The 144,179-nt window shown below is 38.7% G+C and overlaps 1 protein-coding gene across 20 annotated transcripts; it reads left to right on the top strand.

Moving 5' to 3' along the window:
* The first annotated feature begins 57,527 nt into the window (after nucleotides 1-57,527).
* On the top strand, nucleotides 57,528-131,506 carry AGFG1 (ArfGAP with FG repeats 1). Of its 20 annotated transcripts, none has more exons than XM_082396198.1 (16): nucleotides 57,528-60,953; nucleotides 78,621-78,714; nucleotides 96,170-96,250; nucleotides 103,947-104,062; nucleotides 107,405-107,567; nucleotides 108,612-108,765; nucleotides 114,219-114,338; nucleotides 114,996-115,067; nucleotides 116,404-116,613; nucleotides 117,709-117,889; nucleotides 120,338-120,417; nucleotides 120,631-120,723; nucleotides 125,439-125,486; nucleotides 127,402-127,560; nucleotides 128,438-128,523; nucleotides 129,289-131,506. In XM_082396198.1, exons 1-16 carry the CDS (start codon nucleotides 60,787-60,789, stop codon nucleotides 129,346-129,348), a joined length of 1,884 nt encoding a protein of 627 aa, XP_082252324.1. In that variant the 5' UTR covers nucleotides 57,528-60,786; the 3' UTR covers nucleotides 129,349-131,506. The 20 variants fall into 20 exon arrangements, with proteins under 20 accessions (XP_082252324.1, XP_082252322.1, XP_082252318.1 ...); XM_082396187.1 differs by having other exon boundaries at nucleotides 57,534-60,953; nucleotides 128,432-128,523; XM_082396192.1 differs by lacking the exon at nucleotides 116,404-116,613 and having other exon boundaries at nucleotides 57,529-60,953; nucleotides 128,432-128,523.
* The last annotated feature ends 12,673 nt before the right edge of the window (nucleotides 131,507-144,179 follow it).

The raw sequence follows: 144,179 nt of genomic DNA, 5'->3' as shown, positions 1-144,179 counted from the left end.
TTCTGGACTATTCTGGACATTCACGGCAATTGGGCATGTTTGTTCTCCCTCCCCCTTAATACTGAGGTCTTTCAGCGAAGAGCCATAAAAGGCTTCACTTGGCTGCGCTTTAGCGGCCCTTGGAAGCTATGTTGTCAAATGCATCATAGACACAAGAGGGCAGTGTGTTCTCAGGAGTCAACCTGGGCGAGGGTGAGCCATCCACCCTCTGCAGGAATGTCTGACTTAACTCCCGGACCTAGAAGGGACCCATAAAATACATTTGCAAGGGGCAAGATTGGCCCCAAACCTAATCAAAGAGGCCCGAACATAAAGTCAGCGTGAGGAGGCAGCCTGGCAGGAGCTGGGAGGAATTCTGATCCTTGTGTTTGAAACCGTGGCCGTCTGTGTAGCAATCTAGGCTCCTGACGGCTGTAATCAAGACACGGCCTCTGTGGGGATATTCAGAAAAGATAGACTTCACGACTGCAGAGAATCTGCCGCTGTCTTGATCCCCGATCGCAGAAACCTTATTCTGAGAAAGCCCCTCATTCATTTGAGGAAAACTTACCGAGCACGTGTTATGTGCCTGGCATGAGTCAAGGGGCTCAAATGCAGCCCTGAGTCAGACGGCGCCAGCCCTGCCCTCCTGAAGCTTACTTTCCAATAGGAGGGAGGGGTGAGCAAACAAAGGCACAAATCAATAACCTCAGTCACATAGTGTTCCCATCTTGCAGTTTCTTTTCTCTCTCAGCCGCTCCCAACCAGCGCTATCTACATTATCTGTTTTTGTTTTTTTAATTGAGGTATAGTCGATTTACAATATTATATAAGTTTCAGGTGTACCGCAGAGTGATTCAATGCTTTCATAGGTTCTACTTCATTTATAAAATAGTGGCTATATCCCTTGTGCTGTACAATATATACTTGTAGCTTATTTATTTTACACACAGTTTGTACCTCTTAATCCCCTATCCCTATCTTGCCCCTCCCCGTGGCCTTCTCCCCACTGATAACCATTAGTTTGTTCTCAATATGTGTGTCTGTTTCTTTTTTGTTATATTCACCAGTTTGTTTTATTTTTTAGATTACACATATAAGTGATAGCATACAGTATTTGTTTTTCTTTGTCTGACACTAAGCATAATACCCTCCAAGTCCATCCATGTTGTTGAAAATGGCAAAATTTCATTCTCTTTTGGAATTCCACTGTGTGTGTGTCTGTGTGTCATACACACAGACACACACACAATGTGTGGTATACACACACCACATCTTCTTTATCCATTCATCTGTTGATGGACACAGGTTGCTTCCATATGTTGGCAATTATAAATAACACTTCTATGAACATTGGGGTGCATGTATCTTTTCAAATTAGTGTTTTCATTTTCTTCAGATATATACCCAGGAGTAGAATTGCTGGGTCATATGGTAACCCTGTTTATAGTTTTCTGAGGAGCTTCCATACTCTTTTCCACAGTGGCTGCACCAATTTACATTCCCACCAACAGTGCACAAGGGTCCCCTTTTCTCTACATCCTAGCCAACATTTGTTATCTGTGGTCTTTTTGATGATGGCCATTCTGACAGGTGTGAGACGACACCTCCTTGTGGTTTTGATTTGCATTTCTCTGATAATTAGTGATTTTGAGCGTCTTTTCATGTGCCTATTTGGCCATCTGTATGTCTTCTTTGGAAAAATGTCTCTTCAGGTCTTCTGCCCATTTTTTAATCTGGTTGTTTGTGTTTCTGATGTTGAGTTGTATAGCTATTTACATATTTTGGATATTGATTCCTTATCGGTCGTACCATTTGCAAAAGTTTTCTCCCATTCAGTAGGTTGTCTTTTCATTTTGTCGATGGATGGTTTCCTTTGCTGCACAAAAGCTTTTAATTAGGTTACATTATGTATTCTTATTCTGAGAGAGAATGCAAGTCACACATTCAACTCCCAAGCATGGCTGCAGGCCACATTTTTAGAGATACCATCTGGCTGCAGTTGATCTGACTGTTTAGTGGAGGGTGGGGATTGCGACAACCTTCTACCAAATGAAAGGGGATGATGGAAGCGTTCATTCTTTGCCATAGACATGGTCTCTCGCCTCCCCTATTTGCATTCAAATGATTTGGGGGTTCACTCAACAAAGTGAACAATGCTTGCTCCCTCTTGAATGGAGCTGCCCCTAACCTATTTATCCAGCAGCAAATTCTGACTCCCCACATCCCATACAACATGGAGGAGATGTTTTGGGGGAGATCACGGTTATTTCAGATCCCAGCTGGCAGCATCCTGTCTTATTACATTGCCAGCTCCTTCGTGTCCTAGAGCCTGCTCGGCCATTATCTATTTGAAAAATTGGGATCTGAGGAAATGAGAAGCAGCCTACATCTCTTACATAAACCACCCCCCGTCTCTTACCCAGATAACACCCATTAGATGGTAATACCACGAACCCTCCCCAGGGAAACCCTGTCGTCGTACCGTGAATGGTGCAAGCACAAAGTCCATAGGGCCCTGCGATGCCCAGCACCTCGCTCTCTCTTCTGAGTTCAAGTTTGGGGTGTGCATGTTCAAGTTTGGGGTGTGTCATTGGTAGCATGTGGCTCGCCTTCCAAAAAGGATCAAAGGGCACAGCAAAAACAGCGCGTTAGCTGTGACCTAATACATAAACCTTGCACATTTCTGCCAAACAGTCCTGGGAAAGTGCACCTCTCTCCTCCCGCCACGTGTTACAACGGGCAGTTCTGCTGCTAATCCTTTCCTCTACTTTCTGTCGCATCGCTCGATCTCCCAATTTTGGGGACAGCGGCGTTCACAGCTCACCCCCCGGGGCACTGGGAACCACCACGCGGTGAAAAATGCATCCCGACAGCACTGTGTTTCCAACCAAAAATGGGACTCAACTTTTGTGTCCATCAGTTTGGAAGAAATGAAAAAAGACACAGTTAGTTGGATGAGGATGGAGACTAGGTGCCATGACCCAAAAGGGGGTTGGTTAGTTGAGTAAACTGACACTTACAGGGACGATGTCATTCTAAACACGTGTCGCTTTCTGGCTGTAGCTCAGCTTCCGTGTATAGTCCAAATTCTGTCAGACGTGCTTTTCTTCGTCTGTCAGCACCGCTTCTGTTGCCAGGATTCTTCTTTCTCTCCATCAGGCCTAATTTTCAGACTTTGCCTTTCCTGTCAGAGCAAGTTTAATTCATCATTTTCCTCAGTCTTTGAGAGAATTTCTTTAGAGGAAAAGTGGTGGGAGAGTGACTTCATGACAAAAATAAATATATAGCTTTTTATTCATGTGTAATAAAAAGTTACTTATTTTTGAGTAGGTAATCCGTATACATGGTACAAAATTCAAAAAGTTCAAATGTGAGTATGGGGGGAAACCCCCACATTCCCATCGCCTGTTTCCCAGGAACCTGGTTCCTCTCAATAGAAGCAGAGTCTTAAGTCTTCCTAGAGATGATCTCTTTATAAATTAGCAGAGATATTCTTTGTATGGCTTTTGAAAGTATCTTTTTCTAAATTCAGATGAATTCTACAAGCAATGTATAAAAGATACATTAAAATACAATGAATGTACCAAAATGGTTTGTCCAATGAAAGCCCTGAGGCTAGACCACATAATTTGTTTGGTTTTTGTTTTAATTGCTTTAACAGAAATGTGACTGAACTTGTAATCAGTCTGGAAATCTTTTAGGTACTCTGGAGTCTGATATGGCATTTTTCTATTTTTTTTAAATTTTATTGAAGTATAGTTGATTTATAATATTGTGTTAGTTTCAGGTGTACAGCAAAGTGATTCAGTTATATATATATTTATAATATATATATTCTTTTTCAGATTCTTTTCTCTTACAGGTTATTACAAAATATTCAGTATTGTTCCCTGTGCTATACAGTAAGTCCTCGTTAATTATCTATTTTATATATAATAGTGCGTATCTGTTAATCCCAAACTCCTAGTTTATCCTCCCCACCCCTTTCCTCTTGATACAGCATGTTTCTTATCCCTTAATGTCCAATTCATCATTTCTTAGTTATGGCTATTAGTCATACCCCTTTGAAATGGAGGGAAGGGCCTCAATTCTCAGAAATAGGGAATAGAGTTTTTTAAGATGAGTTCTTTTGTTATTGAAACCTAGGGAAAAAGCTAGCTGGAGATCCACCTGACCGTACTCTAAGAGGGGACCCTTGGTCACTGGGGGCATATTAAGAGGTCCAGGAAATTGGTTGGGTCTGGGAGGACACACCTATTATGCTCCTGAAGCTTAAAGTTGAATGGAACCACAGCAGCTGGTCCAGTGGCTTGATCTCAAATTAACAGGCCTGGCCCAGCCTGACCAACATGCAGCAGGTCTGGTCAGCTCCTAGCCAGAGGTCAGCACTTAGGCCCAAGAAATGAGTCACTTATCTCTTTTTCTATGCCCTACTCCACCTCCTACCACCCCTAAAGGAAAGCTTTCCAGACCTAAGAGTGAGTCAAATTTGTCTTTTTATTGTTCTATAGCATCTAGAAGACTAACCTATACAAAGTAGGCCCTCCTTAAATGTTGACTGTAATAAGGAGACAAACCAAAACAAAACCAAAAATTTTTCTACAACATATACACTTATTTTATTTTATCAATTTTTAATTAAAACTATTCACTTTGACCTAGATTGAAAGACACCTTGACACTGAATTGGTATTTGCCTTTGACTCATTTGGTTCCCAGGCAAGCCAAGGCAAATTTTGTTGGATACTTTCAGATGTCTGAGAGAAGAGTCTGATTTCCTTGCTAAGGGATTTGCCTCAGATGCAGACCAGCTTTCAAATTCCCCTCCTCAGCCTATGGAGTGGACGTGGTTCTCCTGTGTACGCCACACCCCCGCACACCCCTACCACCACCCCTGGCTGTGTTGAGGCTGGAAAGCTGTAAGTACTTGTGACTTGGTGACTAATCAAATCCTTCTAAAAAAAGTCTCAGCTTCTAAAATCTTGATGTATGAACACCCTCACTAGTTTCTCAACCTCTCCTGTGGTTCAACCATTTATCTCACTGAAATGCTTCCTTTCATTTGGGAAATGCTTCCTTTGCCATCAGGTTGATGTTTCGGGTGCCCTCAGGCAGCCAATGTGTCTCTCATGTAATAGGGTCCCGCCTGCTTGTTGCTGCAGGCTGTGCAGCTGGAGAGCGATCCTGCAGACTGGAGGGCAGTCCTTTCCTTTGGGTTCATTGATGCTATAAAATGTATCTGGGTTCTTCATGGGGGATGTTGTTCTTCACTCCTCCTTCCCTTCAGTTGATGATAGAGAAGAAAGTGCATGGGGCCTGCTGGGGAGAAATTATGGACTGCAAAGATATTGAGTCTTTCCAATATTATCCAAGTCGAACATTCCAGGGCAATAACTCAACCCAGCCAGTCCTACTTGAGAAGGCGCAAGTGTGGAATGACAAGCAGCTATGCCCCCGGCAGAGCCAAACTAACCGTACTGCCTCCTTAGATCCCTGGGGCCTTGGTAATTCTTGAGATTTCCTGGTGTAGACCTAAGGTTCTGCTTATTCTATTCCGACTGCATTTTGACTCATTTGGTTCCCAAGCAAGCCAAGGCTAAACCAACCTGCCAACTCCTACCTCAAACCCACTGAACGAGACATGGGATTTCTTGGAGTTTTACTTTTACCTGTTGTTCTCCAAGAAGAAATTCCATTACACAGGGGCATTTCTCAGTACCCTCTCACATTTACATACCAATTCTTATGGAATACAGATACCAAGCTCAAGACCTTGACATTGAACCCCCAATGGGGGTGGAATGTCTATGGCCATAACAGCCCAGAGCCCCCTGAATCCCACCTCTTAAAATTTCTGTTGGTGCTGCTCCCACCCAGACAGGTCAAGTTGGAGTGAGGCATTCTCCCCAGTAACCAGGTGGAGTAGGAGCCCTCCCTGCAAGAGAGCAGAAAGGGAGAAGAGTGATCCTTTGTGGATCCTCATTTCATTCTTGTGTCTACTTGGATTCACCTCGGAGTGGAGGTGATTCCACCTGTGGAGGCTTGGGGAGGCTTTCCCCCCACTTCTGCTCCTTACTATCAATCTCTATACCCCCACCCAGCTTTGTCTTTACTGCCTGCTTCCCCAACCAGAATGTGAGACCCCCAAGCATAGGATTGGTCTGATTCACTTACTGCTGTACCCCCAGTGCCTGAAACACCACCTGTCCCATTTGTGGGCACCTAAAAATATTTGTTAAACAAATAAGGGACCTCTACTAATGCCAGGCACTGTGTCAGATCCTGTCCATACACTATACATGTAACACAAGTGTCAGCATCATATTTCTACAGGTGAGGAAACTGAGGAGTAATGAGGTTAAGCCACTTGCTCAAGGTCGTGCAGTTAATCGTCGACTTGGAATTTGAACCAGGATTGTCTGCCTCTAAGGCTCTATCCCTTCTCTTGTACACAAAAACTAAAGAAATACATAAACTGCGAGTGTGTTCACTCTTCAAAGGACCTCAATTTTCTACACAAGTAGTATTTAGGAAAATAGAAGGAATGGCAGAATATATATTGAAACTAAGTTAGGAAACTAGGAGAACCTTTCTGAGGGTCATAATTTAAACTAAACTAGCACAGCCTAACACAAAATATTATGGACCAAAATCAGACAACAATTCTCAATATCTCAGAGAGTTTAATTAATTTACTTAAAGTTCTTCAATCGAGTGTGAGTAGCCAGGCTGTAGAGAGCAGGATGGTTCCTCTGTGCGTGTATGGCTGGGGAGCTGGGCAGAAGGTACGACAGCATAAAGTTTGCAGTGAAAACTTAGCAGTCTCAGCTCATTCGAATTATAGGGGCCCCAGAAGAAGAGAAAAAGAAAGGAACTGAGAAAATATTTGAAGAGATTAAACTTCCCTAATATGGAAAAGGAAATAGTCAAGTCCAGGAAGTGCAGAAAGTCCCATACAGCATAAATCCAAGCAGAAACATGCCAAGACACATATTAATCAAACTAACAAAAATTAAATACAAAGAAAATATATTAAAAGCAGCAAGGGAAAAACAACAAATAACATACAAGGGAATCCCCATAAGGTTAACACCTGATCTTTCAGCAGAAGCTCTGCAAGCCAGAAGGGAATGACAGGACATATTTAAAGTGATGAAAGGGAAAAACCTACAACCAAGATTACTCTACCCAGCAAGGATCTCATTCAGATTCGATGGACTAATTAAAACCTTTACAGACAAGAAAAAGCTAAGAGAATTCAGCACCACCAAACCAGCTTTACAACAAATGCTAAAGGAACTTCTCTAGGCAGGAAACACAAGAGAAGGAAAAGACCTACACTAAAAAACCCAAAACAATTAAGGAACGTACATATCGATAATTACCTTAATGTAAATGGATTAAATGCTCCAACCAAAAGACATAGACTGGCTGAATGGATACAAAAACAAGACCTGTATATATGCTGTCTACAAGAGAACCACCTCAGACCTAGGGACACATACAGACTGAAAGTGAGGGGATAGAAAAAGATATTCCATGCAAATGGAAATCAAAAGAAAGCTGGAGTAGCAATTCTCATATCAGGCAAAATAGACTTTAAAATAAAGACTATTATAAGAGACAATGAAGGACACTACATAATGATCAAGGGATCAGTCCAAGAAGAAGATATAACAATTGTAAATATTTATGCACCCAACATAAGAGCACCTCAATACATAAGGCAAATGCTAACAGCCATAAAAGGGGAAATCGACAGTAACACAATCATAGTAGGGGACTTTAACAGCCCACTTTCACCAATGGACAGATCATCCAGACAGAAAATTAATAAGGAAACACAAGCTTTAGATGATACATTAAACAAGATGGACTTAATTGATATTTATAGGACATTCCATCCAAAAACAACAGAATACACTTTCTTCTCAAGTGCTCATGCAACATTCTCCAAGATAGATCATATCTTGGGTCACAAATCAAGCCTTGGTAAATTTAAGAAAACGGAAATCGTATCAAATATCTTTTCTTACCACAATGTTATGAGACTAGATATCAATTACAGGAAAAAAATCTGTAAAAAATAGAAACACATGGAAGCTAAACAATACACTACTAAAGATCACTGAAGAAACAAAGAGGAAATAAAAAAATACCTAGAAACAAATGACAATTAAAACACAATGACCAAAAACCTATGGGATGCAGCAAAAGCAGTTCCAAGAGGGAAGTTTATAGCAATACAATCCTACCTCAACAAACAAGAAACATCTCAAATAAACAACCTAACCTTGCACCTAAAGCAATTAGAGAAAGAAGAACAAAAAACCCCCAAGTTAGCAGAAGGAAAGAAATCATAAAGATCAGATCAGAAATAAATGAAAAAGAAATGAAGGAAACAATAGCAAAGATCTATAAAACTAAAAGCTGGTTCTTTGAGAAGATAAACAAAATTGATAAACCATTAGCCAGACTCATCAAGGAAAAAAGGGAGAAGACTCAAGTCAATAGAATTATAAATGAAAAAGGAGAAGTAACAACTGACACTGCAGAAATACAAAGGATCATGAGAGATCACTACAAGCAACTCTATGCCAATAAAATGGACAACCTGGAAGAAATGGACAGATTCTTAGAAAAGCACCTTACAAGACTAAACCAGGAAGAAGTAGAAAATATAAACAGACAAATCACAATCACTGAAATTGAGACTGTGATTAAAAATCTTCCAACAAACAAAAGCCCAGGACCAGATGGCTTCACAGGTGAATTCTATCAAACATGTAGAGAAGAGCTAACACCTATCCTTCTCAAACTCTTCCAATATATAGCAGAGGTAGGAACACTCCCAAACTCATTCTATGAGGCCACCATCACCCTTATAATAAAACCAGACAAAGATGTCACAAAGAAAGAAAACGACAGGCCAATATCACTGATGAACATAGATGCAGAAATCTTCAACAAAATACTAGCAAACAGAATCCAACAGCACATTCAAAGGATCATACACCATGATCAAGTGGGGTTTATCCCAGGAATGCAAGGATTCTTCAATATATGCAAATCAGTCAAGGTGATAAACCATATTAACAAATTGAAGGAGAAAAACCATATGATCATCTCAATAGATGCAGAAAAAGCTTTCGACAAAATGTGTGACCACCTAGAGGGGTGGGATAGGGAGGGTGGGAGGGAGACGTAAGAGGGAGGAGATATGGGGATATATGTATACATATAGCTAATTCACTTTGTTGTAAAGCAGAAACTAACACATCGTTGTAAAGCAATTATACTCCAACGAAGATGTTAAAAAAAAAAAAGAAGTTCTTCAATCATCCCACATGTACTGATCGAGCCCCAGTACATGTGCTGAGTTGGGGCTCTGTGCTAAGTGCTCAGATACAAAGAGGACAATAGATAGGATCTTTGCCTCTCTTGGGTTTACTGTCCTCCAGGGAAGACAAACTCACATAAATTTCTGATTACAAACTGAAGAATGAGGAAGAAATATACGGTGTTCTCGGAGAGCAGGTAAAAGAGGGTTCTAACCTAGGCTGTGGGGCAAGGAGGGAGGTCAGGGAAGATTAGTCCCTGGAAATGGTTTTAGAGCAGAACTGAATTCACCCTGGAGATGATCGTCGTGAAAGAAAAACAAATGGTAAATAGGCAGGACATATAACACAAAAATTACAGGAACACTGACAAGAGGAAATGTGAAGGAGGTAGTTAGATTCATGGGCAGGAGCTCAGAGAAGGGGTGTGGGCTGGAGCTATATATTTGGAAGTCTTCATCTTATAGAGGGTAATTGAAATTGGGGGTGTTGGTGAGATCACCTTAGAAGAAATGATATAGCAAGAAGGGAAGGAGCCCGGCACTGAGCTTTAAGACAGTCTAACACTGAGTGGGTGGAAAGAGGAGGAGGTGCCAGCAAAGCAGAGAAGGGCCAGCCAGAGAAATAGGAGGGAGTCCAGGGAGTGTGGCCTCGCTAGAGTCCAGGGAGGAAAGGCTCAATAGGAAGTCACCTGCGTGAACTGACACCGCTGAGGGAAAAGAAAGCTGAGGCCGTGGGTGACCTTAGGAGAGGTCTTAGATGGAGTGATGCGAATGAGAGTCCAGTGAGAGCTGGCTAAGAGGGGGTGGGAAGGGAGGGAATGAAGCCAGTGGAGACCAGCCATCTGCAAACCTGGGTCCACAGGCCAAATCTGGCCGCAGGTCTGGTTCTGGAAGGTTTCACTGGAACACAACCACCTACTCATCCACATACTGCTATCTCTTGTGGGCTGGACTGTGTGTGTATTCCCCCCCACCCAAATTCATATGTTGAAGTCTGAACCCCCAGTATCTCAGAATGTGACTGCATTGGGAGATAGGGCCCTTAAAGAGGTGATTAAGTTAGATGAGCTGATTAGTGTAGGCCCTGATCCAATATGACTGGTGTCCTTATAAAAAGAGGAGATTAGGGCGCAGACAATACAGACAGAGGGATGGACGGTCATGTGAAAGACACAGTGAGGTGATGGCCATAATACAAGCCACAGAGGGTGGCCTGAGAAGAAACCAACCCTGCCAACATCTTGATCTTGGACTTCTAGTCTCCAGAACTGTAAGAAAACAAATTTCTGTTGTTTCAGCCACCCAGCCTGTGGTTCTTCATTATGGCAGCAGTAGCAGATGAATATATTATGTCTGGCTGTTTGGGGGCTACGATAGCTGCTAAGAGTTGAGAAATTACAAAGGTTGGCAAAGTGGAAAATATTTACTAGCTGGCCCTTTACAGAAGATGTTGGCTGAGCCCTGTCGGAGACAACAGTTTCAAGGTCACTGAACTGGTCCATTCCCAAGTCAGGGTTTGCACCCAGCTTGGCCCCCATGAGGCCTGTACCCCGTCCCCCGGAGGGTGCTGTCTCTTCTCAGACAAGAGAGTGGAGTCAGCTGTTTCTTTTCTTTTCCTCAGTTCATGCCCTGCCCCATGAGCAGCTGCAGTGGGGAAATGCTCAGTCATAAACAATTCGTACATTAATGCCAAGGCAGCCGGAAGGGGAATGTCAGTAGGAAATGGTATTTCAAATAAGTGCAAATTTCATAATCCAGCCAATTTCTTAGATTATTTCTCATAGCAATTTTGCCTTAATTTGAGTGAGGGTGGAATGTTCAATGTGCAAGAAACTTACCTTCTTTTGGACCTCTGGCCCAGGTATAGATGTGATATAAAAGTGAAGGCATTCTTCCTGCCATTTAGAACAGGTCAAATGGACCAGAGCAAAGAGAGGAGCCACTGGTCCTCTTTACAAAATTTGACCTTTGTATCTTTAAATCACCCAATACAATTATGATCCTGTGACATCCTCTATTTGAGCTTATAATTGAAAGGCTCCAGGAAGCTTCGATTCCTACTAAACAGAATGGCTCATCAGTGTAATATTATCCTTTCAGGAATATTTCACACATGTCTGCCCTCATCATCAGCTTCATTCCCTGGAAGGACCCTTCTGGATAGTGCCCGGAGAGGCAAGGGCGGCGGGGTGTGTGTGTGTGTGTGTGTGTGTGTGTGTGTGTGTGTGTGTGTGTGCACGCAAATGCCAGTGTCCACAAGGCCAGGCTGCTGGGGTCAAGAGCAAGGCCAGTCAGGTGAAAGCTCCCTCCCCCACTAGCACATGAGGCTCTGAGGAAACTCAGGCCAGTTCTTCCCAGATCTGCTTTTTCACAAGAAGCCGGAAATCCAGATTTGATCTGAAATTTCCCAATGTCTGAATCTTGGCAATGTATTACAATTTTTTTTTTAAAAACCACCCAGGCCAGACTTTTTTTGTCTATGGGCTGGATCCAGCCATGGGCTCCCAGTTTGCGACTCCTGCCCCGGCCAGACTGTGTTGCAAAGTTGAAGGTCAAAACCGCTCTGAACTCATGTGTGCTCTTCATTACCAATTTCAAAACCTCGCTTCTGGGTGGGGTCTGCACATGTGTGTTTCTCTGGCTGTATCTGACCCATCCAGCCTCATACCCAATTTCTCTCTCTCCCCTTTATTTCTGGAGACTGAAATTCTTGGGGTTCTCTAAGCCGCTGTTGCAGGAAATGTCAGCTTCTGAACTGCGTGTTCCCAAGCAAGAAATCAGGCTGAGGTAGGCCAGCAGGAAGGATGCGACTAGATTTTTTCTGTCACCCTGACAATGTTTTCTAAACCTGGAGTGAGGTTTCCTGACTCAATCTCTGTCGCTCTTCACATCAGAGTTGCCAAGGAACAGAAGAAAGGATACTAAAAATATAAGCTTTGTCATCTCTCTGTTCTTTTTTCTTCAAAGCTTTTCTCCACTAAATGCCTCTACTGAACTCTTGAATCTCCATTTGTTTTTCTTTTTTGTTCATTTATTCGGTCACTCAATAAACATTTATTAAGCAAGTGATATGTGCTGGTCACTATGCTAGGTGCTGGGAAAGCCAAGATAAATCAGACCTGGCCTCTGCCATTGAAAGGCCTATGGTGACATGGGTTCCCAGATGTCAAAAGCTAAAGTTTGTCTGGTGACCACAACTCCTATATACATGACCCTTCTCCCTCGCCATTCCTTCCTAGGTCTGGTGAATGTGGCTTGGAAGGATGGAGGTGAACAATAGACACTAAATTAAAAGGGAAACCATGGCTCCTCATGAAGGTGCGGCTTCCAATATGCAGCAGTAAGTAGACCTCACACCTTCCCATTTCAGTTTCTCTAAAACACGTATACTTACTTATTTCATGGGAATTTAAAAAGCTTTATTCAAAGGGCGTAAAAGGATAAATAACAATTTTTTAAAAAAAGAGAAACCATGGGGTTCCTTAGGAGAAAAATGCATCATGGTGGATACCTGTAAACCAAGAAATAATTTCAGCAAAGGCATTATTTTACTTTAATTTTTATTGGAGTATAGTTGATTTACAATGTTGTGTTAGTTTCTGCTGTACAGCAAAGTGAATCAGCCATGCCTATATATTTATCCACTCGTTTTTAGATTATCTTCCCATATAGGTCATTACAGAGTATTGAGTAGAGTTTCCTGTGCTCTACAGTAGATTCCTTTTAGTTATCTATCCTATATGTAGTAGTGTACATATTGTCAATCCCAATCTCCCAATTTATCCCTCCCTAGACTTTATTTTTTAAGGCAGTTTTCCATTCACAGCAAAATTGAGCATAAGGTACAGAGACTTCCCATATACCCCGGCCCCTACATACACACAGTTTTCCACACTATAAAAATCCCACACCATTTTGTTAATTTGTTATAATCAATGAACCTGCACTGACACAGCATTATCACCAGAAGTCCATAGTTTACGTTAGGGTTCACTTTTGGTGTTGTACATTCTATGATTTTTGGTAAATGTATAATGATATGAATCCACCATGATGGCATCATACAGAATAGTGTCACTGCCCTAAAAATCCTCTGTGTTCTGCCTATTGGCATTATCGTTTTAACTTTGAAATGGTTAAGAAGAGGCTCATTAAAATGTTTGTAGCCCAAGTAAAGAATGATTTGATCATTTTAGGAAGTGAACCAGTTGGCATCACATCAGAGTTCAGGGAGAAACTGCAGATTCTGATATAGGAGCAAAGATTTCCTCCAGAGGTTACTAAAATTATTGAATAGCATTAGGCAGTTAACCTTGATGAAACAGCTTGCAAGGGATTAGTGAAGCCATGGAACTTCATGGAATTAGTACTTCCCCTCCAATCCCTTCTCCCAGCATTTACCATTCAAAATACTTGGAAGCCTTAGTGCTCAACAGGTTGACAATCACATTTTTTTTCAAGAAAGATAATCCTAATTCTTAATTCAATTTGAAAGTCCTTGTTGCAATGAGTAACTGCTATATTTGCTGAGCAGATTTACCAGGAAAAAAAGGGATCTTCAGTCCAAAGTCTACTGGATTTATATTTTAGGAGATCTCAGTTAAGAAAAATCTCCTCCAAAAACATTTGCCAAACAGCTTTTATATTAAATGTGTGGGTTCACATTCTCAACTGTTTACAAATGCATCAACTTGGATTTTATTTTATTGTCAAAATAAATGTCTATAGATTCATGGTTTGAATGGGCTTCCAGAAGTGGGATAGATAGTCAAGGTTTGACTTCAGCCTGTTCCATTTGTGACTATTATCCAGAAACAAAGTAGGTCCTAAATCTGGAGTCACCTGTCCTTGAGCCTATACCTGACCCAGTCAGAAAATGGAGGTGCGTCAATGGCCTGGGGAGGAAAGGACCTTATATAAAATTAAAAGAATAGTGTAGTTAACCATGTTACATCTTGGGTCCAAGTAACTCATTTAAGGCAGCAGAACCCAGAAGGGGAGGAATGGCTCTGTAATGGGAGGAATGAGATGAGACTGGCCAGGATCATCATAACCCTGGTCATTGACCTGGAGACAAGGGCAGGGTTGAAATCTTCCAACAGTAGCTGAGACACGTCTAGAGACCCCCAAGATACCAGAAGGGAAAGGAACCAAGAAATAAGGTTGATGCCCTGCATTGGCATGGGTAGGAAGGGGAAACTGAGGTAGTGAAATGCTGTATTAACAATTACTGTGAGAATTCCCTGGCGGTCCAATGGTTAAGACAATGCACTTTCACTGTGGAGGCCCCAGGTTCGATCCCTGGCCAGGGAACTTCCCGCAAGCTACACGGCATGCCCCACCCCCCCACCCCCCAAAAATTACTGCAACCTGATTTGTACCCAGGTGATCACTAAAGTTATCTTCTCTCGGCTCCAAACCCAACCTTCTCCATTCTGCTTTGTTATTCTGGGGCTGGGTATCTGCAAACCACATTTTTGCTTTGGAGATGGCTCCCTGTTAAAGCTGTGCCTACGGGGGGATGCTAGGGGGTTACTGCAAGGAGGATGGAGAAGGTCATGCTCCCTCCTGACCACTTCCCGCTCCTGGGAGCAGCACCCCAGCAGCGCTTCTTCACCCTGGAAGCAGCAATTCCTGCCCATGGCAACTGCCAAATCCAGTTTGCGGTATTTTCAACACTTACAGAGCTGGTCTCATCACATGCCCTCAGAGACATCAGCACCAGCCAGCTGGCATCCATCCTTCTTTGAGGATTGGTTTGCAGCTCTGCGGGGCTTTTCCTCCAAGCATCTACGTTTTAATCATTTCAGCCTCTTCTCTTTGTTCTCCAAGCCCTAGGGGTCATAGCTGTTTCCTACAGTTGCTACTTCCCTGATAATTTGGTGCTATCTTTTTGCCATTTCTGGTTTCTAGTCCACAAATTTGTACTTTGTTAACAATTAAGCCCTCTCAATTCAAATATTTCTTAACTGGAACCTGACTGACTTACTCTTAAATTTGCTCTGTTCGTGTATTCATTCAACAAGCATGTAATCAGTTCCCACTGGACGCCAGGCACTGTGCTAAGTCCTGGGGACGCTGAGATGAATAACCCAGACAAGCTCCTTGGCTTCAGGGGGAGAGAGATAAACACAATTAACAAGCATGGGGAATCTCTTAATGCACTTCCACTTACCGCAGGGAGAGATTTAAACTCTTAATTTCTAATGTAAATGGTTAATGATCCTTTAGCTTCTCAGTGCATTTCTAAAATTGAAGTCGCCATTGCTTTCCACATCATCATAAACCTCACTGATGGATACCCTTGTCAGGCTGACAGGCATGATGCCAAACGCTGTACTCCCACTTGTGGAAACCCACACTGATCCGGAGTCAGTTGTGTTTGCTCCCAATCCTGTGTCTGCCATTTTTATTTATATCTCTGATTACGTTATTCAATGAAATCATATGTAAACCAATAAAACTAAGTGCTCAAAGGATGAGCATTATTTTATAAAAACTAAATTAGGTGAAGGTTACAAGCAATAGTGACGCAAGAAGGTATGATGTGTCTGAGAAGAGCATTTCATCTCTGTGTGTTCTTTCTAAAAATCCATAACGCCAGTCTAATCATGAGAAAAACATCAGATATTGGGAGACATTCTACAGTCTATTTTATAGTCTATTTTGTCTGATAATGAGTATTGGTACTCCAGGTTTCTTTTGATTTTCATTTGCATGGAATACCTTTTTCCATCCCCTCACTTTCAGTCTGTATGTGTCTCCAGATCTAAAGTGGGTCTCTTGTAGACAGCATATATACGGGTCTCGTTTTTTTATCCATTCAATCAGTCTATGTCTTTTGCTTGGAACATTTAATCCATTTACACTTAAGGTAATTATCAATATGTATGTTCTTATTGCCGTTTTGTTAATTGTTTTGGTTTTGTTTTTGTAGGTATTTTTTTCTTCCTTTCCTCTTTTGTTCTCTTTTCTTGTGATCTGATGACTCCTTACTGTTGTGTTTGGATTCCTTTTTCTTTGCTGTGTGTATATCTATTATAGATTTTTGGTTTGCAGTTACCATGAGGTTTTGATATAGCTGTCTATAAATAAACGTGATTGTTTTAAGTTGCTGATCTCTTAATTTCAAATGAATTTCAAATATCCTGCATTTGTACTCTCTTCCTCTCACAATTACTAGTTTAGATATCATATTTGTGTGGGAGACATTCTACAAATACCTGGCCAGTACTTCTCAAGACTGTCAGGGTTATGAAAAATAAGGAAAGACTGGGATTTCCCTGGTGGCGCAGTGGTTAAGAATCTGCCTGCCAATGCAGGGGACACGGGTTCGAGCCCTGTTCCGGGAAGATCCCACATGCCACGGAGCAACTAAGCCCGTGCACCACAACTACTGAAGCCCACACGCCTAGAGCCTGTGCTCCGCAACTAGAGAAGCCACCTCAGTGAGTAGCCCGTGCACTGCAACGAAGAGTAGCCCCCACTCACCACAACTAGAGAAAGCCACACACAGCAAAGAAGACCCAATGCAGCCTAAATAAATAAATAAATTAATTAATTAAAAATAAAATAAGGAAAGACTTAGAAACTGTCATAGACCAGAGGAGACTGGGGAGACATGACAACTGAATGCGATGTGGCACTCTGGATTGGACCCTGGAACAGAAAGAGACAATAGAAGAAGTGGTAAAATCCAAAGAAAGCCTGGAGTTTAGTTAATAATAATGTAACAGTGTCGGTTCCTTAGTTTTGACAAATGGAGACGGTAAAGACGGGAGAACTGGGTGAGGGGTATTCAGGAACTCTCTGTACTATCTTTGCAACTTACCTGTAAATCTAAAATTAACCCAAAATAAAATGTCTGTTTAAAAAAAATACTAAATTACACACTTTGGAAGATTAGATAATGATGGGTTGCTTTTAAACAATGCTGTTAAATTAGGCGTGGGCAAGACCTAATTGTAAAAGATATGGAAAATTTTTTTTTCAATCTTGCTTTACAAGTTTCCATATGTTCATGCTCCACTTTAAAGAAACTGAAACTGGAAATTGTAGATGATGCTTTATGGATATAGTTTATGTAAGAAAGATGATGCTGAACTTGAATCAACAAACTCACATTCAGGATGATGGTCTTGTCCATGGCAAATGAATGTGCCTTTATTTATATTTTCACAAAAATATTTAACATACACATATGTCACTTTTTATGATTCCCCAACTTTAGTGTCTAACTTTTAATCAACTTACCAACTACTGGTGTCAATTGTGTCAAATAAGGCTGCTTCTACTAAAAACTAATAATCACAGGCTCTGAATGGCGCTCTGAAAGATACAGGCAGGGTGTAAAGAGTGACGAGGTAGGGGTGGAGGGCTTCTTGGGGATGTCAGAGAAACTCTCTGAGGAGATGACATTTGAGCTGAGGTTAGAATATGGCTTAGGGCATTTTGGTTGACAGAGTTTAACGAGGGAGAAAGTCATGCAAACAAATAAATGCAACAATGTCAGGAAGCTGGATGCCCTGACTGGAACGGGGGAGGGGGCGGGGGACAGAGGGGAGGGTACTTATCAGAAGAGGTGTCATAGAAGAGGCTGCCACACAGCTGTGCTTTGGGAGAGAAGGCGTTTCCCAGGTAGATGCGGGAGGGAGCGGAGTGATTTCAGGCAGTGGGAGCAATATTAATAAAGCACAGAGGTATGAAACAGCCTGTTATGTTTGGAGAACTCTGCATAGTTTTACACAGGGGAGTAATGCGGTCAGATTCACATTTTTGCAGGAGTGTTTAGCTGCCTTGCTCCTTAAAGTGTGATCTGAGACCCACGAACATCAACATTGCCGGGGTGCTTGTTAGAAATGCAGCATCTCGGGCCCCTCCCAGACCTGCTGAATCAGAATCTGCATTTTAATAAGGACCCCGATGACTCAGGCGTACCTTGTAGTTTAAGAAGCATTGTCTAGAAGATGGGTTGGAGGTGTGTGTCCTGAAGTCAAGAGAGGATTTCAGAAAGTATCATAATAGTCTGGGCAAGAGAAGAAAATGCCCAGAGGTAAAAAGCATTAGCACTGAGGAAGGAGAAAAGACGTTACAGAGGTTTAGAGGATGGAATTACAGGACTTGGGGACCAATTTGATGGGCTGGCATGAGGGAGGTGGGGTGCTCACGTGATCTTTCAACAGTGGCCTGCCGGAAGCAGCAGGCGATCCAATTGTAAGTTTACATTGCCGTCACTAAAAATTAAATTATATACATTTACAATAAAATTAATTTTATTCAAAGCAATGGTAACACATTCTCAGAAGTCATCATCTCAATTATTTTACTACATTTTACTGTTCTCCAAGCTCTGGAGGTCATTTGCATCTACCATATCTGTCTGATGGACACACCATTTCATGCTGCACTTCTGCGTCTCCCTGATTCCATCACTGATGTCACCCTAGTAGCTTGAAATCTGCCATGGTGGAAATATATAAACACAGAAGTTGGTCAAAGCTACAAATTAGGGCTCAATTTGTTGTTTTGTTGATTTTCTAGCTCAGGGGTCACCAAACTTTTACTATGAAGGGCAAGATAGAGAATATTTTAGGCTTTCTGGGCTCCACAGTCCCTGTCATAACCATTCAGCTGTGCTGTTGTCATGTGGAAGTGGCCATAGACAATCATAAAAGATAAACGTGATTGTGTTCCAATCAATTTTTATTGATAAAAACGGGCAGCAGCCAGTTTTTTTGTTTTGGTTTTTTGCCCACAAACCATAGTTTGCCAACTCCTGCTCTAGACTAGAAAGTGATACAGAAAGTGTTAATAATGTAAGTTAAACCTTAAAGGGTTTTATGTCTGTAGCCATGACATAACAGTGTAAAAACTTGAAATATTCTTCCAATGTTTAGATCTATTATCTGATTCAGCTAAGAAGTGAGTTGCGTCACTGATGAACAAGTGAAGTTCAATATATGCCTTCTGCTTCATATTCACTGTTATAAACAAAAATATTAGCCAGCATTTGTTTGGGGCTGTTACCAAATTAGACTGAAGGCCCTCAGCTCCATCACGAAGTTCTTTCCCTCTCAGGTTTGCAGTGCCAAGGATGAAACTGAGTTTGGTGCTAGCAAGACAGGCTTTTATTCAATGGCCAAAGGATGGAGAGGGGGACCCCATGCTCTAGAAGCTCCTTCTCCCAAAAAGGATGGAAGTAAGGGAATTTTTAGGGTTAGGAGGCAGACAGGTCATCAGGGCTCTGGGAAAGGGGCATGCACAGCCTTCCACACTTCTTTGCACACGGCACAAATTGTGCCTAGCAGAGTGCAAATGCCCACTTTGGGTAGAGATCTTAGCATGGTAATGAAGCAAAGGTAACTCTCAGACACCTCCAGTTTTCATCTGCACAGGTGCGTTCCTGTGGTCAAGTCAGATGTGGTTTGAGGCAGCTGACCATCATATATCTCTCAAAGCATGTGTCTCTTAAAGTACAGCTGCAAAGCATCTCTGCCAGACACCAGGTACTTTTGAAAACAAACACAGAAATAAATCAGGGTAAGTGTCCCTTAGCTCTCAGGGGTTGGTATGGAAACACAGAGATAAATCAAGGCAAGGAAAGCAGGGACCTTTAGCCTACTTTGCTCGCCATCTTGGATCTAGCTGGTTCAGCCTGGTTTTGTTGCGGGCCTTTGTGGCATCCTGTCGATAAAACACAACTAGCCTGTATGGTTAAAAAAAAAAAACACGGTTTCTGTGCCTGGGGCCTGGGCTGCATAACATGGGTGACAGGGCCACACTCCTTCAGCAGTTGTACCATAGGAGGTCTGTGGTTACAAGAAGCCAGTAAAAGGCAATGAAAGCGTTCGGTAAGAATAGATAGACCACATGGAATCTACAGTAAAGACTATTGCGTGTTTTATTATATTCGTAAATTGTGTGCCACACATTCTTTCTATCAGTAAACTTTTTAACAGGTGTATATGTGTATAAGGACGTAGATGAGAAAGGGGGCCAGGTGGGGTTGAGTGGGGGAGGAACAGGAGGAGCAATATTGCAAAGAAAATTGAGTTCAGTTTTCGACATATTCCCTGATTGTAATATATGACTTTCAAAAGGCTAAAAAAGCAGAACCCACTCAGGGCCCAACCCCAAATTCCATGAGCAACCCTATTTTCTTAACCAAATCTTGAGTGGACTCTTCATCAGTAAAATGAACCCTGATGCTGTGTTTCCCAAAGTGTGTTCTGCAAAACAGGAAAGGTTTATGTGGGTAAAGCGTTCTGAGGTCACTTAGGTTTGAAATGCTCCAAGTTAATGATAAAGTTAATTGTATTTTAATGAATACAGAACATCTCAGAGCCTTGCATGGGCAGTGTGGATTGTGACTCTCCCATACTGGGTAGAGCATGCAGTATTTCTCTGCCTCTTTGATCTCAGAATCTATTTCTCTGCACATCTATCTTCCATGACCATTGTTCTCAGGAAGACGCTTTGACAAACAGTGCCCCAGTGCAATCACAAAAGGAACGAAAAGTGGCTTCTTCCATCAGTCTGGGCACATTTCTCTTCTTTAAGGTTAAAAATGTTTATTCTAATATTTTAGTCTAATACTCTAGCACTGTAGGGGAGGAAAAAAAATCTTTTCCTCCACCCATTTTAGGTTCTCCCACAAGGGCCTGGAAATTAGACTGGCTGAAGACAGATTAACACGAGACAACAAACAGAAATTTATTAACATGTGCATCACGCATATGCAGGGGAGCACCCAGTGATGAGTAACCCAAAGGGGTGATTAGAACTTGGGCTTATAAACCACTGTAGGCCAAACCAAGAAAAAGGGGTCTTGGACTTCTGGGCAGGGGAGACAAGTTATGGAGAGGCAAAAACAAGGGCTGTAACATTTATTATGGTGCCTTCTCCACTGATACAAGTTGAGTCCTCTTCTTCCTGGTGCAGGAGAGGGAAACATCTCTACAAATGGAAGTTTCCTTTGTAAATGTAAATTTCCTTTACAAAAGGAAGCTGTGTGCCCTGTTTTTCCTGCATCTGTGGTTCTTAAAATAATCCACATGCCAAAGAGTTATATTTTGGGGTGGCAGATTTCGGTACCCTTCAGCACTTTTCAGTTTCAAAAGCTGGTCCATATTTAAAGTAGTCATTTTCACCATAAGGTAGAGCTGTGTGAAGTCTAAGCTGGAGCTTGAACTGGCCTCTTACATTGCCTGGAATGGTTTTTTCGATGCATTTCTTGATTATATGCTAAGAATATTCCCACATTAAGCACCTCAATTTCAAATCCAGAATCTGTTAATTTGTAAATGATGATAAGAGAACCTATAAGCTCCTTCACATAGATAATATTACTACCTGCTGGTTAAGGTTATTCAACTACTGAGAAATTCCAGGAGATGTAAGTTAAGCAAACATAAATTATTTCTATTTCTTAGCTGTGTCTGTATCCATTTCTTAGCATGTCTGTACATGCTGTGGAGGGTTTTATGGGTATTCCCAGGAATTAGTGGGAAAAAAACAAAGAGAGAAATATTTTCTATCTCCCAGTAAGCAAAAACCACAATGGAAACAGTTTAAATGTTTCCTCTTATCCCAAGAATGTCCCAAGCAGCACTATAGACAATGAGCATGAACAATGTTGTCAGATTTGGTAAGCAAGGGGAGAGAAGAGGCAGAAGTTAGGAAGCAGAAAAAAGCCTCTGTGTTCCACATCGAAGATGCTGGGATTCAGAATCAAAGGATGTTCACTGTGAAGAACATTTGCTGCAGCCTTTCATCTTGTAGATGAGGAAGCTGAGCCACAGAGAAGGAACATGGTATAAGGACACTTGGTTAACCTGGTAGAGCCAGGACAAAGGAAAGCCTTCACCTTTTCAGCTCACTTCTCATTAAGCTTTGGCCCTTGAGGCAGGCTGCAGCCTCCCCCTGCCTTGCTAATGTGGGTCAGGTCCAAATCCACGTGTCGGTCAGAATCGCTTCAACTTGTGCTAACAGTATTTCCCTCCTGAGGTTTGAGAGCCAATTTCTATGGTGTTTGCTGACCCTGGCTGTTCACCTTTCTTCAAGCCTTTGGTACTGCCATGTAAAGGCATCAGAATCTCTTCACAACGAGAAGCAGTCCGTTCTGCAATCCTCTTCCTAAGTTGAGTTAATAGCTAAGCTCCTGTGCCTATTATTTAATGATCAGAAATGGCCCCAATACTAGTTTTCATTTCCTTTGAAGCAGCCAACATGCTTTTCTTCTTTTCTCACTTTTATATAAAACAAAATAAAGGAATTGTTTTATGTTGGAGATATCTTTGATTGACAAGAAGACATGTTTTTAGATAGAAAATATTTGCAGCTCTTTAAAAAGGGAGCAAGGGCTTCCCTGGTGACGCAGTGGTTAAGAATCCGCCTGCCAATGCAGGGGACACGGGTTCGAGCCCTGGTCCAGGAAGATCCCACATGCCGCGGAGCAACTAAGCCTGCGAGCCACAACTACTGAGGACCCCATGCCACAACTACTGAGCCCAGGCCCATGCGCCTAGAGCCTGTGCTCCTCAACAAGAAGCCACTGCAATGAGAAGCCTGCGCACCGCAGTGAAGAGTAGCTCCCGCTCACCGCAACTAGAGAAAGCCCACGTGCAGCAACGAAGACCTAATGTAGCTGAAAATAAATAAATAAATAAATACATTAAATAAATAAAAAATAAAAAGCAAGCAAGATTTGAATGAGAACTTGCATGTGTAGTTGCAAACTACTTAAAATAGATCAGACAAAATGACATAATGGAGAGGGTGGGCTTGTAAAAGTTCAGTGACAATCTTAGTGAATTTCATGCATCAGATTAGGCAACCAATCAATCAATCATTATGAAATCATACACATAAAAAAACAGAAACTTAGTTCATATGACTTATTACCTATATAACTACTTCATGAACAATATTATACAATATCAAAATGAACAGCAGTTTATTAAATCAGCTTTATTGAGATATGGTTATAAACAATAAAATTCATGCACTTAAGTTTGATGACCTTTGACAAATAAATACATTCATGTAACCATTGTAATCACCACGGTCAAGATATGGAACTCTTTTGTCAGACAGAAAGTTTTCTTGTGCCCACCTAAGAGTAAGTTTAGATATGATGACATTTTACTCCCTATTTTTACAAAATATTTGTTGGTAGTTCCTAAAAACATGGATTCTCTTGCATGACTACAGGATGATTATCAAAATCAGGAAATTAACAGTGAAACAATGCTATTATCTAATCTACAGATTTTGTCAATTGTCCCTACCGTGTTTTTTATAGTAAAAACTATCCAACATTTGAATTCAGTCATCTTGTCTCCTTTGCCTCTTTTGGTCTCCTGGGATCGGATATGGTTTCCTGAGTCTTTCTTTCTTACAACATTGGCATTTTTGAAGAGTATAGTCCAGTTGTTTTGTAGACCATCCCTCCAGTCGGGTTTGTTGGTTGTTTCCTCATGACTAGATCCAGGTAATATACTTTGGACAAGAATCCCCCAGGAGTGACGCTGAGTTCTTCTTAGAGTATCCTATTAGTAGACACATGCTGTAGATTTGTTCCACTGTTGCAAGGTTATCTTTGGTCATTTGGTTAAGGTGTTATCTTGCAGGTTTCCCCACTGTAAAGTTACTATTTTAGCCTTTATAATGAACAAATATTTGGAGGGAATATTCTTTGAGATCCAGTACATTATTCAGCATCTCAACTCATGAGCTTTCTTCTCTGAAGACGGTAAAATCTCAGTTGGCCAGGGTCGATGAAGTGGAAGTTTTCCTTTGCCAAACTTTAGGTATTGAATCCCTACACCCTGGTGAAAGGAGAGAACTTAATGCTGTAAAGCTGGGATCAGGAATTCATCTCTCCAAAAGGATTCTCTAGGATTCACCTGAGGTTCTGAGGGCTGGTCTTCAATCCTGGCATCTGCTGTACTCAGCCATCATCACAGACGTTTCAATATCTCAATCTTCAAGGGTTAACTCAACTGTGATAACTTTTCTGTGCTTAGAAAGTAAGGAAAGCTTATATATTTTAGAAAGAGTTTCAACAATAGATGTAAAAGTGCTAAAAAAAAATTTCCCATTTCCTATTTAAATTTGAATGGAAGCTTTCTGATTAATGGAGTTTCTCTAGCATGCACAGAAACCCTGTTTAATCTTTGACAAATATATTCCTAGTATTAATGTAACATTTATTCCATATTTAATTTTTTTATGCTTTTCCACATACATGTGAGATTGTATTAATGGACCACTAGATTTTTACCACAATAATTTTCCTTGTCATTTAAGCTTCTGGGTTAACTGTTTTTAAATGAACATTCCTGGCATCAAATCATGTGGTAATTAAAGGGCAGGAATTATATTCATTCTCTAAAATCATCTTCCGGAATATTTATTTATTTTGTTGTTTCTTTAAAAGAAATGTGGGAAAATGTGCTACACACATTTCTCAAAGCTAGGCTGTTACCACTTACAAAAAAAACCCCAGCAAAATAACCAGATTCTAAATGCTTACTCATCACTGGGAAAGCTTTTAGAGCTTTACATTTACTGAAGCACTAGGTCCTCCAGTTTCAGATCTTTTCATTATATGTTTAGTTAAATAAGAAATGAAGATTTGAGGGGATATGCATCTGGGCATTAAGAATGTTTGAAAGTCTGTAGCTTCTTATTCCTTTACATCCATGGACAGACCAATGGAAGCAGAGGAAAGTTCTCTTCCTTTCTTTCTCAAATGAAATCAGATGTGGAGAGCAGAGAAGCAGCAGTGAATTTGGGGGTGTCTGGATACTTATTTGGCATTCTCATCCTTCACATCCTCTCCCCACTCTCAAAATGGCCATGAACTGCTCTCTTGGTGGTTCTCTCCCAAGACCTTGACCAACCAACCCATTGTACTATGGCTATGCTGTTGTCCACACTGAACTGGGGACTCTTTCTTATTCTTATTTGTATCTAGGGCACCTAGATAAGTTCCTGAGACACATCAGGCAGTTGACTGGACAACTGAATACTTCAGAGGTTTGATTAATATCCTATAGTATTTTACAGGTGGAAGAGACTTAAAATAATCTAGCACAATGCAACTTTTTAAGGAAGAGGAAAGCGATTCTGAGTAGTTAAATGACTTGCCAACGTCACCAACTGTTTAGCTGGTAAAATAGGACAAGACTTATAGGGTACTTTTTCCAATGCAGTATGGATAAATAAATTTGATTTTTACAGGATTGGAAAAAAACAAATGAGAGAAAATGTAGAGACTAGTTCCCCCATGTTTTTAACTTACTGTTGAAATAGCTGAGATCCCTGGAAGAATTCACCTTTTGAGAATAACAGCCTTTAAGTTTAGAGTCAATGGCTTGTGATGGATAACCTCTGTCAACCTTCTTGTCAAAGTGATGTTCCCTAGGGGATCATCTGAACCTGCTCCATTTAATGATATTTTTCATTTTAGAATCAAGTGCATAGATGGCTCCAAGGTCATATCAATTCTGCATCTTTGTTCCTAATAGTCCTACCACTTGGAATGCATTCTTCTACATACTGGAATATTTCCAAGACATAGGTAGACCTGGATATAAAACAATGTTGAGTGAATAAGAATGTTGCAAAAGGATGACAACACTCATGTAAACTTTTTTCTTTACTTTTTAGTAACATATAGTAAAATTCACTCTTTTTTGGTATACAGTTCAGAGTGGGTTTTTTGGTTTTGTTTTTTGTCTGTGCCACGTGGCATGCAGGATTTGGGATATGGGATCCTAGTTCCCCAACCAGGGATCAAACCCATGCCCCCTGCCTTGGAAGTGCAAAGTCTTATCCACTGGACTGCCAGGAAAGTCCCTACAGTTCTGAGTTTTGACAAATGCATACAGTTATATCATTACAACCACAATCAAGATACAAAAGAGTTTCATCACACACACACACACACATTGCCTTGTGCTACCTCTTTTCTTTCTTTCTTTCTTTATGTTTGGCTGTGTTGGGTCTTCGTTTCTGCATGTGGGTTTTCTCTAGTTGCGGTGAGCAGGGGCTACTCTTTGTTGCGGTGCGCAGGCTTCTCATTGCGGTGGCTTCTCTTGTTGTGGAGCACGGGTTGTAGGTGTGCAGGCTTCAGTAGTTGTGGAACATGGCCTCAGTAGTTGTAGTTCACGGGCTCAGTAGTTGTGGCTCGTAGGCTCTAGAGCACAGGCTCAGTAGTTGTGACGCCTGGGCTTAGTTGCTCTGTGGCATGTGGGATCTTCCTGGCCCAGGGATCGAACCTGTGTCCCCTGCATTGGCAGGCGGATTCTTAACCACTGCGCCACCAGGGAAGTCCCTGTGCTGCCTCTTGATATTCAAACCTCACCCTGTTCCCACAGCCTCCTCTAACTCTCTGGTAGCCACTGATTTGTAAACTGTCACTATAGCCTTCTCCAGCATGTTATATAAATGGAATCATAGGGAATATAAGCTTTTGAGACTGGCTTTTTTTCACACAACAGAATGTCCTTGCAATCCATCCAAGTCACTGAGTGTATCAAATAGTTGTTTTGTTTTGTTTTTTTTCATTGTTAAGCAGTATTCCATTGGGTGGACAGACCTTGGTTTGTTTATCCAATCCCAAGTTGAGAGGTTTTAAGGTTATTTTCAGTTTTTGACAATGATAAATAAGCTGCTATAAACATTTGCATACAAGTTTTTGTGTGAACATACGTTTTCATTTCACTTAGGTAAAAACATAGAAGTGGGATAGCTGGGTCTTGTAGTAAACATGTTTCTTTATGAGAAACTGCCAAGTTTTCCATAGAGACCGTGTGATAGTTCTAGTTGCTTCGCCTCCTTACCAGTAAATGGCATGGTCGAGTTTTTGTTTTATTATAGTCATTTTAATAGGTATAGTAGTATTTCATTGTCGTTAGAATTTTTCTAATTACTAACATTTTGAACACCTTTGCATGTAATTATTTGCCATCAGTATATCTTCTCTGGTGGGGTATTTGTTCAAATCGTTTGCCCATTTTTAAAAACTGGATTATTTGTTTTCTTGTTGAATTTTGAGAGTTCTTTATATAGTCTATACAGAAATCCTTTGTCGGATATATGATTTGCAAGTATTTTCTCCATTTTCTTTTTTCTTTTCATTCTCTTAAAGGTGTCTTTCACAGGATAAAACCTTTTCATGTTGATGAAGTACCACTTACTAATTGTTTCTTATATGGATGATTGCTCTTTGCATCAAGTCTAAGAACACTTTAATGTGGGTTGTCTTCAAAATGCTTTATAGGGCTTCCCTGGTGGCGCAGTGGTTAAGAATCCGCCTGCCAGTGCAGGGGACATGAGTTTGAGCCCTGGTCCGGGAAGATCCTACATGTCGCGGAGCAACTAAGCCCGTGTGCCACAACTACTGAGCCAGCACTCTAGAGCCCACGAGCCACAACCACTGAACCTGCAAGCCACAACTACTGAGCCTGTGAGCCACAACTACTGAAGCCTATGTGCCTAGAGCCTGTGCTCCGCATCAAGAGAAGCCACCACAATGAGAAGCCCACGCACCACAACGAAGAGTAGCCCCTGCTCGCCACAACTAGAGAAAGCCCGTGAGCAGCAACAAAGACCCAACATAGCCAAAAATAAATAAATAAAATTTAAAAATTAAAAAAAAAAGCTTTATAAATTTATGTTTTACATTTAGGTCTATCATACATTTTGGATTCATTTTTGTGTAAGACATGGCATGTAAATTTTTAAACCATAAAAATGTCACTTTATGAAAATAAAAGCAAATATGATAGATACACGAAATAGGAGACAAGACCATAAGATGAAGTAAAATTTACAAAGAAGTGTCCAATAGGAACCATAACATTTTATTTCCTTAAAAATATCTTGGGGTTTGGGGGTACACGTAATTTCCCTTATTCCCCTAGATGAGTATAACTAAAAACCCTAGAAATTATATATAAAACAAGCAAAAGAAGACCCTGAAAGGTAGAGAGAAGGCAGAACTGCTAGGAATCTCAGGGCCCAAGGAATAATACTGTGGTAAGTTCTCCGGGTCTTCTTTCTGTTGCATACATATGGCAAACTTGGAACTGAAGTAGTTGGTAACCCAGAAATGCCAACAGGCACATACAGAAAAATTCCCAACAAAAGGCTTCTCACCCTAGCCAAAGGACCTGGAAAGGGGGAGCCTAGGAGGACAGAAAACTTTTAGACAGCAACTGCTCTACTCCAGCCAAGCTCCATATAGAAAACTGTGTTCCTGTCTCCACCAGGCAGCAAAGGTTGAGGTAGGAGCTTAGGCTTCCACCCTTGTGAGCCTGTAACCACATGCCCAGCACCCCACTGGGATGGTGTCAGAGAAGGCCAAGTAGGGAGTTGGGACTTACATACCGGCCAGTCAGTCATGAGCCATGCCCCCCCTCGCCAATCCTTGAAGTGTCAATGGAGACAAGTTGGGGAGCCAGAACTCCCCCCTCTGACCAGCAGTAACAAGGAACCCCCACTCAGGTGTCAATGGAAACCAAATGGGCAACCTGGACTGCTATCTCCACCTCGCACAATGAGGTGGCATCCCCCTGTCCCTTGCCATAGCAGTGTCACAGAAAACCTGCTAAAACAGAAGGTCTACATGAGATCCAGAGTCCCATAACAGAATACAAAATGTCTAATGAGAAACTCTTCATCATACCAAGCAACAACAAGCAATTACTAACACACTTGAAACAAATGAGAAAATAGAAAGCCTCAGGAAAGAAACAGACATTCTCAGAATTAGAAAAGATAAACTAGAGTCAAATAAAAGTTTTTTTATTTTTTAAAAAATGTTTTAAAATTTATTTTTGGCTGCGTTGGGTCTTCATTGCTGCACATGGGCTTTCTCTAGTTGCAGCAAGTGGGGGCTACTCTTCGTTGCGGTGCGTGGGCTTCTCATTGTGGTGGCCTCTTTTGTTGCAGAGCATGGGCCCTAGAGTGCACAGGCTTCAGTAGTTGTAATGTGTGGACTCGGTAGTTGCGATGCGGGCTCTAGGGTGTGCGGGCTTCAGTAGTTGTGGTGTGCAGGCTCAGTAGTTGTGGTGCACGGGCTTGGTTGCTCCGTAGCATGTGGGATCTTCCTGGACCAGGGATTGAACCTGTGTCCCCTGTATTGGCAGGCAGATTCTTAACCACTATGCCACCCAGGAAGTCCCAAATAAAAGTTTTAGAAGAGAAAGTTACAATAACTGAAAATGTAAAAACCCCAATGCATGGATTCAACCACAGAATGGGGGGATCAGAGGAAAAAATCAGTGAACTGGAAGATTGAACACCGAAATGACCAAATCTGAATAACAGAGACAAAATAGATTGAAAAAAAGAATGAACAGAGCCTAAGGACCCTTTAGAACTATAACAAAAGATTCTACATTCATGTCATTGTAGTCCTGGAAGGAGAGGAGAAAGAAGACAGGGCTGAAAAATACTTGAAGAAATAGTGGCTGAAAACTCCCTAAGTTTGGCAAGAAACATAAACCTACTGATTCAAGAAGGTGACTGAATCCCAAATAGGATAGACCCAAAGAAATCCATTACACGTTATAATTAAGATTTTGAAAATTAAAGATGAAGAAAAAAATCTTGAAAGTATCCAGAGAAAAATGGCACATTACCTGTAGGGGATAGATAATTTGAAAGGCAGAATATTTGTCACCAGAAACCATGGAGGACAGAAGAAAAAGCACAATGTTTTTCAAGTGCTGAAAGAAAAGAACTGTCAACCCCAAGTCCTATATCCACCAAAAATATCCTTCAGGAATGAAGGGGAAATCAATACATTCTCAGATGAAAGAAAACTAAAAGACATGATTGTCAGCAGACCTACTCTAAAGGAATGACTAAAGGAAGGAAATGATAAAAGTAGGGACCTTGGAACTTAAGGAAGAAAGAACATGGTAAATAAACTATGGGTGAATATAAGAGGCTTTCCTTCTCTTGAGTTTTCTAAATTATGTTTTTCAAGTGAAACAAAAATTATAACACTGTTTAATATTTGCAATGTATGTAGGGAAAATATTTAAGATAATAACGTAAACAGCGAGCGAAATGGATGTAAAGGGAGGTTAGGATTCTCCACCTTACTCAAACTGGTAAGATGACAACACCAGTAGACTGTGATAAGTTACTATATATAATGCAACACCTAGAGAAACCTTTAAAAAGGCTAAACAGAGAGATATACTCAAAAACATATGGAATTCTAAAAAATGTTCAGGTAACCCACAGGAAGATAGAAAAAAGAAAACAAAAACAAAAACAGATAGAACAAAGAGAAAATGACAACAAAATGCCAGATTTAAGCTCTAACATGTCAATAAATGATATAAATACACCAATTTAAAGACAGAGATTGGTAGATTGTATTAAGAAACATGACCCAACTATATGCTCTTACAAATATAATGATATAAGCATAGAAAGTAAACGGATGGAAAAAATATGTCATGCAAACATTAGTCAAAGAAAAGCAGGAGTGGCTATAGCAATATCAGATGAAGTGGACTTCAGAGGAAAATCACCTGAGATAAAGAGGGCATTATATAATTAAAAGAAAGGGGGAGGCCAATTCACCAAGAAGACATAACAATCCTAAATGTATACACACCAAGCAAAAGAGCTGCAAAATATGTGAAGCAGAAAACATTAGAACTGAAAGAAGGAATGGACAAATCCACAATTATAGTTGGAGACTTCAACACTCTTCTCTCAACAATTGATAGAACAACTAAATAAAAAATCAGCAGTGATGTAGAACTCAACACCAATACCCAATAGGACCTAACAGACATATATAGAACACTCCACCTAAAAACATCAGAATACACATTCTTTCCAAGTACCAGTGGAACACATACCAAGATAGATTATGTCCTGGGCCACAAAACAGACCTCAAAAATTTAACAGAATCAAAATTATACAAAGTGTGTTTTCCAACCACAATGGAATCAAACTAGCAATCAAAAATAGAAAGATAATATGAAAATCTTGAAACTTTTGGAAAGTAAACACTGCTAGATAATCCATGGGTTAAAGAAGCCTCTAAGGAAATTTAAAAAACACTTTGATGTGAATGAAAATGGAAAAACAACATATCAAAATTTGTCCTCATGAAGATCATACGATTTTCTATGTAGAAAATTGCAGGAAAAAAACAAACAAAAAAGTACCTCCTAGAAGTGATTAGTGGATTTAGAAAGGTCATAGGATACAAGATAAACTTACAACAATCAATTGTATTTCCACATACTAGCAATGAACACATGGACACTGAGATTAAAAATACAATACCATTCACAATAGATTAAAAAATGTAAATTTAACAAAACATGTACAGTACTTGCATGCTGAAAAACTGCTAATGAAAGAAATTTTAAAAAATCTAAAAAATATGAGAGGCACGCTGTGTACATGAATTGGAATACTTAAGATAATGATGGAGAATTCCCTCATGGTCCACTGGTTAGGACTCTGCACTTCCACTGCTGAGGGTCTGAGGTTCGATCCCTGGTCTGGGAACTAAGATCCCATAAGCTGTGTGGCACGGCCAAAAAAAAAAAAAAAAAAGATGATGATATCAATTCTCCCCAAATTTATATACTGTTTTAACACAATTCCTATCAAAATCCCAGTAAGATTTTTTTATAGATACAGGCAAGATTATTCTAAAATTTATATGGAAAGGAAAAGGAACCAGATTAGTTAAAACAATTTTGAAAAAGAAGAATAAAGTAGGAGAAAGAAGCCTAACTGATATTAAAGCTGATTATATAGCTATAGTAATCAAGACTGTGTGGTATTGGTGGAAGGATGTATACATAGATCAAGGTAACGGAAATAGACCCATGCAAATATGCCCAACTGATGTCTGACAAAAGTACAACGGGAGAAATATAGCCCTTTCGACCAATGATGCTGGAGCTCCAGATGTGCTGGAGCACATCTATAGCCCAAACTATGAAACCTAACGTAAACCTCAAACTTTATAAAAAATTAACCCAAAATGGATCATGGACGTAATGTTAAACATAAAGCTATAAAAATTGTTAAAGAAAACGTATAGGAAAGTCTTCAGGTTCTAGGGCTAGGCAAAGCATTTTTAAATTTGACAACTAAAGCACAATCCCTGAAAAGAAAAATTGATAAATTGGACTTCATAAAATTAAAAACTTTTTCTCTGCAAAAGACCCTGTTAAGAGGATGAAAAGACAAACTACAGAATGAGGGAAAATATTCACAAACCATATATCTGACAAAGGATTGGTATATAGAATATGTAAAGAGTTCTCAAAACTCAAAAGTAAAACAAACACACAAGCAAAAAAGCAATCCAATTAAAGAACAGGCAAAAGACAGGAAGAGACATTTCACAGAATAGGATATACAGATGGCAAATAAGCATATGAAAAGATGTTCAACATCATTATTCATTAGTGAAATGCAAATCAAAACCACAATGAGAATTAGGAGTTTGGGATTAACATATACCTGCTACTATATATAAAACAGGTAAACAACAAGAACCTACTGTTATAGCAAAGGGAACTGTACTCAGTATCTTGTAATAACTTATAATGGATAAGAATCTGAAAAAGAATATATATACATGTATAACTGAATCACTTTGTTGTACACTTGAAACTAACACATTGTAAATTAACTATACTTCAATGAAAAAAGACACAATGAGATATCACTAAACACCTATTAGAATGGCTAAACTACAAAATAGTGACAACTCAAGGTGCTGGTATGAATGCAGAGAAACTTGATTACTCATCCACTACAGGTGGATATCTAGGATGGTACAACCACTCTAGAAAACAATTTGGCAGTTTCTTAAAAAATTAAACATGCAAGTACTATGACCTAGCAATTGCAGTCCTGGGCATTTTTCCCCAAAGAAATAGAGACATGTTCACACAAAAACCTGTACATGAATATTTGTAGCAATAATAATAAAGTTTATTAGTAATAACCAAAAACTGGGAACAATCCAGATGTCCTTCAGTGGATGAATGGTTAAGCAAACTGTGGCACATCTGTACCATGGAATATGACTCAGCAATGAAAAGAAATGAACTGCTAACACCCACAATAGTTTGGATGAATCTCCAGGGAATTATGCTGAGTGAAAATGAAAATCCCAAAGGTTGCATGCTGTATGATTCCATCCATATAACATTTACGAAATGATAAAAGTGTAGAAATGGAGAACAGACTAGTGGTTTCCAGGATTTAAGGAGAGGGTCCTAATAGGAGAGATATTAGTGTGGCTATAATAGGACACCAGGAGGGATCCTTGGGGGGATGGAAACGTTCTATATCTTGACTGTATCAATGTCAATGTCTTGGTTGTGATAATGTATTACCTACATCTACAAGATGTTACCTAGACATTTCTCCAAAGAAGACATACAGATGGCCAAGAGGCACATGAAAAGATGCTCAATATTACTAATTATTAGAGAAATACAGATCAAAACTGCAATGAGGTATCACCTCACACCGGTCAGAATGGCCATCATCAAAAAAATCTGCAAACAATAAATGCTGGAGAGGGTGTGGAGATAAAGGAACCTTCTTGCACTGTTGGTGGGAATGTAAATTGATACAACCACTACAGAGAACAGTATAGAGGTTCCTTAAAAAACTAAAAATAGAACTACTATATGACACAGCAATCCCACTACTGACGCAGACGTAGAGAATGGACATGTGGACATGGCTGTGGAGGGTGGGTGGGATGAACTGGGAGATTGGGATTGACATATACACACTACCATGTGTAAAATGGATAGCTAGTGGGAACTTGCTGTATAGCACAGGGAGCTCAGCTCAGTGCTCTGTGACCACCTAGATGGGTGGGATGCGGGGTGGGTGGGAGGGAGACCTAAGAGGGAGGGAATATATGTATACTTATAGCTGATTCACTTCATTGTGCAGCAGAAACTAGCACAACATTGTAAAGCAACTATACCCCCCCACCAAAAAAAAAAAAAAGATGTTACCATTGGGGGAGCTGGGATCTCTTGGTATTATTATTTTTTTTTAAATTGAATTTGTTTTATTTCATACTAAAGGTATCACATAACTTCTAAAACAAGGCATGTTATAATTTCCAACAGTTTCCCTTTACATAGAGACACCCAACTGGGGAACTGGTATTCTTTGCCAATCTCCCTGGTCGTTAGTAAAGCTTAACGTGTAACTTACCCCAACAATCTCTGTATTATTTCTTACAACTGCATATGAATCTACAATTATCTCAAAATTTAAAAATTAATTTAAAAAACGAATCTAAAGCCAAAACAGCAATGTTAGTATTTATTTAAAAAAAAGTTTATTGAGGACACAAGTGCTTAGTACGTAATTCTCTGTATTTTTTATGTTTGAATTTCCTTTATGAAAAAAAAAGCTTTAAGGCTCAGATCAAATGTCACCTCTGCTCAAGGCTATTGTCAGTTAGAATTACATTAAGTGCTCTTTCTCCGTGATTCTTTGGGGATAGGACTAGAATGAGAACATCTTAAGTCTAACACCATGTTATTTATCTTTCTTTATACCTCTTTCCATAACCCCTATATTTAGTCCAGTGCTTTAAATGCAATTATTATTCTTACTGATATTAATATATATATACATTTAGCTGTGTCTTATGGTTCTAAATTAGAAAGAAAGAAAGAAAAAAAAATCCACACAATTTGGGTCTTCATTTCATAAAGAAAACAAAACAAAACACAGCAGGCCAAAACAAATACATGTTATAGAAATTCAAAGAAATCATAAGGGTATTAACAAGTACCCACAGTGTGCTTTTTTCCAAAGCAGTTACTTTGCCCAAGAGGACAAAATATGGTTTGTGGGGTAGAAATTCTGTTTTTGTTCCTTTGATGCTGGCTTCCCTATTTTTGTATCATTTAGAACACTTTCGGTGTCCGGTAACACATACTAAACTTAACTGGCTTATACAATGAGAAACCGTCTTGGCTCCCACAACTGGAGCGTTGATAGGACACGGTCAGGGTTGACTGAATCCACAGGCTCTAGTTCCATTCCCTCGGGCTCTACATTCCTCAGTGGGCTGAACTCATCTGTAGGCGAATATTGAGACGTTCCAGAGGAAGAGAAAGACCCTCTCTTCCTCTCCCTTTCTCCTTAGAGTGAGGAGACTTTACAGGATGCTGCAGGAAACCTCTCCTCTCACAAGCCCATCACTGAACCAACTGCTGGCGGAGGTGATGGGATTCCTGACAGACCAACCAGGCCCTTCTCCCATCCTGGAGGCTCAGCTGCTCCCAAGGACCTGAGGGTTGTCCTGAGCAAAACTGGGGTTGTTCAGGAGGGGTGATGAGGGCTAATAATAAAGTCCATCCTGATCTTGCTGTCAGCCCTCCCTCATGCTGTGGCTTTTACTTATGCCTCTCTCTTTCTGCAAATTTATTGTTTGTTTGTTTGTTTTTCTATTAATGGGGTGGTACCCGGGGTTTAAAATTCTGTGCTAGGACTTCCCTGGTGGCGAAGTAGTTAAGAATCCGCCTGCCAATGCAGGGGACACGTGTTCGATCCCCGGTCTGGGAAGATCCCATATGCTGTAGAGCAACTAAGCCTGTGCGCTACAACTACTGAGCCTGCCTGAGCTCTAGAGCCTGCGAGCCGCAGCTACTGAGCCCGCGCGTGCTGCAACTACCAAAGCCTGCGCGCCTAGAGCCCATGCTCCTCAACAAAGAGTAGCCCCCGCTCGCCGCAGCTAGAGAAAGCCTGCACGCACCAACGAAGACCCAATGCAGCCAAAAATAAATAAATTAAATAAATAAATTTATTTAAAAAAAATTCTGGGCTGACTTGGATTTAAGAAAAGAGAAAAACTTTCTTTCACGTGTCTTCTGTCCACAACTAAAAGGCCAGATGAGCCAGATGGGATATGTTACTAACTGAAATGTCACCAGGAGGGATGCACAGGCCCGTGGGGAGATGACCCAGGGGCAGCTCCAATTCCAAGTGGACGGAAAGCCAGAGAGTGCCTCACAGGTAATAGGAAGACAGGGGCCTATCACCTAGTGGCACCCCTTAGTGGCTTGGGGGAAGTTGGTGAGTTTCCCTAAAAGTAGTCTGGAGGCCAGAATGACTCCACAAAAAGGCTGGGGTCAAACCTAGATACAGTAGTGGTATGTGTTTTAAAAACATAAAAGGTTCAAGATATATCCAGGGAGAACAGGAAATCGGCCAGGAAGACAGACCAGGGGCGTGCATTCCTGTTTCAGGATTTAATAAAAATAGTGAGAGTACAGCATCCTGAAGCAACAAGATAGTCAAGGCTATCAGAGTACCACATTCAGGTCTGTGGGCCTGCTACTGAATACCCTATTTCCACACCATCTCCATGGGTTTGCAGGATCAATGTTAGTTTGTCTCCACTTAATTTCACTAAATGAAGCCCTTTGTGTAATGAAAGAAAACAGCTACAAAATTCAAAATGAACTTGGGGACTTGAATTAAAAAGCAGATAAACAGAGAGAGAAACCATTGAAGGCTGAGGAAAATGTTATTTAAGGTTTGCCACTAATATTAAGAAATTATTTTCTTTAATTATCTCTCTAATTTATTTAGAATTGCCTGAGATATTTATGGGACTGACCTGGCAAAGATTTAGTGGTGATATAAAGTACTGTGAGCTCTGAAAAAAAAAAAAAAATTTAAAAATTAAAAAAAAGGAATTGGGGCACAGAAAAAAATTTTTTTCTCTATTCTTGTCTCTGAAAACTTCTAGGAGAACACATGAGGAACTATTAATAGTGCTTATTTCTGAGCAATGGGGCTGGAGGTTGGGCAGGTAGAGAAAGGAAATTTTGTTTTCACTACCATTCTGTGTGGTAGATATTTTTTCATTTATCATGAGCTTATATGACTATTGTAATTTGTACAAGTTCAGTAAAATAAAAGGAAAGGAAAAGAGTTTATTAAATGTATTCCTGGTTTATAGAGAAAGTTAGGACTGGATTTATCAGTTCCCAGTTCTGCTACGATCAGTGCTATCCCTGTGAAGAATTCGTGTTTGAGTTATCCCGGGCGTGACTCATTCAGTAGGAGAGGAGTGTGGGTGACTGATTTTAATAACAAAAAAGAATGAAGATTCTAGACTGTATGCTTTGTAAAGATGCTTCACATACTAAATAGCACCATGAAGTCTCTGCTAAGCCTTAGTTGCACCATTCTCATAAATTCCCTAGGAAATGCAGGAAGATCAGACACAGTTCATTAGGAAATGTAACAGAATTGTAACTGAACACAAGTGACAGATTTTAATTAAAGTTATCCTAATAGTGCAGAAAGGTTCAACCTTGATTCTGTTTGGGGCAGGGGAGAAGGATGAATGTCATAGTCAAGGCACAGTTTCAAACAAGGAATGACTCCATTATAGGCAAAGAGTAACCGGCTTTCATGTGTCAAATGCACAGGTGTCATTTTGCTATTGAAATCAATGCGCTAAACAAAGCCCCATGTATTTAAAAAGGATTTGCAGTGGATCTGGCTTGCTTCTCACACTTTCAAAGCCTCTGAGCTAATCTGGAATTTGTAACAACTCCTTCGGTCTTTGAAAATATTAGCTCAAATTAGATTCTCAAAACTAGAAACTCAAAGCAAGCAAAAATATTACGACATGGGATAAACTTAAGCTGATATATTTGTAATACTGCTTACTTTTTCGATGCTAGTATTTCGTTAACAATTCATAACTGTTTTAAACGTTTTACCCATTTTTTCCCTTTACAAACTTCCCTGATGTGCAGTATTGAAATCTACATTACAGGTAAGGCCAAGGCCAGTGCTACATCGCACAGAAAGTTGGGTGTTGAACAAGCCACCAGGAAGTTTCTGTCAGCCAAGGTCCTTTTGAACCTGCAGAAACAAAACTTTGGTTTATCTCTCTCCTTTCCTTTCTTTACCTTGCCCTTATTCTATCCCTCCATTCTATCTTATATTCTCTTTTCCTTTCTTTACTTCCTAAAAAAGAATGAATGATGGATATGATTTGGGGTAAGGGCAGGAGGGTATCTGTTGAGTACTCTGAGCTGTTTGTTTGTTACCAAAAGTTTTTCACCTAAGGTTTTGAGTTTAAAGATCTACTCTGCCTATAAACATTTGAAGAATATGTAGAAACAAAAATATAAGCTTCTGATGAACCATAAGGCTCTAATGATTTAGGAAAGTACGATGGTTTCTTTTTCCTAAAGCGTGTAATGGTTCCTTTTCCTCAAGTCTCTAGAATGTTATTTACTGGATCTGGAGCCTTCTGAAATTCAACACAGTCTAACTCTTGAAATAACAAGAAAAGGTGCTTTTGTTTTCTCCATATGATTCTTGATACTTGCTTGCATTATAAAGAAGAACCGGAATTAGTAGGGATTTTATTTGAAATAATTTATTTCAGAATAGTGTGTGCTCTTTGGTGCCACGTAGTCAAGCAATCTGACTTGCTTGGAGATGAGTAAACAATTAAACTTCAGGGAAAAAGAGTTAGAAAAGGACCTAAACCAGGGTTTCTCAACCTGGGTACTATTGACAGTTGAGGCCGGATAATTCTTCAACGTAGGGGGGCTGTCTTGTGCAATGTAGGAAGTTTAGCAGCAATCCTGGCCTCAACCCACTGGGTGCCGGTAGCACCCCCCCACCCCAGCTGTGACAACGAAAAAGGTCTCCAAATATTGCCAAATATCTCCTGGGGGGCCACAATTGCCCCCAGTTGAGAACCACTGACCTAAATTCAGCTTGAGCTGTTGTTTCAGTCTCTGGGAGTTATTTCAGAAACTTTCAAAAATTAAAAACTGTAGCAGGTAAAATTTTACATGCCTCTACATTCTCCTTGGTCATCTGCCTAAGATGCTATGTCACAGTCTCTCCCAGGAGACCTAGGCCCACTCCAGGAATGGACTTTGATGATCTAATAGATCTCTTTCCTGTCTCAGTATTCTGGCTAATGACAGCACAATCAATGTGCTGATGCAGAAAACATGCTGAGAAAACAGTGGGAACAGGGTCAGATTCTCCTGAAGAAAGAGTTTGTGTTTTTTTAGTAGACTGGGCCAAACACAACACTGCAGTGTACATGTTCCATAAGGTAGAAAATGTTAGAGACTCAGGACGAAATAAAAAGTCCTCCTTTTTATTGTAGTGAAGTCCAGTACACATCTGTGTATAGATGGAGCTAAGATACAGTCACAAAAGGAGAACTCTTGAAATATGTTACCACGTGGCTTAAAAATCACAGTCAAATCTATATATTCAATTTGGCAGGAAAATACCTTCTTTCTTTTTTTGGGAAAGACATCACACTATGCTTCCTAGATTCAGCTAAATTATGAAATGCAGAAATTGAGACTTGGAGATAAAAAGGAAGCCAATTTTCTTTTCTCCTCTCTCCCTCTTTATTTCCTTCTTTCCTTCCTTCCCTTTTTTTTTTTCTTATTACAGTGTTCACGCATATCAGAAAAGTTGATTCAACACATCTGGATTATGAAATCAAGCATGAGGCATGGATGTGTCAGTACAAGTATTGCACAGTGTTAATGTTCAATTGAACACTTAAAATCGGACAGCTGCCTTAACAAGTTCTATAAAGAAGTGTGGATTTTACACGCTTCCTTGTAGCTTGCAGAACTTTTCATATTGTACGAACCAAGGACAGGTACTTGGTTGTAAAATCTAAATATTATTCCATGAAATGCTTCCTAGTGGGTGCCTGGCCCACTGGCTACTCCATCCATGTAGCTTTACATGTGTGAAAAAATCTTCTTCTACCAGGATTGCTAAGAGAGGGTCAGACAAGTGACTGGGTAATTGAGAAGACTTTCACTTTATTGAAAGACAGCCTCATAATGCCTTCTAAGACTTATTAACAGAAATTACTGTTAAAAGAAGTTTGACCTTCAAGCATCCTACATCATGGATGAAGTAAATTCTCTGTTCTGGCTCTGCCTCTTGTATTTCCTACTTTCAGCCTTAGCCCTGGTTGTTTCCTCTGCCTGGGATGTTCTTTCTTCCCAGGGCCACGTGCCCTCCAAACCCTGCCCACCTCAACTGCCAACTCCTCCGTGAAGTCTCCTTTCCCTTTTTCTCCCAGACTGAGGGAATCACACCTTCCTTTGAACTGCGTTAGCACAGTATCTCACCGCTCTTGTGACACTTCACTTTTTGTCTTGCTTTGAGGTCATTTATGCTCCCTTCCTATTAACCAGAAAACCCTTTGAGGGGAGGATCTGCCTCTAGTTCCTTGTTGTATTTCCCATACCATGTGACTTAGGACTTTGTACACTGCATTCAGATCACACGTTAAGTAAATGACTTTTTAGATACAGAGTCCACGTCTGATATTTGTTCTACCCTGAGGAAGTCTTTCTGGACAGCAAGATAATGCAATCAAGCTCTTCTCCAGCCCCATCAGGTTGAAGAAAGACAAAGTCTAGTTATTGTTCAATTCCCTGGACTAATGTTGCAATCATTCCCTTCGCAAATGTGTGTCAGCATTTTTGCTTCCATTCTTTCTATCTTTCTATGGTGAACAAACTCCCTAATAAACCCTGGCTGCTTCTTTTTTTTTTTTAATATAAATTTATTAATTTTATTTATTTATTTTTTGCTGCATTGGGTCTTCGTTGCTGCATGCGGGCTTTCTCTAGTTGCGGTGAGCAGGGGTTACTCTTTGTTGCGGTGTGTGGGCTTCTCATTGCGGTGGCTTCTCTTGTTGCAGAGCACGGGCTCCTGGTGCGTGGGCTTCAGTAGTTGTGGCACGTGGGCTCAGTAGTTGTGGTGCACGGGCTTAGTTGCTCTGCGGCATGTGGGATCTTCCCAGACCAGGGCTCGAACCCGTGCCCCCTGCATTGACAGGCAGATTCTTAACCACTGCGCCACCAGGGAAGCCCCCTGGCTGCTTCTTGAAATGGGACACGTTACTAAAGACTCAGCCGTTCTTTTTCTTTCACTGTTGTATAACACACCAACCTGTGCTTTCATATTTAGAAATATAAAAATGGTTACATCACCTAGCCCAACCCCTTTGTAAGGCTACCACTGCCAGGGACATGTTGAAATGACACGCCTGACCTTCCTGAAAGAAAAGGAAGAATGCTCCAGAACTGAATTCTTACAAATGAGAATGTTCAACATTCAGAGTTCCTAAAAACCTGCTGTCTTGTTACTTTATATAAATCCATAGTTAGATTAAAGGAGTTATTTGAGCTGACTATTTCTTCCCACAGAATGAGAATTAGATTTCTTGCATTTGGCCTGGCTCTGGGTTTATCTGCCTTCTTCCTTCTAAAGAACTGAATTTTGGCAAGACAGTTTCAGGTTTTCTGCTAATTTGTGGTCATTGCCTCTTTTGCAGTATTTGAGATTTATATAAAGGTTCTTTTGCCTCCAAGATATCGTGCCATTGGTTGGATTTTAGATGGGACTTGGGGGAAGGTAATGTTGCTCTAGTGGACGGCATATGGACGGACACCTGAATTGGAGTCCTTGCTCTGCCACAACTGGCAGTTTGGTTTGAGGAAAGCCAATTAGCCTCCCAGTCTTCCACTTGAGAAATGGAGACAATACATATCTTACAGAATTGTTGAGAGGTCTTAATGAGATAACATATGTGAAAATGCACTGGAAAGCGTACAATGCTATGTTTGCTGTGTCTTTTTACTACATCACCAGCCTCTGGTATCCAAACCATATGTTCACTTCAAATCAGCAATGCTTGGTGTTTATGAACCCCTTCTCCAAGTGAGGCACGGGGTGTGGAAAGTTGAGTAAGAGATGCTGACTTTGCCTTCAGAGAGCATTTAATCTAGAAGTGAAGTTAAGGAGACACATAAGTTTAGTCACATTTGCTTTGTGCATCTGGAAAAGTAACTTATCTTCTGTGAGGGTGGGTTTCCTCATCTGTAAAATGCAAGTAGTAATACATACTCTTCAAAAGCAAATAAGACAATACACATGAAGTGCTGAGCTCAGTACCCGACATATCTAGTTACCTAGTAAGTGGTACCTTTCCAAGGGGATAAGAAAAGCTCCAACCTAGTATTACAAGGGTTCAAATAACTAAACAAGAACCATTACATCTGGCTGAAAAAAATCTGGCAAGGCTTCGCAGAAGATTAAAATCTGGTCTGAGGCTTGAAGGATAAATCGATTTCTGCCTTTGAAGAAAATGGTAGCAAGTGGCTAATATTGAAACCGAGCAGGACCCTGTGGGGCTCCTGGGCATGGAAGCCTTTCTGTCCCCCGTTTCTTGTAGGCAAGACTCCAGCCTCCATGACCTTCTCTGAGTTCCAAAGGGCAAATTCAAACAGTCACTAATCAATGGAGGAGTAGCCAAGAATCCACCTAAGGCGAGATTAAATTGACCAGAGAAGCTCATGAAAATTAGGAGACCAAGCACCTGAGATGAGATTAAAGGAGCACAGGCCCTGCACACACCCTAATCTTATCATCAAACCCCACCTTGAACTATTGCTATAAAACACCTCATCACATCCTCCCAGATGGGGACACATAGTTTTTCCAGGCAGGAGCCTGCTGTGTCCCCCTTTGTCTGGCAAAGCAATAAAACTCTTCTTTTCTCCTTCACCCAAAACTCTGTCTCCGAGATTTGATTCAGCACTGGTGCACAGAGGCCGAGCTTTCAGCGTCAGTATGTGTCAATCACTGTTCAAAGCACTCTCCATGTATTGTCTCATTTAATACCCACCCAGACATGGTTAGTGTGGTCATCCCTATTCTGCAGATGAGAAGACTGAGGCACAGAGAGTTGAGGTGATGAACCCAAAGTCCCACAGACGGTTAGGGGTTGAGCAGAGACTAGATCCAAGCAGTCTGGTTCCTGAGCTTCAGCTCATAACCTGGGCACAGAACAGGTTTTCGTTTGTTTGTTTGTTTTCACTGGAGACAGGAGGTTTTATTGATGCCGATGGGGGTAGGAGAGGCCCCCAGGAGCCAGGAGGGGCTTGGGGGGCTGAGTCACTCAGGGGATGCATAAGGTCTGGGCACATGGAGGTAGGTTAGGGCACATTCATCTTAGGATTCTGTGGCTCCTTCTTTGGGGAAGGGAGAGAGCATCTTGAGGGAGCAATTTGAAGAGGCAGGGTAGGGGGTAAGAGGGATGGGGATGACAGGAGGCATCACAAGAACAGAGACGATGAAGGAAAACTTAGGATCTTCCTCTCCTGACAAGAAGTGGTGTAAAGAGGAGAAGGAGGCACAGAGAGAAACCCTGTGCGATGAAAACGTTTAGGGATGAAAGGGCAACGGGGACAGGGCTGCCCCAGTGGACACAGAGAGGTCACACAGAGCAGCCTGGCACCGAGCCCGGTTAATTCCTTTTGATTGTGAAGGCAGCAAGAAGGAGGGTTCCAGATTTTGCAAATCCAGGCCATATTGAAACCCGTGGCCTGGGTTTGAAACCGAGCAGGAACCTCTGGGGCTCCTGGGCATGGAAGCCTTTCAACAGTTGCTAATCAGGGAAGGGAAGGGATACAGAGAAAAGGGAGGAACAGTCAAGAAACAATAGTGCAGCCTTGGGGCAGCGTCTTGGTTCCGCCTCAAGGGATACACATAACAATATCTTTAAGCTCTTCTGCGGAACTAAAGCCCCCGCCAAATGGAAGATGTTCCGGAGAGAAGGAACAGTTTGATAACCTTGAGAAGCTCATTAGGAGACCACCTGAGGCCAGATTAAAGGAGTGCAGGCCCTGCACACACCCCATCCTTATCAGCAGCCCGGACCTTGGACCATAGCTAGAAAACTCCTCACCAAATCCTCCCAGGTTGGGACATACAGTTTTTCAGGGAATGAGCCCGCTGTGTCCCCCTTTGCTTGGCAAAGCAAAAAAGCTCTTCTTTTCTACTTCACCTGTCTCTGAGAATCTGTCTCCGAGAATTGATTCGGCACTGGTCCACAGAAGCTGAGTTTTCGGCATGAGGTTTTCTTAGGAAGCTCTCTTGTCTAAGAAACCAAGGTTAATCCCTTCTCTGCTCACGAAATGCTGGTGACCTTTGACTTCAACCAGAGATTCATCTGAAAATCTTTCATTGGTGTCGCCTCTCATTAGGTGTTGGCGGTTAGGTGTACTTTTTAAAAAGGTTAGCCTTGCAATTTTTCTAAGCTCACACAGTAGAATGTCATTCTGTGTATGTTTAATTAATCGTGTCGGCATCTAGATTGTGAAAAGCACTTCTGCAAAGTGCATTGAAGGAAACAATAAACACCCTTTAGTCTTTAAAACCCAAATTGCCATAAAAATGCACATTTTCCTTCTGAAGCATACAGACTCAGGGTACATTTACTTTGTCATCTTATTTTGCATGATATTTCCTCTCCTCTCTCAAATTCAGAGTTTTATGGACACAGTTTCATTGGGCCTCAAGTGTCAACTTTCTTTTCAATAGAATCATGCTGTCTTTACACAGCCCACTATTGTTAGCGTTTACATTCAAGGTTGCTTCCTCTGTAAAAATTAATTGGATGAGATGATGGTTATTTGATAATGATGCATTGCACTGCCTTGGTGTTACCCTTCGGCCTGTCATTTCATTAACAGTCCAGAGAGCATGTCTTACTAAGGCTTTTTGGCTCCTAGTGACATGAGCTCACCTCCACATGCAAAAATAGAGTTGCTGAAAGGTAGTTAGCATAAATTATTCCATCATTCAACCACAAAAGCATCTTTCTTTTGGCAAAATATTTATGCCTTTTAAGTAACTTCCTTGCACATGCATTTCTGCTTTCTGTCCAATGAAGGAAAACCTGAAGTGCTATTAGAGTAGTCCAGGCTACCATTTGTTTTTTTGCCAGAAAGACCCAGAGAACTGCTGCAGCCTTCTTTTATGAAACAAAATCAAATATTAAAATTACCACTCTATAAAAAAATTACTGTTAAAACTACCTGCTGGAAGTTGTGTCAGTTTTGCTTCTATAAAAATAGGTCACCACCACCAGTGAGTATGTATTACGCAGAGAAATAAATGCTATCGATCATCAGTGTTCAGACTTTTCTACAATGTTGATTTCACCCACCCCTTCCTTACTCTAGAAACGCTGTTAGAGGTGATGTTTCTAGATGCTACTAATCGGTGGTCATCCCAGAAAAAAGGCTTTATTCATTCATTTCTTTATTCATTCAACCATTTATTTATCAACTATTAATTGAGCACCTAAACTACCTAGTACAATTCAAGACACCTAGAATACATTAGTGAGAAAAACAATTAGCGTAAAATATTCCTGCCACCCCACCCCGCTCCAGCTTACATTCTCATGGGAGATAGTTGATAATAAACAATAAATATGGTAAGTAAGAACAATATAGTATTTAGGAAGTTCATAAGTGCTCTGGAAAAAAAATTTTTAAAAATAAAAATAAAAATAAAGGCGAGCAAGTTGAAGGAGATGGAGAACTGGCGTGTGTATGTGTGAGGCTGGTTGCCATATTAAATAGGGTCATCGAGACATGCCCTGCTGAGAAAGTGAGATGGAGAGAGATGAGAGAGTTAGCCAAACAAACATCTGGCTTAAAGCAGAGGCAACAGCTAGAGGAAACGCCCCAAGCAAGAGCCTGCTGCCTTCCCCCTGTGGCAAGGTCAGAATGGCTGGGCAGAGTGAGGAAGAAGAGGAGCCTTGTAGAAGGGGAAGCCAGGCATGGAGGCGGGCATTACGGGATTTTGAGTAGCAACGTGACGTGGTACGACTTATGGTTTAAAAAGGACCCCCGTCCCTCACGTACTGGGCGGAGGATGGACAGTAGAGGAACATGAGTGTGGAAGCAGGGGGACGAAAGGATTTCTCAAAGTCACATCAGAAGATATTAAAACCTTCTTGGTTTACGTTAGACTTACAACTAGAAAACCAAACACAACACAACACGACCTCCTGTTCAGTCCCTCTCTTGCACAGAGAACTTGACCACCCTCCCATCACAGGTTGCGACATTCCTGGCACGTGGCTTCTTCCAGTTTGGAGATATAAGTTAACTTGGTTGTTCCCTTTGGGGGCAGTACTGCTGTGTTGCAGAAGGCAAATCGTCAAGTCAAGGGGCACTGAGGCAAACACAAGGTTGGAAAGTTCCAGAAGTTGTTCTGGAATGCTTGGTGATGCAAGCAAAGAAAAGAGGCAAGAAAGGGGCCCAGCATTGGGCTCTACCCTCTATGTATCTAATCACTGTCATGGATGCAGAGAGCTCCCATTTAATGTTTAGGGTGACAAGATGTAAAATCCCACACTGCACCTCACCCTGTCGTTGTCTTTGAACTTCATGAGGCAGCTTAGATTTGTATCAGTCTACTTGTTTCTTTTTCAAAATCTAACATTAGGGATGTAGTTGAGAGAGAGAGAGAGAGAGAGAGAGAGGTAGACAGGGAGCACTGATACAAAAGAGGGTTTTGAAATCAAGACACAAGCTCTATGGGCAATAATAATATTGAACTTGAAACTTTTAAAGAGCTGCCTTTGTAGTGTATGTAAACATAAGTTATAAGCAAGGATTCTTAGGGCTCTCTTAATTATTTCACATGACTGAGAATGCAGGAGTACAGCTATTAGAAGAAATCCTAGGGGAGATTCCTGCCCTAGAAAGGGAGGTCCCTAGGCCTCTGCTGAACTGAGTAAAGCCATCAGAAAGTTTAAATGGAAATCCCCACAGGGAAATCCCTAATCACAAGAGACTAGAAAGAACATTGGAAGGTCATTTAGCCATAGGATGGCATATAGGTTGCAGACCTTATTGCCAACTAGGAGGAACTGAGTTGTGAAGGATTCTGAGGCCACACCTGGTGTTGGTTTAGAAATAGTACAATGAGGGTGAGTGATGTCCGCTCAGGGCTAAGGAGGTAGGAATGGTGTGCCCAGACAATGTATTTAACATTCCTGACCAGCCTCTTGTCTCCATATCTATCTACATTCAAATCATCTTAGATAGACGAGATGCTATTCTATTTTTGAGGCCCGCAAAGGACATCATATAAATTTCTTTTAGAAATGCAAAGATAGTTACTTAAAATAAATTTCCTTGCGTTAGCTAAGGCCTTGCTGCTTTAATGTAAAGTTCTTTTCTTTTGTCTTGGCCTTGGTGGACACTGGAAGAATGCCATGTCTGAGGAACCCACCGTGGTGTCCTGGCCACCATCTGTGTGGAGACCTTGAACTCTCTCTCCTGCTTCTGACCATTGGCTCCTTCAATCAGGGTCTTCCTTCCCACAATGCCCTCTTCCCCACCTTTGTCCTATCTGCTGGCAAAGGGGTCTTCTGACTGAAACGTAGGGTCACAGGGAGATGGTAGGTCATGCAGAATCTGGGTTCTTATCCTGGTTCTGCCACCAGATCCCTCTGAGACCTTTTTTGCTTTATTTTTTCGGAGTCTGATTTTTCTCAACTGTAAAATGAGGGGGACTTTAACCTGGGCGCAAGGACTGGCCTGAGATTCTAGTTTATATGTTTGGTGCATAGTTCAGGGGAGGGGGCTGGCATCTTTATCAGATTTTTTTTTCTTTTTAAAAGATTTATTTATTTATTTATTTTATTTATGCTTGTGTCGGGCCTTAGTTGCAGCACGCGGGATCTTCGTTGAGGCATGTGGGATCTTTTGTTGCAGCGCGTGGGCTCTTCGTTGCGGCATGCAGGCTTCTCTCCAGTTGTGGCGTGCAGGCTCCAGGGCACGTGGGCTCTGTAGTTTGCGGCGCTCGGGCTCTAGTTGAGACGCACGAGCTCAGTAGTTGTGGCACGCAGGCTTAGTTGCCCAGCGGCATGTGGGATATTTGTTCCCTGACCGGGGATCCAACCCATGTCCCCTGCACTAGAAGGTGGATTCTTTACCACTGGACCACAGGGAAATCCCTATAAGATTCTTAAGAGTTAGGAGACTTTGAATATTCTTTTAACTTGAAACTTTGTATGTGAAGATCCCTTTTCATGTAATTGATAACTCTGTATCATGCTCACAGCTGAAGATATGGCAAAGCACTCTTCAAACGGCAACTTCCAGTTCTTACAGAGCACGGACCCATATTAATGTTAATGGACCCATATTAATCAGATCTGTAGAAGATGACTAAGGTAGACAAAAATGTAACCTGCATGAGAGGAAGTAGGGCTGTTAAAAATTTCCCTGAGAGCTCACGAGTTATGAAAAAGGAGACATTGTTCTAGAGGATTCCCGTGTCTTTTAATGATTGTCAGTCGGAGGCAATGCTCAGGGGAGACACAGGCGATGGTCCCTGCGGTCCCCTGGGAGAGGCAGCACAGCAGCAGACCTCACCCTGGGTGTGGTCCAGCCGCTCGGCTGCAATCAAGGCTGCAGAATGTGATGAAAACGGTTAGCCACAGTTGCCAAATGTTGTTGTCAATTAGACAAAATATGTTGGCTATGTGTGTAAGGGCATGGGAAAAGGTCTGGAAAGGTAACAAAATGACACTGTGCTGGGAGAAGGGACGTGGATGGGGGCCATGTGCCGTGGACAGGAGAACGCTTGCTGTGCCGGCTGTATTCGTTTCCTAGGGCTGCTGTAACAGATGTTCACAAGCTAGGGGGCTGAAAACTCCAGGAATTTATTCTCTCACAGTTCTGGAGGCTGAAAGTCCGAAATGGTGGTGTCAGCAGGGCTAAGCTTCCTCCGAAGTCTCTAAGGAAGGGTCCTTCCTTGCTTCCTGGTGGTCCCAGGTAATCCTTGGCTTGTGGCGGCATCACTCCGATCTCTGCCTCTGTTGTCACATGGCTTTCTTCCCTGTGTGTCTGTGTGTGTCCCCTTGTCTTACAAGGACACCAGTCATTGGATTTAGGGCCCACTCTATTAAACTAGGATGATCTCACCTCGAGATCCTAAACTAATTACATCTTCAAAGACCTTATTTCTAAATAAGGTCACATCCTGAGGTTCTGGGTGAATGGGGGACATTATTCAACCACTGTACCAGCAATGTTTGAAGTTCCTTTTTTTTAAAAAAAGAGGTTGTATCCATGTATTACTTAGGATATTAAAAAACAAAAGGAGGGTCTTCCCTGGTGGTCCAGTGGGTAAGACTCCGTGCTCTCAATGCAGGGGGCCCGGGTTCGATTCCTGGTCGGGGAACTAGATCACGCATACATGCCACAACTGAGTTCGCATTCCACAAATAAGGAGTTGGCATGCCGCAGATAAAAATCCTGCGTGCCGCAATGAAGATGCCGCGATGAAGATCCCGCGTGCTGCAACGAAGACCCAGCGCAGCCAAAATAAATAAACAAATACATAAATAAATTAAAAAACAAAAGTAAACAACAACAGCAAAGTGTATTATAAGAAGCCACACACACACACACACACACACACACACACACACACACACACACACACATGCACACACACATTTGCTTGCTTACTCTGGCTGGATTGTAGCGGAGGTGTTTGATGGGAAGAGAGAGGAATATTATAATAACAGCTAACACTTATAGAGTGCTTACTATCTGCCAGACACTATTTTAGGTGCTTTTTATATACTAAATCACCTAATCCTCATAGCAACCTTATGAAGTAGGTGATACAATCATTTCCATTTTACAGATGAGGAAACTGAGGCACAGAAGACTTAAGTTACTTGCCTAAGGTCCCAGGGGAGATCCAGGATTGGAATCCAAACAGTCTGACTCAGAAGCTGTGCTTATAACAGCCCTTGCTGTAGTGTCTCTTCACGTGCAGACAGACATAGGAGATAGGGGTCTGATTAAAGAAACTTGTCACCTAAACACACACAGACCCACATCCTCCCCTCCTCCCTCCAAATACAACAATAATAAAGGAACATGTTGCTTCTATGGTTAGATGTGTTTGGAGCATTGCACCGGCAGAATCCATTGAACTAGACATTGTCAGATATTCACTTAGAACAAATAGAGACTAGTATGACCTGAATGAAATATAGTTGTTCATGAGCATCACCGACTGCTTTGCAGACCACTCAGACCACAAGTGATTTCAACCAGTCAGAGTACAATGTCGCTGTGGTCAAAGTAGCCATGTCCCCAAGGGGGGTTCACTTACGGTTTTACAGTAGCTTCTAGCAAACTGCAGCTAAACTGCATTGCTTGTACATCACAAGCAATACTCACTGAGTGAAGAAAAGGGAATTAATAGGTATCTTTAAAATAATAAGAATGACTGTAGTACTTACATCAAAATGTCAGGTGCTGTGCTGACTATTTTTTCTCATTCAATCCTTATCAAAACCTTCTGAATCATCGCTGGCCCCAGGTCTGGGAGGGTGACTAGTAATAAAGCAGTAGGTTTTCTTTATGGTAAAAATGGCTATAGGCTTGTTCCTGTAAACCTGGTCCAGGGGCTCTCCCACCTCCAAAGCAGACTTTGCTCTGTGGCTGTCTGCACATTCTGTGAGGACAAATCTGTACTGCAACAACTACCTAAATGAGTATTTGGGACATTTTCACTGGGGGAAGCTTGATGTGTATAACTTTTCAGGTAATTCCCCTCATCTGAATAGCTTCTTGATTGAAAATAGGTCCTTCAAGTCCACAGCCTGAAGCTCTGGGGGTGGGGTGGCATCCTCCCAAAGCAGAAACCTTGGGCTAAACCATCCCGGTTGTATTCCAGGGAGTTTGTACCCCCAGAGGCCAGATCAAGACCAGGAAAGCACACACTCTTATCTTTTCCTGCTCTCATGTAGGGCCAGGTTTGATTGACAAGAGCATCTAACAGATAGCGAAGTGCTGACTGTAGACATTAAATCCTAGGCTCTGAAGTCACCCCACTGACCTTCAAATCCCAGCTCCATCACTTCCCAGTCGTAGGACCTTGGCAAGGTCCTCCACTCGGCAGCCTTAGTTTCTTCATCTGTAAAATGGGCATAACTAATACAGCCTACCGCTGAAGGCTGGTGTGAGGATAAATGGAGTCACTCTACAGAGCGTGCTTTGCATAGTGCCTGGTGCTTAGTCCCAGGAAATGTTCGTCATCGTTACTGGGCATCAACAGGGAATTCTGTGTGATCGCTTCCCTTCTCAGGGTCTGGGGTGTGATGGCAACGTCAGTCAGCTGGGCTCAAGAGAACTGCTCTGCGCTCAGATCACCCCGTGTCGTAGGAGCCATCACCTGTCTGCTGGCATTTGGTGAGAAAAAGAAAAGGAAGAACATGAGTGTTTTTAGAGACCCACTTTTACAACATCTCCGTCTGACCCCTTCAAAACGGACGGCTGCTGCTAGGGTCCATTCTCCTCTTGGGTAGCCCTGCAAGCCCTGCTGGTGTTTCTTTTCTGAAGCCAGAGCAGGTTTCTCTCCCCACAGGAGCCCCATTCTTTACCCTGAACCAGAAGGGAAGGTCCCCTTTCTCTTTTCAGTAATGGGCAAGAACAACGTTCCATTGACGCCGTGAATGGAATGTTTCTTACCCCAGAGTCTCTTGCTGCTGCAGACGCAGGGACCTTTTTTCTCTCCCTTGGTTTCCGAAGACTCACGTTCTCTATAGGTGACCCCCGGGGGGCCAGGACTCCTGATTCTGGCACAAACTGACAAAGGGAAGGGGGCTGCTCGGTTGCAGGGTCTCCACACCAGGCCCTTTGACGTGTGGTTTCCTTTGTTTTTTTTAAATTAATTTTTATTGGAGTACAGTTGATTTACAATGTTGTGTTAGTTTCTGGTGTACAGCAAAGTGAATCAGGTATACATATACATATAGCCATTCTTTTATAGATTCTTTTCCCATATAGGTCATCACAGAGTATTGAGTAGAGTTCCCTGTGCTACAGTAGGTTTTTATTAGTTATCTATTTTATATGTAGTAGTGTGTATATGTCAATCCCAATCTCCCAGTTTATCCCTCCCCCCGTCAATCCCCCTTGGTAATCATAAGTTTGTTTTCTACATTTGTGACTCTATTTCTGTTTTGTAAATAAGCTTATTTGTACCATTTTTTTAAGATTCCACATATAAGCGATATCATATGATATCTGTCCTGTGATTTCTGACAGGTGCACATCCTAGAATTTTCCCTGATTCACCGACCTTTGGGCCTGCCCGATCACCCGGCAGCACCCTCTCCTTTCACACCCTATTCCTTTCCCTTGCTTCACTTTGGGTTAGAGCACTTAGCGTCACCTGGCCCATTTCTATTAACATGGATAAGGTCTGGTCTCCGTCTCACGGGCAACACAAGCTCCAGGAGAGCAGGGACTCTGTCTTATTCATTGCTGAGTCCCCAGTGCCTGGCACACAGTAGGTGCTCAAGAAATATTAATTGAATGAATGAATGAATGAATAAGTGAATGATGTCTGAAAACTGCCTCTGGTTTCTCTCTAACATCCAGAAAGTGCCTTTCTGATAAATGGATAACTGAAGTCCAGTTGCAATTGTTCTGGGTTTCCAGAATGGCCTGAGGCTAGAGCAGTCAACCAACGGGCACGGTCCTTCTGTGGCCCGGCAAACTAGGGACACAGAGCTCAGGACCTGCTCTATGGGCAGATGCCATTCAGCTGGTGAGACAAAGCTCACAGAGGACAGAGTAAGATGAACCCAGGCAGAGGAGCGGGGCTTCGATGGTGGTGGGGACAGCTGGGGGGCAGATCTGCCGGGAGGAGGCGGCCAGCTGACCGACTGCCTGTCAGCTCCCCAGTGTCATTGTCACGCCCGTCAGGTGCGTGGCTTCCTGGGGCTCTGTGCAGAGTGTACCCAGAAACCACGCCGATGTTTCCAGGAAGTGTGCACCAACTGCTTGTTCTCTGTAGGTTCTTTCCCTCTTCCCTTTCTATGTTGCTGTTTCTTGCAAGTTAAAAAGCAAGGCAGGAAGCAATGTAAAAATAATCAAACCACAGCTAAGGGAGGGCAGTATCAAAAGAAGAAAAGGGGGAAAAAATCGAGTTGAGTATTATTCCACAGTGCTTTATACCCAGGCCCTGTGATTATTCACTCTGTGAAACCTGCTGCGGTCTGGGGGAGTTAATGGGCCGATGTGACTTTCCTTTGCCATTACTTAAATGGGCCATAAAAATTAGCATTGGCTCCTTGGTCACAAGCTGGAAGAAGTCACGCTCTGGAGAGGGAAGAATGTTAATAAAAGGGGAAGGCCCACAGCTCCAGTTTCCTACCTTGGAAGTGATCACAGCTATCAGGTAACTCCTCTCCATAAAGAAAATCAGCTTCAGGCATCAAGGGATCCTGAGGGGAAGGAAGGTCAGAAGACCCCAGGCATCGAGAAATGGGCTGCCTTGAGGGAGGATTGGGAGCTTCTGAGGTTTGGGGCTGGGCAGAGCCGACTGAGGGTTTGGGGGCTTGGAGAGAGAGGGGGCTCGCTTCAGAGAGGGTTCATGTCTGCTTCAAGTTTTTCAAAATTCCCAGTATATCAAAACATGGAAAGCTGTCAAAACAGGACCACAAAAACTGCGGCGTATTTTTAAATAGTTACACTCAACAGATTAGCACTTTTAATATACAAGCAAACAAAGCAACTGAGTTATTCACAACGTAAATCCAGGACTTAATAAAAGTATGAATTCAGAGTGCGCTGCAGGTTGTGAAGACGCACACAGGCCATGCGTGTGTCTCTGGCAACATTTTCTTTCTATGCTGTCAGTGGATCTCTTCGACACTGTGTGTAACTCAGTTAGGTATATTGTCAGTAGTCTAAACTTGAGTCCTTCACATAAAAATGGAGGGACTCTTCTCTCCTCACTCAAATACCCCGAGCGACCAAGCCACCGCTGTTCTGATATTTGTAATTGCTTGTCCTGCTTTGCTCCCAAGAAGACTCAGAGGGGCCTCCTCTCTGGGCCTCGCCTACAGGCCCTGAGGGTGGGGCGGCCTAGGATGAGTTGGCAGCTCTATCGCTGGCTCCATGGGGCCTCTCCAAACACCAGGGTTTGTTCAAGACATTTTCTCTGAGTCACCCCTGGTGATAAGACAGGCGGGAGCCTCTAAGCAAGTCAGGTTTTAGATTCTTACCCTCAGAGGTTTGATTTCAGAATTTGCAAGTTCCTTAACAAAACTATTGTCGCTTTGGCAGAACTGTAGTCATTCTGGGAGCCAAAGCAGCAGAGACAGCAATAAACAGAACGTGGAATCCACTGCATAAGACTGAGGGAAGCTTTATTCTCTGACTCCCATTGTTGCATTTATTTGTTCGTTCAACCAATACTGACTGAGCCCCTTCTAAGTGCCAGGCCCCGTGCTAAGAGCTGAGAAATAGTGGTGAGCAAACACAGACCGGGTCCCCATCCTGATGAAACCCACAGTGTACTGGGGAGGGAGGGGGGCTAGAAACCCTACCTGAAAATCCCAAAGCAGTCACAGCAGCAAACACTTTAAAGGAGAGGTACATGGTACTGAAACCGCACAACTCAGATGGGACTCGAACCCAGCCAAAACCCAGATTGGGACTTGAACCCTCTGTCTTTTTTTTTTTTTTTAATAAATTCATTTATTTATTTTTGGCTGCACTGGGTCTTCGTTGCTGCGTGGGCTTTCTCTAGTTGCGGTGAGCAGGGGTTACTCTTTGTTGCGGTGCGTGGGCTTCTCATTGCGGTGGCTTCTCTTGTTGCAGAGCACGGGCTCTAGGCACATGGGCTTCAGTAATTGTGGCATGCAGGCTCAGTAGTTGTGGTGCACGGGCTTAGTTGCTCCGTGGCATGTGGGATCTTCCCGGACCAGGGCTCGAACCCGTGTCCCCTGCATTGGCAGGCGGATTCTTAACCACTTCGCCACCAGGGAAACCCAAACCCACTGTCTTTTAATTAAAATTGCACACCTAGTCTCAGGACTAAATGAAGCTCAGGTTCTTTATGTCTCAGCACAGAAGGAATTCAGCAAGAGGCATAATGATAGGTAAGAAGTGGATTTATTTAGAGAGATACACGTTCCATAGAGAGAATGTAGTCTGTCTAAAAACACAAGAGCGGTCCTGGGAGAAACACTGTCCACAGACAGAGTGTGGGCCACTCAGAAGGCAAGAGGCCCCGAAACATGGGATGGGCAGTTTTTATGGGCTGGGTAATTTCATAGGCTAACGAGTGGGAGGATTATTCCAAGTATTTTGGGGAAGGGCCGGAGATATCCAGGAATTGGGCTACTGCCCACTTTTTGACCTTTTATGGTTAGCCTAGGAACTGTCATGGCACCTGTAGGCATGTAATTTAGATGCTAATGTATAACAGTGACGCATAATGGGGCTCAAGGTCCACTGGAAGTGGAATCTTCCGCCATCTTGGACCTAGTGGGTTCTAACCAGTTTATGTCGTATCCTCAAGGGCTATGTCATTCTTTTAGAGGTGGTGCCCTGCGCCCTTCCCTCCTGTTTCAGTACCATGAGGACATATTATGGGGTCTGACTTGATTAGGCAGGACAGGGAAGGATCTCTGAAAAACAGATATTGAGCTGGATCTGAGAAATGAGAAGGGAAAGAGGAGAGGGAAGGCTGTTTTGGGACGCATCAATGGCATTTGCAAAGGCCCTGCAGTGGGAGAGAAGAGAATATAAAAAACTCAGAAGCAGGGGGGTTGGAGCAGACTGGTGGAGACTTAGGGTGGAGCTGGGGCAGGGTCGGGGAGACCAGCATGGGTAGCAGGAAGGAGGCTGCCTGTGCAGGGCTGAAACCGAGCAAGACCTTGCGGGGCCCTACTGGGCACAAAAGCCTTTGCTTGTCCCCTATTCCTTGTTTGTAGGAAAAAGGTTTCAGCCTCCTAGATCTTTCCTGAGTTCCAAAGGGCAAATTAATGCCGTTACTAATTAGAGGCGTGAGGGAATGCAGAAACAAGGGAAAGGCAGTCAAGAAACAATACTGCAATGATGGGGCAGGGTCCTAGTTCCTCCTTAAGGGATATACACAACAATCTGATACGAATCTCTGAGTTCTTCTACAGGAACTAAGGCCACCACCCACGTGGAGGATGGTAACTTCAGGCTGAACACAAGCACATGGACCCCAGATTGGTAGGAACCAGAAGGCTGATGATTGAGAGTTCTGGAACACCACTGTGTTACCTCTCCACCAATCAATCAGAGGAAGATCATGCACCCTGCAGACCTCCCCCCAAATTTTGCCTATAAAAACTTTTCCCTGTAAACCATTAAGAGTTCAGGTCTTGGACTTCCCTGGTGGTGCAGTGGTTGAGAATCCGCCTGCCAATGCAGGGGACACAGGTTCGAGCCCTGGTCCGGGAAGATCCCACATGCCGTGGAGCAACTAAGCCAGTGCGCCACAACTACTGAGCCCACGTGCCACAACTACTGAAGCCCGCACGCCTAGAGCTCGTGCTCCACAAGAGAAGCCATCGTGAGAGAAGCCCACGCACCGCAACGAAGAGTAGCCCCCGCTCGCCACAACTAGAGAAAGCCCGCACACAGCAACAAAGACCCAAGGCAGCTAAAAATAAATAAATAAATAAATCTATTAAAAAAAAAAAAGAGTTCAGGGCTTTTGGGCATGACCCACCCATTCTCCTTGCGTGTCCCTTGCAATAAACTTTTCCCTGCTCCAGACTTCAACATTTCAGTTTGTTTGGCCTCACTGTGCATCGGGCACAGGAACTTGGGTTGGACCACAGGGCCTCTGGGTCTCCTAGGGTCTCTATCTTCCTATCAGCAACGCGAAGTCTCTGAAAGGCAGGGGGAGGAGACTGAGGATGCCTGAATCATATTTGCATTTGGAAAGATCACTCTGGCTGCAGAGCTAACTTCTCTGAAGGTAACTTCTGCTTTGCAAATCCAATATGCAGGATCCGTATTCAGTTACTGGAAGAAGAAGGTGGCGCCTTGCAGCCGGATCTGGGTTTGAATTCCAGCTTCATGCTTCATTTATGGCGAGGCCTTGGGCAAGCCAGCATTTCAGAGCCTCAGCTTCCTCGTATATAAAATGGGGATAATAATATCTCCTTCTGCATTGTTGTGAGGGTTAAGAAAATTAAAGAAAATAGTTTTGCTTGACACGCTGCAAACTCTCCTTGGGATCTGAGAAAGTAGAAGCCTACTTTGATATTATATGGGGTATAAGAAAGCTAAAATTCAGCAGGTCATAACCACTTTTGGCTTTATTTGGAGAAAACATTTTGGACTTCACCTTCCTATAGAACGACAGTCTGGAAGTACCGTCTCCTGACTCTAAACAACAACACAATAATACAACAACCATGTATTAAACTGTTTGTACCAGGGCTATGGTCGCGTCTTCTGATTTTGGCATTTATCAGACGATAGACCATGCACAGGTGAACAAACAGAAAACATACAAATGACAAGTGAGCGTTATAAATATAGAAACAAGTAAGCCATTGGCTGTGGGTTGAGTGCATTTGTTGGTGATGAAAAAGAGGCTGCTGGGTGTCACGTTTAGTCAGAGGGGGGCTGAGTAAGCCTTGTTTTGATCAGTCCAGGATTGAACATTTCAGTACTCTCCTCTCCTAAACAGCCAGGGATCCTGGGGCAATGACACTCCAGTTGACCTTAACTCAAGGGTTTTGTCAAAAAGACTCGGGAGTCAACTTTAAGAGGCTCCCCCTATCTGATGTTGAGACAATGTGAGTGCCAAGGATGTGAAATATATCAAATATGTTTTCAAATTCTTGCGTTTGTAATGACACTGAAAAAATATTGATCACCATTGCAAGGTGTCAGGAAACCAATATATTATTTTGAAAATTTGTGAATAAATGAAAGGAATCAAATATTCACCCTGCCTTTCTGATGTGAACCGTGCCAAAGGGCAGCTGAGGGAGAGTTTTTCTTTATAGGAAAACTTTTCTTTCAGCTGATACATGAAGAAGGAACAACAGAGTTAGAATATCACCATTTTTGAACGCTTAATGAATTAATGAATCTAGACATGAATCATCAATGGCTGCCAATGTCATAAAAAGATAGAAAGATACCCCCCCACCCCGCCCCGTTATGTGACTCCTGATGGAAGAACACAAAGATAAAATTTGGCCAAAAAACAACAGCAAAAAAATCGAACTGGATACACGTGGACTGGATCCAATAACGTAGTCTTAGGAAACAGAGAGGACAGAGAAAAATGTTAAATGACTGTGGAAAATGACATGACGAAGGGTCCAGTTCCTAAAAACAAAACGCATTGCAAGGAAAAAGGAGACGGAGGGGCAACCGTAGACTAAAAGAGATTTTAAGAGACATATTACCCAGTTGCAAGGTGGGGATTCAAACAAACAGTAAAAACCTTTTTTAAACATTGATAATCGGAAACTTCAACTCTGATGGGATATTTGATGGTTTTTAAGGAATTATTGTTAATTTTTTAGGTGTGTTAATGGTATTGTGGTTAAGTTAAAAATCCATTGGCCAATCCAAAATCTGTCGATCCCTTTCTTTTAATATTAAAAAGATTATTATTAATAGTATTGTTGACTTGAAAAAAATTCACAACCTAAAAATTGAGAGTTATGTTTTATTCGGCAGGAAGTTTTAGGACTTCAAGCTCGGGAGGCAGCATCTCAAGTAACCCTGAGAGAACTGCTCCGAGGAGGCGAGGGGGGAAGCCAGGGTATATAGGAGTTTTCCAACAAAGGGCAGGTAGTCTGAACATCAAAAATTATTGTTAAAGAATACCAGATATCCCAAGTTAAGGAATTTAGTGCTTTTCTATGTATGGGAAGAGGCAAGAGTCTGGGCTCACTGAAATCATTCCTTTGATAGGCACCTCAGCTATCTGGGGCCGATATCCCATGTTGTCACATCCTGAGTTTCCCTTGGGTTCCCTGTAGGGAGTGGCTGCAGTCTGATGGCTGCTAGATGGCAGGTATTCTTTCCTTCCTGAGTTTCCTCAGGGGTCACCAGCCCACCATCGGCTGTGGCTGCAATCACTGATGACAGTGACATCCTTTGTTTACTGATATGGCAGGCAATATTCCATTTCTCAGTATTATATTAATATGAAGTCTCATTTGGTTGATTTATCCAGTCACTTTCATGGCAGATCTGGAGGCTGGCCTTGGCAATTAGGAAACCTGGGTTCTAATCTTACTTTCAGTCATTCACCGGCTGAATGACTTTGGACTCACTGGGTCTCCCTGTATTCTTTTGGGAAATGAGGGGCAGGGATGATTTTTAACGTCCTGCTGGTTGTGGATTCTTGGAGTGATTAAGAGATTTGAGTCCGGCAGTCTGACTGTCTGGGCCAACCCACGTGTATCCTAGGGTAAATTTACTTAATCCTCCAGAGCTTTGGCTTCCAGATTTGTAAAATGGAAAGAACAATAATGCTTACCTCGAAGAGATCTTGTGAAGATTAAATGAGATAATGCATTCATTCCATAAATACTGAGCACCTAGCCTCCAGCTCTGGGAGGGGCAGAGGGTGGAGTCGTGAAGAAAACACTGGGGTGCAGGCTGTTTTTGGAGCCTAAAGGGAGATCCCAGATAAAACACAGTAAACACTAAAGGAGTAGGATTTTAAACAGCTAGAACTATGAAGACAATACAACACAGCCATTTCATGGAGAGTGACTTTCCAGGAACGTGGAAATATTCACAGGGAAATCCTGCACTTTCCAGGCTGCATGGCTGCATCATGGATGCCGTGGCCTTCCACGTGTAGCAGTGGTCCTCGGCCCCGTTGATTTCACTTCCCTCTATCATCGCTCCACATACAGCAACGTCAGGGGAGTTTTGGTTGCCACAGCTGTGGGAGGGATGGGGAGGTTGTTCTGGCATCTAGTGGATAAAGGCCAGGGATGACGCTCAATATCCTAACACCGCACAGGATAGCCTCCACACCAAAAAATTAACTAGTCCAAAACGTCAACAGTGGCATGGTTGAGAAACCCCGCTGTAGAGAGAAAAGCAAGGATCAAGGGTCCTGAGTCAGGAGGGAGCTTGCTGTGTTCGGGATACATATGGAAATCCATTGAGGCTGAATAAACCAGGATGAAGTGAGAGAGGGAGGCTGGGCTAGATGATGGAGCGCTGTTTAGGGCACACGGTGAGGAACTTGGAATTATCCCCAAAGCAGTGGGCAGCCCTTGGAGAGCTTTAGGCAGCGGGGGAAGGCAACCCAAGTAATGCGCTTAGCCCTGTAAGCGTGGCCGCAGTAACTCCTCCTGGCCAGCAGAGGGCGCCGGCCGACACTTGGCCTCCGGCCGCCCGGGGCGGGCTTTCTCTTGCCGTCCTCCTTCCTCGTCTTTTCCCCTCAGGAGAAGTCGGGAAGGTGGCGGCGGCGGCGGAGGCGGCGGCGGTTGTCCCAGCCGGGCCGGTTGGTGTGGCCCGTCAGCCCACGCTCCGCAGCGTCCGCGCCGCGCCCAGCCCAGTCGAGTCCCGCCGCGGCGGCCGGGTCCGGCGCGGGCGGCGCGCGCTGACGGAAGGCGGCGGCCGCGGCCAGGGCGGCCGGTGGGACCGCGGGTCCCCGGCGCAGCGCCGCCCGGCTCCCGGCCCTGCCGGCCTCCTCTCTCAGCGCCGCAGCCATGGCGGCCAGCGCGAAGCGGAAGCAGGAGGAGAAGCACCTGAAGATGCTGCGGGACATGACCGGCCTCCCGCACAACCGAAAGTGCTTCGACTGCGACCAGCGCGGCCCCACCTACGTGAACATGACGGTCGGCTCCTTCGTCTGTACCTCCTGTTCCGGCAGCCTGTGAGTGCGGGGCCGCCGGGCGGGCGGGGGGCCCTTCCCCGGGCGTGGGGAGCGGGCGGCTGGGTGGGGGTCCTGCGGGGGTCCGGCCGGCGGCGGCGGTTGGGGCGCGGGCTCGCGGGGCGGGGCGGTTGAGGCCAGGGGCCGGGATGCGCTGGGCCCGGGCCGCCGGGCTGGGGATGCGCTTTCGATTTCGCCGGGCGAGGGTCCAGGCCTGGGGCAGCCTTTGTGGGTGGGGCGTGGGCGGGGTTGGGGTCCGGAGGGGGCGCCCGGCGTGAGCATCTCTGGTCCCCGCGGAGCCGGCGCCGCCTCCCTCGGGCCTCGGCTCTCCCGGGCGCTGACCCGACGGGGCTGCAGGGGAAAGACGGGAGGAGGCTGGGGAGGGCCGTGTGGGTCCTTTGTGTGCCCCGCCTCTCCGCCGGGGCGCGGCGGTCCCGAGCGATACACCTGCCGGGCGCCGTTGCGGGGTGGGGGGGCGAAGCTGGGGTGGGAGAGAGCAGGGACGCTTAGCTTGGGCTTTTTTCCCTCGGGTCGAGAGTACCTAGGTCAGTGCGAGGAAGCCGGCACTTAGGAATAGTAGCGGGATTAAAATGTCTTGATGGCAGAGATGTGATTCCCAAGGGAAAAGTTAGCTAAGATTAATTGCGGGAGAGGGAGGCAGAGAAAGCAGACGTGAGGTTGCGGGGCTTTAGCTTTATGGTCCAAAGAGAGTCTTGAGGAGTTTGGGGGAAGTTTTAGTGGAAATAAGGTATTGACTCGGAGCTGTGTCATTGTAAATATGGTGGTGGTATCTGTGAGATTTCTCTGTCAATAGCTAAGTGTCCTGGCTGTGTACAGAAATGAGGAGACATGGAAAGACGCATTGTTTCAGAAAAAGGGAGACCACCGTCTTGAATTACTGGGATGGTTTGTATTTCTTCCTCTTTGCTCCATTAAGCTGCGTTTTCATAAGACTTTTGTTGCTGTGATTGAAGGTTTCTTTTGGAGAGTTTGCAGATGATTTTGGAACCGAATAAGTTGCTTTTATATGCTGAATTATTTTGTATTAAGTTATTGATGAAGTGGTAGTTAACTAAATGTTCGTAAAACCTTTGGTTTACCAAACATCTACTTAAGTTCTTTCACTTGTACCATTCTTTGAAATAAAGTAATTTGGTACCCCACCTCTCCCCCCAAAAACTTTGTAAGAGTAATACTGAGGCAATGGATATATGAGAAAACTCATTCTTGGAAAATGCAAGGTATGCTTAGTAGTGTACGATTTGTTTTTGTTTTGTTTTCTTCTTAAGTTGGGCAAAGAAGCATTATTACTCTTCCATGACTACTATTTCTTCAACAGACATTTATTGGGTGCCTACTAGGTTCTTTGTAAAGCCTTGGGCTGTGCTGATGATTAGAGCAAAATCCTTGTTCTCTTGGTGCTTATGTTCGAGTGGAGGAGATGGGAACACATAATAAGTAATCAAATGAGAAAAATGTCAGGGGCAAGTATGCACTAAAATAGTATGATAGGAGAGACCTTCTCAGAGAGGTCACTTTTATTTTATATATATATATATTTTTAAAATTTATTTCATCTTATTTTTGGCTGCGTTGGGTCTTCGTTGCTGCACGCGGGCTTTCTTTAGTTGCGGCGAGCGGGGTCTACTCTTGGTTGCAGTTCGTGGGCTTCTCATTGCGGTGGCTTCTCTTGTTGTGGAGCACGGGCTCTAGGCCTGCGGGCTTCAGTAGTTGTGGCACGCGGGCTCAGTAGTGGCTCGCAGGCTCTAGAGCACAGGCTCAGGAGTTGTGGTGCACGGGCTTAGTTGCTCCGCGGCATGTGGGATCTTCCCGGACCAGGGCTTGAACCTGTTTCTTCTGCATTGGCAGGTGGATTCTTAACCACTGGGCCACCAGGGAAGCCGCAGAGGTTACTTTTAGATTGTAGAGTCAAGAAAGCACTCTGAGAAGTTGATAATTAGTGATGTTATTGAAGTGCAACACAATCCTAGAGCTAGGTGGCATTTAGGAGATAGTCTGGTTCATTCTTTTCATTTACAAATAAAGACTTAGTTTGTGGGTAACTTTTGGTTTTAAAATGAAGCCAGTAGTCCAGTTTGTTTTGAGTATACTTTTATTATGTGCATAATAAGTATGCCAGTGTTTTTACTAAACACAAGGTCCTTTGATACATTTAAAGTATTTAGTTTGAAAAGTATGTATATATTTACTCTTCTGGATTTCTGACATTTCTGTGTAGCTATTTGCAAGTATAAATTTACTTTATTGCAGCAAATGTGTAGTATGAAAAATATTTACAAATTTCTTCCTAGAGGTCACATTTCCGAAACATTATATATGAAAGGATATCTCGTTATACATGACAATTGTTTATTTTATTGGAATTTAATCTGTAACAGATAGGACTCCATATCTCTGTTTAGTGGTGATTCTACAAATATTTATTGCTCACTTGGCGTCTGTCATGTACTGTGGGAGGCACTGGTCCTCCTTGGATCCCACTATCCTTAAGGAGCTTGCATTCTAAGTATGTAAACATAGTTATGATACACTGTAATATTTCATATCTTTGAGCTATCCCTGAAATATGTAAATGTATAGGGAAAGCTTCACAGAAGATTTGATGCCTGAGCAAAGACCTTTAAAGACAAGATCCACATGGCAGGTGGCTTCATGTAGTTGAAAGAACAAGTACTTATGAGTTAGATAAACCTCGTTTTGAATCCTGGCTCCAGTTATTAACTGTGTGGTACTGAGAATGTTAGTCTCTTTGAGTTTGAAGTTTCTCATCTATGAAAAGGTGAGGATAAGGTTTACCTTATACATTTGGGATGTAGATTAGTTTTCAATATTAGAGATATTGTATGTTTGACATCTCACATGATGCCTGGGATATATAATATCAATAGCTCCCCAGTATATGAGGGGCATTATTAACAAGGGGGACAGGATATTCCATGAGTAGGGAACAGTATGTGAAAGATGCTGAAATGAGAAGCAGCTTTATAAAAAAATCTATCAGTTTGGATTCTTTAGATGTAACTCAAAACCTGACTCAAGTTGGTTTAAAAATATGAGCGGAGGGACTTCCCTGGCGGTCCAGTGGTTAAGACTTCGCCTTCTGGTGTAGGGGGTGCACGTTCCATCACTGCTCAGGGAGCTAAGATCCCACATGCCTCCAGGCCAAAAAACCAAAAAGCGGAAGCAATATTGTAGCAGATTCAATAAAGACTTTAAAAAATGGTCCACATCAAAAAGTCTTTAAAAATATGAGGGGAATTTATTGTTTGTTTTTAAATAAGACTTTATCCAGCGGTTAATGATGTTGCCTCGATTTTCCTCATCCAAAGATGGCTGCTCCCAGCTCCTGGGGCTACGTACTGCCTTAATTTATTTCATTGTTACAACTTTTCCAGAAGTTGTGATTCCGTCTGGGTTAGCTTAGGTCATATGGCTAAGTAGAACCAGTGCCCTCATTGGATGCGTTCTATGATGACGTTATTGGAACAACAAGAATCTCCAAATAGAGTTCCCAAATCAGAAATCTGGGATCCTTGTGAAGGAAAGAATGGATCCTGGATCAAATGTCTGTTGCAGAAATATTGAAAGGACAGTAATTCCTGAGGAGTTTTTTCTTTGGAAAGCAATAATACAGGAAAATACTTTAAGAATAATATAACTATTGGATTTAATAATAACGTCTTTGCTATTTAGATGACATGGTATAATTGAAAGAATATGAATTTTGAAGCCACATTTTGACACTGCCACTAGCTTTGTGACTTAGGGCAAAGTATTAAGGCCACTATGTGTAGGTTGGCCTGGACCCATCCTCTCAGCCTCAGTTTCTTTATTTGTGATAAAAGATGATAATATATAGCTTAAGGTTGTTCTGAGGATTAAATGGTACAATTCATTGAATATTTATTGAACATATATTTTTTTTGAGTATGGGGCTAAGCAGTGGATATACATATATGAACTGAGTCATGTTAGCTGCCGGTCAGAAACCTTGATGTGCCTAAAAAATGCTGATACACAGTAAAGAGTATCTACTATCATGAATTTAAAATTTTAGGATAGTCACATGCCTTTTATCATTTATTTAGCAGTATCTTTGTTTAAATAAATCGAACAAGTATCTTATTGTTAATGTTACTAGACTCAGCTGATCTTTTATTTCCTGTTTTTTTTTTTCAGATGACTGCACTCTTTGCTTGTATGATGCTTATTTAGAATATGTAACTGAATTCCGATTGTGAAACTTTAAAATAGACTTGAGATAGATGTATTAAACTGTTTGTCACTGAGGTAGAATGGGGTTGTTCTAACAGATTGATTTGTCACTCTTTCTGCTTCTGTCTACAGAAATATTTAGAATTATGAATGGCATTCTGTTACAGCCAACATAAAATATTACCTTCATGTTAAAGAACTTACAGTTGATTTAAAGACTACGTTTAGACCAAATTATTTATTTTGTGGAGAGTTTTAGCATTTGTGTAATCAGTAAATAATATGAGAATTGTTCTATCCTTTAAAAATGATTCATAAACTTTTCAGAGAGAGTTTAGATAAAAATAAAAAATTTGAGAAACACCGTGTCCCACTTAATACCAGCCTTTTTATGTGAACAGTGCGTTTAAACTTGGAATTTCACCAGAGGATAAATGTAGACAGATAGTAACTTATACTCTATTAATTTTGTGTGCATTTTGAGTCTTTTGGTGAATCTTATAAGAATTTTGACTTTAAAGTTGGACAGATGAAAAGAGGCATTTGTTTTTATACACTCATTAGCATTTGAGTGGATTGCAATCAAATACCCTTTTGGAACTCTGTTTATAATATTCAGTACCACATGAGCTCACAGTTGGCGGTGATTTATATCCTTAATTCACTTTTCACTTTTTTTAGTACTCTAACCTGGCTACATTCAGTGAGATATTTTGACAACTTCCATTTAGTGTGAGTGGGAAAACTGATACTTTTTCAGTTGTGAAGGGCAGAGGTTTTTTTTCTTTTTTAAACAAATATTCATTAAGTCCAGGCACCAGTACATGTGTTGGGGATACAAAAATTAAAGAAATGAAAAATAAGATAATAATAACTACTAGTTAGAATTACTGAGTGCTCACTCTGTGTCAGGCATTATTCTAGTAACAATCATATAAGGAAAGTACTGTTATTCTCCACAACTTTAAATTGTAAAATGTAGCTTACACTCTTAATGTATAAGAACTTACAGTTGATTTAAATGTTCTTTAAATTTAAAGAACTTACAGCTTGATGTAAATTGTTGTGAATTCTATATTTGAGGGATTTAAATGGTGGATTTTACTTCATTGGATTTTAAAAGGCAGAACAGGTACTTTACGGATGTATCATGCATTTTTGTTTTATAGTTAGGTCATGCTTTTCTTTAAATAGTTTTAGTTAGCTTCAAATGTCTGTTCATTGACTTATTTAGAAACTGTTGCTGTGTATTGTGAGTGTAATGGGATATGGTGCTGCCTGGTTCTGATACTGAGTGTTTTGAGTTTGGCACATAGGTACCAAGGCACTTTTATATCAAGTTCGTATCTGTTCTTCTCTCATTTGTCTGTGAATTTGGATCAGTGTGATTGTAAACACTTTGACCTTTAGTCAGTTTCAAAGTAGTGGTTGTACAATTTATCTAGATTAAATCTATATTAAAATTTTGTGAGTTGGATTACAAATAAAAAGAATTAAAACATTCTTTTAAGGAACTTGCTGATCTCTGGACCTCAATTTAAAATTTATTGCCTCTTTAGAAACCTCTGTATCTAATTTCAGTACACTCTTTGGAAAATAAGCAAATCCCCAGGCTGATAATTTTCAGTCTTCTCTATGCAACATGCATAATGCTTACATTCTTGAGAAGCTTCTGTGGAGATATTCAGGACTAGGTGCCATTACCCTTCCTGTGTTTTCCTCCACTCAGTAATGCATTTCCCAGTCTACATGGTCAAATCGATGATTATCTAGGAATATAAACCTTGGATTCTTCTAATGTATATTAAAAAAGTAAATCATTCATAACTTTGGGTACTTTGTTGATAGGTTCCTCGTGACATTCTTTACAGCCTCACACATTAGAGCTGTTGCCCTAAAGACACCTGATTGGACATGATTAGAATGAAATTTATTAACTTATAGGAGGGATAGGAACCTTATTTGAATTGTTCTATGTATGGGGAATGAGTTTTTGTTTGTTTTTAAGTTAGAACATATTTTTCCAAAGACTCCTGAGTAAGACATGGTCTCTTTTTGATTGGTACCATAACTGCTTTTTAGAGGGAGGGAAGTCATAGTTACACTTTGCTTTTATTCTAGTTGCTTATTTTAAGAGATGAATTAACAAACTGGAGCATGGTGTAAGGAAGTTGATTAGGATAAGGAGATTTGAAATTCTGTATGAGAGGAATATTTGCAGGGACCAAAAGTGTTATTAGCTTAAAGAAGAAAAAACTAGAGAGTGAGGGTGGGGCGCTGTTCATGTAGTCACTGTCTTTGGGTAAATTAAGGCCTTTATGTGGAAAAGGTAATAGGTTTATTCTGTAGGGGGAGATACAAGACCCGGTATGGAAGTTACAGAGAAACATACATGTTTAGAAAAGGAAGAGGAATTTTCCTTGTAGTGTCAGATTCTAAAAATTCTTGTTCTTCCCCCATTTTTTGGTTAAATTTTGCAAGATCTTTGATGGGGGAAGTATGAAAATCAGCAGAACTAATAATGTGGGAAGATGTGAAAACTTCCTCATTTCTCTCTTCTAACCTTTATCTCTTACTCTGTGAATCTTGGTGGCTCTAACTTGGAACAGTTGTGTTCAGTAGGTACTTCTATAAAAAGATGGCTAGTGTCTATCTAGTAAAGAGACCTGATATTTTTGAAATAGGAGGGATTTAAAATTTTAAAAATTCCTCATGTTTTCTAGGAATGTTTTTTCATCAAAGAAACCAGCCTACGTATATGTCAGTTAAATTTGATTTTGAAGGGAAAGAACCATTTATTTTCCATTCTTTTTTATGTTTAGTTTTTTTTTTTTAATTTTATTTATTTATTTATTTATTTATTTTTGGCTGTGTTGGATCTTCATTTCTGTGCGAGGGCTTTCTCTAGTTGCGGCAAGTGGGGGCCACTCTTCATCGCGGTGCGCGGGCCTCTCACTATCGCGGCCTCTCTTGTTGCGGAGCGCAGGCTCCAGACGCGCAGGCTCAGTAGCTGTGGCTCACGGGCCTAGTTGCTCCGCGGCATGTGGGATCTTCCCAGACCAGGGCTCGAACCCGCGTCCCCCGCACCGACAGGCAGATTCTCAACCACTGCGCCACCAGGGAAGCCCCTATGTTTAGTTTTCAATTGAATTTTAATTTTTATCAGAAGAATATATGCACGTAGTTTAAAAAGGCCAAGACTTACAGCGAGCAGCAGCAGTCGCCTCTTCCCTTTCTCTGTTTCTGATTACCATAGACAGTCGGTTCTTTTGTTCTTTATTTACCTTGGTATTTCTAGCTAACATGCTTACAGCTATTTTTTGATTTTTCAATTTTTGCTTTTATCTGTTGACTTCTCTACTGTACAAGAGGGAAGATAAGGCTTTGGCCCTCTTAACACTCCTCTCACTCTCACTCTCCACCTATACTCTGCATCTACTCCTTCAGTATAACATCACAATTTTTGGTTAAATCACTGTTTAGTATTTACCTTATTGCATTATGTACATACTGTTCTCAGCTAAGTCGTACAGTATATTACTACTGCATTTTCTTTCTTGTACAGCCTTTTCCCCCTGAAGTTTGTAATTGTCTAGGTTTCTTCGCTTGCATTGTTTTCCATGTGTGTATCATTAATATATCCCCAGATAAATTATCTCTGGCTGAGGTATATAACTGTTTTCAATATGACCAGATATGTCAGGTACTTTTTCTTTTTTTCCTGGGTACTTCTGTCATCCTCTGGTCTGGAAATGCTGCTCTCTAGGCCTGCTCCGCAGCTGTCATCCTGGGACTTTCTCCTGCCTTCATTGTGGAAATTCCCTTCATGCCTAACCTGTGTTGAAACCTCTTTTTCCAGGACCCCCGCATTTCCATCAGCCTCCTGATTCAAGGTTAATGCGAGATCAGTTCTGAGAGCTACATGGCTGAAAATGTCTTATTCTGCCCTCACATTCACAAAGGTGAAAATACTTTACCCTTGGAATTTTTAAGGCATCGCTTAATTGTCTTTAATTAATTAATTAATTAATTTTTGGCTGCATTGGGTCTTTGTTGCGGTGCGCAGGCTTCTCATTGCGGTGGCTTCTCTTGTTGTGGAGCACAGGCTCTAGAGCGCAGGCTCAGTAGCTGTGGCGCACGGGCTTAGTTGCTCCACGGCCTGTGGGATCTTCCCAGACCAGGGCTCGAACCTGTGTCCCCTGCATTGGCAGGCGGATTGTTAACCACTGCTTTTAGCAGGGAAGTCCCGCTTAATTGTCTTTAATCCTTCAGTACTGCTATTGAGAAGTTTGATTCTATTCTTATTCCTCATTCTTTGTGCCCTATTTTCCACTCCCTCTTTGGGAGTATATATGATCTTTTTATCCCTGCTATTCTGAACCTATATTGAAGTATTTTGGTATACGTCTTTCTGTTCAATGTCTTGGGCTTTATTTTGGACTTGTCGGATTGGAAACTTACGCTTGGCTAGTTTATAGATATTTTTTCTCCAGTCTTCTTAACTGGGGAATAAAAAAAACCTGGCTGTCATTCTTCTAGGCGCAAGTTGAGGGAGGGAACTGGGGGCATAGAACCTATTACCATTCAGTGTGTAGAGTCTCAGATAAGCCTCCATTTTTTAGCATAGTACCCAGTAGTGATCCTCAGCTGTGCCTGAGTCCAGAGTCTGTTTGGTTTAGCCTCTCCAGATCAGATTTTCCTTCAGACTTCTGCCTAGGACTTCTTAGGGGTAGTCTTATGGAAGTAGGGAAACTGGGAATCTATTTTTGACCCTATGTAAATCCCCCAACTTGTGGCTTGATTCCTTTCATGAATCTTCCAGGGGTTCTGTGGTGGGAATCATCTTTAGTTGGCTTCTCCCGCCTCTACAGGAGCATCTGTTTTGGCTTTCTTTAGTTGGCACAGTCAGTTACTGCTGGTAATTTTCTAGATTTTGGTATGCCTTTGGGTTCCTTCTTTGTTCTCTGTTCTTCTCTTTGTGGGTTAATGCCTTTTTATTACTTTGCTATCATTTCAGTAGAGTTTAGAGAGGTAGTAAAGACATTCTTGGGTTTTGTCCACTTTTAGCAAGAATACCTTAATTAAGTTTAAATTGTTGCTTGGTATTATTTTTTAGGTGCTTGCCCTAAATGTTACAAGGACCTTACAGTGTAGTGTTTCTGGCTTTGAAAAACAAAAACCTGAAATAACAATTATAGTTTGCACCATGGGTGTGTGTGTGTGTGTGTGTGTGTGTGTGTGTGTGTGTGTGTGTGTGTGTGTGTATTTTCAGTGTTTTAAAGTTGGGTTCTGGATAAACTAATATTCTGGACTATCTAATACATACATATCTTGGTATCAAAAATCTGTAGATTTTTGATAACCTGTTAAAGGCATCTTCCATTTGTTGTAGATTTTAAATGTATAATTTTTATAATATGAAACATTGTATGTAATATTTTTACTAAATAACTAAGATTGGAATAGATTTAAATGTCAGATTAGCTTTATTACTTTATGCCAGCATTAACAACCACCTAAATTTCCACAGCCTAGTAAAATATTTTAACCAGCTTTTCCCTCAGCAGGAGAAAAACAATTAATAAAACTAGCTAAATAAGCTTTCTTACCTATTCATCTAGCACACATTGTAATTTGAGTTGAACAAATGGCTATTTGGAAGATTGTTTGAGGCGTAGTTAAGAGTAGCATACTGGTGGACATATGGAATGAGTCACACCATCTGGTTGCAGTCATACCTGGGTGGTGGTCGTTAAAACTAAAACTCCTGGGAATCTGCATATGACTTAATTATACTGCAGAAGCATATTGGGCTCCACCAGTAGATAACTTTGGAACTTCTTGAAACCAATTAAGTGACAAACATGCTTTCAAAATATTAATACTGCTGTTATTAAATGAGCCATTAAAAAAAATTTTTTTTGCACTAAACTGGAGACTTAAAACGTGTATTTTAGGATCCAGAATTGGTGGTACTTCAATATTGGCACAGTAAAAATGATGTGGTTTACTTGCCTAACACTTTCATCCAATAGTTATGACTAATGTCATTACAGTAAAGTGTTTTATAAACACTGGATTCACATGATAGCTAAACTTGGCTTCGCAAAAAAGGGGAAGTGGCACCAGCTTCCAGGAATATATCTTGAAAATAACTAGATAAATGAATAATTCAGTTTTGATTGAGGATTTCATTCATTTAAGTGATCAAATTTGGTAGATGGAGAAGGTAGTCTGCCAATGAAAAAAATTTAGTTTGTGTAAAAATTGTGGTTCTATAGATAGTAACATGGACTCTTAAGTTGACATACATTAAAACCAACTTTTTTGTTGTGTAGTTTTCGGAGTCTTAACATCTGTATAGATTCATGTAACTACTACCACAATCAGAACATGGAATGGACCTGTTCAGTTACCCCTCAAGACTCTCTAACCCTTGTCTTTCCTTAACCCCTGGCCTCTACTGATCTATTCTCCAACAACTATAGTTTTTCTTTCTGAGAATGTCATTTATACAGTATATAACCTTTTTAGATTGCCTTCTTCACTCAGCATAATACCTTTAAGATTAATTCAGGTTAGTTGTTATTGGATGGGCCAAAAGGTTTGTTCCATTTTTTCTGTAAGATGGCTTTAGTAGCACTTAGTTGTCTTTAACTTCATTTGAAACAATTTTGTTAGATTGTATGTGGCAGCTGTCATATCAGCATGCATTTAAAAAGACTTACCAAAATTGGCCATTTTAATATTGAAGATGGAAGAAAAAAAAGCAACATTTTCGGCATATTATGCTTTATTATTTTGAGAATGATAAAAATGCAACTGAAACACACGAAAAGATTTGTGCAGTGTATGGAGAAGGTGCTGTGACTGATCGAACGTGTCAAAAGTGGTTTGCAAAGTTTCATGCTGGAGATTTCTCCGTTGGATGATGCTCCATGGTCAGGTAGACCAGTTGAAGTTGATAGTGATCAAATCAAAACAATAAATGAGAACAGTCTACGTTATACCGTGCAGGAGATGGCTGACATACTCAAAATATCCACATCAAGCGTTGAAAATCATATGCACCAGCCTTGGTTATGTGAATCACTTTGATGTTTTGATTGCACATAAGTTAAGTGAAAAAAACCTTCTTGACCGTATTTCCGCATGCGATTCTCTACTGAAATGTAACGAAAACATTCCGTTTTTAAAACACATTGTGACTGGTGATGAAAATTGGATACTGTACAACAATGTGGAATGGAAGAGATCGTGAGGCAAGCGAAATGAACCACCACCAACCACACCGAAGGCCGGTCTTCATTCCAGAGAAGGTGACGTTGTGTATACGGTGGGATTGGAAGGGAGTCCTCTGTTATGAGCTCCTTCTGGAAAACCAAACGGTTAATTCCAACAAGTACTGCTCCCAGTTAGACCAACTGAAAGTGGCACTCGACAAAAGGCGTCCAGAATTAGTCAACAGAAAACGTGTAATCTTTCATCAGGATAACACAAGACCGCATGTTTCTTTGATGACCAGGCAAAAACTGTTCTAGCTTGGCTGGGAAGTTCTGATTCATCCATCGTATTCAGCAGACATTGCACCTTCGGATTTCCATTTATTTCGGTCTTTACAAAATTATCTTAATGGAAAATATTTCAATTCCTTGGAAGACTGTAAAACGCACCTGGGACAGTTCTTTGCTCAAAAAGATAAAAAGTTTTGGGAAGATGGAATTACGAAGTTGCCTGAAAAATGGCAGAAGGTAGTGGAACAAAAGGGTGAATACGTTGTTCAATAAAGTTCTTGGTGAAAATGAAAAATGTGTCTTCTATTTTTACTTAAAAAACTGAAGGCACTTTTTGGCCCACCCAATACATATTCCAGTAGTCAATTTCTCCTTATTGCTGAGTAGTATGTCATTGCTTGGGAGTTTACCCATTCCTCATTTGAGGGACACTTGGGTTGTTTCCAGTTTTTGATACATATGAAACAACCCAGTTGTTTCATACAGATATTTATATACAGATTTTTTGGTGAACACAAGTTTTCATTTCACCTGGGTAAATCTCTAGGAGTAGAATTGTTAGGTCTTATGGTAAGTGTATGTTTAATTTTTTTTAAAAAAAAGACTGTTTTTGTTTGTTTTGATTTGATTTCCCCTTTATACTGGTTAGGAAGCTGTAAATTCTATGTTATTTTATGTTCACTGTTGAAATTTTATTATCCATCCTAACATTCTAGAGTTAATCAGTATTTTAACCTTCCCCTAATAATACAAAGGCTTTAAAAATACAAAGTACTCTCACTTAGGTGTTATTTTTGGTAAAATGTTAAATTTGCCCCCTCCCCTCCACCATACATAGGACATTTTGAAATCAGATGCTATTTGTTTAGATTTGCCAATGTGTTTCCCAGTTGTTTTGCTCACCCCTTTGCATCCCACGACCTTCTTGGGGTTATTTTTCTTCTTAAAGTGTATACAGTCATCCCTTAGTATCCATGGGGGATTGGTTCCAGGATGCCCCACAGATACCAAAATCTGACGATGCTCAAGTCCTTTATATAAGATGCATATGACCTATACACATCCTCCTGTTTACTTTAAATCATCTCTAATTACTTATAATACCTAATAAAATGTAAACGCTATGTAAATGGTCGTAAGTACAATGTAAATGCTATGTAAATAGGTGTAAATACAATGTGAATACTGTGTAAATAGTTGCTGGGCACATGGCAAATTCCAATTTTGCTTTTTGGAACTTTCTGGAATTTTTTTCCCCCAGTGGTTCTGATCTGCAGTTGGTTGAATTCCTGGATGTAGAACCCAGGGACACAGAGAGCCAACTGTATGTTTCTTTCGTGAAGATCTCCTGGGGTAAACTCTGGTTTTTGTTTATCTGGAAATGTCATTTTGATCTTAGACTTCAAAGATATTTTTGCTGAGTTCACAACTTTTTTTTTTTAACTACTTAAAGATAATAATATTCCACTATTTTCTGGTTTCCATTGAAAAATCTTTCAGTCAGATTTTGTTTCCTTTGTCTTTTCTTTCTGAGTGCTTTTAAGATGTGCTGTTTATCTTTGAAGTTTCACCCAAATGTTTCTAAGTGTGAATTTTATTTGTCCTGATTTTGATAAGCTGTGCTTCCTATATCTGTAGACGCATGACTTTCATTGGATTTTAAAAAATCTCAGCCATTAGCTCTTCAAATATTGCCTCTCCTTCATTCTTTCAATTCTGTCTCTCAAAAGCAAGAATAACCCCCCACCCCCGTTTTTTTTTCCTTTTCTAAAAACGCTTGCTTTTTCTGTCTCCTTAAGTGTCTGTGCTGCCTTCTGGGTTATTTCTTATTTCTGTTTTCTAATTCACCAAATCTCTCTTTTGGTGTGTCTTATCTGCTCTTTAACTAATCGGTTGAATTTTTAATTTCCACATTTATAATTTTTCATTTCTGAAAGTTCTGACTTTTAAATTTAATGGTTATTCTGATAATTACACATTTCCTCTTCATTTTTATTCCATCTTTTGTTTGTTTTAACGTTTCCTACATGCTATATTTACTTTGTATTTTGTATTTGATAAATCCAATGGCTAAAGTCTTGGGAAGAGGTGGCATAAAGCTTTTGTTTCTACTGACTCAAGCTCAGTGATTTGTTTTGTTGTTGTGTGATGATTTTTATTATAATCTCATCTTTTATTGAAATTAATATTTCCAAATCCTGATAGCATAATTTATAAATTAGAAATGCATTTCTCCTGAGAGGATTTGTATATTCTTCTGCGATCTAGGGATACTGCCACCCTGAAGCTACTTAATTCTCCATCCAGGGTCTTGGGTTTAACAGGGATATCTCAGGTTTACCTCTCATCTTGTCTTAGTTATTGTTGGTATTTGCCTTCTGAGCAACACTGAATTTTCTTGTATGACATGGGCCATTCTTCTGGTTTCAGCTCACTCTTTTTTTTTTTTTTTTGGTCTTTTTTTTGGGGGGGGAAGGGGGAATTCTTTGAGAGCCCCCTTACTTTCTAGAAATGTTAACAATTAGGGTTTTTTTTTTCTTTTAAATAATTTATGGGGTATCATGTTTTAGCAGAGGAACCTTTCAAAATATCTAGTCTGCTATACTATTGTAAGTAGAAATTAATGAGATTAGATATGCAAAGTGCCAGTCTAGGTTACTTTACAAATATTAATTTCTTTCTGTCTTATTAAATTATATTTTGTCTACCAATTTGTATAAGTGTGCTTGACATCATATGGTTACTTTTTGTGGACACTTTCTTTAATCTCTTCTAAGGGTTTCTATTTTCTTTTATTCTGGAAATAGTAAATTTATGGGAAAATTTAAGTTTTTTGTTGTATATGAGGTAAATGTGTAGAATGTTCTGTAGAAGATTGAACCTAGGTAGAATTTATATCTCAGTAGTGATCCAAAGGAATTCTGCTTCTTTTTTCACTTGGTAGTTAACATATTTGGTATATTTAGAGCGGTGGTTCTCAAGTAGAAGGTCTCTGCTGTCCCACCCCACACCCCTGAGGGACATTTATCAGTATCTTGAAGCATTTTTCATTATTCCTACTGGGTTGGGCATGCTTCTGGCATTTAGTGGGTAGAGGCCAGGGATACTGCCCTATCTCCTGCAGTGCACAGGACAACCCCCTCATGGTAAAGAATTCTCTGGCCCAGTATGTCAGTAGTGCCTGATTTAGAGAAATGAGGTAAAGATAAATTGTTGATGCTGGTGGCTATATTTGGGAGGAAAGTTTTCCAGGTTTTTTAGAAAAACTGAAAGAAAGCCTTAAGAACTGTTCTTTCATTTTCTTTCTGTAATTCTTCAGCACAGACATTCACATCCATAAAGCCAGGACTAAAAGTTCAAATTTTTTGACTACTACTAGTTAATTGAATTGTTTATTATTTCTTGCAGTTTTTTATTTTCTGTTACAGAATAAGTAACAAGTTTTCATTGTGGAAAACTTGGAGAGAATAGAAAATTATAAGTAGAAAAAAAAATCAATCAGTTCCATAATCTATAAGCAAAGACTGTTAACATTTTGGGGTATTTAGTTTGTGTGTTTTCTTTGAAGATATTTTTAATATAGCTTTAGTATTTAGTATAAGCTTTAGCTTATAGTATAGAATACTATATAATTTTCGTCTTAAAAAAAAACAAGCGTAAGTATGCATAGTTGTACAGTTTTATTGTCACTTAACCACTTCCCCTTTCATAATGAAGTGTTTATGTTATTTATTTTTTTTTAGTATGAGTGATGTTTGATGAACATCTTGTACATAGTTAAGTTTCAGATTCCTCCTTTAGAATAGATTCCTAAAATGTTATTACTGGGTCAAAACGCATGAATAGGATTATTCAAATGTTAGTGAATTTATCCTACTGTCATCAGTGTATGAGACTACATTTTTTACTACAGCCTCATCAGTCTGCATTCTTCTTAAGAAATTGATAGAGTCAGCCTTCTATTTTTTTACCAAACTATTTTTTTTTAATTAATTAATTAATTTATTTTTGGCTGTGTTGGGTCTTTGTTTCTGTGCGAGGGCTTTCTCTAGTTGCCGCAAGCGGGGGCCACTCTTCATTGCGGTGCGCGGGCCTCTCACTATCGCGGCCTCTCTTGTTGCGGAGCACAGGCTCCAGATGCGCAGGCTCAGTAGTTGTGGCTCACGGGCCTAGTTGCTGCACGGCATGTGGGATCCTCCCAGACCAGGGCTCGAACCCGTGTCCCCTGCATTGGCAGGCAGATTCTCAACTGCTGCACCACCAGGGAAGCCCACCAAACTATTTTATAGTCATGTTATATCCACATACAAAGCTTTTGGAAGCTAAAAAAGGAAAAATTTTTGCACTGAAAATACAGTTAATCTATCAGAATTAATGGAATATAAAAGTAACTAGAGAAACCAATATGAACAAATGTAAAATTTCCTTGGAGTTACTCAATTTATGTAAGTAATCTGGCCTTGCAAAATTGTGTCTACCAGTTTTGTAAATTGAATCTTACTTTAAATGCACTGAGAGAGCGCATTTAAAGAAGCTCTGTAATAGGTCTTCTTGTTAAATGGGAAAATGTCCTGTCATATTTTGGTTATGAGTATGTTATGGTTTTGTTTGTTTCATAAGTGAGAAATTTTGTTCACTTATTTAAGTAATATGAATACCTTCTTTATGCAAAAATGGACATTGTGGTATGGTAGGGCCTTGAGATGTATGAGAGAATAAGCTATACAGTTCAGTGCTTTCATGAGATTACATCTGTATGTAACTTTTAAGAGTCAGGGGGTTCCCTCATTTGATGATTTGAGAAGTAGAGGGATATAATTCATTGCTCCAACTTTCTTATTCAAAACATACACCCTTGTAGCAGTGTTTGACATTACCTTGTTAAAAGTTATTACTTTCCTTTTTTTATTGAAAGGATACTATAAGGGAGATGGAAGGGTAGAGGGTTGGCTGGAACAAGGAGGCAGTATTAGGGAATAAGGAGAGACAAAGATGCTAACTGAGGGAGGGAGCAGAGGAATTTGAGAGAACAATAATAAGTCAATTCCTTTTTAAATTGTTTTGGAACAAGATAGGACTTGTTAGGATAAATATCATAAATGAATAAGCTGTGAATATGATGAATTTAGTCTTATTCTCATAATACAGATGAATTTGTAAAACAAAATGTCCTGCTTTAAAGGAATAATAATGACTTTGCTAAATTTTCACTTTTGGAAATTTAGATGATATCGTTAAAGCCTTAATTTGTGATTGCTAGTTGTAAAGGTACTTGAAAGTAATTCATATGGTAGTTGTTTCTTCATAGTTAAGTTTGGAAGTTTTACTAGGGTGAAATTGCTGTGTTCAGTTTTTCCTACTGTGCAATCTTCATTTCTGTATTTTATGACTTACCAAGAGCTGGAAGGAAAGTAATTTATTAGTTTAAAACTTCAAGCAAAACAACAAAACCTAACTTAACGTTTCTCTACTTCGAAATGTGAAACAGATAACGTCCAAACCTGACATATCATTGTCATTTTCTTAGGAAATATGAAAATATTTAATAATTAATAACTGAATTCTTTACCATTTAGCCCGTTGTATATATATTATTCTCCTTCCATCAGATATACACTAAAGCAATATTTGTGTTTCCAAGAAGCTCATGTGTTACAGGTACTGTTTGCTTCTAACTAGGTGGTTACTTGAATTTATCTTTAAATATATTATTTAGTGTGGGTCTGACTAAATTTACATTGACATATCTATTGTGGGGATTAATAGTTAAAGATAATTTTTAAATATTTGTAGTTTATGGAATGAAAACACTGTTCCAAGTTTAAATGTGCTAATTAAAAATGTTTTGAATTATCTGATACATAATTTTTAAAATACTATAGTTTGTAATAGTAAATCTGTAAAATATTTTATCTTTCAGGCGAGGGTTAAATCCACCACACAGGGTGAAATCCATCTCCATGACAACATTCACACAACAGGAAATTGAATTCCTTCAAAAACATGGAAATGAAGTAAGTGTTTTTTACAATTTTCAACTTTTCTGTTGGTAGTCATTTTAATAAGATTTAATAAGTTGTTTACAATGGTGAATTTTCACTGTCTAAAAAGTTATTTTTGTATCGTATATTTAGATGTTGTAGAAAGTACTCATTTAATAATGTGTTTAGAATTAATGTCTACTACATAAATACTTTGCCTTAAACCTGAGATGAAACCTGTGTGTAAACTTTGTCAGTATTGAATGTAAAAGGCATTTTTGGAGGACATCTAGTATTGGAGTAACTGTTAGTTTTTGCTTTAAAAGACAAAAAAAAGAGAGGGAGAAAGGGAATTCACATTATGGTATTGTAGTAAACTTTTGTTAGGCTGTTGTATGATCAGCTTTCACTTAAGGACCCCTGTTTCCTTTTTATGTTTTTAACTTTAGATGTATGTGTGATGTTTAATATTGAGCAGGTGCTCAGTAGGGAGGAGGTTAGTAGTTCTGAGGGGGCAGCCTAGCGTCGTGAGGCACTCAGTAGAGCAAGTGCTCAGTAGGGAGGAGGTTAGTAGTCCTGAGGGGGCAGCCTAGCGTCGTGAGGAACTCAGTAGAGCAGGTGCTCAGTAGGGAGGAGGTTAGTAGTCCTGAGGGGGCAGCCTAGCGTCGTGAGGGACTCAGTAGAGCAGGTGCTCAGTAGGGAGGAGGTTAGTAGCCCTGAGGGGGCAGCCGAGCGTCGTGAGGGACTCAGTAGAGCAGGTGCTCAGTAGGGAGGAGGTTAGTAGCCCTGAGGGGGCAGCCGAGCGTGGTGAGGGACTCAGTAGAGCAGGTGCTCAGTAGGGAGGAGGTTAGTAGTCCTGAGGGGGCAGCCGAGCGTCGTGAGGGACTCAGTAGAGCAGGTGCTCAGTAGGGAGGAGGTTAGTAGTCCTGAGGGGGCAGCCTAGCGTCGTGAGGGACTCAGTAGAGCAGGTGCTCAGTAGGGAGGAGGTTAGTAGTCCTGAGGGGGCAGCCTAGCGTCGTGAGGGACTCAGTAGAGCAGGTGCTCAGTAGGGAGGAGGTTAGTAGCCCTGAGGGGGGCAGCCGAGCGTCGTGAGGGACTCAGTAGAGCAGGTGCTCAGTAGGGAGGAGGTTAGTAGCCCTGAGGGGGCAGCGGAGCGTCGTGAGGGACTCAGTAGAGCAGGTGCTCAGTAGGGAGGAGGTTAGTAGCCCTGAGGGGGCAGCCGAGCGTCGTGAGGGACTCAGTAGAGCAGGTGCTCAGTAGGGAGGTTAGTAGCCCTGAGGGGGCAGCCGAGCGTCGTGAGGGACTCAGTAGAGCAGGTGCTCAGTAGGGAGGAGGTTAGTAGTCCTGAGGGGGCAGCCTAGCGTCGTGAGGGACTCAGTAGAGCAGGTGCTCAGTAGGGAGGAGGTTAGTAGTCCTGAGGGGGCAGCCTAGCGTCGTGAGGGACTCAGTAGAGCAGGTGCTCAGTAGGGAGGAGGTTAGAAGTCCTGAGGGGGCAGCCTAGCGTCGTGAGGGACTCAGTAGAGCAGGTGCTCAGTAGGGAGGAGGTTAGTAGTTCCTGAGGGGGCAGCCGAGCGTCGTGAGGGACTCAGTAGAGCAGGTGCTCAGTAGGGAGGAGGTTAGTAGTCCTGAGGGGGCAGCCGAGCGTCGTGAGGGACTCAGTAGAGCAGGTGCTCAGTAGGGAGGAGGTTAGTAGTCCTGAGGGGGCAGCCTAGCGTCGTGAGGGACTCAGTAGAGCAGGTGCTCAGTAGGGAGGAGGTTAGTAGTTCCTGAGGGGGCAGCCGAGCGTCGTGAGGGACTCAGTAGAGCAGGTGCTCAGTAGGGAGGAGGTTAGTAGTCCTGAGGGGGCAGCCTAGCGTCGTGAGGGACTCAGTAGAGCAGGTGCTCAGTAGGGAGGAGGTTAGTAGTCCTGAGGGGGCAGCCTAGCGTCGTGAGGGACTCAGTAGAGCAGGTGCTCAGTAGGGAGGAGGTTAGTAGTCCTGAGGGGGCAGCCGAGCGTCGTGAGGGACTCAGTAGAGCAGGTGCTCAGTAGGGAGGAGGTTAGTAGTCCTGAGGGGGCAGCCTAACGTCGTGAGGGACTCAGTAGAGCAGGTGCTCAGTAGGGAGGAGGTTAGTAGTTCCTGAGGGGGCAGCCGAGCGTCGTGAGGGACTCAGTAGAGCAGGTGCTCAGTAGGGAGGAGGTTAGTAGTCCTGAGGGGGCAGCCTAGCGTCGTGAGGGACTCAGTAGAGCAGGTGCTCAGTAGGGAGGAGGTTAGTAGTCCTGAGGGGGCAGCCTAGCGTCGTGAGGGACTCAGTAGAGCAGGTGCTCAGTAGGGAGGAGGTTAGTAGTCCTGAGGGGGCAGCCGAGCGTCGTGAGGGACTCAGTAGAGCAGGTGCTCAGTAGGGAGGAGGTTAGTAGTCCTGAGGGGGCAGCCTAGCGTCGTGAGGAACTCAGTAGAGCAGGTGCTCAGTAGGGAGGAGGTTAGTAGCCCTGAGGGGGCAGCCGAGCGTCGTGAGGGACTCAGTAGAGCAGGTGCTCAGTAGGGAGGAGGTTAGTAGTTCTGAGGGGGGCAGCGGAGCGTCGTGAGGGACTCAGTAGAGTAAAGGTTTGCAGGGGAGCCTTTTCTTTCTACTCTGCTTTAATGGGCTTCCAGGAATTCCATTCTGTTTGTTTGCTTTCTTATTTTAGTTCCATGTTTTTTTATTAGTAAAAGTGGTGGTCTACTATTTTTTTAAAAATCTATAAAATTAACAGCGAAAGCAAGCATGTTTTATATTTTATAATCTTGGGGCAAGGATGAGCCAGTCAACCCAATTGATCAGTAATAGCCATTATTATTTAATAGACACTTTAATCACTTCCTAGAAAGGAAATATTACTTTAGTTGTACTACAGTGGTTGCATGTTTTTGTTTTTGGGGGGTTTTTTTGCACGTTTTTGATATGACACAGAAAAGAATTTAAGTCTTAAGATTTTATTAATTTCAATCTTCTTTTTCACCCTCAGAAGATATGTGCAAGCGTTTTGTACTCTTCCTCTTTTTTTCCCTAACACTTTGATAGTAGCGTCTTGAACTTGCTTGTCTACTTGTGATTCATGTGTGTATATGGTTCTAAAGTAGTAAAGAAGTGTAAATTTAAGATTATGAAATATTTTTAAATACATGATTTAGAGAATTGAGCACACACTTTGAAGTTTCCAGATTTTGCCGATAAAAAATTATCTTGAGTAATCAAGTTCCAGACTGATGTAGGTACATTACAGGAAAATCTAAAGCAAGATGAAAGGGCAGAAGGTGTGTAATGACAGTGAGTGTAGAAATGTATTTTTGGATTAAAGGACAATTTGAACTATTTGTATAAAGTTTGGGATTAGCCTAGCAGTGCATATTTTAAATTACTTTCTTAGAATTTTGGCCTTCTATACAAAATTTTGGACATCAGAATGGAGTCAGAAATGAAAAAATATTATCTGTTCTTAGATTAAAAATCTATTGACAGTAGATAAAGTCAGAGTAGTAGAACTGGAAAGGTAACAAACAATGCATTGGAGAAGTAAGTAAAAAACATTCAAACCTGTCAGTAGATAAGATTAGGTGGAGACTGGTTCCCGAATACTACGATTGAAGGACCTTTTTTTCCTGAAATTGTGGGAAGTACAGTTGACATGAGATTTACTCTCTTAAAAAATTTTTAAGTGTAAAATGTAGTATTGTTAACTATAGGCAAAGTGTTGTAAATGGATCTTTAGAACTTACTCATCTTGCATAACTAAACTTTATATACATTGAATAGCAACCACCATTCTATTTTCTGCTTCTGTGAGTTTGACTGTTTTAGTTGCCTCATTTAAGTGGAGTCACGTAGTACTGTTCTTCTGTGACTGGCTTATTTCACTTGGCATAATGTTCTCAAGGTTCAGCCATGCTGTTGCATATGACAGGATTTCTGAAGGAACAGTTATTAAGACTGTAATATCAAAATAAATTTAGAATATATGAAAAGAAATTTTAGGTAACTCATTATATCAAATAGTAGAAACAAAATACAAACAATAGAGATGACTGGAATGGATTTATGAATCTTAAATCCTAAAAGGAGTCATGCAAATTAATAGGCCATTTAAAGCCCTCACCATGGCAGTCACTGTACTAGGTACTTGGATACAGTTATAGAAATGTCACATAGGCTTAGCTGACATAGAGCTCATGGTCTAGTTAGGGAGACAGGTATGTAACAAATAATTACAACAATGTGTTAGATAATTAATGATAAAGAATAAGAAGTTTCAGAAGTAATGTGGAAGGAGGGACTCAATCTGTTGGTGAAAAGGAGAGGATTGGGAAAATCTCACAGAGGGGGCTGAACATTTGCTGGCTTTTGAGGGTGACTAGGACTTAGGCTGGCAGGAAAAGATATTGCAGGCAGAGCAAACACAGTGCACAAAGAAAAAGAGAAATTTGCAATGGTTCTTACTGCTAGAAAGTGTACCAACCATTTAATTACTTGTTAAGGGAGAAAAACATACTTTCTTGTGTCCCTAAGGACATCTTAGAACCAAAATATTGGACTAGGTATATTTGATTCTTTACAATATTAGCAACATCTGTGTTCTTAAAATTTCAAGAGATGTATAGAAGGTGAGGATTGATATCATGAAATGGAGGATGATTGGTACAACTTAATAAAAAACTATAGACTTGAAGTGCAAGTGCTTTATTATCAGTTTATCTTATTTAAACATTTAAATCTTAAGTATAACATGCATAGAGAAAAAATACAGTTCTTTATTTTTTGTTTCAAATTATTTTGCCATATTTGCACTGTGTGTTATCTCTCAGTAGTCTGGAAGGGACCATACTCAATCATATAAATTTTGGATTAAAAAGAAGGTACTGTCATACATCTTGTGCATGAATGGGTTCATGCCTGAAGTTAAAAGATCAAAAAGTATATTAACTGGCAGAAGTCTTGGATCTTCTACCCCCATGAGGAAGTTTTAACGTTGCGAGGGGCATGTTTGGTTTTCACGATTAGGAAATGTTGCTGGCTTAAGCAGGCAAGCACCATGGTTGCTGGATGATTCACAAGGTGTTGAATAGAGTTAACCTATATTCCACATGCTTTGGATGTTCCTCCAGACCTTTATAAGTGGGAAAAACCTTCTTACAGTCGGTCTGCATGTATAACTTAAATCTGTTTTATATGCTTTCATTAATAGTCGTGAACAACTTATTGCCAGAAGTCATGCTGCCAAGTCCAGAATCAAGTGTGGGAGGGGACTACCAAGTTACAGGGCAGAGGGCTTGGATACAGGAAGCCATTAATTGAGACCGTTGATGCAGTGACTTGACACATTTGTATATCTGGGAAAGATTTCACTTTTCATTGAGAACTTTACTAAGAATTGTTCACTGTTTTTGGCAAGTCACAAAACTGATGGCAGCACTACTCACGATATTTGAGTCATTAATAAAGTACATCTGAATTGGTCTGAGTTGGTAGCTGTGGTAAGCAGATGATGTTATTAGTATTTATAAATATGTATCACGGACACCCTTGATGTTTATAACATATCATTAGTATCTACAGATATAGTTTATAAGTTACTTGAATATTACTTTAGAATTCTTAGACTCCTACAGTGTGTTCATTGGAGGAGATATGTACATTATCAGGTTTTAGAACATACCTGCCAGATGTTAGTAAAATATTTTATAGCAAAGCACTTTGTGTTTATTGGTGTTGACATTTTTTCCAAAAGTCAAATATTTCACAAAAAATTTTCACGTATTTATCTTGTAATGTTTTCTTTTGTATCATGATGTTACTTTAAAAAAATCTTTAGTGGTTTGCTCCATATGTCCTCTTTTATGATGTTGTGGGTCAACCATGGTCCTCTAGTTGAAGGAATTTCACTATTGGGTTAACTTCTCATTATCAAACTTAATGGAAGGAAGGCTGGCTAACAGTGCTATAGATAATTCAGTAAAAGGAAAATGTAGAAGTAATTTTATTTTGAACCATACAGTTTTTCTTTTCTAGTAATAAATTAATCTTCCTAATTATGTTTCAGGACTGAGAGTAAAAGGGTTACTGCTGATGCTCCACAGGCATAAAATCTACATGTAGAAATAAAATCATGCATTGATTGACAGTATTTGATCATCTTTATGCTAGATGAAAAAAAATAAGCCCCAACCCAGAAGCTAAAGCTTTAAAAAAATCCTTCTTAAACAATAGACCCATAAGGTAAGGTGTGCTTTTCCCTGGTTAACATTCATGATTGATTCATTCTTCATTCTTGAAGCAGAGATTTATTAATCATCTACCATGTGCCAGGGATTGTCCTTGGGTGCTAGGGATACTGTCCATGATTCGTGCCCTCAGGTAAAGCTTACAGTCTAGTAGGGGAGAGAGACAGTAAAAATCATTTTTTTCAGTTCCATTTTGGTATAAGAGTGAGAAAGGGCTTCAGTTTAGAGTTTGTAAATGCTTGGGATTATGCAGATAGTTTTTTTCAAGAAGTTATACTTATGGCTTAAATAGGCTTTATTTTATGAGACAGCTCTTTAGGCCTTTTGTGTAGTTAAATTGAATCTTCGGGAAGATTAGAGCTATTTTATAATCAGAAACAAGCATCGCCACAAAGAAAAATATTTTGATATCTAAAAAATTTAAAATTCCAAATCCACATGCTGTGACAGTTTTGCTGGAATATTCAGGTATCATTTTATGATATGTTATACTCAATCTATTATGCTGTTAAACAGGAAGTGGTTATTTCCTAAATCATCCTGTCTTATAAACTATAATAAGTGATGGTCATTCTCAGTACAGAACAGTGGACTCTGTAAAATAGAAGGCCAATATCAGAAAGAGCCCGTAGGCCATTATCATAGTAAAGACAATGAGCTTTTGAATTAATCCTGAATCAGGGCATGGAACTGTCAGGGAGTTTCGAAGTGTTGTATTCATTTCTTCTAAGTTTGATTAAAAACTAAACAATCTAACCCAAACTGCAGCTCTGTAGGGAAATTGATAAAATTTGGGCTGGGCCTATTAAAAGAGTCCTTGAAGTGCAGTGGTCTTGTGCAGAAAGGATTGGATTTGGACTTGGCAGGTTGAGAACAATGGACAAGATGCCTCTGAGCCTCAGTTTCTATAAGTGTAAAATAATAACAGTATCTTAACATAGAAAGGCTAGAATAATTTGAGCGCAAGCAACCTGTGAAAGTTCCCAGCATATTTCTTATAGAATAATATAGATATTCAGATTTTTGTTGAATCAGAATCTAAGATAGTAGAAGGTATAGAAGGATTATCAATATTATTTTTTTTTTGACTTTTTGCTCAGAGTGGTTTCATTAGGGGAATTTTTCACTTTTCTTAGACTACAGTAGCATTTACATTAATATTTAGGTTATGTATTTAAACTCTTGGAGCATTTTAATTATATGCTGAGCTTAAATAATATTAGTAAAATTTGGCAGTTATTTTAGTAACAGCATATTAAATGTCATTATTGAGTGGCAGAGTTAAGTTACATACTCATTACTCCAGGGTCTACAATTACCTTGCTGTCTGTACAGAGGTTGGCAAATCTGTTTCTGTAAATGGCCAGGTGGTAAATATTGAAGGCCACCTACGTACAGTCTCTGTTGTATATTCTTGTTAGAAAAAATCTTAAAAAAAGTAACCCTTTAAATATGCATAAATCAAATGATCAGGGGCAGTACAAAAATAGGCCAGTGACCCAAATTTGATCTGCAGGTGGTTGGTTATAGACTCCTGGTCTATGGAATTCCAAAGTTTTCAGTTCTCAATATAAATTCTTTTATAACCTTGCTTCTTTTCCTAGTTAATCTTTTTTTTGCTTCATTACCAATAGAAATGTTTGAACGCCAGTGGTTTCTGGTTTGTTTTCTATATATGCTGTCTGTATCCCACTTTTCTTGCCATTTTGCTCAAGCTGAATCATTTATCCTGAATCTTTTTTTCAAGACCTATCAAAGTTTTTACCCTTCCATCAAGTCTTTCAGGAGTATTTTAGCCCACAGGGACTAACACCGCCCCCCCCCCCATACTTTAAACTTTTTTTTTTTTTAATATAGCATTGACTCTAAGATTTTACACAGATTTTTTTTATTGCTCTCATAGTTTCTTCTGTATTGGTCTTATTACCCTCAAAACATTATAGACATTTCCAAGGTATAATCTTGTATACTTCTTCATTATACCTAGAGCAGTGAGAATGATGAATGTGTGTGTTTGTGTGTGTGTGTACATATATGTATATGTAAATGTGTGTGTATTTATTTTATTTTATTTTTAATTTTATTTTTAGTTTGTTTTATTTTATTATTATTATATTTGTAAAAATTCCTGGGCTTTACTCCTCAGAGATTCTGACCTTGGGTGTGGGGTGAGGCAGAGGAGTGTCTGTCTGCATTTTCAGCCAGAAGCCCCATGTGATTCTGTTGCTGATGGCTACAGACCACCTTTTGAGAGAACCAGTATGGTAACTAAAGGCTCCATCCAGTCTAGACTCAAAATAATCTGTGGTCTAGTTTCGGCACCACTAACTGATAAGCCTTGTTACCTTGGGGAAACTACTTTTCCCTGAGCTTCATTTTCCTTTGTACTCTATGGGAAGTACCTGTCCTGCCTCTATTTGATGAGGTTGATTTGAAGGTAGTATATGTGAAAACATTTTGAAAACTGATGTATTATGTAGATGTAAGATGTCAGTTTTAAGTGCAGATGTACTTTTTCATTGACTTCTAAGCTCAGGGGGAAAAAAGTATCATATAGGAAAATGGTGTGCTTTGAACTGAATTTAGTTTAGGGAGATTTTTGCAGAATTACAGTCAATATGATGGTATTAATCAGTATGAAAAGTTATTTCAATAATAATAGTAACATTTCAAAAAATTTTAACTAAAAATATGTAATTATTTGAGAGACTAGCTTCCTAGTGAGATATTTGAGGTTTAAAACCATCTAGCTAAAATATCGAAGCATGTTCTGTATTAAAGAGGCTATTTGTTCAACTTATGCATATTTATGAAGAAAGACATACTTTAAAGTCTGGCCTCTATTTTGAAAGAAAGGCGAGTGTTAAGAGTTTCTAAAAATTCTGCTGAATCAAATCAGTAATGACATAGTAATCTTTAAAATATTCAGAGTGCATTCTTTGATATTAGTTGTTGGCTTTCAGAGAAATATCTAATAATACTAATTAACAAAAAGAATGTTGGAAATGTTATCTTTGTTTCGTACATATTGTAGCATGTGGATCTTTCTGAATGATGACTGAAAACTCAAGAGTATTGTAGAAGGAGCTGGAAGGTAGTTTGTAACTACTCTGAGCATTTATTTAACTTTTTATTGCATTTGTATCCCAGGTCACATTATTTATTTCCTTCTAACTCCTTGCTTCAGCCATTCTAGCTTCCTCTTATCTGTCAGCTTTTGTTTCTTTCTTTCTTGCCATTAAGTATGTTATCTTTTTTTAAAAAAAAAAAATCTTACTTGAATCTAATTAAAAATAAAATTATTCATTCTTTTTGTTCTTTTTAAAACTTTTTGTTGTGGAGCTGCTCATATATCTACACAGTAGACAGAATAATGTACCAAACTCCTGTCCCTTTTTTATTATGTGAAGCAGATCTGAGACATACAATTTTCCTCTGTAAATTCAGGAACTAGATGTTATCTCTAAAAAAGGACTCTAAAAGAATATATAACTCCATATCATTTTCATATCCATAGAAATTAATAGTAATCTAACTACATAGCTAGTGTTCAAGTTTCCTTTTATTTCATAAATTTCCTTTTTTCTCTTCCCTTAAGCATATGTTTGAATACAGATGCAAGCAAGGCTCACATGTTATGAGTGGTTAATATGGGTTTTGAAACTCTGACAAAGGATTGGAGGCTAGATGGGTCAGACTTTGGCCTGCCTAGGCCTGGCTGGGACCAGGCAACTTCCTGGGGCCTGTACCACTTGGTCTATGGGATAGAGTCAGGTTTGTGCCAGGACAGTGGGGGCCTCAGACCAGGTGGTTACTCTGGGGCTGGATAACCTGTAACTGGGGGCCCTGCCAGCTCAAGTCCCTGGGAAACATAGCAGTTGAGGTGAATTCCAAGCTTTGCAGTGAAACTCGTAGTACAAGTTCCCCCGGTACGTATCTGAGTTGTAGTCTTTCACGTGTGTCTTCCATTGCTCCAGCATCACCTGCTACTAGGCTGCTGAAAATCAATGTTGGGTTCTTATTATAGAGCAGGAATGCTAGTTGGTTGCTAGGACCAACCAACAACCAACAACTGGCATTCATCTTGGCAACAGAAGATTCCATCTGGATGCAGGGTGCTTTATGATCTGGTAAGAAGGAACTTAAGACAAGCTCTGGGGCCATAGATTTTTGAGGAATTGGTGATGATATCGAAGGTTTTTTGGTTCTGTTTCATGAAATTCAAGCCATCCTGCACAGGCAAGATAATCTTTGGGTAGTAGTAGCCATAGGCCATGCCTGGCAGGAACTTCTTAGAGATTTAGATGGTATCTTTTGTCAGTTTTCTCCTAGACGATGGGCTCCACCAGTTCGCCAGGGATGATCTCTTACTGGCCTGTGATGCTAGGATTTTTCCAAGGATGGGGTGGCTGTGAGCAGTCATCTTCTGGCACCAGAACCTGTCCTGCTTTGTGCCACCTAACTGCAGTATGGTGCCATAAGTCTTACTGAAGGTGAGCAAGGTCTCCTGGTAGTGTGAGTGCTGTAGCTGCTCTGCTTGAGGCGGGCCTGGTTGGGTTATCTGCTAAGTTGTCTCTACCCCCCTCTCATGGATGGCCATAGCTAGATCTTGTCCCCGGCGGAGGCTGCTCAAAGCCACAGCACAATGGCCACATTTGGCTGTCTTCTGCCCCGCACCTCTCAACATTTTATTATGAGAAATACATAAAACTTTAAAAATTATGCAGGTACATTAAACACGGTGCTGTATTTGCACTAGCAAATATCTGTGTGTGTCTGCATTTGATCATCCACCTTATATTTTTCTTGCATTTCAAAGTAATTTGCAAACATTAGTTCATATCACCCCTAAAATCTTTTGTATATCATTAATTAGAATTCGATATTTGTTAAGATTTTTTTGAGGTATAATTTATGCACAGTGAATGTAAAAGTCTTAAGTGTACCTGTGGAAGAGTTTTGATAAATGTATCCAGTTTGGTAACCCAGAGTCCTATAAAGATACAGAACATGACCATCATTCCCCCAGAGTCCCCCTAACATCTCTTCCTGTTCAATCCCTCCCCTTTCCAGAGGCAACCACTGTTTTGATTTTTATTCATACTCGTATAAAGAAAATAATTAAGAATGTGCTTTTTTTGTTCTACAAATAACAAATACTGGAAAGGGTATGGAGAAAAGGGACCCTTCCTACACTCTTGGTGGAAAGGTAAATTGGTGCAGCTACTATGGAAAACAGTATGGAGGTTCCTCAAAAAACTAAAAATAGAGTTGCCCTATGATCCAGCAATTCCTCTCCTCGACATATATCCGGACAAAACTATAATTCAGAAAGATAGATGCATCTCTGTGTTCATAGAAGCACTATTCACAATAGCAAAGACATGAAAACAACGTAAGTGTCCATCAGCAGATGAATGAATAAAGATGTGGTACATATACACAATGGAATACTACTCAGCCATAAAAAGGAATGAAATAATGCCATTTACAGCAAACATGGGGGACCTAGAGATTATTGTACTATGTGAAGTAAGTCAGAAGACTTATTGTATGATGTCAAGTATATGTAGAATCTAAAAAAATGTTACAAATGAATTTACTTACAAAGCAGAAACAGACTTAGAAAACAAATTTATGGTTACCAAAGGGGAAAGGTGAGGGGGAAGGATAAATTAGGAGCTTGGGATTAACACATACACACTGCAATATATAAAATAGATAATCAACAAGGACCTACAGATTGCCTTTTCTTTTGATTATGGATCACGCTCTCTTGTTTCTTTTTGTGTATCTAGTGATTTTGGATTATATCTAGAGCATCGGCAAATGGTAGGTTGTAGAGCCTCTGGGTTCTGTTTTGTTTGTCCAGAAAGTATTGATTTTGTTTGTTTGTTTTGTTCACTTTTTACTTTAGCAAACTCTGCCTCTCCTGGTGGGAGCCAGTTGAAATCTCTGTTCAGTTCTTTTAGTCCTTAATTGAACTGCTTTGAATTGTCCCTGTACACGCCTCGATCAAGGGTGAGCCAGAGATTTGTGCAAAGTTGTTATGCAAGTTTTGCAGCTCTCCCTTCTTGGACATACCCTTCACTTTCCAGTTGCTGTGGTTGTGAACTCTGTCTTTAAGCTTTTAGATTTGTGGATTTCTCTTTGAGTTTTGGCAGCTCTGCTTGGCAGAGGTCTGCTTTCAAATGATGATCCTTAAAAAAAGAGTAGATACTTAGTGCTGTTTCTTTCTTACAGGTGTTGACTCTTCCCCAGAATCTGTTTACCTTGTGGTTGCTTTCTAGTGTCTTCCGATAATTCTTATAATGTGTGCTGAGTTTATAGTTGTTAATTTCTGGGAGCTGGGTTTTAATTTGAGCTATACTGACGTTACTGGAAGTGGAACCTGCTCTGCTTGTCTTTTAAGTTTTTTTTTATTCTATAAGTTTCCCCTTCAGTTATTTACTCCTATTCTCTCTCCCCCTCCCTTTTTCCCTCTCTCAGCTCAGTCATTTTTCAGTAGTGTCCCACTATCACGATTTTGCTGATTCCATCCATGCAGTGTCAGTGTTCCTCTGTCATCTCAGTTCCCTATAAATTGATAGTCAGATCTAGTAGCTTCCTAAGATTCACATTTAATTGAGGGAAGAGGGAAGACTGAGTGTTTCATAGGGTGGGTGGTGTGTTCTTTTGTGGAGAAACACATTTTCGTGTTTCTGTCTGTGTTGAGAGGGGGCGGCTAATACTCTGTGCCTACGTCCATTAGTAGGGATTGTAAAAGGGTGATAACTTAGTCTGGGAACCTGTACGGGGATCCTTAAGGCCTTTACAGGGGTTCTCTGAGGTCAAAAAAATTTTTAATAATAATTCTAAGACTTGATTTGCTGTATTTACTCCCAGTCTCATGAGTATACAGTGGAGTTTTCCAGAAGCTACATAACATAATGCAGAAGCTGATCAGAAATCAGCTGTCTTCTATTTAAACAGGTATTAATGAAATTTGCAAAAATCTAAAGCAGTGCCACCCTTCTCACTAATTTTTGCTTTAGAAAATATAGCTATTTTTACGATTAAAAGTTAGTTACATTAACATACAACAGTTTTATTGTGTTAAAAGTACATTAATATTGCCTAGGATGTGGGAGTAGGGGTAATGTAGAGCGACTGCTAATGGATATGGGATTTCTTTAGACTATAATAAAAATGTTCTAAAATTGAGCTGTGCTGGTGGCACAACTCTTGAATATACTAAAAACATTAAATTGTACACTTTAAATAGGTGAATTATATGTTATACAAATTATATCTCAATAAAGCTTCTAAAAAGTCAAAAAAAAGTACATTAAAACTGTTTTTCATAAATATCAGTAGATAGAGTGCACATAAACAAAGCCATTTATGATCCTCAACATTTAACTGTTTTCAAAATGAGTTAGTTCTGTAGCATCTCCCACAGTGACCAATCAGGGTGTGTGTGTGTGTATACAATAAATTGGTCATATATATATCATTGTGAAATTGTTTATTTGACTTATTTCAGTCAGTAGCAGTTATTCTTGTTGATGTTCAGTTGTCCCCTTTGGACAGTTAGATAATCTGTTTTGGAAACCTACTATAACTTACCACTTCTGCAAATCTCATTTTTACTTAGAAGAGCTTTCCCTAAATATTCCTTTTCCTCTTTTTATATTAACCTGTGAGCCATCTGTCTATTTGCAAATATTCAAAGAAAACTAAATGTTTCTTCTCATGATTGATTTATGTAGAATATGGTACAGATCACGTTTACTTCAGAGACTTGTTTTGCATTTGGGCCAGTTAATCTCTCTGTTCCTTTGCCAAGGGCTACATTCCCAACCTTAGTCAACTGCCTGGCAAATGCATGCCTTCAGTCACCAGGACAACCAGACAATAGAGTGTCAGTCCAAATCAATCACTATTATTGAGCCTTAGATGAAGCTAAACAGTGGATGAGTAGTGTTCATGCTGGAGGTGGTGCTCTGGTATTGATGCTATCCCTAAACATTGATAATCCACGAACAGTTCTTACTTCATATCAAGACAAGTAAATAAAACTTCTTAATATTCAGTTCTAAATGAAGTATCAGACCAACTTGCCCATTCTCCTCCCTTTCTCACCTCTGTGTTTATTCTTGTTATATTCTGAAAAATGTAAAAAATGTAAAACTTGCCCTGTAGGGAGAGAAACATAAACCTTTGGTAATTTTTCCTTCTTGGCAAGCTTGCTTATCAGATTCATACTGTCTTAGGGAATGAGAATGCTTTGCTTTAAGAGACTTCACAAATTAAGTTTAGAACAAATGGAACCAAAACGGTGGTGGGAATTTTTTTTTTAATACCATTTTAGAAAATGGTTCTAAAGTTTATCCAAAAGCTCAAAAAAAGTAAAACTAGCTGGAAAGAATTTATAAAGCAAAGAGTAAATAGGATTGGCTCTGGTAGATACTAAATGTGTCTCTATGTTTATAGGCAATAATTTGCAATGCAAACTTGAAGTAATTAATTACAGTAATCTGAAGCTAGTGCAGGGCCTAGTAGACTAGATCTGTAGAATAGATCCTGAGATATACTATAATCCTTATGTATATTAAATATGTATATGAAGTTATTATAAAATAAATTAAGTTCAGCAGTCTGCTGTGGAAGGAATTTGTTATTCAGTAAATGGAGAGTCAATTAGAATGTTAACTGACATGGTATGCCAAAATAAATTTCAGAAAAATTTTAGAGTTAGGAAGCCATAAAAATATAGAAAATAGTCTCAAAGTATTTCCCTACAAGATACTTATTAATCTTAAGGGGAAAAATAGTGACTTTACTGTGGAGAAGTCTGGCCTGTATTGTTTTAACCAAGTGATTAAAGTTAACATCACCAGGAATGGGACAAACTGACATCATGTGCTTCCTGATATGATGCACTGGGAAGGATACAACATCACTTACGTGGTATTCCTTCCCAAAATGCATAACAAATTTAATTATGAGGAAACCTAAATTAAGGAACATACTATAAAATAACTGACTTGTACTCTTCAGAGATGTCAAGGTCATTAAAGACAAAAACAGACTAAGGAATGGTTCCCGATTAAAGGAGACAAGACAGTTATGGATACTGTACCAGGAGAACTTTTTCCATTTGCTGTTAAGGATACTGTTAAGATAATGGTTAGTCTGTAGATTAGATAGTAATAGTATAAAGTGTTAATTTCCTGATTTTGATAATTGTGTTATGGTTATAGGAAAGAATGTCCTCATTTTTAGGAGATACACATTTAGAGGTAAAAGGTTCATGTCTGTAATTTAAATGGTTCCAAAACTTTTTTTGGAGAGAGAATGATAAAGTAAATGTTAATCTTAGAGACTCTAGGTAAACAGTACATGGGACTTCTTTCCACTACAATTGCAACTTTTCTGTAAAACAGATTATTTCATAACTAAAAGGCAGGCAAAACTAAATGGTAATGTTTAAGGTTAGCTGGCTACATATTTAACATTTAAATGTGTGGAGACTTTATAGACTAAAAGCAATGGAAGAAATCACAAAAGTAAAAATTGGCAAATTTAGCTAAAACATGGAAACTTATTAAAGACGTAGCATACAAAATTGAAAGAGCAATACAGGGTACAGGGTAATTTACATATGTCATCTTAGTTTGATAAAATAGGGCAGTTGATAATCTTTCTCCAAACTACTTGCCCCTTTGCTAATATACTAAATCTTACATTTATAAAGCTGTTTATAATTTATAAAGCACATTCATGAATAAACGTGTGTTTAGGAGGTGGGGGGGGCAGCTTACCAAGCTCATGCTCCTTACTGAAGAAAGGGGGGAAGGCCCCCTCTCCTGGGAAAACCACAAAACACACACAGAACACACAGAACACACAGCTGTTTGGAGTAAGAATGGATGCCTAACCCTAGGGGCCAGGGACTAATCAGATCCTCTCTCTTTTACGAAATTGAATTAAGGTTCACAGAGGCTGGACTGAAAAGATGAATCACTTAACCGAAAAGGCAGTCTGTAGTTGGGCCATGTGCAGTCTTAACAAGTAAACAGGAAAAAACAAATTGTACTAAGATAAGCAAGAGCAGGGATTAGACATAGTATGAGAAGCAAAAGCGATAAACTATGTGTTTGCAGGGGGTGGGTTGTGGAGAAGGGCTTTGGAAACAGGTTATCAGACTGCCTAGGTCCCAGATGGCTTCCTGTTTGCAGCACAGGTTCCCATGTTTTAAGTGTTACTGTTCACTTTGCATAGACTTGTTTTATCTGATCAAATGTGGCTGAGTTTTGGTTCTTTGCAGCCTACCTGGAATGCAATTCTGACATTAGAGACATTAAATGAAACAAGGCATGGGAGTGTGCTGTGAGTCGTATATACTGACTTTTACCGTAGGTGTCTGAATTAGATCTGCTGGTCTCCTTCACAACTCACAAACACTTGAAATTAAGATTTATTGCTATTTCCACTTCATTTAATTTCTGTCTAGTATCCTAAATATTTTCTTCTTTTATCTTTTCTATTTTTTTGTAATTATCAGTTATTTTGAAAAGTGTTACTCTCTCCCTGAAACTTAAACTCTGGTACTTTTCTCCTTTATTCTCAAGTGAATGGGTATGTATTATAAATTGGCCCTTAGATAGTTCTCACTCTTGGAAAGTTCTTCCTGCAGGGAAAGGCTTCTTTCATTTTATGTTCATCTCTCTGTTGTTATTCCCCATGCACATTATAACACACACCTCAAAAACAGGCTTTTATTTATTATACTATTTAAATCATTATTATTCTTGGATGCTGGGATGGTATCATAGTAAGTCCACGTTGCATGTAATTCAGGCATCAGCAAGCGTTTTCTATAAAGAGCCAGATAGTAAATATTAGGCTTTTGTATCATACAGTCTCTGTTGCAACTACCTAGCAAAGCAGCCCTAGACAATAGATAAACAAGCGGACATGGCTGTGTTCCAATGAAACTTCAGCTATAAACACAGGCTGTAGGCCAGATTTAGCCTGGGAGGTATAATTTGCTAACCTCTGGCCTAAATTTGATTTGAGAATTTGGATCAGTGAATTTATTACTTCTGCGTAAGTTGGTAAGCTGAATGTTCTAGGTCAGCATGTATATTTTAGATGGAACGAAGGGGGAAAAAAGATAATTTCTACTGTACATATGTTTCAGGGCTGTTAGGAAGTTGCTTCCACTCATGCACCAGATATTTATTTAGTGTCTGCTCTATGTTTGGCAGGCACTGAGAATACAGATAGTGGCGAATCGGAGAGAAGGTTCCTGCCACGTGAAATTTACATTTAGAAGTTGTGAGATAAAGGTCTGTGAAAATAAATAATACATTGTGATAACGTGTATATGAGTTTTGGTGTGGGGAATGTTACCCCTTTAGAATGGGTGGTCAGGGAAGACTTTATGAGGGGGCCTTTGTGGCTGGAAAGAGCGATGATGTAAGATGAGTTTGGAGAGTTAATCAGGCGTAAGATCCTATGGGGCCTAAACAGGTGGTGATGAAGAATTTGATTCTTAGGCTAAGGAAGCCATTATAAGGTAGTTTCCTGCTTAAATTAAAAAACAACAACAGCAAACTAGGATTAAATAAATTGGATTTGATGTCTCATAAATCTGATACTCCCTCACATACCCAAATTATCTGTCTGGTTCACAAAGGCTCTGGTGTCTCAGTGGTCTGCACATACAGCTTGTGCATGCCTGTTTTCAATGACTCAGTTGCATATGCTCTAATTCTTGCCAAAACATTTTTTAAAACCAAATTTTAAGATGGAATATACCATACAGTCCTAAAAAGATGTAAATAATTGCAAGACTGTCTGTTTCTTTGCATAAGGTACATGGATAGTGTTATTTCTTTAAGCATTATTAATGAGTATAAATCCTTTATAGATAGGTCATCACTGAGAAATAACCTGTCAGCTGTTGACCTAGAAATACTAGCATAGTCATGCTCATGTAGACTTCGGTGAGTGTAGAAAATTTTAATAATGTACTTGTTTTTTCAGTATTTAACTTAAATCATGACATATATATGAGATATTGTTTCTGATTGTTAGTTTTTAGGACAAAATAAGGCAAAAAAAAAAAAAACCTTGTTTTCCCTTTTAGGAAAAAATGTTATGTTGCTGATAGAATTTGTGTAGGTCTATCATAACTCTCCAGAGAGCTTCTAATGTTAATATTTATTTCTGTTAAATTTTTCTTTCTGCTTCCAAAAAGTGGATGTTAGTTACTTGCTCATGAATTTTTCAGTTCTTTAAGTCTCCTATTTGTTCCTATATTTTATGGGCAGTACTGTTAACTGCTGTAATTATATCTTACAGAAAAAGGCACTCCATCTCTCTACTGAGGAGAGAGGACAGAAAAGAGTCTGAACTCTAGTTGATGTGTATAGATTGGCTTAATGAAAAAAGTTTCTCTACTTCCAGAGCATCTTTCTGTCCTTTCCTTATTTTTATATCTTTGGACCTAGATGTTGCAAGCAGGGTCATGTCACATTGTTTATTCTTTGTATCTCTTTTATGAAAATAAGGGGTTGTCTGAATCTTAAAGGTAAGTATCTATTCCAGCAAGTTTCCACCACTCTATTTTGTTGTCCCTGAGAGGATTATAAAACTATAACATGTTATCTCTATTCATATCTATTTGTCTGATGCAACACTGTTTTCTTACTCTTCCTTTTATATGTGAGTAATTGAGAATTAGTATGGATGTTCCATATTTTTGGTGTTCATAATTGAGTTTGTTAAATTGCTTGCACTGCATGTATTTACTATCATGATTTAGGTTCAGTGCTGCATAGCTTTCAGCTGCCCTTCTAACTCTAGCTTTTATCCTGCTCTGTCTCCAAGCACCTGGTTTGTCTGGATACCCAAATGGCCTTTCTTGCCTCCTGGCTTCTGGGAGGGGGGGGTTCCGCTGATGGGAGAATGTTGTCAGCAGATCAAAGAAAGGAAGGAGGGAAAGGTTAAGATATTTACTTTCTAAACTTCTTTCATGTGGGATTTCTGTAGCCTAGCTGCCTCCTTTCATTGAAGGTCAGAACTCCCATCAAGTAGCCCTCTTAGTTTTAAGGTTGCCAACCACTTCCTCTCCTTCTGCCTTCACTGCCAGCGGGTGGTGGCAGGTCCTCCTGTTGCTAACCCTGGGACACTATACTCTCACTTGTGATTTCCTTACAGCTTACCTACGCTTTAAACAGTCTCTATTAGACTTCTCAAATTACCCAAATTGAGTGTGCCATCTGTTTCCTAAGTCAACCCTGACTGATAAATATACTTTAAAGTATTTTAGATTCTGTCAGTGGTTATTGTGATTGCAATTCTAAAGTGGATTAACACTAGAATAAGGGAAAAAATTATTCTGACAGTTTCATGAATTTATTCTGTTGGTTGATGTGTGATTTTATTTTTAATTCCTCCATAAGATCTGGTTTTGAGTAGTATCGGCCTAGTTACTGAACACTTAATATGGCACAACCCATTATTTTCAGTATTGTGGGGAATTCAGAAGTAGGTGAGACACATGCTCAGTAATTCTAATAAAAAGCAGTTTGTGGTGAGTTTCATGTGAGAATTACAAAGTGCTATAGTAGTTCAGAGAGGGTGATTGTTCCATTAAGACCACTTTGATTCCATCTGCAGCAGGACTGAAGAGAGACCTACAGTTTCCTGTGTTTCTGGTAAGGCCTCTATTTCCCAGTCCTTGCTTACTTCATCACCCCATAACACACCAATGCGAACCACATAAGATACCAGGCCCCAAAGTAATAATAACTAATACTGTTTAAAATTCACTTACATATACCTGTTCTGAGTAGACAACATATTAACTCATTTAACCCTTCCAACATCTCAATGCAGCAGGTTCTCTTACCTGAGTTGGAATTCACATTAAGGCAGTCTGATTTCCTAGTCTAGGCTCATAACTACCATACCTACAATATTATTCTCTAATTAAAACTAATTATCCACCTCTCCAGAGAGATCATCAAAACGAATCCATCACATATGCAGCCCTTTCAAATGCTGGCTTTTTAGGCGTCCTCCTTGCTCCTCGGTGATGTTTCAAGGCCCGCAGCCCGGTGTTCCTCTTGCAGACTTGCTCTGTCATCTGTTGCAGTCATACCAGTTAGCCCCCCTCATTCAGTATAGATTTCAGCACTTCATGTAGTGAGTGTCTTTCTTCCAGTAGTGTTAATCATTTCTGCCAATCCCAGTGTCTACACAGATAACTCAGCCTCTGGAATTCTTTGACTTCTTATGTCCAGTAATCCTTCCTTCTGTTTTAGACTTTATTTAGCAGTAACTGTATTACTTCTCAGATTTCAGCATCCTGTTCTCTGACCATCACTGCTTCTCTCTTCCCAGCTCGTTACCTCTAATTTCTTACTCCAGCAGCTCTGGGTCAACCACAGGAGGCCTCCAGTCCTCTGACGCTGAATTTCTTTCTTGTGTAGCATCCTTACTGTGTTGTCATTTTTCTTAACCTAACTTTGATTCTGTGGTCTGTTGTTATATCCACTCACTTTAACTCCTGTTGTATTTTACCTGATTAAAGCCAATACTCTACCTACTTTGTACCTAAACAACCAGATGAGACTGGTGGAAAACACACCACTGTCTTGACTAGTTTGACTTTAAATACTCGTGACCTTAAAACCTTAGTGCTGCCTGCAGTTTTAGTTGGTTCACTCTCCCATTTTTCTTCAGCTCTGAAAAACCCTCCCTTTTCAGTTGGTGGTAATTTATTATTTTACTTTAAAAGAAAAAAAAAAAACCTAAAACAAACATGGAGAAAAGAGAACTTTATCCTTTCCTATCAGCAGATCTACAAACCTGAAAGAGCCGTTTCAGGAGAATGGTGGGAGCAGAAGCCAACTTTTCAGGGACTAAAATGTGAATGAATCAAAAGAGATAGAGACTGTGACGTTTTCCCAGATGTATCTCTGGAACACTGTCTTTATTTAATGAATCTTGCTCAAGAAGAGGTTTAGTGGCTAAGTAAATTGGAGAAGTGTGGAAAACTATGTATAGTATTTATATGGAAAGGAAGTTTCCATTTGCTGGCCTAGATTTTACTAAAGCATTGGTTTTCAAACTTTGGCCTATTTCACAGTCACCTGAAGGGCTTGATTGCTGGGTAGCACCTCCAGAGGTTCTGATTTCACAGGTCTTGGGTGGCTCCTAAAAATTTGCATTTACAACACGTTTTTAGGTGACACTGATGCCGCCAGTCCAGGAAATTGGGGAATCCCATTTTGAGAGTCACTTCACTTGAGTAAGAATTCAGCTGCCAAGAGTGGCAGGTAGAGTTAGGATTCTGAGCAATATAGCAAATAGCTATTGTGGGATAGCATAGTCAGAAGAAATAAGAGCTGGCTAACAACAGCATGGAACTTTGATAGTAGGATAGCAGGAATTTGTAGTGGACCCAAGCAGTGAGTTTTAATGATTTTCCCCAGCAGTTTGAGCTGTCAGAGAGAAGGATCAGAACCGCCAGCAGTTAGTACAGAATTTTGAGTGACTCGTCCAGGCTGCTAATGTCAGATAGCTATAAAATGTATCATCCAGCACTCCATCTTTGCTTTGTGTTCCCATGATGAGTGCCAAGACAGTAACTTTATGATCTGTCTTTAACCTATCTCCTTTTTATTTGTTTGTATCAATATGTTTATTATTTACTATTCATTAATTGTTTTTAGTTAAAAAAATTGTATATGTTAGTTAATAGGGGTTTTGGAATGCAAAGACTAAATGTCATGAAGGACTAAATGTCTGTCCTAAACTAATTCTGTCAATTACAGTTAATAAGTCTTTGAGCAAATTTCTCTTGTTTTCTCACTTGGGAATTTTTAAAATAAAAGAATTAGAAACTACCAGTTCTCACTTTATGAATGTAATTGTAAAGCCACAGAATCTTTTCCTGAGGAGAGTTTCATGTGGTGTTTGGTTTTTTTTTTTTTAATATTTTAATTTTATTGGAGTATAGTTGATTTACAATGTTGTGTTAGTTTCAGGTGTACAGCAAAGTGATTCAGTTATACATATGTGTATATTCATTCTTTTTTAGATTCTTTTCTCATATAGGTTATCATAGAATATTGAGTAGAGTTCCCTGTGCCGTACGGTAGGTCCTTGTTGGTTATCTATCTTACATATAGTAGTGTGTGTCTGTTTATCCCAAGCTCCTGATTTATCCCCCCTCTCCCCTTTAACCATAAGTTTGTTTTCAATATTTGTAAGTCTGTTTCTGTTTTGTAAATAACTTCATTTGCATATTTTAAAAGATTAGATTCCACATATGAGTGATATCATATGATATTTGTCTTTCTCTGTCTGACTTCACTTAGTATGATAATCTCTAGGTCCATCCATGTTGCTGCAAATGGCATTATTTCATTCTTTTTTATGGCTGAATAGTATTCCATTGTGTATATATATATATATATATATATATATATATACCACATCTTGATCCATTCCTCTGTTGATGGACATTTAGGTTGCTTCCATATCTTAGCTATTGTAAATAGTGCTGCAGTGAACATTGGGGTGCATGTATCCTTTTGGATCATGTGGTTTTTTAAAAGTAGCTAAATATTTATTGGAGAAGCTGGCCCTCTACAGGGTTTATATAGTATTTCTAGCATAAGTTGCATTACCATTCCTGGGTATCTGAACTTCTTGGGCTTTGCCACTGAAAGGTTTTTATAATGAGATTGTGCCTTCACCTAGGCCTCACTTGTGTCACTTGTACTGCCTTAATGACTTTGTAGTATCTGTACTGAGCCTGGAGTAGGAAGGAACTACAAGAAATGCTGTTTTGAAACATGCTTGGGGTACATAATAAGAGAGGAAAAGGGTGAATCCTTTTTTCCTATCTTTATTTCTCTTACCCACTTCAGTGAGGAGGTAAGCTTGAGAAGGGTGCTACCTTTCTGTCTCTGATTTCTCAAATCTTTGTCAGGCTTTTGAAGTTAGATACTGCCTTCTTTTCACAGTGTTACAACTGGTTATTCTTTAAAGTAATATAATTTTGGAAACTTGTGGATGTGTTTTTATAGCATTACTGAGGAATAATTATAATAAATTGTGTATATTTAAAGTGTACAATTTGAGTTTTGACATATGTTAAACCGTCATTACAGTAACAAGATAACATACATTTTCATCATCCCCAAGAGTTTTTTGTGCCCCTTTGTAATGCTTCTCCTGATCTGCTTTCCATCACCATAGATAAGTTTACATTTTCTAAGATTTTAAATGAATGGAATTACATAGTATGTACTTTGTAGAGGGTGGTTCTGAGGTCTCTCAATCAGCATAATTGTCTTGAGGTTTATGCATGTAGTTTCTTGTGTCAATAAATTTGTTCATTTTTATTGCTGGATAGTATCTTACTTGGATATTCCACAATTAATCCATTTACCTGTTGATAGACATTTGGGTTGTTTTCCGTTTGGAGTTACTAGCAGTAAAGCTGCTGTGAACATTTGTGTACAAATCTGAGTATGGACATGTGCCTTTATATTTCTTGAGTAAATACTTAGAAGTAGGATGGCTGGGTCATATCGTAGGTATATGTTTAACTTTTAAGAAACTACCAACTGTCTTCCAAACTGGTTGTACCATTTTTACATTCTTGAGAGTTCTAGTTGTTCCACATTCTCACCAACATATGATATGGTCAGTCTTTTTTTCTTTTCCTGGCTAGAACCGTTATTATTTCAGAAATAACCGTCCAATGTAACTTGAGGTGGTTAGAATAGTTATTTCTGGATGACTGTAATAAATATTTGTCAAAACACCAAGTATCTCAATAATCATACATTTATTTCATTCATAAGAACTTCTAAAAGTTCTTATGTATCAAAAAAACTTACAAATGGCACAAGAGAGTTAATGGTCTATAGAGGAGAGAAGGAAAATTATTCTAGGGGAAATTCTAATGAAGCATTTTCTCCATTGCATTTTTGATTAACATAGTTCATGAAAAAATCCTTGCTTTGCCTTCCTTTAGTCTTTTTGTTTTTGGCCATTCTAGTGGTATGTATGGGTGTCTGTGTAGTGGGGTCTCAGTGTTTTTTAAATTTGCATTTTCTACATGACTAATGATGTTGGGATGCTTATTTGCCATTTGTATATCTTCTTTGGTGAAGTGGCCAACTTTTCTGCCCACTCTTTGAAAAAAATACTGATTTGGGGTCTGTTTTATCACTGAGTTTTAAGAATTCAAGGTTTTATACATTTTGTAACTACCTTTTTTCAGTTGGTGGCTTGCCTTTTCATTTAATTTTTTTGAAGAGCAACATTTTTAAATTTTGATGAAGCCCACCTTATAAATTTTTTCTTTACAGTTCTCTTTATGCTTTGTGTCTTATTTGAGTTCTGCATCATTTCATTTCTTTGATTTTACTGAAAACTTAAATCTCAGATTCTCATTTTTTAGCCATTAGGGAAAAAAAGCATAGGAGGTAATTATAAAGCTAGAATTGTATCTGCGTTGTATTTGTGTTATGTTATATTTTAATAGCAAATTACTTATGATTCTAGTACTTTTTATTTGTTCTTTTTGGTTGATTTTTAAACTTGTCAAGGATTCAGGAAATTGCCACTCACTGGTCTAATTCCTCTGTTTTACGGGGTGAAGGAACTGAGGTTCATAAAGGTTGCATGACTTTGCTCATTGTTTACAGTGTATGATTATTTTAAGACCAAGCAATCTGAGGTCCTCTTAAATGCCATCTCACTGTTTGTTCCCCTGTGAGGGGCTGCTCTTTGTGATGCTGTTGGTAAGATTTTACTGCTGTAACATTAACATCAATTCAGTTCCTTCATTTGTTGCTTCTTCATTGCTCATTGTGATAAATATCCTCATTGAAAGCAACATTATTAAAATTAAGTAGGTTATCTTTCTGAGAGAATCTTAATTATCTCTTAAAATTTCATTAAGTTAAGATGTCGAATTTAACACTTCTGTTTTTTTAATTCTTTCCAAAGGTCTGTAAACAGATTTGGCTAGGATTATTTGATGATAGATCTTCAGCAATTCCAGACTTCAGGGATCCACAAAAAGTGAAAGAGTTCCTACAAGAAAAATATGAAAAGAAAAGATGGTGAGTGAATAGTTTGTATTTAGAGCAAAGCTGCCCCAAATCGCATTAATTATGGGTAAGATTAGTATAACAGGAAGGAAGGAAGGAAGGAAATAGGTAGGTAGGTAGATAGGGAATAAGGAAATAGGTAGATACTCATTATACTTTGGCTTTTTATTGAATTTGGTTTCCACAGACCTTTACTTCTGCTTTATCTTAACTCATCTGTGCCTAGCAGTAGCCTGTTTCTTATCATCAGGCCTCCTACCCTTTTTTGGGAAGTTAGGGATTCTTCCTTCTAAACCTTCTCTATCCCTGTTAGCTTCTCTGGACATTTTAGTCTTATAAAGTCTCCTTTCTTAAAATCTTCCTTCATTTAGCAAGTGTTTATTTAGTATCTTTTATATACTAGGCACTATGCTAAAGCACTCATGAAGCAATCTATTCATTCACTTAATTGCATGTTGTAGTAATTCTTTGCTCAAAATATCACTCACTGCCCAACCAAGAAGTCATTTTATTACCTGTTTAAGAAGGAAGATTTTATACCTTTTTAACTAAATCTGTCAGATGTTAATTTTTAAAAAGGAATTAAAACAGGTATATATTGGCTAGTAAGCCTTTTAAAGCAGAGCAGGGGGTATATTTGTAGAACTAGTAGTGTTCAGTTACTTTGAGCTCTTCATTTTTACCTGTATGAGTACAATTTAAGTCAGTTTACTAAGACTCATTAATGATGAATTCTTGGTTGTTTCTTTATCAATATTCAGTAGTGTATATTTTCCTTCTTGGGACGTTAAGAAGATGAGAGAGAGAGTCACAAATAGAAGGACTAGGTAATGAGGAAGTACATGGCCTCTTGTTTCCCCGAGGAGCTGTATTTGAACCCAGAGAATGTCTTCAAGAGCTTGTTTTGGTTGAGGGAATACTTGCCGTGGTTATGAGTGAGGTATCTCTACCTTCATTAGGTGAGCATAGTAGAAAGAAGTGGCTCTGATTTGTATGTTCTGTGAACTTTGTATTCTTGCTGTTCCCTAGAGGAGACTAATTTTTGCCAGGGCTATATATTCAGCATTACTAGAAACATTAAGTATGAATATAGAAGAAAACATATCAGTAAGATTTTAGTTCAGGAAAGAAAAAACTTAGAAGATGCAGTGATAGTAAAAACATGGTGCCATAAATGATTCTCTTAAAATGAAGTGTATAATTATCTTTTTATCATTTTAGTTCTTAATTTCCTAGACCTTTTCCTAGACCCTTTCCTGTAGTTAAGACCTTTCTGCTTGATAGCCTTGGCCTAATTTTTGATTTTCCCAACAGTTTTACTTTTACCAGCTCAGAGTTAGTTTGAATAGGACTTAGCTGGGATTTCAGATAGTTTAGCTTCAACTAGTAAGAGAAAAGTGTGTGTGAATAAGATTTATAGAATTAAAACCAGGAACCCCCCCCCACATGAATAATAATGACAACAAAATAAAAATAATAAAAATTATTCATTCAAACAGTAAGCAAATAATTGTAAACCTCCAATAATTATAATTTGTGTTATCTTTTCTGTCCTGAGAAACAGGATAGTTAATAAGAGTAATACAAATACAAACTTCAGTTGGTGGGTAGGCGAGAGGGAGTGACCAACATTCAGCTAGGCTGGGACCTGTGCATTTTAAACTCACGCTCCTGCATACCTGCATACCTGTGACATGTAACTAGAGTGGTGCAGTGGGTTTTTAACAGGACATAAGCACTATCCAAATGCAGTCTCCCTAAAAACCCTCACTATGGGCAACTACACTTCAAACATTGAGCCTGTTGCCATCATCTAAAGGGATTTTGAAATTGTTCTTTTAACCAGTTTTCAGACTCAATTCCTATGCTATACATGCTTAGCTGTTTTACTTTTAGTTAAGCAAGACTTTGAGCCAAAGACTATTATCTGATTTTATCCTTTAATAAGACTTGGCTATACTCAGAAATTGGCATTATCACTGATAGACCAAATTATGGGAAAGTGTGACTTACTGTTTTCTCCCATATACTGGAAAAAACAAAGCAGTTTTTACTGTTCGTGATTATTATATAATTTGATAATAGCCAACACTTGTGTAGCTAACACCTGTACCAGAAAACGGTTCTAAGTGCCATAAATGTTAACTTGTTTATACCTCATAGCAACCATATGTCAGTGTTTTAGAAGAAAATTTGGATGCACAGAGAGTTGAAGTAGTCTGCCCTGCGTTTCATAGCTATCGAGTGATGGAGCTGGGATTTGAACTCAGATTCTAGAACAGAGTAGAAAAACTCTGTTTTTCTACTTCTCCCACCTGTGTGATATGGGGAAGGAGGGTAGATAGAACAAAACCCAGAAATACAGAGAGGAAAAACTCTCACATAATCCCAGCTCTGGAGATTAGTGTTGCCAATATTTGGGCATTATATTCTTACTACCTCTCTTTCCTTCCTTTACTCCCTTGATCCCGTGAATTCTTACATGACTGAGATCAAATGTGAAAGACCTGTAAAGTCTTACGGACATCTTTCCATGTCAAGACAGAGTAGCTCTGTATTATTCTATTATATAGATGTTAGTATAATCCTTTTAAGCATTTTTCTCCTGGTGGATTTTGGTTTATTGTCCAATTTTTTGAAATTTTAAAGAGTGCTGTGATAACCTACGTATACATTTATTTGTGTACACTTAGTCAGTTATTTCCTAAGGATAAGTTACTGGAAATGGTACTTCTGGGGCACAGAGTATACCTATTTATGTATTGTAATAGAGAGTGACACAGTTTGTAAAGTTTATACTCAGATCAAATGCGACTGTCATTTTAATTTACATTTTTATTCGGTTACAAGTATTTTCATTTCTTTCTCTCCCTTGGTGAATTGCTTCTGTCCATTTAAAAATTGGGTTGTTAATCTTACAGATTTGTAATAGACCTTTATATTTTGGGCTACTAACTGTAATATAATAAATGTTTCTCCTTCCTTCTGCTCTGTTTTCAAACGTTATTTATGAGCTTACGGTACTTTGGTTTTTAAAAATTAGAGTTATTAACTATCATCATGATTAACTATGAGTCCTCTCTTTTTTTAAAAAAGCAGTTATTTAATATATTGTATTTATTAGAAAAACTGTAAGTAAATAATCGAAACAAGTTTTGTGTTTAGTCTTTATTACCCTTTCTCTGAATATTTTAATTAAGTGTAGTCTTAAGCTATCAATTCTAAGATGGTTTTGAAATAAGATTAATATCAAAACAGTCTTGTACAAAATTAGAACTAAGCTTATCATTTTGAGCTTAGTGTTCCCTACATCTTCCTTAGTTAACTGCCTGTTCAACTTTGCGTATGTTTTAGGTATGTCCCACCAGAACAAGCCAAAGTGGTGGCATCAGTTCATGCATCTATTTCAGGGTCCTCTGCCAGTAGCACAAGCAGCACACCTGAGGTCAAACCACTGAAATCTCTTTTAGGAGATTCAGCACCAGCACTGCATTTAAATAAGGGCACACCTAGTCAGGTGAGTAGTTTTTAAGTCTTTGCAGAGGCTTCTATTTAAGGAGGATTGAGTACCATGAATTTGGGAATTCATTAAGACAGTTGCATAACCTTGTATACCAGTAGCATTATGTCCTAATGGTTTATAATACATTAAAAGGTACTTGGTTAAGTGGTTAGAATGTGTCTATGTTTGTTCTTTTTGCTGTTGCGAATGCTATTGCGAATACGAGTTTGTAAAGCTGTACAGGAACATTGTTATAGCTATCTATCAGCATATATGTATCATATGTATCATATAACATACAGTGGTAAAACATGAATCTGTGGTGACCATCAGAGTTAGAACAGTATGGCCTCTGTGATATTCTTTTACAGGAAAGGATTTCTCAAGCATAGAATTTTTTCTCCATCCTGATTGTGAAGCATGTTTATCGTTGAAACGCAGGTGGCTTTGCATTACATAGCTTATTCTAAAAAACTGAAGTCTTTTCAGCAGTTTGTGTCTAGAGTTTATGCTTCTGTATGTACTTCATGATAGTCAGGGAGCTGTGACAGATCTGTTACTGTGTGGCGTTACAATGTCTGTCACACACAAGAATGATTCTGAGGCATGGTACTATTTGAATTAAATTCCACCTTTTTTAATAATGCGTATACTAGGGCATCTACATAAGTTGCTCCACTTTCATCAAAGGTTTGAGTAGAAAATGAAGAGAAGGGTAAAGTCAGTATATTGTAACTCTTCCCATGGATAAAAGATTTGTTCTGTGAAAGCCTTATCATCATACTGTCTTAGCAGTAAGTCTGTCTCGTGTCATGAGGTGTAACAACTGTTGTAATTGTATTTCATTGCTTTTGACTCTGTACTTAACATTGAAAGATAATATGGGAATAGATGTTGAAAATTTGTGCTTTTCAAAAAACATCAAAGAACTCAAAACTCTACAAATAGAAGATTATGTAATCTTTAAACTGTGTTTTAAGCTTGGTGAATTGGAAATAGTGTTATAAAAATTCAGCAGATCTGACTGGAAGCTCTTTATAGCTAATATGTGGTTTATAGTCCCCTGTTGTAGGTCGCTCTCAAGGGCAGCAGCAGGAAAAGAAGCAGTTTGACCTTTTAAGTGATCTTGGCTCAGACATCTTTGCTGCTCCAGCACCACAGTCAACAGCTACAGCCAATTTTGCAAACTTTGCACATTTCAACAGTCATGCAGGTAAGTTTTTTCCCAGCAGCTTTTGCCAGAGTGAGTGAATAATCATCACATTAAATGTTGTACACTAATTTAAGAATTGATTTGGTCATTTTGAAGCAGTTTTATTTGATAATTTGAAACTTTGCTTTATGTTTTTTGCGTGTATATATTTCACTGTTTTATAAGCATAACAGAAGCCAGTGCTTACTGAATTGATTTCCTATTTGTATTTTGGGATTTATTTTACCTTCTTTTATTCACCTATGAAATTGTGATGCTATCCCACTTTTTTTTTTCCTTTCAATTTCATGTCCTGGCTTTATAGTTGGATAATAATGGTACAAAGTATGTCATGTATATATGCATCCAGAAATGTGCCTTTTGAGATAGTTTGGAAAATTATAGAAAACCTGCTCTTCAGCCACATTTCTTTCTATCAAGCATTGAAGGAATTTTTTGTTTTAAATACCAGTGGAAACATTTTGTAAGAATATGCTACAGAAGGAAGTTGTGGTGTGACTTATGTATGTTTGTGTCTGTGTGTGTTTGCTTTTTCAAAAGGGATTCTAGGATGAGAATTTCAGGAGAGATTATACTGAGAAGGGTAAAAATCGGGAGGCTCACGCTGTTAGGGCTGTGGTAGGTTTCCATCTGCTTTACATTAGCTGAGCCCAGAAGTCCAGAAGGAGACTGAGGAGACTCTTTTCCCTTCATACTGTAGGTGGGAAGCCAGTTCCCTCTCTGAGTAGACAGGAGCTCTTGCTCTCTGTTCCCCCTCTTGCTTTTCGAATGGTGGCCAAAAGAGTTGGTGGAAGACTCAGTGAATAGAGAGTGAACCTTCTGTAATTTATAAGTATTCTGCATTTATCTCAGTTTTAGGTTTATGGAAATGTAATTTGAAATGATGGAAAAGTAACTGCCAAACTCTTTTGTAAATTTTCAGCTTATTTCATGACTTATTTCATGTTTCCCTTGTGTGTGTGTGTATGTGTGTTTTTGTTTTGTGTTTTTGTCTCTAAATGCAATTTGTGAATATTTGCAAGTCAGGGAATTGATGTTACACTTTTCTGTGTAATCATATTAGCCAAAAATAGACAAGACAGTGCAGCTCCACAGGCTAATGTGTACCGTGATTACCCTCATACTTTCAAGAACTCCCTTAAAATGCTTTTTGAAAATAATTGTCATTATTTGATTGCAGAAAATGTTAAAAGAGAGAAATGTATGATTTTATCAGATTGATAGAAGGTAGTATATCTTAACTGTTTTGTCTCTTTTCCACATGTGGCAGAAATGGTAGGACAGATGCGTCTGTGAGGAAGTAGTTGAATAACCATGTAGATTAGGTCAGGTTGCCTGAGAGTAATAGTTTTTTAGCCTGAAGTTCTTTTGTATTTACAGATGACTACTCACATCACTCTTTTCTTACTTCATTTGATTGATCCCAGGAGCAAAAAGTATATATGGATATTGCAAGAACAAGCTAATAAAATTACCCATTTATTTCCCTTCTAGTATAGTTGATACCATCTTTCACATTTTACCTTAAGTAAGTTTTAAATCGGTGTCACGGTTCAATCTGAAATGTCTTTCTCCGGAGCCTTTGCAAGCACTCTGAATTTTTACTTTTCCATACATGGTTCATAGATACAAAGTCATTGATAGCTGAGTTTTTGCCCTGAAATTATCATTTTTAAAAAAAAAACACATTGGGTGAAAATTTTCTCCTGAGCACGTTGATGTGACAAATGGAACTTTAAATAGCAAACAGTAATTATTCAGATACGCCAATCTGGCTGGCATTGTTTTAAAGGGAAAACTGTTCTTTTGCAGATAGTTCAATGGGTTAAAAGCCAGAAGTCTTGACCCTTCTTTATTTGAACATTCTGGCTGAGTTGGTGTGTGTGTGGATATGTGTCAGTGGTGGGGTCAGTATTGCGTTCAGGAAAAGTCATCTTCTACAGAAATAGGCGTGCAGTTAGAAACATAATTTACTACAGCATGTAATAGTTATTTTGCCTGGTAATAAACGTATCACAAAACCTGTGAACTGTAAACTGTAATTGATTTTGGCCACACCTTATATGAGGGATGTCAAACTCAATTGCCTTGCCACCCAGTTAACACAAATGAATAATATAATGCAGTGCCCCTTTCAAAGGGGGATGGTCTATAATCTCCTGTTGCCACATGAAAATACAGGCTCAGGATTACTAAATACACCGATTTTCTTTTAAGAGAAGTACGAAAACTTGTTAAGTAATGCGAAATGCTCTCTTTTTAAATGTTAGGAATTAATGAAGATAAACTATCATATAGGTGAAACAAAGTCTGTTGGTTAGCTGAATTTGATGAGGGTTGCCTGTTTCCATCCTCTGGTCTCTACATTTTTTTTTTCCTTTCTCATGAGTATCTGTTGCTCAACGAAGAGTAAAGACAACTCTTGGCAAGATTGAGGCTCATGAACTTGGTGCCTTAAGTTCTAAATTCTGAGTTGACTCCTTTGTACTTTTTGAATAAGACTATGTAAAAAGCATCTTTATTATTTTGTCACATTCTTTTTAGTTTGGATTTCTTTGTGTAGAGATTGATTGAGGTTCCAGATAGTAATTTTTGTTTATTGAATTTATTAGTGTTTAATTTCCAAAGTTGTGTTTATCAAACTTTCATTCCACAACACTTTAAAAATTTAGAAAGTTACTATAATCAGTTGTTGAAGACAGTAAATTCAGTGTCTACAAATAAAAACGGATAGTAGCATTACAAAGCCCTATCTTGCTGTAGTGAGTAGGTACTTGAGGAGGGTGTGTGGTGCTCTGGTTGGAAAACACTGGGAAAATATAAATGTGACGAAATAGGCTGGCCCAACAAAATGGATTGCATTGAACTGATTTTTTTCCCCGATGATGTTTGAAACATGTTAAATGCAAAATTTTCCCATATGATGTTCTAAATATAAGTTAAATGTAGAGTATGTTATTATTATAGGCTACATATATGTTCGAGGTTATAAGCCACAAACTAGCTTAGGGATCCAGTTCTTGTTTCTGCAAGGGACAGATGTTTCATTTGTTGTTCTCAACTGTACAGCTAAGTGTTCAAAAAACTTGGAAACTTGTGTTTTGGAATATAATCCACTCTAAATTTGAGAATTTCCTGTATCATGTTCTCTATTCATTTGGTTTATAGTTGTATATATTATCTATTTATTATCTATTTTGGCCTTAAACTCATTTTGTCTTTTAGTAGAATTTTCTTCTCTTTGGCTTAGTATTTCAAAGCTCTTAAGAAATTTATTTCTGTTGTTTCATAAGTTGTAGAATCATAGTGTTTGTTGGTTTGCTAGTAGAGACCATCTAGCAAATCTTCTCATTTTGTTAGTGAGAATATTGGTAGAGCCAGAACAATTGAGGGACTCGTCCAGCGGTTTACAGTTACTTATGTTAGGATGGAGTTCCCTGATTCTTATCTTAGATTCCCTTTTCACTAAACTGTACTTGCTTACTGGTGTTCTCAGCAATGCTAACTGGTAACTGTATTTAAGCTTATATTTAAACTGGTATAGATATTCCTTTCAAAATATTTTTTAGGAAATTAATTTTTTAAATTTATTATTTATCTATTAGTATTTCTTCCATTATATTTCTTTTGGGGAAAGTAAAATTTCAGCCTGTAAAGAAGTTGAATTTTATCATATTAAGTAAAAACAGACAAAATATTGTAGGGAGTCCAGAATACAGAATTTATATTGTTAAGCAGTAAGCAGCCTTTTAATTTAGGTTCTTCTGTATAGTGCTTAAGGGCCAGGTCAGATGTGTTTCAAAAAAGTTTTCAAGAACGCAGTGTGAGCAATGACATGTGGGGATAGCACTCCACTCGTCAGAAGTGGTGGGTTCGAAGACACTAGAAGGGAAGTGGCACAGGTGTGTAGGAAAAGGGGGTTACTCTAGGTACATTGCCCCCAGCCGCCCCCATCTTATCCATTTAGATAGATAAAACAGCAATTACATGAAATACTGTTAAGTTTTCCTGATTTTCTTCCTAGAATAATGTTTTACTTTGTTAATGGAAAATTATTTTGCTTAGTGACTTCTTTTGGTTTGTTTACAAGTAGAGTACATATTCATTGAAAAAGCTTGGCGAACTCAGGCAAACAAAGAAGGAAATGATACCTACATGAAATCTCACTACTTCGATTTAACTAAAATGCAGATTTTCTATGCACATGATGCCATGTTTAATGAAATTAGCAGATGAAAATGTATCTGGAATTTATTAATCTGTTTATCTTATTTACTTTGCTGTAAGTATTTTTGTATAGGGCTAAATATTCTTTTACATGAATTTTTTAAATGGCTGCATTATATTCCATTGTATGATGTTCCATAATATATTTAAGTGATCTCTTGTTGGCCATTTGAGTTTCTAAGTTTTTCATTATTATAAAAAACACATTGTTTAGCTGTTAGATTCAGCCATGCTCATTTGCAATATTATCTCTTTACAAAAACTACCTAGAAGTAGAATTGCCTGCAGAGGGTTTAAGTGGCTCACTCACTTTGTTGATGACATACAACCTTTCTCCATCTTTTGGACATGCTTTTCGTTCTTACCACGTAGCATTCCCTTTCCTGCATACCAACCCCTTCTTCTTCTTATCTTATCCTCTATAAAAATCTTACCCAGCATCTGTTTTGGCCTTAAAAAGAGTCTTTTGAGTTATTTCGTTTTACTTACACATTTTAACTTTAGGGAAGCCTAGAATTTTGCTCTTAGGTTGGTGACCAGTTGGGAAATACCAGTTGGTCTTTTTCACTGGGTATGAGGTGCATTTATGCTATGATTTTTACGTTTCTATCGTTTCTTAAGTTTTACTATGTTTTTTAAAATGGCAGGCTCCTAATAAAATATGAGTATCTTCAATTTATTTGGTGATCATGTCCTTTTTATACACTCGAGTTTTCTTTTTTTAAATATGCTATGGTGTGACATAGTTATAAACTTAAAAAGCAACCAAAAGATTTAATGTAATTAAGCCATCTTTGTATCATTATTTTAGATTCACATAACTGATGAATCACTTATCACTATTTTAAATCTGAATTTTCCAAATGTATCCTGTATCCTGCATCTCTATCTGCTTTACTGTAACTAAATATTTAGTGCTCTTAATTCAGAGTTTCCTTTAATAGAGGCACTTTACAGTACTATTCCTGAGGTCACTCAAAGGCTATTGTGTACAAATTTATCATTGTACAAAGCGTTTTTGGAAATTCTTGGATACCCTTTAATAAATTGCTTGAAGTTGGGTGAAATAAACACTGGTAGAATTTAAAATCTGATTTCTAAATGAATTTTCTTTAAAGTAAGTTGTGAGACATAGAAACTTTCATAAAATTCTTAAATTCATTTATCATATTTTTCATTTATAATTTTCATATTCATTAACATATATTGTTCCTTACCATTTACAGCTCAGAATTCTGCAAATGCAGATTTTGCAAACTTTGATGCATTTGGACAGTCTAGTGGTTCGAGTAATTTTGGAGGTTTCCCCACAGCAAGCCACTCTTCTTTTCAGCCCCAATCTACAGGTAGAGCTCTCCAGCATTATGCTTAAATGTTTACTTCAAAAAATAAAAAACTCTCTAGAGGTAGTTTTGGAAATTTACTCTAAACTTAAATTCTGCGATTATCTGGTTCTAAAATAGTTCTGTCTTACAAAGCTCTGGGGAAACCTGAAATCTTTATATTTTTCTTTGTTCGTTTTTCTGAATGCTAGTATTTTGTCTAATTCACATCTATTCTCCTTTTCCTGCACATGAATCTTCCTTAAATTTCTTAGGCACAGAGGTATTAAAGTACTAAAAGTTTTTTAGGTTCACAAAACACATTACGATTTAGGCTCTGAATAAAGGAAGCTAGTTGATTGCTTCCATAGAACTAAAAACGTTAAGTAATTTTCAGGGCGACAGGCTTCAGAAAATAAATATTATTAGTTGAGTAGATTATTTAACAATCACTTCAATAAACTTTAAATAGTTTTCTGTGCAGGAATTGGTCTTTAAACATTGAATACTCTCCCATAAACTGTATTGTTTTCAGAAACTCATTGAACCTTTGTTTAGATCTTTTGGCTGATTATTTTTCATTCAACTTTTAACTCTGTATTGTCTTAAAGCCTTTTCTTTCAATTTTCTTTTTTTTTTTTCCTTTAAATTTCATCATTTACATAATATCTGGCTGTCCAGCATTTAGAATGCTTTCATCTAGCTGCAGTTTTGGTGAATTTACTTCAGCTTTTCCTCTCCAGGCTTCCAACAGTAAGTTCTGTTGTCAAGTAGGCATCTTTTACTAATTTGTATGTTTTGTGCTATATTTTATAGGTTTTTCAATTATAGAATGTTAATCATCTTTTAACGATAAGCCTTCAGAAATTCTCACTTTTACTCTCTCCACTATTGCTAAACTCAGAGAACACAGTAGTATACCATAACAGAGTTAGTTGATTTAATAATTCAGTTTTTATTAATTTGAAATAACTTTCTTCATACAGATTTTGAAAGCTCAGTATGTACTTTGTTCATCAGCTCCTTGTAACAGATCACAGTCTTTTAAATACAAACATTACTTAGTTTTAATCGAAAACAACTAGAGTTTAATTCCTGAAAGAAATATATTTGTTTTAGAATGCATAAAAAACTGATTGATGGAAAGTGTTTGTGGTTTTTTAAAAAATAGGGTGTAACCTTTCTGTTTCTGAAATACCTATAAGTGTGCTTTGCTCTCACTTCAATATATAAATATCTATATCTATACCTACTATCTTGATTGCTGAGACTAATGTTTAGGCATAAAGAACCAACATCAAAAGTGTAGCACCAAAAGTGTAGAATGAATATATACTGGTCTTAGTATTTTAGTAGTACCTTAGGGAGTAACTCTAGAATACAGAACAGTCTTTAAAATCTTAGCAGGATAAAGTTGATGTAATATTTATATTATTTATATATTATGTGCTATAATTTTTTCCTTGAACTATATATTAGGGCATAATTTTACTGAAGACATTGTGGTGTTGTGTGTACATTAAATTATTATGTGGCATTAAGTAATAGCTCTTCAAGTAAAAATAAGTCTAAAGCTCAAAAACCACCTTTTAAGAAATTTGGATCAAAATAGTACATTGTAAACATTTTAAATCTCTACCCTGGGATTTGTTTCAACCAGGTCTCCATTGTAACTACAAAAACTTCTGTAGTGTAAGATATTTTGCATCTTGCCTACAGAGTTTGTTTACGGAGAATTGGTAAAAAGTCATAGTATACATAGCTGAATGTTCTATGAAGTAACTGAGTTTCAAATTAGGTAGCATGGAGACACTCTCCTGTGAATTATTTTCTTCATTCCAGGGTAGAAAATTACACACAGAAACTTGTTGCCCTATATGTTGCCAGGGCCTTTGAAAATCTAGTTTTGTAAATTACGAAAAGTCACGTGTAGATAATTAAAGTTGAATGCCACTTGCCAGTTTTTAATTTTAGGAATTTAGGATTGCTTCTAGAACACTTAATTTAGGAAGAAATGATCATATAATCTTTATCAAAGGATATTGGGAAAAGTCTAGCAATTTCAAGTTTTCTGTCTATTCTGTTACAGGTGGAAGTGCTGGATCAGTAAATGCTAATTTTGCTCATTTTGATAACTTCCCCAAATCCTCCAGTGCTGATTTTGGAACGTTCAATACCTCCCAGAGTCATCAGACAGCATCAGCTGTTAGTAAAGTTTCAGCGAACAAAGCTGGTCTACAGACTACAGACAAATATGCGGCACTTGCTAATTTAGACAATATCTTCAGTGCCGGGCAAGGTATCAAGCTTTAAACAAACGAATACAAATTTGTATATTAAACAGTCCTCTAAATTTGGTTGTATTTATTAAAATCTGAGGATGTGCTTTCCTTAGTTGTATAGCTGTTTAGTTTACACTAAATGTTCATGACTATTTGGCACATTTTGGATCTGAAATAACTACACAATGGAAGGCCTAGAAACTAATTTGTAAACGTCTAGATTTAAAAGAAAATAATTGACAAAAATTTAATTTTGTCTTAGAAAGCTTGCTTTATTGTTCTAAGGCCATAAAGGGCCAAGAAATCCTATTAATAGAGATGACTAGAGGATTATTTGGTAGTTTCTGTGATATATTTGTTTTGAACTATGTTCTATTAATATTTTAGTATTTATTAAAAAAAACAAGATATTTACAGTGTGTTTTTATACCTAGTTTTGGTCTTAAGGCTAGTTTTTTTGCCTCTCAAAGTGCGTAGCATAGTGGGGGAACAGCAGGGGGTCTCCTTTCAGACTGGGTTCCGCATCCTGATCTCTGAGCCTGATTTCTCATCCACCCTCCGAAACGAGGGCAGTAGTAATAGCATTGAACTTAAAAAGTTGTATTATATGTGTTATTGCATGCGAGGCATTTAGAACAGTGCCTGGCACATCGTTAAGTGCTCTGTGAATGTTTCCTCTTACTACTATCTCTAATTTTTTCATGAACAACCCTGGGAAAATGATATTATTAATAGACTGTTCACATAGTTCAAGCATTTTATGAGTGTATATGTTCACTTGAATGAGATGTCCCCATGTTGCATATTTAATGTAGCACTTTGAGAATTTCTTCTTTATGTGTAATCTAGACATGTTATTGGTACTGGATCTTAGTTTTTGTTACAGAAACAGTATTTTGTCTTTATCAGAGTGGTATGTATAGCACTAATCTGGTCCAATATTTTCTGGATTATTTATTGGATAAGACTCTAGAATCATGTCCATTTATTTGCTAAGCTCCAGATCGGTTTTAAATTTACGTGTGTTTCATGGCAAATGTGGTTGTAAGTTGAAAGCGTAAGTTAAGCATAAGTTAAAATTTTTGATGTAATATGTTTTTGTTTGTTCACAGGTGGTGATCAGGGTAGTGGGTTTGGGACCACAGGTAAAGCTCCTGTTGGTTCTGTGGTTTCAGTTCCCAGTCAGTCAAGTGCATCTTCAGACAAGTATGCAGCCCTGGCAGAACTGGACAGCGTTTTCAGCTCCGCGGCCACCTCCAGTAACGCATATTCTTCCACAAGTAATGCTAGCAGGTAGCTTGTCTTAGTCTGTGTTCCTGCTTTGTGTTTTATCTTTTAAACTTTTTTTCAACTCTGAATAATAATGCTGTTAAGTAATGATCATTTGGGGCTTAAAGATTCCTGAATATTTTTGTAAGTTTGAGGAAACTGTTTAAATTTTCTAATTAAAATATAATCCTTGAGTAAGTACCATAGTTTTATTTTTTTATTTAATCGAAGGCTTTGTTACTTTTTTCCTTTGAACACTAAAATGTAATTCAGAGTATATACACATCTTGAAATGGATAGTCATATACACATTTAATTGTACTCAGCAGAGAATCCATTTACAAAATTATTTGCTTTTAATGTACAGTTCTCAGTCATGAAGGTTAAACACTGAAAGTAGCATGTTATAGCCTTAGTTGTAAATAAGCAGTTTTAGAAATGTTTGCACCAGAACCCAAGACCAATTCTATATCTCTTTTGTCATACTGGTATTTATAAATAGACATACCTGTTACTGTGTTCAGATAGATCTGGTGTAAGAAATTCTTGGCAGCAGAAAGTCTACTGCATTTTAACAGTGTTCAGTCTTTAAAAACTCTTCTAGTTTTGACTTCTTCATCTTTGGGTCAAGGAAGCAGACCTAGAAGTACAGGTGACTTACCTGTACAGTGTCTTACCCATCTCTTAGTTTTCCATTCCTGCAGATTGTCTCTTCTTTTTTTGTTATCTGAGTAGCTTTTTATTTCCCTTTAGCACCTTTTCCAGAGAGAAATGGTAGGATTGTAACATTAACTAGTTTGGCTCACTCTCCAGTAACAAATTTTCTGTATGGCAGATGGGAAAAATTGAATCCAAAGAATAAAATTTAGAGTATTTATATATTTTTTGCTTTATTAATGTTGTCTACATTACACATATATAATAGTGGACTATAGCAAGGTGGTCGTAAAGTCTGGAAGCATAGACAGGTATATGTAATGAAATGGTTTATTGGTATTACATTATAATCATAAGTGGTCCCCAGAGTGTAACCCATGGAATGTTTGAAGTACCTGAGACCCATTCAAACGGTCTGTGAGGTTAAAACCTAAATTCATAATAATTCTGAGGGGTTATTTGTGTTTTCAGTAATTGACATTTGTATTGATGGTGCAAAAACTATGACAGGTAAAACGTGCTGGTGCCTTAGCATTGATTTACAGCTTTGGCACCAAGCCGTACAGTCATCTAATAGTCATTATATTCCTTACCACCACACATTCAGTTTTACTTAGGAATATTTTTGATGCAGTTTTTATTATGAATATGCTTTTTGAAGCAGTAAAGGAATTTAAGTCTTGACCCTTAAATATGTCTTCTTAATTTTCTGTGTGTTGAAGTAAGGTATGCATCAGGTAGTTCTGCTATATACTGAAATATAAAGCTGTCTTGAGTAAAAAATCAGTTTGTGTGGTTGTTTGAGTTGTGGAATGAACCAGCCACTTGTTTTATGGAACACCATTTTTCCTTGAAAGTATGATTGATAGACAAACCATGGTTATTCAGATTTGGATATTTGGTAGACATTTTCTCAAAAATGAAATTTTAAGTCTGTCACTTTAAGGAAAATAACTACTTAAAATACATACTCTCAAGCAAATAGTAGAGTTTTGGAAAATTTAGGGGCCACCGTGGGCTTAAAATTAAGCTTCCCATTACTTTTTTGATGAGATGGATGGTGATATTAATGATTGTAATTTTTTATTTTGCATAGGGATATATGTTGACATTTTGAAGGTTGGCATCAAGTATTTTCCAAATGATATAAAGTTAGTAAAAGATTCATTTAAAGTGTAAGATAGACTAGTGGATGTTACTTTACATAGAAGTTCATTGATACGGTTTCAACTTCCATATTGCAACTAACCTTTAGGAAACGATCCCTGGTGTTTTTTTGTATGATGTCAAGGAAAATATCCACAGTTATCTGGAAAAGGTGTTAAAATTCTCCTGTTTTGTTCAACTATGTTACCATGTGAGGCCAGTTTTTCTTCATATGCATCAACCTAAACAACATATCACAACAGATTGATCTTATATTAAGCCAGCCATTAAAGAGATTTGTAAAAGTATCAAACAGTGTTACTCTTCTCATTAGGTTCCTTTTGTTTTAGAAAATATATTTACTTATAAAAATGCTACTTAGGTTAGCATGTAATGGCTTTATTGTTATTTTTAAATGAATAAAATTATTTAAATTTGTTTTAATTGATGTACAATATATATTGGTAAATATAGCAACTTAAACTTCTTTGGGGTTCTCAGTAATTTTTTAGAATGTGAATGAGTTCTGAGACTTAAAGTTTGAGAACTGATGTGATACATGATATGTTCAATATTATTTGTTTCCATATTTTATGGCAACCTTGTAGATAGATTACCGTTGCTTTTTTTACCCCTCAAAACATGAACTCTTTCAATACTTGTTTTCAGTAATGTTTTTGGAACAGTGCCAGTGGGTGCTTCTGCACAGACACAGCCTGCTTCTTCAAGTGTGCCTGCTCCATTTGGAGGTACGTGTTTCTGGTATATATATACTGGTTTTTATAAAGAACCCTAATACATATTGTATCGCATTTTCTTAGGGATACCAGAAGACAATCAAAGCACCAGTTTATTATCAGAAAGCTCTAGTTTTCTATCTTCATAAATATATGAACAAATACTTTAAATAATTGAATACAAATGCATTAGGATTTTATAGTGTATTTTATAATTTTTTAAAGCTACACCTTCCACAAATCCATTTGTTGCTGCTGCTGGTCCTTCTGTGGCATCTTCTACAAATCCATTTCAGACCAATGCCAGAGGAGCAACAGGTAAGAAATAAATATAAATTATAGAACAGTAAGCTTTGGAAAAGGTATATATTGCAAAGACATCATGTGAAGAACATCAGAAAATAAGGTTCCTTTCTTACTGAAGTGACTGTAAAGTGGATTAGTTTTGTCCGTAAAGACATATAGTACCTGAAAGTTTATAGAATCCTTGAATTTAATATTTGAAAATGGACCGGAGAAGTTATCTAGCACCCACCACTCAAAGCTTTCGTTTTTCAGGTGCGGAAGCCCTAGCATGGAGATGAGAGTTAAAGCCTTAAAAGCCCACAGCCAATATATGACAGAGATGGTACTTGAACATTGTAATTCTGGCTTATTTGTTGGTCTGGTTTCACAATTATTGGTTATAACTCAATCTTAACAGAAAAAATGTGTAAGTTTTTTTGCTTTTTTCCTTTTCATGGGATTGCAAGGAATGGATGGGCATTATTACATGAGATCTTAATAATGAGGTCTTTTTCTAGTACATATTTAGGTGTTCACATTTTTTTAGGTTGTGGGAAACTGGTTTAATTTGTGGTATAACATTTGAATATTTTCTCTTCTGATAATTTTTTTAAAATCCTCTTTATTGCTCCCCCCTTTTTTCTTTTTGGTTCACAGTGTAAGCCAGCTACATATTTCTTGTGTTGTACCTCTCTGATTTTTGTCTTATTACCCTGAACACCAGAGTTATTTGCCAGTACCTTGGAATATTAGCAAGTGGCTGTGGTATGGCCCAATACCCATTAAACTGAATTTGTCAGTTTTGTTTTTAGATTTAGATAATTTTAGAACTAAAGCCTTGAACTTCAGTTATAGCCTTTGTTGATGTGGTATTTTGAGAGATTAAGGTGTTTGTAACATCACAATAAATTTGCACCATTAAGAATTGGTAATTACTAGCATATCTTTTTGTCATTGGCAAGGTTGAGAATATGTGATATTGGGAGTTTGAACCATAACTTTCCTTTTCATATAAATGTATTCAGTCATAATCTGTTGATATCTCACATAATAGATGTTTAATAACCATTTGAATTTTGCACATAATTTGATTTTTTAAAATGGTTTATTTTAATTCAAATATACATAATCAGCGATTGTTTGAAATTTCTGTTGTGTTTTGGACAAAATATTTATACATCACTTGTGATATATGTAATATTTCTGTTTCTAAGCATATTATTTTGACTTCGTGGAATGAATTTATAAAATGTCTCATGACACAGGGTTTTCTACATTTTCTCATTTAGTCCTCTTAACTCTCATCTAATAAATGTTTTAATCACTCTTTGACAGCTGAGGTAACTGAGGCTCAGAAAAGTTAAGTGCGTATGTTTTGGGTACAGCCAGATTTGTGTTCAAATCCTGATTTAGATTTACTTGCTAGGTAATCCTAAAAATGCTTTCTGTATATTATTTTTTTAATGAATGGAGGAAAAGTGATAGGAAGATATATTATCTGCAAGATACTGTTGAGATGTTTATAGCTATTATAACCCCATTTGACAACTGAAGGATGGAAACTCAAGTTATACCTTGACCAAGGTTATGTTGATGTAACTCCTCAGAACCTTATTGTTGTCCTTTCCTGTAAAATGTGAACACTATTCTCTGGCAGGGATGTTTTGAGAATTAGGTGATGTAAATCACCATGCATGGTCTTTGCATTATTGTGTATACTTGGTAAATCATTCCTATTATTTTCCTTTCATGACTATACCTCCAGACTGGTTCTGTTATTAGAGCTAAGGCCCCCCCCCCCACCCTAATTATTTGGAGTATGAAAGTCCTTTAAAGTTAAGGTTCTACATGGGATGTGAAATAATATAAAGTATACAAAGTATGTTCAGATGATATAAAGTAATTTTAATATTAGCCTAAGCAAAGTTTATTGAAAGGTAAATCTACTGTGTCCACAAATTTTTATTTCAAGGTAAAAAATTTTTTCCCCTTATAAACCATTTTGATTTATCACATTGATCATCTTTACTAGGTTATTATTGAATTGACTAAGTCAAAGTAAATGTTAACTATATAACATGTTTCTGTTGAAGCTGAAATATAAACAACACTGACAAATACACTGTGCTTAGGTATTTCCAGTGTTTTTATACCATCAAAATTAATATTAGTTCTTAGGAAATATTTTGTGTTGTTCTCAAATATATTAGTATTGTTAAATTCCATTTGAGGTAGCTTTTGAAAGAGGGTATTGATAATAGTTCAATGTGAACTATTTAAAAAGTTTTACTGATGTATTTCATTCTTAAAATGCACATTTTAATAATAACTTTTTTCCTGCATTTACAAAGCTTTTGGGCTTTCTTTTACCATGTTATATAGAAACCTTCAGTAAACTAGCCATTGTGGCCTAAGACCTTTTTTATTTTAGGATTCTATAATATTTAGCATTCTTTTTCCAGAGCACTTGAGCCCTTAAATCTAATTAATAAAGTTAATATAATTTTCAGTTATTAGGAAATTCTCTTATAACTCTTAAATCTCTCCTTTGTCCCTGAATGAGTACCTTTATTTTCTAACATTCATTTAATGAAAAAATGATTTTAAAAGATTCCCCCCCCCCCCCCACAAGGAGATAAACTTGTAGAAATGTAGAGCTGAAAGAATCATGGTAGCATTTAGCCAGGTGTCTTTGTTTTATTACTTAGGTGGAAACCAATTTGATGGATTTGCCTTAAGGGTCCACAATTAATCAATGACTAATCTAGTATTAGTACCCAGAGTGCTTCTAAACCAGCACTGTTTCCACTGGTTCTGCTCATTCCACTCATAGGAAAGTAAATGAAACGTATATCCACACAAAAACCTGTATACAGATGCTCACAGCAGCATCATTCCTAATAGCCAAAAAGGGGAAGCAACCCAGGTGTCCATCCACTGATGGATGAATAAACCAAATGTGGTATAGCCGTACAGTGGAATTTGTTTGATAATAAAAAGTAACGACGTGTACTGATACATGGTACAACATAGATGAACCTAGAAAACATTAGGCTAAATAAAGGAAGTTAGTCACAGAGTGACATATAATGTATGATTCCATTTATAATCTGTCCAGAATGGGCAAATCTATGAAAGTAGGTGGGGCAAAATGGAGAGCTGATAGGTATGGAATTTCTTTTAGTGAGGGGGGTATGAAATGTTCTAAAATTAGATTGTGATGATGGTTGTACACCTGGTGAATATGTTAAAAAAAAAAACACTGAATTCTACCCTTTAAGTGGACAAATTGTATGATATGTGAATTATATATCAAAAAGCTTGTTAAAACAAGTCTAAAATATTTTTATAGCAGCCCAGGACTAGGCATCATTGTTGCAGATTGAGGTACAGAAATTAATACTGGTTAACAATCACTGTTGACTAAAAGTCAGTTTTTGCCAAAGCCTATTTTGTAGAACATGTGTCCTGATATGGTGTTATCAGTGCTTCGTGGAAAGGGATTCTATGCCCAAATATATATGGGAAATGCTGAGTTAAACAAAATTTAACCAGTATTATTAATGCAGGATTTCTCAGAGCTTATAAAGTGCTCTAGGAAAGGAGATAAACATAAAGTGACCAAACTTGTTTCAGAACCCTTCCCCCTCAATCAACCTTTTGTTGAATTTAGAACACACTGTAAACATCTTTTTAAGTTAGCAAGAGAAAATAACACTCCTTGGATATTTACTCTGTAGCACTTTTAATCACAGCAGCTTTGTAAAGTAGATACGTATTATACTATCCCTGTCCCTCCACCCCCTGTTTGCAAATGAGGAAACTGAGGCTTAAAGAAGTTGTGGTATCCTGTAATTAGAATACTACAGAACCAAGACAGAACCACTCTAATCTCTCAATCGCTTTGTTTCCCCAAATTTAGTTGGTGTTAAGTATGTTAATTTAAAATACATGGCCGTATATTTTAGAAACAACCCCACTCCAGATGGTTAAAACAGCGGTTCTGGTACTTAACAACCTAAATTTGTTTTCTGTTAATTACATTTGTTTATATGTAACCTGTCTGACCTCAGTCATGCCAGGTAAGATCTGCACAAGATGTATTTTTCTTTTCTCTCTCTTTTTAGCCATCATATTTTAAACTGAAAGTGCTGCTCGCCTTTCTAATGAACTACATTGAATAATTTTCCCTACGTAATATTTAATTAGTTCACTTGAGTTATCGTTAGGCTTTTCTAGTTAATGTATGGAGTCATAAATAAAACAATCAAACATTATTCAAGTGCTTTCTCCAAGGTTTGAGTTTTTATTTTATTTTATTTTTTTAGATTTGACTTTTTAGATGCTAAAGGTAGATGCTAGATCATTTTAGATGATCCTATGAATAGCATTTTTGGGTGTAAGTGGTGAGGCCTAGAAAGTCTTTTTATGGATATTATTGTATCTTCACATGAAAAAAATGTTATTTGTCTAAAAGATGGATTTCGTAAATGTTTCTTCATTTGATATTTGTTTTTCTGGTATTATTCTAATCTCCCCTTTATTTCAAACAGTGTAAATACCACTGTCATGAATATAGTTGAAATAAAAAGACTGTTGGATGTGTCTTTATTATGTATTCTGATGCTACCTACTTTGTAACAGTATATTCTAATTTTAGAACATTTTAATGAAACAAATTTACTTTTATTTTGCCAGTAGTTATTCATAAGTTAATTGACATTGGTCTCTTTATGGCTTTCCATAAGGCCTTTCTGGAGCAATGCATTCTCAAGTGTTTCCTCACGCTCATTTTGGTAGGTGGCCACAACTAATATCTAGATTTGTGTGGCAATTTGTCTACCTGCTTGTGGAAGCTTCTGCTGGTGTTCTGGATCCCTGCATGTGGAATTAAGTTTTTTCCATGTTTTAAAATGGAGTGGTCATGGATGTGTGGCATTGGGAATACATTATATTTAAAGTTACATGAAAATCTTCTGTGGCGTTTTAATACTGAAAAGCATATTGCTTACCTCCATGGTCACATTAGAATGTTAATAGCTTTCTCAATTATTTTTCTTAAGTTTGAATTCATAGTACTTTGAGTGACACACCTTTTCGATGTACCAAACCATTTTACCACATTATTCCATGGAGTTTGGTTTTGCTTAACTGTATCCAACTTTTGCTTTATACTGCTTTCTTAAAAGTGATTTGTCAAAGTTATGTCAGTGCATTGTTGTCTGTTCTGAAACCCTCCTGTTTCCCTTGCAGTGTGCTTATTATTCTTTAATTCACTTGCTTCCCAGTGGCTTAGTTCCCCTTTTTTCTTACCAGTAATAAAAAGTAATATTTAAAATTGGAAAATCTGATTAGGTCCATTGCAGAGAATTGCACTGTTGTAAAAATTAGGATTATGAGAATTACTTTGGGCAACATCCGTAACATGATTTTTAGTTTCTTTTTTAATAAAAGATAATTCTGTGTAGCACTTTTAGTATTAATTTCTTGTGCCTTAAATCAGCAATCAAGTTGGTAATTTTTTCTTAAAATCAGGAAATTCAGTGAGTTATGTTTTTTGATAGCATCATGCTGAAAATATTTCACTATGTAATTACTGGTGTTCTGTATTAAAAGCACCATTATCGGCTCTTATTTCACTGAGGCCTTTCCTACAACATATAGTTGGAAGGTTCTATTTTGAATCTTCACTAGCAAAAAGTAATATACTGTTCTGCTACTATGTGTGTTTATATAAATAATATAATAATATGATAACGTAATAATGTGAATTAGTTCATAAGTAATTCGTAAATGGGGGGAGTGATGGCAGCATACCATGTATATATATAGCTGTAGTTCACACACGAATTTCCCCAACTTGTGAATGAATGCTTTATTCCATCAAGTTATGGTGGCTGGACATGGCAAGCCATGGAGAAGTTATTGGACACAGTGTCATTCACCTTACATTCTTTGTCTCTTGTAAGAATGCTTATTTCACTTTCTGTTCAATTTTTATGTACTCTGCCCCAGTTTCTGTAACTCATCAGTCCTAACCTAACCTTCCTTATACCCCTTATCCAAAGCAGTGTTCATTTACTTTCCAAAAAAAGGAATGGGAGTCCATATGTTTTCAGTTTAATTGTGTTAGTGTTTTTATTAGGACCGCCCCCCGCCCCACCCCTTTTTTTGCCTTGGGTTAGAAAGCTGCATAGGTTTTGAGTGGCCTGCCTGTGACCCCATTTCTCCTGTCAGTTTTATTTATAGTGAACTGTTTTGCAGAGTTTTTAAATGTTTTTCCAGGAACACATGTATTACCTTATAGCAGACAATTCACTGGATACAGTTAAATGTTTGACTATTTTACTGCATATAGCAAAACAAAACTTAAAAAGTGTATATACTAGTATACATGTGAATTGCATGATGATGGACTTTAAAAGTAGACTGCTGTTTAGACTCAAACTATATAATTACTCTGAGAAGTTTTCTTGTGATTTCAAATGATAGCTTTATTAGTTTCATTCTGGTCATTGGTTTCAGGAGAACAGATATAGATTATGTTAAACTGGAGCTAAAACTTACTATTAAGTTTGTTGGGAGTTTTGGAATTTAAAATACATCGTGCTGTTTTTAAGGTAAATGATGTCTGTTTCATAATGTTGAGTATGGGTATACGAAAACCTGTCCTTCGTTTGTAAGTGATCAGCCTGCCTTTTCTCCTGCCAGCGGCGACCTTTGGCACCGCATCCATGAGCATGCCTGCGGGGTTTGGGACTCCTGCTCCCTACAGTCTTCCCACCAGCTTCAGCGGCAGCTTCCAGCAGCCGGCCTTCCCAGCCCAAGCAGCTTTCCCTCAACAGACAGCTTTTTCTCAGCAGCCCAATGGTAAGATCTAACATTTGGCTAGCTGTAGGTCCACTGCAGGTATCCTTTATGTATCATAATGTGAATGTTTGGACAAAAAGACTTATCTGGAGAATGCTGTAGCATTATCTGTTGAATGTTTACTACGCAAATATAGAAGCCTTTGGTGATTTGGGCCACAGAAAATTGAGTGATTTAGTAAGTTTTTGTGACCAGGTTATAGGTTTAGGAGAAATCAGGAACTAAAGAGTACCTCTTCTTTCTCAGAATCTCCAGTGTCTTTCTTATATCTTCTGTGTTCTAATATGCCTCTTGCTTTTAAAAGGAAACTTTATAGACCTAGAGTGTTTTTGTTTGTTTTGCATTGGAAGAACTGTTTTTGTTCCATTTTGTGTACGTTTTTTGTTGTTGTTTTGGGGTTTTTTTGTGACATAAACTCATTTTCTAAATAGGTAACTGTTGTGGTTGGAGTTTGTTACTTGTTTTCAGGAAGATTCACTAGAGACCAGTTTTTGTTTTTAGGTTTTTTTTTTGTTTGGTTTTTTTTTTGTGGGGGGGAGCCCATTTCACTCATTTGCTAAAGTTTGAAATCCCTGGATCACAGCCCCTCTCAAATAGTCACAAGCTTATCTCTTGATTAAATCCTTTGTCAGCAATTCACGTAGCTGAGACAAACTGGAATTAACCATTTCCGGAGAGTCAATGTAAGCTCTTTAAGACATGCCAGTGGAAGTTTAACTGCTGTTTGAAAGAGCATGAGACTCAACAGTTTAACATTGATTTTTTTATTATTGTTACTCTGGTAGGAATTTTTCTGAAACTCATTATGAAGCTTTATAAGCATCAGATTGTCTCAAAGGTATGGTTATAATTGGTGGGTTTTTTTAACAAGGTGCAGGTTTTGCAGCATTTGGACAAACAAAGCCAGTGGTAACCCCTTTTGGTCAAGTTGCAGCTGCTGGAGTATCTAGTAATCCTTTTATGGTAAGTGAGATGCAATTCAATTTTAAGCACTTTATAAGTTGTTGCATTGTTTTCAAATTGGGAAAAGCAGGATGTGATTCCGCCTAGATGCTCTTTGGTATTCTGCAAGATTATACAAATCGAGGCAGCCATTGTGCACGATCTCTTTTTGATTTAAGAAAACACATTAAAGGGGGGGAAGTGGCGGGCTGGGGGCGTGGTGTGATGAATTGGTTGGGAGATTGGGATTGACATATACACACTAATATGTATAAAATGGATAACTAATAAGAACCTGCTGTATTAAAAAAATAAAATTCAAAAAAAAAACCCCAGAAAACACATTAATCAGTTGCAAATCAAAGCACTGACAGTAAATAAGCTACTTTAGACATGAAACTTGTCTGCTTTCTTGTCAAAATAATGCTTTATGAGAGGCTGTAGATTTAGTGAACAATGTGAAAAAGGAATCCTGGAGCCAGGTTTGGTTTCAATCATAAATGCATTTTTTTAGGGCCAGGTCCCTTCTTATACTCTATTATGAGAATTATATGAAATAATGGATATAAGAGGCACAACACAGTACCTGATAACCTATCGCTTTATTACAGTATATTGCTAATAACAATAATGAATAAATACGATTGCCAATAATTATGAAACAATTCCTAATCTAAATACTATTTAATTAAATCTAGTTTAATTAAATAACATTAAATATTTTCATATTTTCTACACACACACTTATTTGTTTGTTTATTTATTTTGTCTTATGTTTTCCTTTAGACTGGTGCACCGACAGGACAATTTCCAACAGGAAGCTCATCAACCAATCCTTTCTTATAGCCTTACATAGACACTTTACTGGAACGAACTTTTACATGGTCACATATTACATCTCTCTGCCTCTTGCACTGTTGTCTTGTTTCACTGATCTTAGCTTTAAACACAAGAGAAGTCTTTAAAAAGCCTGCATTGTGTATTAAACACCAGGAAATATGTGCGAAACAGAGGGCTCCAGTAACAACTTTTAACCTGTGAATTGGCAAAAAAAGTAGCGGTATCATGTATATTAAAAATTGGCTAATATTAAGTTATTGCAGATACCACATTCATTATGCTGCAGTACTGTACATATTTTTCTTAGAAATTAGCTATTTGTGCATATCAGTATTTGTAACTTTAACACATTGTTATGTGAGAAATGTTACTGGGGAAATGGATCAGCCACTTTTAAGGTGCTGTCATATATCTTGGAATGAATGACCTAAAATCACTTTAACCATTGCTTCTGGAAAGTTAGAGTCAAAATTGGAAGGTTTTATTCATTCTTGAATTTTTCCTTTCTAAAGAGCTCTTCTATTTATTCAGGCCTAAATTCTTTAAAAATGTAGAGGGATACCTGTCTGCATAATAAAGCTGATCATGTTTTGCTACAGTTTGCAGGTGAAAAAAAATAAATACTAGAAAATATGCTATTGTTTTTGTGTTCTTGCTGCAATGCCTTTACCAAAGTGGCCTTAAATATCAGTAGTGAATTGAGAACATCTTGAATTCTTAAATTAGAATTTCAGAAGACTTCTAGTGACTAACTTTTATGTCTAAAAGAGAAAATTTTATAAAAAGGCCATGTAGAAAATTTATTAAAACTGCTATGTTCAGGAATATGTCAGTGGTAAAGCATTTAAATGTAGCTTGTTAGATTCACCGTAATCCTTCTGATTTCTTTGCAACTTCTTAATTTTGTGAAAATTTGTATATATGAAGAATTTGCATGTATGTGTATTTACAAAATTTTTAAAGTATCTTAAATTCTCAGACTGCAAAAGGCTTATTTTAACTATTGATTTTTTTTTTTTTAATACTGTCTTTGAATGTATTGGAAGCAGACATGCATTAACTGTGACATGATTGCACCTCAGTTTTTTTTTCTTTGTTTGGACAAACTGATATTAATAGGACATTTGTTTATGTTCATTTCTAGGGGGAAAGAAACTGGAACCCAGTGTTACCTTAAAGTTATAGAATACTTTGTTTTAAAAAGGCAACAATACTAATGTTTAGTTATAGCTTTATGTTAATATTCAAATGAACTTGTTTAAATATTTATATAATGCCTCATTCATCCAGTAATAATCTGGCAATCTCATCAAAACAGAACATAACTGAGAAACTTGTAATAGTTTTTTTAAAAAATGCCTTTGAGCAGCCCATATAAGTCACAATGTCTATACGTTAGAGCTCATGCATTTGTCTTTATGTGAAGTTTTGATTAATAGATTTCCCAGACCAAAAGAGCATATATTGTCAAAGACCAGTTAGTGTAGGAACAGCCAGCCCAGCTTAGAGGGCATCAGTATATTACATCTTCTTCTGATAATTGTCTATTACTGTGACTCTGTGTCATCAAGAAAAGGTGAGATTACGTATATAAATATGTGATACATGTTTGAAAAACTTTCTTGTAATGATTTAAATTGTTTTTAAAGCTTGGTATTAAAAGAGGTGAACATCAGTTTCCTCAAACATTATTTATTCATGTTGAATACCTTTTCGAATGGTGACTACAGGAGTTGTTTTCATACTATATTAAAATCTGTGTAGAGTTCCAGACTTCTTGAAACATTGCTGTCCAGTGCATATCTAGCTGAATGTATGGTTATCTGAACTATTTTGATAAGCAAGAAAGTTGGGAAATCGCTGCCCCTTTTCTGAGCAGTATGCCTCTTAGAATTAAATGAATGCTGCAAAGGTCTGGGTGTGTGTTGGTGTATACTTGAAATGTCTGCATTTTTTGGGGGTGTCCTTCCAGACCCCTTCTCATGGAGGGAATTCTTAAGAAATGTCTTTGAATTCCTATGTTTTAGATTGTATTGGGTCCCAATCAACTCATGTACAAAGTTATGCTATAAAATTGTAGGCCATTATTCAATTAACCTACCAGGCTTTCCATCTAAGAAACAAGTAAATTAAACAGTTGTTAATAAAATAATTTTAAAGACTATTTTTTTCTGGGTAAATCTTGAGATTTGTAGTTAAGTGGGAACTCTTGTTGACTTGAAATGAAAACTTGTGAAATTGAAATGCTTAGTGTAAGAAGTGATCCAGATTTGATGTGGATTAAAATCTTCAGTTAGACTTTCATATTCAGATTTGCTTCTGGTTTTGCACAGACCATCAGAATTGTGTTGAGAACTGAAGAGGAGAAAATACTCAGAGGTGGCAAGGATGAAGACTCGAGTTTCCTGACTTACCAGTTGAATCAGGTCTTCTCTGTTTGCTGAGGAAAGAAAATTTTCTTTTCTTTTAGGGTGACAAACTTTATTGTTAAGTTTAAAGGCATATTTTACTCTCATTTTTTTGAAAATAGAGATTAGGTAATCACTTTCTTCTGTAGAATAATTCTTTCTGTAAATTTGAAGAAGCATATCAGTGCTTTCTTTACTTGGGCGTTGCCCCTGCTCCCAGTACACATCCTCGTTGGTACAGTTCCTGTAAATTGGTAAAATGGAAGCAGTAACTGGCTGCTTTCCTGTCACAGTACCAAGAGTTCTGAAACAGTTTGGTCTCAGGACTGTTATTAACTCTTAAGTTATTGAAGATCCCCAAAGAGCTCTTGTTTATGTAACTTATATCGCTCAGAATTTGTTGTATTAGAAATTAATACTGAGATATTTTTAAAACATGTTTATTCATTTAAATATAACGATAATAAACCCATTACATGTTAACATAAATACCTTTTTTGATGACAAATTACTGTTTTCCACAAACAGTTATTTAGAAGACCATTGTTTTACATTTTGCACATCTCTTTAATATCTGGCCCAATAGAAGCAGTGGGATTCTCATACTACTTCTGCATGACAGTTCTTTTTATATGACATGGCATGTGGGCACTGGAAAACTCCACTGTGCACTTGTGAAACCATGAGTGAAACAGACATGTAACATTTTAGTATTATGAAAATAGTTTTGACCTTGCGTTTTGGGGGGGACCCTCAAGGGTCCTGAGACCACACTACACTTTATGTTTGTATTTTCTGGAACAACAATGTTTAGTTTCAGGGTAAATATACTACTCCCTGAACTTCTAAGTGTTTTTGTTGGCTTGGTGGGAAGAATTGAAATTTCAGTTGAAATTGTAAACTTTTTAAACACTGTTTTCTGGGTTTTCTTTTATTTTTATTTGACTGTATTTCAATAATGCTGCAATTAGTGAATAGCTCCTTTTTAAAAGGGATATTACAAGTTCTGACTCCTGGTTATGAGTGTTTATTTGGGAATTATTTACTATTCTGACCACTTTGAAATTGTTTAATTGTTTCGGGGGAGTATCAAATAGCTATTTAAAAATTAAAACACCTTGCTAAAGAAAGTTCAAAATGAAGAATAATTTCTTCTCTCTCCTGTGCTTATAGTTAACAAAGAATTTTAGCTTTGTTTGTATATGTATATATATGTTTTAAATGAAAATTGGATTTCTCTTAACAAATCACTACCCTCCAGGAAGTCGGCTACAATTAAAGGAATGTGTTTACTTCTTAAGAAAGAGGTTTGCTATGGTTTTCTCCCCAGTGGTTTTTTTATACCTTGTCCATTTTTAGAGAGAGCACTTGTTGCTTCTCATTTAAACAGAATGTTTTAAAATTCTTTTGAAGACAGAGTGACTTTGTAAAAGGTAGTTTACGGTAGGTACATAGTCACCACAAAAAGCTCTGGCTCTGTTGCTGCTGCTGTTGGCACACCGCAGAACACGCTGCCTGCCGTCCCCAGGCCGGCCTGAGCCTTCCTTCTGGGGCCTCTTTGTCCATATATTTGTGTTCCTCTGCTGAACTCACGTTCAGAGTGACTCACCTCATGTTTGGCCTCCACTTGTAGTCTCAGACTTATATCAGAAAATTAATCTCTAGGGGACTTTATAAAGATATATTTCTTCAAAAATAATGACTTGAAAAGAACCTGGTGGTGGTATTACAGAGTGTGGCTTATTAAGCCCTTTCAATGTATCAGAAACTTGCTAAATGCTTTTCATGTATTATCTCATACAGTCCTTAAAGTGCACTCATACTTTAAGGATGAAAGAAGCAAGGCACAGGCTAACGACAGAGCTTTTGCTCTGGGGAGCAAATATTTTATTGTTGGATTAAAATGCTGTCTACATTTACGTGTAAGTAGATTTTTTACAAAATCCTAGGAAATTCTGAGAGAATTGCTTTCTATATCCTATATACCTAAATAAGCTTAATCATTTTTAATTTGGGTTCTCTTCATAATTTGCTGAAATCAGTATGGTTTATTCTCTAGGGTTTTATTTAAACTTCACAAGTAAATTAATGGGATAATTAGTGGATCAGGTTTTAAACTAAAGAGACATCTGAAGTATCACAGGGACTCCTGTTTTGTGAAACATTTCAACTTTATTGATAAAGTCTGTGCCCTACACAGTAGTAAAATTTACTTTTGAAAGGATGCTGTTACTAACATTTGTGTTACATTAGCCTGTTGTATTGAATTTATCTTCATTAGTTAAAATTTTTTCTTTGTATATTTTAAAACATGTCATTCATTAAAATTTTTTATGTGATAAATTTGAACAAATGAAAATATGACCAAGATGTACTGGTCATATATTGTACTGGTGAATGCTCTTCTCTTACGAAAAAGTGCCCTGTTTTGTAGTGTTTACTGACATTTGTGGTTATAAATACTCTCACCATGGCTGATTTCACCTACCAGTCTGATATTAAATTTGGCGTTAGAAAGAGACACACACCAGCCTTTCTTTGCAGGCCAGCTCCAGCACACAGCACTGATGTGTAATCCCACAACCCAGTTCATTAAATATACTGGTTATTTGGTGATTGTATCCAATATTTGAAGAACCTTTTGTTTTATGTTGTTAATCCAGAAAACATTTGAACACTAGTTTACTTCTAGAAGTGTACTGGGCACTGAAGTATTTAATCTGGAAAGACCCAAGTATTGTGAATTCTGGTTTTAAAAAGTCCAGTTATTGTGCTAATGTAGAGGTTGCACATTCATGGCATATACTCTGAATTCTGTCTGCAGTTGTGTTTTGTTTGACCATCACAGTGTTTTAAAAACTCCAATTTTATATAGTTTGAAGGGTGTTCATACTCTCATGGTGGCCACTAGCCTACCACTCACAGTGTTCTGAGCCTCAAACGTTCAGACATGTTTTAAGGCCTTTGAATTGGCAAATCATTAGTGGACATAAAAGGGCTCTTCTTATGCCACCTCTTAACTGTTCTAATTTTGGAGTCCTGTAGGATTTGAATTTATGATGATATTTTCTGGTGAAGACTCTTGCCAAAAATGTATTTCCTTTCAAACTTGATAACCTCTATGTATTTTGCTTATTTTATGCCAATGGATAAAAATTCAATATATATTTAACTATATTTTTGAAATCTGTGCTTGTCCAACTCACAGGGCTATAGAGTTTAGCGAAAACAGAGTGCAGTGATTCAGGCTTTTGTAACAAGGAAAAGTGATCCTAGATAAAATATTTTAATTGGTGATTCAGATGTCCATTGATTAATTCTTTAATTACAGTTTAGGCAATGAGAGTTAAAACTTCAACTAAATTCTCAACATTTCCCTCAATCTTGAATGGAGGGACAGAGAAAGCAAACAATCCAAGGAGCCTTCTAATTTTGACTAAATGACCATTAAGTAAAAGGCAGCAAAGGATTGCGAATTGATGTTATACAGTGTCTCATAGAATGCTGTGGGTACAATCAGGTTTTTTAAAGACTTTAAAGGTTTTTTTATATGTTACCATAGAATAATACATGTTTATGATGTTTAAAAAGTATGCAATATACAAAGTGAAAAAGTACGTCTCCTTCCTGTGACTTGATTCCCACATCCCAGAGAAATACAGTTTCTTGTGTTTTTGTATAGTCTTTCAGAAATGTTAACATTTATTTTATATACCTCTTTCTCTAAATGCCTCTCACTGTCCTCCCTTATTTTAAATGTATGGTTTTATAACTTGGTTCTCTTTGTTTAACTTGGTTATTTTTCCGTATATTTCAGTGTTCTCGAAATCCATGTTGGTCTAGCTTGGCTTTAAGACAGTATTTTTTGTAATTGGATTTTAGTTACTCTACTACCTATTGAAATTTAAAAGGTAAATAGGGAACTATTTTTAGTTCTTCACACTCCTAATCTTATTTCCTGGTAGTAGTCACCATTATTTTTTGTATATCCGTCTCAGTTATTCTGTCATTTTTGTTGTTTAAATTATTTTCATTAATCATCACCAGAACCCAGAAGAAAATTTACTTTCCTTAGAATCAGTAATTCCACCACCACTACCACCACTGTTCCCTCCCCTCCCCCTAGGGGGAAGCTAATATTTATTTTAGTCTCACTTATTTAATGAGGAAAGATTCAAATTCTTACTTTTTTCTTAAGTAGTATGCTAATGGTTTTTTTTTTTTTTTTTAACTGAACTTTAGGATTGGGAGTCTGAAAAGTACTAGCCCAGAGTCAAGTTTCCTGTGTCTCAGTCTTAAATTCTGCCATTAACTGGCATTCAAGCAGGTAAGTTAGATGCCAGTTCCCCAGGTTTAAAGTGAGATCTCTTCCAAATGGTAAAACATGGTAGAACGTCAGTCGTTTGGTATACATGTTTAGAGAACAGTTAAGCTTTGGAAATTGGAATGAGACATTTCAGAATAACAGCTGTTCGGTTGAACATAACAAACTTGTGTTTTTGTAGGTTGAAAGTACCAGGTATCAACAACATCATATAGTTTAATGTTACGGCCACTATTTGTTAATTACCAACTTTGTGAGGTGAACCTCATATAATTGATATCATTTAATGGCCACAACAACTTCCAGGCAGTATTTGTCACAAGAAAATTGGCATTTAGGTGTCTACTTCGCCGAGATTATACAGCTGTTTAGTAAGTGGCAGGACTAGAAGTCTGCCTGACTTTAAGATTCATCCTCTCAGATTGTATTCCTCCCTTGAAGCTCTTAGTTCCAGCAGTTTTAATAAGAAGACTGTGTGTTTAAAAGAAAACAAAAAACCTTTCACAAACATTTAATGGAACTCAAACTCAGGGTTCTTATCCCCAGTGATCTAATTTTGGTTTTTTTCTCTCCATATTTGCTTTTTGCCCATATGAAATTTTGCATTGTGATCATAGCTGGTTAATTTTTAATATTGTACTTTTCCCAGATAATTTTCTTCCAGATTGGAACAACATTTATTATTTTTCCTGATTGTAAAAATAATATATGCTCACTGTAAAGAATCTGAAAATACAGAAAATTATTTTTTAAAAAACTATAATCCTGTGCAGGTATATTGTAAGTACTTCTGGATTTTGTTCCATGTATAAGTGAATATAAAGACTTCTTCCAGAATGGAATCATGCTATGCTTACTACTTTGTAACATTTTCCTCAATATATCATGGGTTTCTTTCAATTTCAAATATCTGTATTCTCTTACAGTGATGTTTCATCCCTATGATAAACATTTAGATTGTTTCCAATTTTTCAACATCAGAAATTTTACCTATACTTTTGCACACTTGGGGTTTGGCGTCGTGCTTCTTAGAAATGGAATTGCTGAGTGAAGAATGTACATCTTAAGAACTTGGGTATGTCTCAGATATTTTCTGTATTGCTATGTAGTCTCATGGTCATTTAACATTTTTCATAGTTTAATGTTAATTGAGTACCTTGCTGTATATAACCTTTCATTTATGTTATTTCTTGGAATAAATTCTGAAAAAAAAAATCACACTGATGGCTTATAAGGATTAGCATTTTATCCTCTCAACTAAATTACTGTTTAAAGGGATTATTTTAATATTTACAAATACGAAAAAGACATGTGGGCCATTCTTTCTTCAACCTCCAGTTGTCAGAGGGAATTCCTTTTAATGATTGCTAATTTAAGGCATATGAAATAATGCTTTATCTTTATTTATTGGTGGGGTTGATTTTACCATGGTTTACTAGTTGCATTTTCTCACTTATGAATTGTTCTAAAAGTTAACTTGGAAATATTAATTGGATCACCTAAATCTGTATTTTTATTTATTACATTCTATATTGTTTTGAAATTACAGAGGCACAATCAAGGACTTTTCTATTGTTAATAATGTCATTTAACTTTCAGGGTGAATAACGTCATCTGTAATGGAATTTGAAATCTAGAAATTTCCTTTTAGTTCCGTAATTTTTTCCCCCTTTAAACCAGTTAGAGAAGGATGAATGTATTCAGATACTCTAGTCGAACTGATCATTATTCAGGTTCAGAAGCTCATCTTTTCTCCCTACCCTGTATTTGCGATACATAGCAACCTAGAAATGGCTATTGGCCGGGGTGGGGGGGGGGGCGGGCGGGGAGAGGGGAGGGGCGGGTATCAGTTTCACTCCGATGTGTCTGTATGTGGGTGTTTATTTTTATTTTGTGCTTGGAATTTGATGTGCTTCTTGAGTCTGGCTCGCTCTTTTTACCAGTTCTGCAAGTTTCTTGACTGTTCTGTCTTCAAATGTTATCTCTGCAGTATGCTCTTCTTAAAAACCTTTAAGGTTTTTAAGAGAGAGAATTTTTGATGAGGGAACTAAATAAAATTTTGTGGAATCATAGAATTTCAAATATTGAAATGTTTATGGTTATAAATAACAATTCAGACTAAATTTCCATAAGGTTATCACCAAAGAATACTGTAAACTTACAGAATACAGTAGTTAACAATTTTAGAACCGTACAGTTCCTTTCAAGCCTTATTGTTCTTTCCAGTTACTAAATATATTTGGGTAGCTCCCTCAGAGAAGAGAGGAATTACCAAGCTTTCCAGATAAGATGTCCAGCATCCTAAACTGTGGGAATTTTAGATGAGAGGACCTTGCAAATCCTAGTGCGCCATGCAGAGACTTCCAGTATTTTGAGTTTCCCCTATTCAGAAATAATACCTTTTAAAATGCAGAACAAATTTGACTTTTTAAGTAACGTTTGAGAATTTCTCATGTGAAAGAAATTATACTGAATGCTGCATGTCATTGTCATAGTAGCTTCCATCTAGTCGGTGTTAATTTGGTGCCACTTTGCTAAATGTTTTTTAAACATTATTTCCTGTAATTCACAACCTTATATGACTTCTATTTTACCAGACAAAACAGGCTAATATGGCAGTTTACTTGCTCAAGGAAAGTTAAGTGGCAGAACTCTCCAAGCAGATGTTCAGAAGCTCTCCACCATAGTGCCCCGGAAGAACTGATCGTCTAGATGGGGGAAGGCTGATGTATACAAACACGCAAGCCAAGGGCAGGGAAAAGGGCTCTGGAGAGTAGGAGGGATCTCAGTCCTGCCTAAGGCAGACATATAAAGGAGTAGCCGCCTTGAAAGAATAGTAGAATTTAAGACTGAGGGCTAAGGCTGAGCAGGAGAGAGAGGAATTTATGTTGTGGGAACTCTGTATCAATGGAGAAGCCGCAATTTGCAGCACTTTGGACGGATTTGTCCTCCCAGCATTTGAATAAAGGATGGGGTATGTGTGTGTAGGAGTACTTGTTGCAAACACTTCCGGGTTCCTAGGGCATGAAGAACATGGAAAGCAGTGTAAGAGTCAATAATAATAATTGTATTTAAAGTTAGTGTAAAATAGTATTAGTTTGGAATTCTCTAAAGCAGGGGTCCCCAACCCCCAGGCTGTGGACCAGAACCAGGCCCACAGCAGGAGGTGAGCGGCGGACAAGCAAGCAAAGCTTCACCTGCCGCTCCCCATTGCTCCCCATCGCTCCCATTACTGCCTGAACCATCCCCCCACCCCCGTCCGTGGAAAAAATGGCCTCCACGACACCCGTGTCTGGTGACAAAAAGGTTGGGGACCGCTGCTCTAAAGCATATATATTGCACCTATTGCATTAAAGATGATTATGGCCACTTGGTACTCAGTGTGTGATCTGAGGACCTACAGCCTGGACGTTGCCTGGGAGCTTGTTAGCCACGTAAATTCCCATCCCAGGATAGTAATCAGAATCTGCATTTTATGCAAGCTAGTCTGTATAGAATGGATAAACAACAAGGTCCTACTGTATAACATAGGGAACTATATTCACTATCTTGTGATAAACCATAATGGAAAAAGAATATAAAAAAATATAACAATCATTCTGTACAGAAATTAACAACATTGGAAATCAACTCTACGTCAATTAAAAAAAAACACCTCATTTAAAGAGAAAAAGATCTGCATTTTAATAAATCTTAGGTGACTTGTATGCATATTCAAGATCAAGAAGCACTGATTTAGGTACTATGTATTAGATAAATCATTTTTGTATTTAGCTTTTTAAATCTTTATAAGTGTCAGTTTATTACGCAAAAATTGCCCTAGAGAATTTTAAAAGGTAGGTTAAGAAAAACTCATCAAAAGATATTATGTAGAAGCACATTTGAATTAAGTTCCCTTTTAAGACTGTTCAGTCTTAAGTGTTTCTAGGAATTAAGAGTCAGCGCAGAGGCCATTTTATTTATTAAAAAGGATTAGTAAAGAAACATACCAGTACTGACCTCATAGCACATAAAGGCATTAGAAGGTTTGTGTGAAGAGGTGAATTCAAGGAGCACAGGTGTCACTGTCACCATGAAACCAGTCACTGGAAAAGGGGAGGCGGCTCTGCAGACAGAAGAGAAGCACCAGGGACGCCCGAAGTGTCTCTTGGTGGCAGTAGTTGAACCTTGCCGGTCCACCTTGGAGTGGTTGGCTCAGAGGACAAAGATACATGCGTGTCACATCCCCTGCTGGCCAAGGTATGGCCCAGGCGTGGGAAGCTGGCCAAAGAGGGCCAGTGTATGGTGATTTTAAAGAACTGGTGTTTAAAATTGTTTTTCTTACACCCTAACCATTTTGAAAGCAGTTACTTCACAGCTCATTCTCTTCCATTTTTACAAAAGTAAAGATATGTTTACTGAAGAAAACTTGTTCTTCCACTGAAGAAAACTTTTAAAGACAGCCCCCCCCCCCAATTATCTCAGATCACCAATATCAAAATTTTGGTGTAGAATTTTTCCTAGCTATAATTCTCTTTGTATACAATTTATGCAAATAGTATATTGACTGCTTTTAAATTTTAACAATTGACAAGTGCCTTTTAAATGGCGTGTAAAGTCATTTTTAATGGCTGTAACTGATACATATCTCTTTTTGGACAGATCATATATTTCTTTGCTAGTTCTATAGATTAGGAGTTTGTAAGCTTTTTCTTTAAATGACAGATAGTATTTATTTAAGACCTTGCAGGCCATGTGGTCTCTGTCCCAACTACTGGACACCACCTTGGTAGAACCAGAGCAGCCCTGAGGGATATGTAAATGAGCAGGCTCTGTTCTGTCCCAGTGAAACTGCAAAACCAGGCTTGCAGGCTGTAGGTTGTTTGCATTCTGTGTAATCATGAACCGTACTTTCAGCATCTTTGCACAATTGTAGTTCCATCAATTAATCCCTGGAATGGGTATTTCTGAGCCAAAGAGTATGCAAAACTTTAACTTGTCATGTTATAGTTCTCCAGTTTAGAGTTGCCACAAGTTTTCTAGTGTTTATTCCTGTGGAACATTGATAACACTGGTTATCTTTAAAAACCTGTCAACTTGATAAGCCAAAGATGTTATCTAATATTTCATTTTTTTCTTGGATTGCTAGTGAGGTTGATCATCTTTTCATGCTTTGTAAATTACTGTTTCATGAGATTTATCCCTCTATTCTAGTAGGCACATCTTTTAAAAATTGTTTTGTTAGACCTTTTTGTATATTGATGTTAAGTAAAGTCACTTAGGTATTTTGCAAATATTTTGAAGTTTTATGTCACTTAGGTATTTTGCAAATATTTCGAAGTTTTATGTTTTTATAAAGTCAAATCTGTCAATATTTTCTATCATTTCTAATTCTGAATTCTTACTCAAATTCTTAACCAAACCAATGTTATATAAATAATCATATGTCATTAAGTACTGTGAAAACAAGATTTTTAATATCTATGTAGTGTTCTGTAACATAGATATGCAATAATTTATTAAACATTACCCCATTTAGTTTGTTTCCTATTTGCATTACTACAAATAATTTTTTAAAAATTCTTATAAATCTGTGTGTATATATTAATGTTACTATTTGAAAGATATATTTCCAGGAGTAGGCTTTTTGGGATTGATCTTTTCAAAGTATTTCATATTGCCGAATTGCATTCCAAAGAGATTTTACCAAGTTTATACTCCCACCGATCCTTACTGATGTGGGACTTTTAGGAATTAGGCATTATTATAAGCAAAAGACCGTATCTCATTTTCTAAATTGTAGTTAAATTGCTAGAGAAGCTGACTTTTCCCCAAGTGTTATTTGCTTGTTCTGCTTCCTTTTTTTTTTTTGATTGCCTGTTGATGTCCTTAGCCTGTTTCTTAATTGCTTAGTAAATGCAACATTTTTCCTGCTTGGAAACCATTCATCCTCCAAAGCTCATTCCAAATGTCACTTTATTACTGTCGGCAGTGTTTCTAATGCACCTTATGAATGCTTCTGCTTTAGCATGATACCTATAATTCATTTATTCACTTGCTTCCCCACTAGGCAGTGGACTCTTCCCTAGCAGTAGCTCTGTCTCAGTTACCTCTGGATAACTGTAACCACCACTGGGCTGGGCACGTGCTAAACATTCAATAAATGTTGCTTGGATCAACTTCTGGGAAAATAAGAGTTGGCACTGGTTGAGATAACAATCCTTTAGAAAGATACCTCTCCATACTTTTTGAAAATTTTGTTATCTTCATCAACATATATCAAGTATGGAGTATAAGCCAGGAACCAAGTTAGCTACTGGGAATTAACAGTAAATAACATATAGTGCCTGTCCTGAAAATTAGAGGGAAACTTAGAATTACAGTGTGATATAAATTACAGTGTAGTGGGGGTTATAGACACAAGTGCTCAATGAAATAAGAACTAGGATAAAGTCTAAGGTGCAATGGATACAGGTAGGAGATACACCTAACTCAAATTAGAGCCTTGAGAAAGGCTTTCTATAAAAATAAACATCCAGCTGAGACTTGAAGAGTGAGGAAGAGTTACCTAGTTTAGTGCCTAGAGAAATGCAGGCACTGATATCACTGAGTGCAAAAATCTGGGGCTATGGGAAACTCGAGGAGAATCTCAAAGTATAAGGAATACAGAGACTGGGGGCAAAATGGTGAGAGATCAGACTGAATAGACAGAAGCCAGGTCTTGAAGGGCTTCTTACTTATGCCATTTGAGGGGCTTTGACTTGTTTTAGGGTAGAAGTTGGTGACAAGAGTGATTAAGCATTAAGAGATTTAAGGAGATGAATGATATGATCAGACTTGCTTAGAAATATGGCTTAGTAAAAGTGACTTCCCCATGCTAAAAAAAGAAAAATATGGCTTAGGCGGCAGTGTGAAGAATGATTTACTGAAGAGACGAAAGTGGAAGCAGGGAGACGAGGTTTTTAGTAGTTTATGTGACAAATGATGGTGACTTGAGCCAGCATAATAGGGAGATGGAGTACGTTTTAGGGTTTAAGAGAAAGAGAACAATCACACATGACTTCTGACTCAGGTAGTTGGATGAATGGGAGTGACATCTGTTGATTTAGAGACACAGTTGGATGAAAAGGTGTTGAGTTCAGTTTTAGATTTGTTCCTGAGGGTCCTATATGCAGACATAACCAATAGGTTATTACAGAGATTCAAGTGAGAGGTCTCACCTGGAGATATGCACTTGAGTCTGGATACTCATAGCATTTAGAAGTAAATTAAATGTATGAGAGAACTTCCATCTTTCAGTAATTCCTGTGTGACCAACCCTCGCACAAATAACTGAATTCTGGAAAAATGCTGAAAACAGTTATCTGAAGGCAGTGGAGAGCAACCAATAGCAGGTAGAAACTGCTGCCTACTGAGAGGAGCTGACAGTTGGAAGAAGGGAACACTGAATTTCCTGCTTTTATAGCTCTTGGCCTGAGCACAGGCTCTAGTTGACTTCATGTGGAGCAGCTCAAACTTATTTTTAAAAGTACTTAAACATCTGATTGAATTATGTACACACAAGGCTGACAACAAGCATCCCAATTCTGCCCTGTAGCATAAAAGCAGCCATAGATAATATGTAAACAATGCATATAGCTATATTCCTATACAACTTTATTTATTAAAACAGGCTACATCCCAGATTTGACCAGCAGCTCATAGCTTGCCAACCCCTGAAATATATAAAGAAGTAGGGAAATTTGATCCATACTCAATGTTGACGACATGTCGACAGCAGGAGAACTGGCGGTTCTTTCAAATGTAGACTTGTGTTCAGTGATGAACTGTGGATGTCCCACTCATTATGGAGTTTCTACTTCCACAGATGTCAGCACACGCGGACTGGGCTCTTGGCCACTTCTCCCCTGGACCCTCAGTGCACACAGGGGGGAAAATGTCTGTTCTTTCAGCCCACACTCCGCCCCCAAACTCCAGGCTCCTAACTTGACATTCATTCATTCATTTAGCAAATACTGTTTATCCACAATGTGCCTACATTGTGCTACACACGGAAGTAGACGAAAAGTAAGACCCCGGTCTTCCTGGAACTTATTCTAGTGAGAGAGGGGCTTTCTGTCCACTTT

The sequence above is a fragment of the Balaenoptera borealis genome, assembly GCF_965194805.1.
Source record: "Balaenoptera borealis genome assembly, chromosome: 6".
Lineage (NCBI taxonomy): Eukaryota > Metazoa > Chordata > Mammalia > Artiodactyla > Balaenopteridae > Balaenoptera > Balaenoptera borealis.
This window is presented reverse-complemented; position numbering and strand designations above follow the sequence as displayed.

Coding starts and splice junctions, on each gene's coding strand:
- AGFG1 (XM_082396187.1), top strand. CDS start 60,787: ATGGCGGCCAGCGCGAAGCGGAAGCAGGAGGAGAAGCACCTGAAGATG. Junction 60,954..78,620: donor ACCTCCTGTTCCGGCAGCCT/GTGAGTGCGGGG, acceptor TTTATCTTTCAG/GCGAGGGTTAAATCCACCAC. Junction 128,524..129,288: donor TATCTAGTAATCCTTTTATG/GTAAGTGAGATG, acceptor GTTTTCCTTTAG/ACTGGTGCACCGACAGGACA.